The sequence below is a fragment of the Podarcis filfolensis genome, assembly GCF_964270895.1.
Source record: "Podarcis filfolensis genome assembly, chromosome: 2".
NCBI lineage: Eukaryota > Metazoa > Chordata > Lepidosauria > Squamata > Lacertidae > Podarcis > Podarcis filfolensis.
The window spans coordinates 41,202,283-41,324,178 of record NC_139605.1 but is presented as its reverse complement, the minus strand read 5'-3'; the positions used below and the strand labels follow the sequence as shown (position 1 = coordinate 41,324,178).

The window sequence follows — 121,896 nt, the reverse complement described above, 5'->3', positions numbered from 1 at the left end:
CGTGATTGGCTAATTCCGGGATTCTCCTGTAGGCCACTCAGGTTGTGGATTCACTTCCACCTGGAGCTGGATTGGGTGGCTTCTGCGGACCAATCATACTGCTGCATTGTTCTAGGACCAATCAGACTGCTGCATTCTGAATCCTATTGTTCTAGGACCAATCAGACTGCTGCATTTTGGATCCTATTGTTCTAGGACCAATCAGACTGCTGCATTTTGGGTCCTATTCAACTTAGTTCATTACAGTCATAAAAGTTGAAACAAAACTCATCCCACCACCTGATATCCCCACCTCTGCACTGTCAGTAGGTGAGCTTTCATACAGAACTGGGTAACATTTTGGACTTAAACAAAAGCTCTCCTTTTAAATTTTGTAACAATAAATGTTTAAGAACTATTACTGTGTTAGATGCTTTAGGTTTTAATATTTATGTGTTATTACAAGATGGATATGTTCAACAATTCTAACTTGTTAGGACAAAACCTAAACAGAGTCTTGCTTTGTTGCAAACAGGCAATGATCTGGATCAGAAATGGCCACAATTTTATTGATTACAGATATAGGTGGATGTTTGGTGGTTTAGAGCCAGTGTGGTGTAGTGGTTAAGAGCGGTGGACTCGTAATCTGGGGAACCGGGTTCGCTTCCCCGCTCCTCCACATGCAGCTGCTGGGTGACCTTGGGCTAGTCACACTTCTCTGAAGTCTCTCAGCCTCACTCACCTCACAGAGTGTTTGTTGTGGGGGAGGAAGGGAAAGGAGATTGTTAGCCGCTTTGAGACTCCTTAGGGTAGTGATAAAGTGGGATATCAAATCCAAACTCTTCTTCTTCTTCTTCTTCTTCTTTAGGATCAGAGTTTTCCTTCTCCTAGATGGGTTACATTCCCATATTGATGAGCCCCACCTGCCCCTCAATTCATTCTACAGCATGTTCATGTGTCCATTATATCTAGGTTCTCTTCTCGGGTCAGTGAGTCCATCAGCTTGCTCAGCCCATGGCTCAGATCCAGGAAGCCCAAGAGCCGCGCTTATGGCGAACAGAAACCCAGTGACCCAAGACGTAGTGCAGTCAACTTAACTGCAAGGGAGCCAAGGAGGGAGTGGTGTCTCAAAGATCACCGTCAGGTATTAATAGTGAGCAAAGAGGAGCACACAGTTAGAGAGCTGTCCGGCCACAGCACACATTGCCAATCCTGCTGCCTTTTATCACACATCAGGTAAGAGGGTGATTCTTGGGATTCCCTTTCTAGCATTCCCCAGGGAAGGGAAGGAGGAGCTACTGGCATAGACAGAATGGAGTGAGTGTGTGTGAGAGAGAGTGAGAGAGAGATTAGCTGCCATCTGAATGCCACAGCTATGCTGTCCTCCTCACCATACACATAAAATGCAAATTGTGAATATAACTAGTGTGGAAATTTGAAAACCTAGCTTTGGCTGTATACACAGTATCTCTAAAGTATATTTGGAGCACATTTCCCCCCTCAAAGTATTCTGGACACTGTAGTTTACTGTTCACGGTAGTTTCCAATTCCTAGCAACCCTGAACAAACTACAGTGCCCAGGATTCTTTGAAGGAGGTGGAAAATGTGCTTCAAATGTGCTTTATAGGTGCAGTGTTTATATAGCCTTATAGAGGTACACTCAACAGGAAACTGGGATTGGCTGAAGCTGAACACTTGGTGTAAAATCCAGTGAGCATGTTCAGTCCTGCTCATCAGTGGCGTAGTGTGGGGGGTGCAGGGGGGGCCGGCCGCACCGGGCGCAACATCTGGGGGGGCGCGCTCGCACTCGCAGCTCTCTGCCCCCTGCTAAAATCCATGGGTTAGGGGGCGCAAATTACTTGCCTTGCCCCGGGTGCTGACAACCCACACTACGCCACTGCTGCTCATTGATCTGTTGGGGAGGGTTTGCCCCCTTAGTTCTTCCTCTCCCATCTCCTTTTTTTTGGGGGGGGGAGTTGTAATTCTTCAAACCGACTGCTTGAAGTTGCCCATCAGCAGTAAGCGACTGCAAAGCAGACTGAGTGGGCACACAGATCACAGTCTTTATGCTGGGATGAGGTGCATCGGGTTATTATTTAAATTATAGTTCATCTATGTGTGTGTAGTGTTATAGGATGGGGTGTGTGGTTTGAATGATATGTTTTGGTCCCTCCAGACCTGGGATTCTATATCTGTAAGATGGGAATGTGTAATAGAAGGAACTGCTGAAAATGGGCAGACTAGGTTTTTTGTTATGTTAATGGCCCTAACTAAGCATGTTGAGCATCCTTTTTACAAGAGATGGTCCTTCCCACAGGCATCTGGCTGGCCACTGCGAGACCAGGATGCTGGACTAGATGAGCCTTTGGCTTGATCCATCAGGATCTTCTTAGGTACCTAAGGCTAAGTACAGATGTGTTGCCATAGAAACAACTATCCAGTGATGCTTCCATAAGGAGGGGCTAGGTCTTCTTCTTCCTCCCCCACCCTCACATGGCTGGAGGCCAAGTCCAGGACAATAGGCCAGGGCACATCTCTCTTGCCTCAGCTAGGAAGGCACAGAGACCTGACTTGCTCTCTGTGCTGAAACCAAAGCTATAGCTTTGGGAGCCTCCCTGGAAACTTAATGGGGGAGCAAGATCTGTTGGAGAGTTAATGCTGTGAGCTCTTCCACCTTATGCGCAGCCTGCACAGATGTGTAAATAAAACCAATATACCAGTTTTCATTGACCTTCATTCCAAGGAAAGTGCTGGCACCCCGATGTCTCTCGCTACTTAGAGATTGGGGTGCACATAACAATATTACCATATGTAAATTTTATGCAAATTTGTGTCCTTTTATGGAAATGTCTAGGTGGGCTCCTAAAATAATGACTGAATGTGCTCCCTTTCAGCACCCTACTCCCCCCAAAAAATGTTATTTTCCCTAGTAGCCCCATGTCAGTATTTGTAGACAAATAAAAAAAATCTATGGTATAAATATAAACTTGCCAGATGAATTGTGACGGCTGACCACAACTACTTCTGTGAATTGTGATTTGATCCAGATGGCTGAGAATTCTATTACGTTTGGTGACCAAAAGACCTGCAGGCTTAACAGCAATGTAAGCCTATCTCATGTTGGCTTGAGCTTGGGGAATTGGAAGCTAAGGATGATGTTATTATCTCCTACCAATAGGGAACCTATGTAAGGACTCTATATGGGCTCTTGGATACCCCATAAGGGAAAAGGGCATATTTTTATTTACAACACCTTCCATGCACCCACAAGTTCCTGTGGTCTTTGGGGTCCAAATCCAAATGGGGAAGTTGGGGTGCCTGAGACCACCAAAGATTCCCCATGTTGTCCTGGTCCTATACTGCATTTTGTGGTATCGGAACCAGTGGCGTAGCGTGGGGGGTGCAGGGGGGCCGGCCGCACCGGGCGCAACATCTGGGGTTAGGGCAAATCCACGGGTTAGGGGGCGCAAATCCACGGGTTAGGGGGCGCAAATTACTTGCCTTGCCCCGGGTGCTGACAACCCACGCTACGCCACTGATCGGAACCTTTCGCTGTTGTCAGAGGAATCCTCCAGTGTACGGTAATTTTTTTGCTACATTTATCAGGACCAAACTAGGTATGGGGTCAAATACTCCTTTGCATCAGAGGGCTTGTCCACACTTCTGCTTGTCCCATGCCTTAAAAGCACAGGGATGAGCAGTTTTCCCCTTTCCCCACTCCTTTCCCAGGGAAAACCTGCTCTTTAGCGATAAATTAGAACAATCATCAATCTGAAGGAAACCCAAATTGCCATTTTTTCCCCCGGCTGAGCACTGAAGAGCAGTTTCCCCAGGGGAAAGCAGTATGAAAAGAGGAAGTGTGGATAAGGCCTAATCTGCATGTTTTTAAAAGGGGAATATCTTCCTTTGAGGGTGCTAATAATTAACAGGCTCAGAGCAGACACAAGGAGGGGATTTAGCCCCTTTCTCCACTGCTGGGCTCTTAAGAAAATCCCTCTTCTGAAGCTGATATTTGCAATGGGAGTAAATCACCGAATCTCATTCATTACCAGTCTCCTCCCTCCCACTCTAGCTGGTGCTTTTTTCATTATTCAGACCCTGCACATGGGATGGAAAGATGTATCTAATGTGCCCTGCAGTTTCTCCTTGTAATAGTATCTAGTGGGGAGTCATCAGACATATCCTTGTGCGCCTGCCTTTATGCAGTGCAGTTCCACTTGCCTGTGTCCTCAAGTGCCCAGGGAGGTTTCCAAAATGGCTAATGCCTGCAGTCCAGAGTCTAACTTTAGGGCATTTCAAGTTATACCTTTTCACTTCCTCTTTCAGTCAACACCTAGAACTGTCCTTAAATGGCATCTAGTTGGCCAGGGAGGCATGTCCTTAATTGCATCCTCTTGAGGAGAAAATAAAATCTTAGTTAATGCCACCTTTATACCGAATTATAGAGCTCAGCTTGGAGGGACAAGGAGCTGTTAGAGAGAGGGGGCAGGGGCAAGCTAGGGCATTAACTGAGATCATTTTCTCATGAGTTTCTCTGCAAGGTAGTACAATGGCCATATGGCTGACTTGGTTTAATTTTTTGTTTTGCTTTGGTTTACTCCCAATGAAACAGATAGGCTGCAGGGCCTTCTCAGTAGTGGCACCTGCCCTCCCTTCACATGTGAAGGAAATAAGCAGCTATCCTATCTTTAAAAGACATCTGAAGGCAGCCCTATTTAGGGAAGTTTTTAATAGTTAATGCTGTATTGTTTTTAACACTTGATTGGGAGCTGCCCAGAGTGGCTGGGGAAACTCAGCCAGATGGACGGGGTATAAATATATTATTATTATTATTATTATTATTATTATTATTATTATTATTATTATTATCTGAAGGCAGCCCTTTTTAGGGAAGTTTTTAATGTTTGATGTTTTATCGTGTTTTTAATATTCTGTTGGGAGCCACCCAGAGTGGCTGGGGAAACCCATCCAGATGGGCAGAATATAAATATGTTGTTGTTGATGATGATGATGATGATGTTATTCACACCATACATCTAAAGCACATTTCCTCTTGAAAAGGAGTTCCCAGGACTCTTAGGGAGAGGTGCTTTAAATGTATGGTGTGTACACAGCCCTAGGATCACTACTAAGTCTCATTACAAACAATCATTTCACAACACTTTTACGAGCAATAAAAATTTCGGCATAACAAGTCATATATGCTATCAGAGTCTTCTTAAGTTATAACACTGTTAAATCATAAAACTAGCCCATATGCCGCAAGATGAAGGTGTTAGCTTCTGTGCACTGATCTGAGTCCCACAATTAACAGAGTACCCTTATGAATTCTCCAGAGTGCGAGGAAAAAGCAGTCTCTTAAAAAGACAACTCTAGTGTCAAATCTTCCACTCTTAAGAGAGCCCGATTCCTTTGTAAATATAAACAATGCTTTTAAAATATGCATTCAATTTCATATTGGAAATGTGCATCGTCATTTTATAGTTCCCATAAAGTAAACCTCAGATGGTTATAGATATTCAGCAGGGCAGGCTGTTCCAAGTCAGCCTATGCATGAAATGATAAAGGCATATAACAAGTTACTGAACTTTGTGCTGTTAATTAAAAACATTATAAAAAATGTGCACGGCAGGGAATACTATTTGTACTCACAAACTGGAGAGCCATAAATATGTTCTTAGCTGTGCTGTACCTAAAGAACTGCACAACAGTTCTGAAGAGAAAACAACACCTCAGCCTCTTACATAGAAGTACATAAGAAACTGCCCTATACTGAGGCAAACCATTCATCCATCTAGGTCAGTATTGTCTACACTGACTGGTAGCAGGTCTCTGGGTTTCTGACCCTAACTCTACCTGGAGATGCCAGGATTTGAACCTGGGACCTGATCTTCTGCCATTGAGCTACAGCCCTTCTCCTACAGCAGCACCATCTTCATCTTCTGAAGATACTTGACTTTGTATATGTATTGGATTTAAAACTGTTTTCATATATATAATTGGTTGTATATGTTTTATTCCTTCAGATGTTTTGTACAATATGGTTAAAACAAGGGTGGGCTTTGCTGCCACAGACTTACCATCCAAACACTGAGTGCCCACACAGCAAATGTATATGAATGAATTAATATAATTGATATAACAGTAGGCAACTAGGCATTCTAGATGCCTGATGTTTGGCCATTGCTGCCAGCCTATGATCTTTCTGGGGGCCGGGGGCCTTAAATCTGCCCAGAGGAAGACTTCCACTTTGTTCTGGCATGGGGAACTTCTTTGACTATGGATCCCATAAGCCCAAGCCAGCATGGCCAATGATCTGGTTGATGAGAGTTGTGGTTCAGCAACATCTGGAGGGCCACAGTTTCCCCAGTCCTTTCCCTTCCCTCCTCAAACTTCCTTTGCTGCTTCCTCCCTTAACACTTGCGCTGAACTATATGGGGTCATGTACCTGCTCTGTTTCGCGAGCATGCCAGCTCAGGAAATGGTCAGGCCTTCAGTAGCCTTCAGACATCCAATAACTGGTTATCAAATCAAATCAAATCAAATACCTTTTTTTAAAAAAGATGATCTTTATTGAATTTTTAGTTACATACTATACATACACATACATTATGTTTCACATTTGTTCTTGCTCTCCCAAGCGAACCTTCCTCCTTCCGGCATTTTTATGTCGTCTTTAACTTTTCGCATTGTCTTTGTCCATTTTATATATAATTGTTATTCAATTTTTTTAAAAATAATATTTATTAAAGGTTTAAAGATTACAGAAAAAAGAAGAAAGAAAAAATGAAAAGTTAAACAAAACAAATCAATACCTTACAATGCATAGAAAAAAACAAAAAATAATATAGCAAAACAAAAACAAAAACAAAAACAATTAAAAGCACATCCAATATTTCCATATCTTTGTCTTTCATTTACTTGTTTCATCGACCTCCTCACACCTCCCTTTTTTGTATTCTAATTCAATTAGCTATTTCAGCAAATCCTTCCCATCTTTCTCAGTTTTTGTTCTATAATTTATCTTAACACAATCTAACCTTAAATTTTCCACTTTGGCCTATTAACAATCTATTTTTACTTAATTCTTTATAACATTTCTGCTAAAGCCATATAACTTCATTCCAGCATCCTTCTAACATTCATTAATTTTGCAGTATTTCTGTAAATAAACTTTTTCCAATCTTCTTCCACCGACTCTTCTCCCTGGTCTCGGATTCTGCCAGTCATTTCCGCCAGTTCCGTGTAGTCCATCAACTTCATCTGCCATTCTTCCCGGGTGGGTAGATCTTGTGTCTTCCAATGCTTTGCGATAAGTATTCTTGCTGCTGTTGTAGCATACATATGTTATTAAATTTTTCCATAAAATGTCTGTAAACAAATAAATCTTTCTGTATATAAAATTATTGTTGTCTGTCTATATTCATTTACAAACATTTTTGGATAATAATATCAAAATGAATTAAAAATGTATATTAGGACTATTGTTGAACAATATTTGCAAATCAAATACCTTTATTGGCATCACAGTATAAAGCATTTCAGGTCACAGGGATAATTAAAAGGACAAGGGTGAAGCTGTCAAGGGTCCTAAGGTCACACTGTGATCGTGTGCACTTAGATATTCTGCTTCACCCTGTCTGTTCCCCGAAAGGATGGTTCATTGGGAACCCTTTCAGGTAAAATTGTGACTAAAAAGGAAGCCGCTAAAACAGTAATATATTTGTCCCGATCTGCCAGGGGAAACCTCATTTGACTTCTCGGAGTTATAGGCCAGATGTCCAACATTTTGCTCAGCATCAGATAACTGGTTATTATCTTTATTTTAAAGAGGTTGTGTTATTTCATTCTTGCATGACATGAGTTGCCCACAATTTCATATAACGGGAACCTCTATATTCCGTTTATGTTGTTCGTGAATTAGATGACCCTTGGGTCCCTTCCAAACTCTACAATTCTATGGTTCTACAATTCCTGTCATCCTGACCATTGACCATGGAGCCTTTGGGTATTAAAGGCCCAAGTGTTGTGGCACTCTAGGTGAAACAGCCCAGTGCCGTCACCACCACAGATGGGCCACAGGTTCCACATCCTTGGCCTATACTGTATTTATTTTAAATGCTCTATTCCCAGGCCCATTTAAAAGAAAATGTGTGGCAGAATCCAAGGTTGCAAAGTTCTCAGAGTGGCAGGTGGTCTTAATGGCCCTCTTGCTTCCTTCCCCTCTTCCTAGCCTCAGAGTGAGTCCATAAGGCAGGTGACATTATTGCCAAGGAGATGAAAGAAAACGAAGTGTCGTGCCGCTCCAGGGCCGAGCATCATACATTGACTGAGGCTGAACTAGAGACGATTGGCCTGAGAAATGAGGCTCCTTCAACCTCTCTCTCTACCAAGATCCAGAAGATAAGGTATGATGTTTCTATAGCTCACTAAAGGGACTTTTTGGGAAGGCTGTAGAGCACCTTGTGGAACTTGCAAGCCCTGAATTTGTATACATACCAGTACATTTAAAGCACATGACTTCCCCCAAAGAATTATGGGAACAGTAGTTCAGCCTAACAGAGCTGAACCAAACACTACAGTTCCCAGGATTCTTTGGGTTAAGTTGTGTGCTTTAAATGTATGGGATCTACACAGCCTGAAAAGAAGAATGACTTGACTAGAAACCAGGAGGACCATAGACCAGTGCTCCAGTCACTTCCATTGGTTTATCCTTCTTGCTCTTTCTACTTCTGATGCCTGTGTGACAATATGTGACCAAAAAAAATGTGTGCTGTTGCTTATAGAGCCAAAAATGCCACCATCACACAAAAAGGAGTTATTTGGGGATTACCCAAGGTTTACTAAAAGCTTTTTAAAAGAAAAGGCCTTAAGGGGCAGGAAACCACCCAGAGGGCTAATGACAGCTAAGTATAGTGGTTGCAGAACGCTGACTGTTGGGTGGGGGAAATAGATTGAAAACTCGGTGGAGGGGGTATGGAATAGAGCATCATGGAGGAGGGTATGACTGGCTGGCTGGCTGGCTGGCTGGCTGGCTGGCTGACACAATGAACAACAGCACTCCATGCTGCAACATTTTGTCATGGATCCCACTAGTCTCCCTTAAAAGAAAAAAAACCTCAATGCATGTTCTTGTCACAGAGAACATGCATCAGACAAGATATTGCCCTTCTAATGTCATTCCACTTAGGGCTGCAGTGAATGTGTGGTGCTGGTAGTGGAGGGCATTGCATGTTCCCTTTGTAAAAATAAACCTTCTTTCCCATGGAATAACGGCATTTTGCGAGAAGGGGCTTTAGACGGACCCTGTCCTTGATATGCAAGTTTTCCTTATGCAAGGACTTTTCCCATGGACAAAGATGTGAGACTCTCTTCTGCAGTCACAAGTGATACAGATCTCAAAGGACTATATTATGTGCATATGAACTGTACCTTTGAAGTGGCTCACAGTCATGTACACCAACCCTGAAAATGGAGGGTGCTGCGCGCTTTTGCTTCTACCACTTTAAATATTTTAATCTTTGGGTTGTAGCCAGTTCCTTCCACCAATTACCAGTCAGAAGGCCTGTGGGAGGGCTTCAAGTCCGGAGCCTCCCCTCCCAAGCCCTGCTGAACTCCTGGCCAAGTCCCTGAACCGAAAGGGGCAGGAAGAGCTAGAGACTGTGCTTTGCACATGAGTAGTTTAGCGGTGGGCGGGGCAATCCCACCTCCTTCATTGCCTCCTTTAGCCTCCACATCTGCCCAAATGTTACAGATGTGGAATTTGGTCCCTTCTGTCTCTGAAGGAGATGCCTGCCGGCTAACAGTCATTGTCAGACGCTGGTGGTGGTTGCTTGTGAGTAACCAGGCAGGACTCCGACCTGTCTTTTACAGGTTTATTGGTGCAAACTATTTACAGTGCAGAACCACAGAGTTCATGTCCATCTTAGTCACTTGCAGATTCCAGGAGTGGCCCCTTCTGGTTTCTCTCCCAACGTAAGAACTTAGACACCCCAAATCTCCACCTCCCCTCCTTACATTTCACCTGTCTGCGCAAGCTGGGCAACGGAAACGGCGCGTCTGCCTTCTGGCCAGCCGGGCTAGATGAGGTGCTTGGGCTCTCAGTATCATCTCCGAGCCCTCTCCTCGCTTGGCTGGCCCCTTCTGCCTCTGCTCCACTGGAGGTGTGGTTTTCCCTACCACTGGAGAAGAGTCAGAGGCTCTCTGTATCCCCCTGCCTCCCTCCCCTGTTCCAATGGCAGTTCCCTGACAGTCATGTTCTTGCAAGAAGAGGCATGCCCAAGATAGAACGGGGTATTTTTGACCTCCCAGTTCTTCCATTGCTGGGCCACAGTGCAATTTGAAGACCAAACTTCCCTCTCAGACATGCCTTTTTGCACTTTTCCCTCACAGATGCTCAGGTCCGACTGCAAAGTCCTTGCTGTTCAAGTTCTTCCCCATCCTAAAATGGCTACCGCGGTACCCAGTCAAGGATTGGCTGCTAGGGGACATCATCTCAGGATTCAGTGTAGGAATCATGCATCTCCCTCAGGGTAAGCTTTCGGGGAGCCAGTCCTCAACCCTTGTACCTCACAAGGCCATTGATGACAGCCCTGACTGTCATCCATTTCTTCCCCTGTTCTTGGAGAGCAAAGAGCCTCCATGGGGTTTGGTGGCCCTTCTGTGCTTCAGTCTTAAGTGGACAGGTCCTTGTCTGTGTACCTGGCGTGGGTGTGCCATTGACACCAGATTTTCAAGAGACCATGTCTTTCTGCTATATTGTGCTGAACTTTCACAAACATTGGAAGAGCTGCTGGATACCAAAACACAACTGGACAGGGAACCCAAATGAAAACATGTTTCTGATTTAAGTTACCGTTGGAAATACAGCCTTGAGGACCTCGGGGAAAACAAAGCTTTGGCTAAAAAAGCTAGATGAGGAGAAGGGGATGTACGTGAAGGGTGCAGTCTGGAATTTCTGAGGCAGACTCGTATTTATCAACCTTGTTGCATTTCTATTCCACCTTTTTCTCCAAGGTGGCATGTCTGGGTCCCACCCCTCATTTAAACCCCACCACAATCTTGTGAGGTAGGTCTGGGTGTGGGTCAGCGACCGGCCCAACACCACCCAGTGAGCTTTGTGGCTGAATGGGGGTTTGAAACCTGCTTCTCCCAGACTCCTAGTCTGACACTGTAACCACTAAACCATGCTGGGAAATAGCAGGAGGCCGTGTAAGTTGCCTGCATACATAGGCTTGGTGTGTGGATAAAACTACAGCACGTCTGAGTGGGGTGCCTAGGATACAATGGAGCCTGTGTTCTAAGCAAAGGTACCAAGCAGTGGCTGCGTATTAACACCCGCCTTTATTTTGCCTAGGTTTGGCCTATGCGCTTCTAGCAGGGCTGCCTCCCGTCATCGGCTTGTATTCCGCCTTCTATCCCGTCCTGCTGTATTTCTTCTTTGGGACCTCCAGGCACATCTCTGTGGGTGAGCAGGGGATGCTGGGAGAAGAGGCCTTCTGGGATCTGCGTAGGAGTTCAGTTTTTATTGAAAGTTTTAGATCACAATAAAAGCAAAGCAGAGAGGGAAAACAGAAAAGGGAAAGCGTAAAAAAAAAGGAGTAAGAAGAAGAAGATGGAAGAGAATAGGAAAATATAGGAAAATACAAAACCCTCTATCTAGGTTATAGCTTTACTCTTCATCCACACCAAAGGAGGTAAGCCATCCCTACATCTCACCTGGGGGCTTCCTCCTCTTCCCCAGCCTCCTAACTTGGGAGATCCTCTCTGCCCTGCCTCTCATCTTCCATCCATCACAGAACATAAATATAGATAAGAGTTAACGAAAAAGAACAGAGTTTAAAAATCATAGCGGAAAAAAGATTTTTAAAAGAGATAAGAAGAGAATTTTTTTAAAAGGAAATAATGACTTCTGATTTTCCACTTGGCAGTTTTGTATACGCATCTTCAAATTAATTTAAGTTGGCATAATTGCCGCTTGCCCTGCTTCACAAGACCCATTTGCTATCTCGAACCAGGTGACTGGTGAGGTGTAAGGGGACAAGCCCTCTTTGTTCAAAAAGGGCCTTCTCGGTAGTGGCACCTGCCCTGTGGAACACCCTCCCATCAGATGTCAAGGAAATAAACAACTATTTGACTTTTAGAAGACATCTGAAGGCAGCCCTGTTTTGGGAAGTTTTTAATGTTTGATGGTTTATCGCATTATTATTATTATTATTATTATTATTATTATTATTATTATTCTGTTATCATCATCATCAAAATACCCTTAAAGGCAGGAAGCTGGGATCTTCTTCCTCTGGCCCAAATTGTGATCCTTTGGCACCCAATGTAAATCCTGCTATCTTGGTGATGTGGATGGATAAGCAAAGCCAACTGAGCTTGTGACAAAAGAGGACTGGATTCTTGTGGGATGCAAGGTTAGACAGGTAGCTGATCTCTTGGCCCAAGCCTCTGTCTCCTCCTCACAGGCCCATTTGCTATCATCTCTGTGATGATCGGGAGTGTGACAGATTCACTGGAACCAAGCGAAAAGTACATGGAGGCGGTTAATGGTACGAATGTCACCATTGTCAATGAGACTCTGAGGGACGCTGCCAGAGTGGAACTGGTGGGTGCACTCGCCTTCTTGGTTGGCATATTTCAGGTGAGTGGTGGGACCCAAAAGTGTGCATGTTCTCTCTCAGCAATAACAAAGGAGGCAGGAATGAATGAATCTGTCAATTATGTCTCAGTTCATCATTTTTACAGCCTTAAGCTCAGTCCAGCCCATTTCCCCATTAGATTGTGATTATTGTAAATATATTTTATAAGTTCACACACAAGGTTGTGTACATTTCCATGCATATTTCTTCTAATATGTTTGGTTTTGCTTGTAATTTCCCCTTATATAATGCACTTTTTTTAGTCTAGCAACCTCAGAGGGCTCGTTGTCTACCCCTGTTCTAAAGTCTCAGGTTTTTCTCCGGCAACCTGACAGGCTTTTAAATAAGTCTTTATGTTCGGCCCCATCTCACAGGGACAGAACTGGTTGATCTTATGTTCTGTATTCTGTCCTGGGTCTCTGGCAAGTCCCAGCAGGCCTCATAGCAAGATACCTCAGCAATACACCCTCAGATCTACTGTGTCCCACAGGGAGATTTCTGGAAGGGAGTTGTGTGTGAGAGACAACATGAGGATGTTATTCCCCCTGCTTTCTTTTTTTTAGATTGCCCTTGGTCTGCTTCAGTTTGGGTTTGTGGCCACCTACCTTTCGGAGCCCTTGGTGCGGGGCTACACCACAGCGGCCTCTATCCAAGTGCTGATCTCCCAGCTGAAGTACGTCTTTGGGGTGACTGTGAAGGAGTATGCAGGGCCATTGTCAATAATCTATGTAAGTACAGTTGGGCTCGGGAAAGAGCAGGTTTAGGCTAGAGAGGAGTCGGTGGAGGAGTTTGAAATCTTTTGGAGCTGGAAGCTATCTTAGCAATATGCTAGATGTAAAGTCAACATTGTTGTTGTTTAGTCATTTAGTTGTGTCCGACTCTTCGTGACCCCATGGACCAGAGCACGTCTTCCACTGCCTCCCGCAGTTTGGTCAAACTCATGCTGGTAGCTTCGAGAACACTGTCCAACCATCTCGTCCTCTGTCGTCCCCTTCTCCTTGTGCCCTCAATCTTTCCCAACATCAAGGTCTTTTCCAGGGAATCTTCTCTTCTCTTGAGGTGGCCAAAGTATTGTAGCCTCAGCTTCACGATCTGTCCTTCCAGTGAGCACTCAGGGCTGATTTCCTTAAGAATGGAGAAGTTTGCTCTTCTTGCAGTCCATGGGACTCTCAGGAGTCTCCTCCAGCACCATAATTCAAAAGCATCAATTCTTTGGCGATCAGCCTTCTTTATGGTCCAGCTCTCACTTCCATACATCAAGTCAACATTACGGAGGCTATTAATATGCATGTTTGTTTGTTGTTGTTTGTTGGGCAGGTTTACCAAACAGCAGCCAGACTGTAGCATGTAGAAAAGGAGAGTTAAACCCTCCTCCCCATTTGCTGTGAGGTCCAAACAATAATAGTCTCCAGTGCTTTTTTTCTGGGGGGGGACGCAAGGGTATGCATACTCCTAAACATTTTGTGAATCTTTGTACTTTTGTTCATTTACTATATTTATTTTTCCCAATTTGAACTATAAAATGGTGATTTTCTTGAGTCAAAATGAGAGTACCCCTAAACATATTTTTTTTTAGGAAAAAAAGCACTGATCGTCTCCCTGAGGCTGCTACTTGCATTGGGAGGGAAACCCCCAAGGGTACCACTGACTCCTGCCCTTTCTTAACCACGTTCCACATGACATTGTTATACATGCTTGTTCCTCTAGCTTCTGCGAATGACCTCATCCTCTCATGCCACAGAGAGGTTCAGAAAACACAATCCAAACCCCTGGAAGCCACACGAGGGAAGGCAGTGGCCTCCTCCTGATGCTGCAGGGCTGCGTTTGCTGGGACAAGGATGGAGCAGGGTGAGGGAGGGTGAGATCAGGAGAGCAGCAGGTTGGCCTCCCCTGCCCTGGAGCTACCCCAACCTCAGAGCCACCTTGCTCTGCCCATCCCATCATGGCAAGCGCAGTGCCACAGCTTCCAAGACGATGCCAGTGCCTTCCCTTGTGTGGCTTCCAGGGATTCGGATGTTTCCAGTGTTTTCTGAATCACTAGGTATGTCTGGCAGGTGTAATAAATCCCAGTATAAAGATCCCATGCTATTTTAAGCATACACAAATCCATACATGCCAAATGCACCTGTTTCCCATTTTCTGGTACTCAGCTTTGGTAAATCACTACCCCAGTTATATCTCTGCTTTGCCTCTTTTAGGAGGATTTCGGATGCTTTATGTAATGGGAATTGGGGTTGCTTGTGCGTAAATTCCAAACTGCTCCCAGCTGTTGGGGTAGCTAAACCTTTCCCTGATTTGACAGCCCTTACAAGGCGACTGTCTCAGTCACTGGCAGAATCCGTCAGTGGGCGTTCCCTAAACTTCTTCCAACATAAAAGCTGTTTGACGCCAAGTCTCCTCCTAGCCTCTCTGCGCGGAAGTCTCCTGCGCAGAGTGGGCGTGGCCAGCGGAGGTCCTGGGCTCTCCCCGCTGGACCCTGGAGCCCTCTCTCCGAAGACCTTCCCTCCTCCCCTTCTTTCCTGGTGTCACGCTTATTTCCTTCCCCAATGGAAGTATTCTCCCTCTCCCTGCTGGTCCCTTCTCCTGCATCATCGGAGAGCCTTACCTCCGCTCTGAGCTCCGATGTCAGTTCCCTGACACTTTATTTTATTTTACTTTTTGAAAACGTTATTGGTGTGAGCATGCCTACTGTAGAAGAACTCTCCCCACCCCACCATCACCACCAGCTCCCCATAACTCCCTATAAAGACTGTAAATGTTTCTGAAAACATTTGTGGCGCAGTGGTTCTATAAAAAGCACACTTAGATTCACTGTGAGGTTAAAAATTCTTAAGCCTTGAAGGAAGGAAGCTGTTGTGGTCTGTTTACTAATAAACAGCTTTGCTTCCATAGTCAGGGCAGGACAGCCTATTTCTGAGAAAATGAATACAACAGTCAGAGAAGAACCGAGGAAGGTCAGAGAGGGGTCAGACAGAGAGGGCTCCTCCACAATTCTGCTTGTCCAGCACCCAGAAAGTTCAGGTCCAAGCAATTTTCCCCTTGTCCTGAGCTTCCTTGGCACTGGTCTGAGCAGTTTTGCTTTGCCCCACAGCTTTCCCCTGAGAAACATGATCTTTACTGCTGAATCGAAACAAATGGCAATCTATGGATTGGTCTGATTCAGCAGTAAACCGCAGGTTTTCTTGGGGGGAAGTGGCAGTAGGGAGGTGAGGTGTGGACAAGGCCTTGGTATCGGAATGGGGGTAAAACATGAAACATCCCTATTTTCTCCTGCAGAATGTTGATGCTGTCAGCAGGTTACCACTGACAATGGTTGCAAAGTGTGCCCACAGCAGAGAAAGTCTCATGGAAACGTAATTTACAGCAAAGATCAACTGGGGATTGAGGAGAATCACTTCACTTTAAGGGACAAGTGTCGGCTCCTTCAGTGGCGTAGCGTGGGTTGTCAGCACCCGGGGCAAGGCAAGTAATTTGCGCCCCCTAACCCGTGGATTTTAGCACTCGAGTCTCTTCCACTAGAGAGCTGCGAGTGCGAGCGCCCCCCCCAGATGTTGCGCCCAGTGCGGCCGGCCCCCCCTGCACCCCCCACGCTACGCCACTGGGCTCCTTTGTTTTCTTTTGTCTGCAGTCCTTTAATACTCCTCCTTTCTGCCCCAATGGACCCACAGCAAGGCATATAAAAGATTTTGGAATACTAAAACTGTTCCTCTGGTGGCTTTTATGCATGCCACGCTACGAAGAATAACTGCCATTGATCGCAGGCGTGGCTCTTTTTATTGCTGTTGCTTGGTGTTTTTCCTTGCAAATATATCTTTTTATTCTTTAAAGATGGGATCTAAACAATAAACAATTATTCAAATCAATTGAAATATAAGGAGGACAAACCAAGAAAGCAGCATAAAAAATGGAAACCCCCACAATAAAAGAGATCAGCATGTGTGTATCAAAGGAGGGTCATTAAAATTCCAGGGGTCTTGACACTAAGCCATGGTTTGAGGCACAGCAGAAATGGTGGTATCTTTAAGAAATATGGTTTGTTTACACATATTTATCCCCGAGTTTAGGTAAAGGGAGTGCAGAACATTACACTGCATTGGGGTCTCTGGTTGTTCCTCTCATGTTTCCTCCTTTCACAATTACTTCCCCTGCTTTGTGCCTCCCCTGCAGACCTTTTTGGAAGTTTGCTCAAAATTGCCAAATACCAATGTGGGCACCTTGGTCACTTCTCTGGTCGCCATGGTTTCGATCCTGCTTGTGAAGCTGCTCAATGACAAAATTGGCAAGAAGCTTCCGATCCCAATCCCCATCGAGCTTCTCACGGTAATTTATTCTCTGTATTTCTAGGATTTCTACCCTGTCCCTCTTTTTTTTAGAAAAATAAAAATAGCGTGGTGGGCTCACAAACAGTAAATTAGCAAGAAACAACATTGTAGTAGCTATTAAATAATCCTTAGAACTTTCCGGAAAAATGAATGGGATTTATTTAATCATGTTTAACAATTATAAGGAAGACTAGCAAACTAAAACAACAAAATGGCAGGAGCTAAGTTCTTATTAAAAAGCAGTATTTTAATAAGGACCACTGAAATGAAAGCACTTTTTGCTGCTTAGCCAGAAGTGAGTAACAAAAGGGCCAGGCATATCTCTCTTCGGAGGTGGCTCTAGGTTTGGGGGCTGCAACCGAAAAGGCTGTGTCTGAAGTAGCTGCACCTAACCTGGTGCCATCCAGATGTTTTGGACTACAACTCCCAACAGCCTCAGCCTGCTGATGAGAGTGGGAGTCCAAAACATCTGGAGGGTACCAGGTTTTGGGGGGTCCAAAGCGCCTACCTGCTCTGCATCCAGCGGTTGAGCAACCCAGGGAATCATCTGTAATGGAAGATGACAACCTGAAAGCCATGCTACTGGACCTTCACTTTTAACATGGAGTTCTTCTCTGGAATTGACTCTGCAGTGCTTTCTCTCCTTTATATAGCACAGTCCAGGTTAGTTAAATGGGCAAAATTGTCTTGATCTCCCCCATATTTTGGGAGGCTCTACTCAGTAGTTTTGATTGTGTTTGCATAGCCAGCAATTATCCATTATGGAAAGTCAAGGCAGACTAGTCTAGTCTGGATCAGTTTCATTCTACAAACATGGGTGCAGCTGGAGGGGGCAGGGGGGCAGCTGCCCCCCTTGATCAAGTAAAACAATAGAAATACTTAACTAACTAACTGACCAACCAACTAATCTGGCCCCCTTAACAAAAGTCCTGCCTCCCCTAACAAATAGGCTACAAACATTTAGCTTTCACTAGACCAGAGCATCCCATCTACCCCTGAGTGGGAATTGCTCGTATTTACTCATGGATCTGCCAATAGGAGTTGACTTGTGACCTTTGGATATCAGAAACGAGAAGCAGAAGAGGTGACAGTTCTTAAGATCATTCATATTTGTACAAAACCAGAATACTGCACAGGCAAATCACACTGGCCTTATATATACAGTATATACATATATTTCTTCTGATTCCTCACATTTGCACAAACTCAGAAAAATGCACAGGCAGATTTACCACTGCCCGACTGTGATTTTGCACACTTATTGGGTGGGGATTTTTTTTTTAAAGGCATGCACACAGCTACCTGCACAAATGTCCTGTTGGTCTCTACTAGGCATAATAGAATCAACAAATTAGAAGGCAAGGACAAACACAAAAGGGAATGGCTACCATCATGAATGAGAAAGATCAAAGTTGATCCTTTGAATCCTTTGATTTGAATTTGAATTCAAATGCATGTGAGTGTGGACTACTCTGGTCGAATCTGAATGGGGGGAAAGTGGATGAACATAGAAACAATGCTCAGATGTGGCCAAGTCCTTCCTCTCACCCTGCCACCTGTTTTCAGATTATTATATCCACAGTGATCTCCTACTTTGCCAAGCTGAATGACAATTTTGGGATTAGCATCGTGGGTGAAATCCCCAGCGGGTGAGTCACTCTGGCTGCTTCCCATAACCACCTTAGGACATGCAATTTTTCTCTTCCTGGGTGTTGATGGGGAGATGAAGTTCTCTTGCTAGCTCTGCTGTTTTCAGAAGTTTAGGTGGTAGTGTCCTGGGAGAGGGAATTTGGAGTCTCTCCTAACAGAGAGATGCATCTTCACTTTATAGCTACAATTGATTGTTAAAGATGCACCTGTTTTCCCTGGCCTTTGACAGCTGGAAAATATTTTTTAGACCTACTCCAATACTGTAATTTATGGTGCTATCGTTTTAAATATTTGTTGGCTTTCTTGTTTGTTTTAAGAGGATATTAATTTTGTAACCCACTCTGGGACCTCATGGTGAAAATGTATATTAAGGGTTCATCCAGACTTTCACTTGATCATGTTGTGCACTGGTTAATTTATCTGGGTCGGAGAGCTTGCAAAAAGCTGTTATTACCCATTTTGGCTCACATAGTTTGAAATCAAACCATGCAGGCACAGACATGGGCCTCAAAGTGCCTTGGAAGGGGCTTCACAAGAGGTGACAATTGGCAGGTCTTGTGAAGCCCTGTGCAATGGGCTTTGCAGGCACTACCAATCAACTGATCAGTGGTACCTTCAAAACACAATTTGGCTGAGCTAAACGTTTTCTTGCCCCACTCCTGACGCCAAATATATGACATTAGATGCAAGGGTATGGCTTGGCCAAAATGACCTCTCGGGCCAGATGGGGGAGGCCTGTTAGCCCATGATGCAGAGGTTCCTCACCCCTGGGCCCCAGGAAACTAAACTGAGCTCCCTTTCCTGCCCCCTCAACCCACACCCATCTCCAGGTAGAGAAGAACTGCTCAGGGAGGCATTAAGCTTTTCCTCACTCACCTTGCCTTGTGTTGTCTGTGGACCAGAAGTGCCTCACTGCATCTGTGTTTCCTTATTGCAGGATGAGACCCCCTCAGGCCCCCAAAGTACACTATTTTGAGAAGGTGGTAGGAAATGCCTTTGCCATCGCAATGGTTAGCTACGTTATTGCTATCTCGCTCGGCAAGATCTTTGCTCTCAAGCATGGCTACAAAGTGGACAGCAACCAGGTAAGGAGGCTCTGGCCGTTATCTGGCTCCCTGGTTTTCATTACTTTCACCTTTACCCTGTCGCTGCTTTGTGTTCTCTGCCTTTGCTTCTGTTATGTTTTTCCTGGAGAGGGGTGGAGGAAGCGGGCACTGTAGAGCTGTGAAGAACGGTGAGAGCGCTTCAGGAGAACCTTTTTCCTGAGGGTTTGCTGGGTATAGGTGTTGCTTCACATGTGGCTTATCTTGCATTTTCAGGATATGGTTATCAGGAATTCATGACTAAGGTAATAAGCTGAAACTGATTTATGACCAGCATTCTGCTGAGTCAGTATGAGTCAGTACAACTGATAAGTTCAGCCAGTGAAGTAATGCGGTTTTGAGCGATTGGATCATTGGACTTCCCTTTGTGTTGGCTAGGATTATTGCATTACTTACTTGCATTGCTTACTTTACTTACTTCAGACTTACGTTGTTGCTTACATTACTTGCTTCAGACACAAACCTTCATTTATTATGGACTGGCTTTTCTTTCTGTCTTGTCCTACACTGGTCTTCAACTGGCAGGTTAGGACCTGCTAATGGGTTGCAGCCTGATCCTAGGTGGGCTGCAGCAGGAGACATACCACCATGCAAATATATGGCAAATGATTAAGAAATGGGTCTCCTAATGCGAGTTTGGGTTGAAAGTGAGGCCTGAGTCTCACTGAGCTTGAAATCTACTGTTGTGCTATAATATTGTTACTGCATTTGCATGACACATTTTCTTTGTGTCAGATGTGGATTGATCTGTAGGTGCTTCCTTCTGCAAGAAGTTGGGCTCCCTGACCCATCTTATCATCTGTTTTAATTTACCATTGGATAGTTGAGTACTTATGATACAAGTGGGTCTTCAGTTTGGGGAGCATCCATATATTCTGCCTGTCAGTCCCAGGTTGGCCATTTATACACCACCAAAGGTGAGGAAACCAAAGAAAAGACCAAACAGGCCGCAGGTGTGCATAAATTTGCAGATCTTAAACTATATGCATAGATGCACACTTAGAAATGATTGTATTAATTATGGACAGAAATGCAGCATATCCCTTGACCTGTGTGCCTGCTCAGTCTCCGGTCCGGGTGCTGTTGACGGGCATCTTCAAGGCCTGTGTTTGGTCCTTGATCTTTAAATTGGCTATGGGCCAGGCAGCCCTTAAAAGAGCAGGCTGCACAATAGGAACATCCTAGTCAATCCTTATGAGTGTCAAGCCCTGTGTAATGGGAAACTGGACCACAGAGCCATGCAGACACTCAGCCCTTCTCCATGGTTATGTCTCTTGCAGGAGCTGATAGCCTTGGGGCTCAGTAACTTCGTGGGCAGTTTTTTCCAATGTTACAGCATCAGCTGCTCCATGTCCCGCACCCTTGTGCAGGAGAGCACTGGAGGCAACAGCCAGGTACGTCCCCAATGTAAGATGTCATCTTTTTTCTGGTAGGAGCAGGTAGCAGTTTCTAAATCTAGCTGATGAGCATTGGAGCCGGGGTTGCAGAGAGAGCTCACTTGGAGCTAATGAAACAGCATCCTGGGTTAAGTTAGGTAACTAGGATTTGTCGTCCCTCTCTTGCGTCAAATGCCTAGTTCAAATCTCCCTCTCCCTGCCATTATTTTCACAGAACATAGAGCACAAATGACTTGATGTGCTGAGGATGGTTTGGCTATCCATTCACAGGGAACCGTATCCAGTCTGAGGGCAAGGCATGAGCCTAGGGGTGCCTCCAGACCATGGGTAGGCAAACTAAGGCCTGGGGGCCAGATGCGGCCCAATCACCTTCTAAATCTGGCCCGCGGATGGTCTGGGAATCAGCGTGTTTTTACATGAGCAGAATGTGTGCTTTTACTTAAAATGCATCTCTGGGTTATTTGTGGGGCATAGGAATTCGTTCATATAGTCCGGCCCCCCACAAGGTCTAAGGGGCAGTGAACTGGCCCCCTGCTGAAAAGGTTTGCTGACCCCTGCTCCAGACCGTCAAATGTTTTTCAGGAGGGATTCGAGCACCTTCTGAGAAACATGGCTTTGCACAATTAAAGTGGGTTAAAGTGCAACAATGCCCCCCTTTTTTTAAAAAAAAAGAAGCAGTCCTTTTTCCAGATTGGAAAAGCAAGGGGGAAATGCATTGGATGAATGATTCATGGGAACGGGGTATAAACACCCTGCAAGCAAATCAGGATGAATGCTCAGTATAGACCAGGCATAGTCTAACCTCCATGTCAGCTTTGTGCAATCCAAACAGGAGGAATGTTCGATAAGTCTGGAGGAGCTCTAGGCTTTTCACAAGGAAAACGAATGGAATGTCGTCAGTAGTTTAAGAAAGGGAGGGTGTATGTGTGTGCATTGAGGGGGGGGGTTCTTGCCCTTTTCTACTCCAACCAGCCTTGCACTTACTCATCTCTACACTCTCCTCTGCAGGTGGCTGCCCTGGTCTCCTGTCTCATCCTCCTAGTGACCATTTTGAAGATTGGGGCACTTTTTGAACAGCTGCCCAAGGTACGTTAAACAAACTTAGTGCTCTCAGTTTTTGGCTACAATCCTAAACATGCGGGAATAAGCTCAACAGGACTTATTTCTGTGTAAACATGCACAGGAGTATACTGTTTGTTTCATTTTACCTGTTGGTGGGATTAACTATTGGGGCAGGGGGTGTCTTTATATGTGCCAGCACCATATGTATCTAGCTTGTGAAAGACAACAGCAGCAGAGGGGCACATAGAATATCAAAGAAAACTATCATTTACACGCAAGACTAAACAGCCACATCTCCCTTTGAAGACTTCACAACTATGCAATAAAAGTCTCTTTAAACTGAGGCTTTTCTGTTGTTTTCTGTGTTGTGGGTGTTATGATACTCCCTGTTCTCTATTATATCTTTGCAATTTCCTTGTTCCTCAGGCCATTTTAGCTTCTATCATTATTGTCAACCTGAAGGGCATGTTCAAGCAGTTTAGAGATATCCGTATGCTTTGGAGATCCAACGTTACTGACCTGGTAAGGAAGAAAAGAGGAGCTCCATAGAAATAAGGGGAAGTCTGCTAGCCTGCTAGCCTGCCGTGGCCCTGCTTTGACACTGCTGCACCACACAATCAGCACGATCACGCAGTGCAGTTCTTGCTAAACTCCAGAACAGCAAACCAGAGGTCTGTCTAGCAGACACCTGGAAAAATATGTGAAACCAAACTGGTCCTCCCTAACTAAAACGCACAGGACTGCATGTTTGAATGCTTCCCCTCAGGAGTGGGGGTTTGGGGAATCCCTGCACATAGAACCCTTGAGTCATGAAGAAATCTCAGTGCTAGAGTTGTTATCTCAAACATTCTAGTTTTCTATGTGCCAGAATGTTTCTGTTGTTGTTGTTTTACCCAAAAATGAAAGTAGGGGCAGCATTCAAATATGTATTTCCTGCAGATCTCACTTGCAAATAATTTATATTTATTGAAGCATTTTCCAGACCCCTGCTGTGTGTCTGGCTTCGTTACCCCAGTGACTGTTTTGCCTGCTGCTGCTGGCACATGGCAGTGCCATAAATGTTGGCAACTGCAGCTGAGAGGCTTGGGCTCATTGCAAACTTTGCAGTGAAGTACAGAAAGCTCAGCTTACATGATCAAAGCGACAGCCTTCACAAAGGCTACCATGCGTCCCGCGGTGCATCCAGGATCCATGCTTCCTTGCATCTCCTGGTACATGCAGGAACAGCACATCCCTGGATGATTCCATGCATGCTCTTTAAAATTGCTGGCTTAAAGCTATTGTTTTAGCTCTGCTTTAGTTTTTAGGCTATCTTTCATATTTTGTTTGCATTGCACTATTTTATGCTGCCTTGTGTACTTCAGTAAAGAGTAAAAGGTAAAGGGAGCCCTGACCATTAGGTCCAGTTGTGGCCGACTCTGGGGTTGTGGCACTCATCTTGCTTTATTGGCCGAGGGAGCCGGCGTACAGCTTCCGGGTCATGTGGCCAGCCTGACTAAGCCGCTTCTGGTGAACCAGAGCAGCGCACGGAAACGCCGTTTACCTTCCTGCCAGAGCAGTACCTATTTATCCACTTGCACTTTGACGTGCTTTCGAACTGCTAGGTGCAACAGGGAACAGTTGTAGATCAGGACAGACAGTTGCATAATTCAGCAAGTTTTCCTTAAGTCTTCTGTTGATATTTGGGGGCAATTGTACTTACACTTTCTCTATTGTTTCTCTCTCTCCTCCTCCCACGCTCTGCAGCTGATCTGGGTTGTAACCTTTATAGCTACTATTGTGTTGAATCTTGACATGGGGCTGGGGGTTGCTGTGGCCTTTTCACTTCTCACCGTAATCTTCCGGACCCAGATGTGAGTATTCCTTGGCCTGCAAAGGAGAGGGGGAAGTGGGCTTGGGAATGGGCCTTTGCCAGGTAGCAGAAAAATGGTAGCATTCTGGTACCACCTCCTGGTGCCACTCAGTTAAAATGTCAGAGCTGAGCCAGGAACCCAGAAGATCAAGCCAGGAATCAGAGCCAAAGCAGAGAGCAAGCCATAGCCAGGAAAGATGTATCATTACCAGTAGTTTTAGCCTGAACAGAAGCACTTCATAGCCCTTCTTCTTAAGGACAGCCAGTGGCCAGACATTTGGGAAGAAATAAATATTAAAGGAACTGTGTTAGTCTTTGGCATTCATCAATGCAGCAGTCTGTAATGATGAAAGTGTGGTGATGACTGACCAATGTGTTCACCTCCCAGGAGATACTTCTCACCAGAACTGACACTTATCATAATCTCAGACTGGTGTATTGAACAAGTTCCAACTTTCACCCATATGAATTTGGCAACTTCTCCATCAGCATAAAATTCCAGGTGTCATGAAGTTGTTGCTAAGTAGACTGAACAGAGTCTTTGCTAATATCTCTTTTTCCATCTTCTCTAAGGCCCCATTATTCCATTTTAGGACAAGTGCCCACAACTGATGTTTACAGAGATGTAGCTGAATATCAAAAGGTAAAGTACATTTGGAAAATGACTCGGGGAGATGACTATGGAGGGGCTATATAGAAAATGGTGTGTGTGCTTTGAAAAACAAAGCACTGTGCTTCCTCTTGGACCAACGCAAACATGAGCGGGAAGAGCCAGGAAGATGTGCATGTCTAATGGAGGGCTGGGATGAGACAATCCCAAGATGCAAAACGGTTTATCCTTCTCAAGCCCTTTTGCTCACATCTTACTAGGAGCAACCTCTGTTCAACCACAAAGCATTTCACCAAGTGCTGTTTCGAATCCAGATTTCTAGCCACAGAAATCACATGCCCTGTACAAAAGCCTAGCCTTTGTTTGTTTGTTTGTTTGTTTGTTTGTTTGTTTATCAAATACTTATTCCACCTGTTAGGAGGTCCTACACATGAGTAGGCATCCAACAGAGACACATGCCCGACTGGCATGTTCTCTCCCTCCTGGTCGGTCGTTCTGGAGCTTTGAAAGCTTTCTCCAGCCCGAACATCACAGCGATTGATGCCTTGCAGACATCAGCACACTTCAGGATCAGCAGAGTCTTGGCAGTCAGCGTAACAGACCCAGTAGCGCAACATTTTGGCTAAACTACTTTATTTACATATATAGTGGTACCTCGCAAGACGAATGCCTCAGAAGACGAAAAACTCCCAAGACGAAAGAGTTTTTCGTTTTTTGAGTTGCTTCGCAAGATGATTTTCCCTATGGGCTTGCTTCGCAAGACGAAAACGTCTTGCGAGTTTGTTTCCTTTTTTAAAAAACCGCTTGAAGAGGTGCAGTTGCGACTGACCGTGCTTCGCAAGACGAAAAACATCGCAAGACGAAAAGACTCGCGGAACGAATTAATTTCGTCTTGCGAGGCACCACTGTAATACATTCGGAGCATTCTAACTCAGCTCCTTCTTCATCAGCATCAAACAGCAAAGAGAAAGAGGCAAAGGAACAAATGTCCTACATCATGGAAACACAGTAATACAAACATCCTGTCTCCGTCACTTCCCACTATGTGGAATGAAAACATACACCATCATGTGATAAAACCAATCCCATGACTGCAACACGGGGCAAGAATCCTAACAAGAAGCACAGGAGATCAACCATGGATTTACTTTCTGTTTTATTTTCACAACACCACTTTGAGGGATGTTAGATTGTAATTTGTCCACAGTGAGCTGGTCAGCTTTGTGGCTGAGCGGGGATCTGAACAAAAGTCTCCTTGGGTTCAAGCTACTGTGACACCATAATAACTCCTTGTTTTGTTCTGTTTCTAGGCTGAGGAGATCCCAGGCATGAAGATTTTCCGCTCCTCTGCTACGATCTATTTTGCTAATGCTGACTTGTATGCAGAAGCCCTAAAGAAGAAGGTGAGGAGGGTTCAGAAGATGTCCCTCATATTTCTTGGGGGGGGCAGAGTCTCTATTCCCCCAGTATTCTTAGTCCTCTCTGCTCAGATTTGATATAGAAAGGAAAGGGACTGAGGCATAGACTGAAGCCTTGTTTAGTTATTCTTCAGCCCCACCATAATCAGCATGCAAAGGCCACCAGGATGGTGTGTGTGTGTGTGTGTGAGAGAGAGAGAGAGAGAGAATGGGTCTTATTGAAGGGTTGCTGCTGGGTGGGACAGCTGTAAGATTTTTGCTTTGGAGAACAGGGTGTGGGTTTTTTCCATTTTGTTCTGTTGCTGTTGGGATTATGTTCTTATATTCCTGTTGCTGGGCCTTTATATTAACTATTTGCGGATTCTTTAATCTTAATATATATTCACTAGCATGAGCCCATTTTGATTAGCCTATTAATATTTGTGTGACAGTTTAATTTTTGTTAGACATTGTAGTTGCTCGAGCAACATTTCAAGATAATTCACTGTTTTATTATGTACACTTTTCCAATATTGTGATCTGCTTTGAGCATCGTTTGCCATGGAAAAGGGGCATACAATTAAACTCACAGCGATGGTGCCTAAAAGATATTAGCATAGTTAGCAGACAAACTATCCTGGGGAGGGAATTCCACAAGTGAGATACCTGAGCCAAATAGACCCCCCCCTGACAATAGCTGATGGAGGGCACTGGAGGAAGATCTTAGTGTTTGGGGAGGTTGATACAGGAGAAAAGTTCTCTCAGACATCTGAATCCTCAACCAGGATGGGCTTTAAAGGTAAGCACCAGTGCTTTGAATTGTGCTTGGAAACAGATTGGAAGCCAGTGGAGTCGTTTAAGAACTGGCAATACATGTTTCACAAAGTTTTGGTCCCAACCAGTAGCTTAGCAGCCATCTTTTGACCTAATGCAGCTTCCAGGCAGTCTTCAAAGCCAGCCCTATGTACAACACATCACACTGGAGGTTATCAGAGTGTAAATAGCTGTAGTCTGCTTCTCTCTATCTTGGAAGGGGCACAACAGTTGCACTGGTCTTAGCAAGATTCTTCATGCCACTGTCAATGCTTGGTCCTCTAACAATAGAGCAGGATGAATTGGCAGCACCTAAATTACTTACCTGATCCATTACCTGAGGCCACTTGGGCCTCATTTGCAGAAGCCAAACAGAATTCATAGTATGAAAGAGGCTCATAGACCATGGCTATGGGTATCACTATATAACACGTACAAGGAGCACATAGGAAGCAAGCAAACAGGCTAGAGTGATCTATACCTTGCTAAAACCAATAGCTGCTGGTACATAAATATATGTCTCTTTTTCAGTGTGGCTTTGATGTGGACCGTCTTGTTGAAAAGAAGAAAAAAGCCCTAAAGAAGAAGCAGAAGAAAGACAAGAAGGAAGCCAAGAAGGCAAAGGTGGACCATTTTCTTCTAAATTACTAATTAGTGTGTTTCCATGAAGTTTATTGTGTGTGTAGTTAATTCATAAATAATTTGAGGCAAGAAGGAAAGGCGGCTAAATCATTGTTTTCATGTGGGGACCTGTTCACACATGACACTAAGCGCACTTTTGCTAAAAGGACCTTTGGTGTTTTGTAAATACTTGCAGATTTTGTTAATACAGCCTAAGCCAGCCATGTTTTAACTTGGGGATAGTTAGACTGTAGCCCTTCAGATGCTGTCGGACTACAACTCCCATCATTCCCAACCACTGGCCATGCTGGTTGGAGCTGATGAGGACTGGAGTCCTCCAGTATCTGGAGGTTCACAGGATAGTTACCCCATTTTCAACCTGAAGTGAGATCCATTTAGGTGGGGAATCTTTTTCAGTACAAGGGCCATATTCCATTTTGGCAACCTTACAGTGGCCACAAACCAGAGGTCAGCAGGGCCAGAGGCAAAATTGGCCAGAGCAATGACCAGTAGAGTGTGTCTAGTTTCTACACATGCTCACACACCTTGTTCTATCGTGTATGTCATAGTTCAAGGACATCTTCCAGCCACAAGGGCACAGGGTTTGAAGCTTTCCATAGAAGCTCAAGCAAGATGTAACTTCCCTGTTCCTTCTGCCCTGCTGTTCTTTGTCCCAGAAGTAATTTATGGAGGTTCTCAAAATGTCACATGGAGACACAATTTCTTTGAGTTTACTCAGACTTCTGTTCTGCTCTTGTTTTGGTAACAGAAAATGGCTTCTCAGATCAAAACAGTGTGTGACTCTGGGAGCAACAACCTGGCGTTTGTGAATATAGATATGGAGGCAAGGCCACAGGTATTTATCAATCTGGGCATGAAAGAAAGTTGCGGTCAACATTTCCAGGAGCAGGCATTTAACATGATCATATGAGTAAAACCCATATGATGACGATGTTGATGATGTTTGGTACCATGGGGAACAATCTGGATTTGTTGTCTCAGGCACCAAAATGTGTTGGTCTGTCTCTGAGTAGACTTGCCGCAAACCCTTCATACTGTTGATAAAGTGACTCCCCACCAGAGCTGCTAGAAAAGTTGTGGCACAAAGAGAGGGTTGCAAAACACAAAGTGACCTGGGCTTTCTGTTTGCAATCAGTTCTATGCCTCTTCTTCACTGAGGAGCTTCCCCACTGCAAGGACTGTACGCACATCTTCCCATTGGCCTGGTTCGCATGTCATACAAAGTCAAAGCATGGCTTAGTGGAAATGTGCTGGCTCCCAGAGAAGAGGCTGTGGCTTTTTTGCTCCTCTCCTGTCACTCTGCTGCTCTGCTATGCCCTGATTTGGCTTAATGTGTCATGTGAACCTAGGCTTGTGAGTTAGTGCTCTGACCACAGGCTGACCACAAGTTATAACCAAGGTTTGTCCTGAACTACAAGCCTGGGTTCTGACAACATGTTAAGTGAAATCATGGCTTCACTCAGCACAGCAACAGAACAATCGCTGAGGAGCCCAGCAGCTGCAGTTTCCTCCCAGGAGCCCACGAGATCCTGCAATGCCATGACTTGGCTTGGCATGACATGTGAACCAGGCCAATGAGAACAGAACCTGTTGCCTAAAGGATTTTTTCTTTTAGACAACTCATAAATTGATTGTAATAAATGGAATAAACCCAAAACAATATGAGATACAAAATATCCGATAGGCTGCCTACCTGTGCAAAGAAACATCCCAAAGATGTCAGAGTCCAGCATATTATGAGGGAGATGGAAACCCCCTTTCAGTGCCAGATTTAGGGCAGTGCGGGCCGTTCCCTTGCACAGGGCTCCAAGCCAAGGGGGAGCAAAATTGAGATGATCCATAATTGAGACGATCCATTCGGGGGTGCCAAATTTTGGCCATATTAAAAAAGTTTAGCAAAGTCCACCCCTGCTCCTTTTCCAAAAGGGCTGTTCTTGTGGCTGCAGCTCTCTGTACGTCTTCTGAATAGAGATGGGTGAATCTGCCAGTTTTGGTTTCTCTTAGTTCCTCATTTCCCCAAACTTAACTTCAATTCTCCACATTTCCACATCGGTTTGTGATTATTTTTAAAGTCCTTATGAAAATTCAGCAGCATTTCAGTTCGAACTTCTAATATATGCAATTTTGCCATATATGCAGATTTTATGCAAAGCATATTTTCCCTTAATATGAATCACTTTTGTCATATTAATATAAGTCCGCTAGCTTATGCATTTTTAGGCACGCTTTACTGCGGTATGTGCATTCTTGTGCACGTTGCTTGACTAAAGAACTGCACTGCAAAATTTGCAGGTGTGAATTTCCAAGGGTGGTTGTGTTTTGTTTCATGTAGTGTTTTGGAATGTGCAAATTAAATGTGAAGTGAATTGAATTTCTCACCCACCCTTAGTGGGTGCTGAGACACCCTATGAGCAGAGCCAACCTGAGAAAACCCGATGGCCAGAACACTGTTTCATGTTGGGGGAAAATACTGTGTTTTTTCTTTCCTCACAGGAGCAGGGAGATGACACAGCAGCCACTGCTGCTAATGGAAGTGTGACTGACTTGGCCGCACAAAACCAGAGCCAGCCACAACCTTCTGGCAAACCCACTTTGCATTCCCTGGGACTAAAGAAGCCTCCTCTTCACTCGCTCATCCTGGACCTCACCCCTGTCAACTTTGTGGACACCGTCTGCATAAAGACCTTTAAAAACGTAAGGAGGGGACAACCACCAGGAGAGGGACACCCGTCATGAGAGAGTTGTTCTGTGTGCAGCCAAATCTAAAAGGCAAATCTGCCTCAGGAGGAAGACCTCTGGAAAGGGAGGGGTTTCAGATGGCCTGAGCTGCTTGCCTGCCAGCTAGATGACTGAGAGCCAAACTCCATGTGAGGTTAAATGCAGCTTTGCATCTAAACCTGTAGGTTTCTTAAAATGCAGACAGCACCAGCTAAAGGTGCTGTGAAGAGAGGATTGATATGTAGCAGGATTAGAGAAGGAATTAAGCCCTTTCCTCCCCTGCTGGAGTCCTGAGGAAAATCCCTCCTCTGAAGCTGGTATTTGTTTTGGGGTTTTGTTTTTTGCATTCCCCACTGGTGCTAATACTAACTTTAAAGGAGAGATTTAACATCATGTCTCTCATTGGCCCTTCAAAAGGGGTTTCCAACAAACTGTGGCTTCGATTACATTGTGATGGCTAATCTGTGCTTCTGAACCTTGCTCATCACTCGCTTTCATCTGTTAATTGCTTCTCTCTCTGCCAATCACATCTGTCACAGAAATTACTGGCATTTAAGACACCAAATAATCCAAATCAGTCAAAAATGTGAGGAAGGTATTTTATTTTCTCAGTTTTTCTTTGGCAGACACCTTAATCACTGTCTTTGGCAGACACCTTAATCACTACCCACATAAAATTCATTGATTTCAGCAAAAAAGTGCACAGGGAGGTCCATGCAGGTAACATGTGGGCTTTGTGGAATAACTTCCTAGTGTCTGAAGCTGCCCTGCCATGGCAGGATAGGCAAATGCAACCTCTCAGGTTCCTGCGAAGTATCTTGTCTCAGTTGTTTATGCTTGTTGTCCTTGGCAGATATTTAAAGATTTCCAAGAAATTGAAGTGGACGTGTTTCTCGTCGGTTGCCATGGTAAGGAGTTCTAGGAAGTCACGGGTCAGCCACACTGCAGTAAGCAAGTCATAGCCTGTCAGGGGCTGGACTGGGGAGGAATGGTGGGAGCCGCTGCCCCCCTTCTCCTGAACCTTCCCAAGGGCAGGAGGACAGTATTGATTTAGAACAGTGGTTTGCAGAGGGACATAGTCCAGAGGGGGAAAGCTGGGAAATACTGGGTGAGGAACAGCTAGAAGAGGAAATACCAGGAGAGAGACGGCTAGCAGGTTCAGTATCTTTGGACAGCATTCCTGACCCCCCCCCCCGCCTAAGACTAGGTGGGCTCAGAGTGATAGAACACATAAAGCAGAGGCAACAAGCTCAGATTACCTGACGTAGGAGTGATGTAGATTAATGGGGGAGGAGAGGGTGAGCCTGTACAGTGGTACCTCGGGTTACATGCGCTTCAGGTTACAGACTCCGCTAATGCAGAAATAGTATCTCTGGTTAAGAACTTTGCTTCAGGATGAGAACAGAAATTGTGTTCCGGCGGCGCGGCGGCAGCAGGAGGCCCCATTAGCTAAAGTGGTGCTTCAGGTTAAGAACAGTTTCAGGTTAAGAACGGACCTCCGGAATGAATTAAGTACTTAACCTGAGGTACCACTGTACTGGGAACAATGCCATTTCTATAAGAGATATGCATTCCTTTGTCTCTGTGCTGGTCCCGGGGGGAAGGTTACCGTTGGCATAGTCAAAGTCCGGTCCTGGGTCACTAGCCTGGAAACAGTTCACAAGGAGCGGGGCGAGGTCCGAAGCAGGAAGCCAGGCAGGGACAGGAACACTGGAGGGTCAGGTCTGGGTCCGGGCAGGAACAGGAACTCAACAACGACGTTGCTCCCGCAACCTGGGACCGGGCTGACTGGCCTTTATCTTCTCTGAGGCCAGGGGCGGTCCCGGCCCCCAGGAGACCCGCCTCTCCTGGCCTTAAGGCGAGCACTCCTCCTGGGAGAAACCAGTTCCCTTCGCCTCTCTGCCCTGAGCCTCTGCAGTTCAGGAGAGGCTGAAGGGTTACTGGGCCCAGGGGGAGACTCACCTGTAGCCACTGAGTCCTCAACCACCTCTGGAGCCAGAGTGGATTCACCTGGTGCCTGCTCCTGAGGATCTGGCACAGGTGCAGGCGCTTCAGAATCAAGGCCCTGCCCCAGTTCAGCTGGCCCTGGAGGCGGGGACTCCTGTGCAGGCTGGGATTCCTCCGGTTCAGCCTCTGAATCGGATTCCCAGGCCATAACAGTCTCTCACTGTGATTATTAAAGAAACTAACTGGTAAGAACACTCCTTTCATTTGATCTGCTTCTTCACTGCCACCCAGGGAGGGATCCGATTCCCCAAAGCTGAACATAACCTGAGAGTGTGTGCATCTTCTATCGCTGGTGATTCCTCCATTCTCGGCCTTGTCCTGGATGCGCACTTCCTCCTGCCCTTTGGACTTCTTCTGTTTCATAGTCACATTATTCCATCAAGCCTTTGAATTGGTTAAAAATGTGCTACTGAAGGGCAGAAGGAGCCAGTGATTCAGATGCTGTGGCAGAGGGCCCAGGACATAAGTGACTATAATTTGTGTTAAATGACAGTGGGACGCACAGTTGCTCATGCTAAAGTTTGAACCTGACTCTTGTTAACGATTCAGGATATGTGGCACAAAAGTCCTTGTATAACGCTGAGAATTCACTACATTTGCTTCAGCTGCTACTGGTTGGGGTCCCACAACATCTGGAAGGCATCACAGCAGCCGACCTCTGCCCAGTCTAAATCTTCCTCTGCCCCCCCCCCATTAGATCAGCAACTTCAAGAGCAAAAGTGTCTCCCATCTCCCCTGTGGTGGTAATAGCATCCGGGAATGATTTAGATCAGGGAAAGGGATGAAAAGGTGAAAGACTCTTTTCCAGAGCTCCAGTTCCCAGAGCAACTGCAGGGGGCTGCTAGTTAGCTAAGCAGACACACTCCTCACACTAAGTGGGAGGTCCTAATCGTAGATCTCCCACATGAGCATTATCCCTGGTTTGGCCCTAAGTGAAAAAACTGCCCTGTGCCCTGGCTCTTACGTCATGCCCAACTTGTGAGCTCCCAGGGGTATCTGGGTGGCCACCATTGGAGACAAACCTTTATTCTGATCCAGCCAGCAAATCCCTATGTTTTTAGCTTAGAGGGGAAAACAGGTGATAGGTAGATCTGAGCATTCATGGTTAGTGTGGCTGGCATCATTTGGCGGAAGTGGATTGAAACGGCATTCATGGCTGGCATCAGCGTGGCTGGCATCAGTGGGCTGAAATGGCACCCTCACGTGGCTTTTCCTTGTCTTTCCCCCTGTAGCTTCTGTCATTACCCAGCTGGAAAGAGGCAATTTCTTCAGCCAGACCATCACCAAGCAGCACCTTTTCCCATCTGTACATGATGCTGTTACCTATGTTACCAGGAACCGGGGAGAGAGCTTGCCACAAACTGTCACAGTATGTAGTTAGCCTTTTCCTTTCCTTTCCTTTCCTTTCCTTTTCTGGCTGGAAACTTTAGTCCTAGAAATCTCACAGGGCAATATCGCATTGCTACTTCCAAGCCAGGCATTCAGACCACAATGATGGATCTATTCCTCTACCTTGCTCAGCTCAGTCTTCCATCATATATGTCATTAGGCCTCCCTACATTGAAAGGCCAGTGCACACTCCACAGCCAGATCTGTAGAATGGGTGCACCATATCTCGAGTGTGCTAGGAAGACTCTCCCCATCCATTGTGTGCTCTGCCCATCAAATGTACATTGCTTTAACTAAGACACAGCCAATATACTAACCAGGAAGTTGCTTGATCAAATGCCTTCTTTGGCATGGACTACTAGTTTGCCTGAGGCAAGTCATTACTTCTTCGCCTTGACCTTGCTTCTACAACTGTAACATGGGACTTATCTTGTAGGAATTGCCATACCTGAGCAGTCATGCAAACCCCTAACATATGTGTTTTAATTGCAGGCAAGTCTGTTTGCACAAATGTTGGTTGTTGATCCGCATGTTCTGGTAAAATTATCCCATCACTTTTATTGTTGCAAAGAGTCTGACAAGAAAAGTGATGGGAAATTGCAGTAGAAATTGCAGGATAACAGCCTCTAACTGGCAGTGTTGTGTAACATTAATGCAGACATGTCAGGAGGATCGCTCAATAAGCCAGTGACATTGTATAACATCTGTGCAAGTTACTTGTAAATGCTCAGTAAACTGCTGGCCTGGAAGCTCCCTTAGAGGGGATGTTGTGAAAACAAGAAGCTATTTTCCATCCAGTTTGTACAAGAGTTATTCCTTAGGCAGATCTTGACAGCTTCTTTGATGGACATGTAAAGTCTATGGCTGAACAGTTGCTAGAGGAATCTATATACATCTCTATCAGAAATATGGATACCTCAGATAGTGAACAAGTAAACGGAAGAGAAATGTTGAGTTAATTCAAGGTTCTCTCAGAAATCAATTCTAGCAACTTTATTCTTCATCTTCACAGGATAACGCCACTAAAATGTAACCAGCGGAATCATCTGCTCCTCTAGTTCTCACAGAGGAGCCAGCACCTTTTCAGACGACAGTATGAACTGCCCTTTTCCAAATAGTTATGTGGGATTCTCCACCACTGGGTGGTGGGAACCTGCGTTGGCTTTTTTTGGAGAGACTTATTGGAACCTTCAAGAAACTGAGACTCGGTTGAGGGCCTTCCTGCCCACCTACTTCAAAACTCCACAATTCCTGCCAGCGGGGGGTGGGGGAGACCCCTTTCAGACATTGGAAGTGCCTCACTTGTTGCTATGGCTACTTTTGGATTTTTCCACTGAATCCTGCCAACTAATTTGGTGAAGCACAGGGTCATCTGCAGCATTCTCTACCTGTTTTAAGTGCCTATCAAGCTGGAGAGGCAGAACACTAACATATTCCCTCTGGGGGCCTTGAGTCCCTACTTATTCCTTCTCTCCTGGATTGCAATTTTAAAACCATGTCCATGGAATCTCCACTTACAAGGATCAAGTAATCAGTGATAAAAAGGACCTGTTGGAGAGCCGCCATCATCCAGAGCAGAAAAGGTGGGTCTAGACGGACTCTCTATAAAGCAGCTTTATATCTTTGAACTTGCCCCATTTCAATAGACCCTAACTACAGCTTGCTGAGACAACGTACAGGAGGCAAGGTCAAGAGGAATATTACTGCTTCTGGAAAATTATATATGTATTGAAATAATAAATGAATGGAAGTCTGACCTGAGAAAGATTTCATGTGAAAGAGTCCCACTGGAATGGGTGGAATGCGCTGGCACCCACCTCTTAATTTGTTTTAGATATGTGGAATCTTATATATCAAATGTCCTTGCCCATTTTGTATGAGGTATACATTTAGCAGAGTGCGACTAACAACTGATGTAATTGCAGAAAATATTCCGGACATACATTTTTGTTCTGCCTGAGTGTTGTTACAGTTTTTCTAAGCTTTGCTAAACTCCATTCACTTCAGAAGAAATCAATGAATGCAAACCCCAAACCCCAAGGTCAAGAAAAATGTAAATATGTACAGATTTTACTTAGAAAACTCTTTTCAGAAATGAGATACTATGTCCTTTATTATTGTTGTTATAAATTTGTGGGGGATCCCCCAAAACCCTAAAAATTAATAAATGGTAGGTTTTTGATTAATGGATGAAAGTACAAGCTGCAGGACTGTGCCAGACCAGGAATCCCTGGGCTGGCTTATGCAAACCAGCCTGGCTGGCCTAGTGCAGAGTAAATCTGTTAACAAGACAAAAGGGGTTGATGGGCCATCTGAGAGGAATCCATTGACTTGAGGAGACAGATGCTACCAAGGTCATGGTGTGTGTGTGTGTGTGTGTGTGTGTTTGAGGTGACAGGAAAAGGGAGTCTGGAAGCAAGGGGTTCTGGGAAGGAAAAAGAGGAAGAAAGGCTGGGATCCATCTTTGGGGAGGCTGGCTGCAGGCTGGATGGGAGAGATGCCTTAGACTCCAGGGCTGCACTTCTGCAGGGTACAAGCATCTCCTGAAATGACTATGCTTGAAATGACCAAGATCTGGACTCCCTCCATGCAGACTGAAGGTGTAAATAGGTGAATAAACCGTATTTCTTAAAGCCACGATAGTCTCCGTTTTGTCTCAATTTTCCAAAGGACCACAGACCCTGGGTGACTGCCTGGAACCCCATGGACTCTTGCCGCTAACTGACCCACATACACACACAGAGGCACACAACTTTTGTAACATTATCTCTCACTTATGCAATTTATGGTTCCCATCATACCAGATTATTTCCAGAATAATCTGCCCAAGTATTAGGGCAGAATGGAACAGCAGTTCATTCTCAGATGCATTCATAGCATGGTCAACAACTAATGAGAATTTTAGACATCACGTGTAAAATAAGTTAACATATCAAATCTAAATAATGAAATGAATTATTATCCAAAAGCTGCTAATTACCATAATGGCCAAGCCACACACGAGTCTCTATGGTCTAGGCACAGATTGGTCCAATGCACAGCCCAAAGGCCACATGTAGCCCTGTGTAGGGAAGTTTTTAATGACTGATGTTTTAATGTATTTTTAATCTTTTGTTGGAAGCTGCCCAGAGTGGCTGGGGAAACCCAGCCAGATGGGTGGTAGACATAATACATCATCATCATCATCATCATCATCATCATCATCATTATTATTATTATCTGCAGCCCTCAATGCCTTTTTTTGTGGCCCTCAGTAACATTTGACACACACACCCGGCCCTTGTGCTGCCTTTCCAAAGCCGGGTATGGAGGCACTGGGCTTTGGGAAGGAGACGTGAGGGCTCTGACAGAGTCCTAGAGTTCTCCTGTCTTTCTCAATGCCTAGTTAGCACTTTCCCAGCTTTAGGGAGAAGCTGGGAGGGCTCTAGGACCCTGCCTGAGCCTAGAGCCTCCTTCCCAAAGCCCAGAACTTCACTTAGCCAGCTTTGGGAAGACAGCACGAGGGTTGGGGGGGCGCGTGTCAAATTTTGGGCTTGCTTCCCCCCACCCCACCCCCACCTCCACGTGACAAGGCTATGAGCAGCCTGCAGGTTCCATGTTCCTTGCAGCCATCTTGGTATGAAAAGCTGGGCCGCCCTGCTAGGGTTTACACATCACCCCAAAAAAGGACTAAACAAGACAGGGATTTGCACGAAATGCTAATGAATATGTATATATGCAAATTTAGAATGACTATAGCTCAAATAACAATAAATCCATCTCAGCATAATGGGGAAGACTGTGAGCTGTGTGGCAGCTCAATCTGCTGTCCATGAGCTTGCTGTCGATGGGCAACTTCAAGGCCCCTCCTGTCCCCCTTCTTATGGCAGAGCAAAACATTTGGCACCAGCTTGTCTGCAGGAGTTGCCAGAAGGAGGTTACGAGGCGCCATCCCACCAGATTCATGTAGGGTTTACTCCTTAGCCTTTTCTTCTCCTGAAGATATCCCGCAAGGCAGTGGGGATTTAGGATCAGAGTTTTCCTTCTGGTTGTGCTATGGACATGGAAGGGGAAGCGAGGCTGCTTCACGGCTCACCATTAAAGGGTACCTTCTGGTACAGAATAACACGCCTTGTATCTCACAGCTTGAAGGATAACCCTTGGTTGCCCTGGATGGAAGACAGAGAGGGGCGTGCAAAGGTATACACACAACAGGCAAGTAAAAACTAGCCGACTGGACAATGGTAACGTTCACACCCATTGCTCCGCCCACTTTTGCTTCTTGCCCCGCCCACAACTTACAAGTGGCCCCAAGCAGGTTGCCAACAAGGGAATGTGGACCTCAGGCTAAAAAAGGCTCCATGCTTCTGCTATGCAGAAGAGAGCCTGATTTAGTTCAATATAACTTTCGTGGCTATATGGGATTGCAGATAAACAATGTAACTGTACTTTTAATGTTTCAGTGTTAGCAGTTGCTAATGCATAAATAATAATAATCTCTATACATTCTGGCAAGCGACCTTTGGATTTCGGCTTCAAAGCTGCCAGAAGATAACTTCTTTTCAGATAAATAAGGGATGGTAAATCAGGGATGGTAAATTGCTATAAATCTAATCCTGGGTTTTATTAAACATTGTCCTGCTTTGTTTTTACTAGCTCACCCCATCTTTTCTTAAACAAGCCTTACATAGTTTTAATTTGGATGATTGATGTGCTCCTTTAAGAATCCTCCCACCTCCATTTAAGTCCCCTCCAGTGACTCAGAATTTTACCCAAAGCCCAAAGGCCCAAATGACATTACATTTGACTGCTGAGACAAAAAAAGTTGAATACAACCTAAATAATACATAAAAGGCCTTCATAATTAATTCACCAGGAATTTTCGGCTTCATTGCTCAATTGAGTGGTGGTGCTGGGGAGGCTAAAATATAATTTATTTATTTAGAAGATTTCTAACCTGCTCGTTATTTAAAAAAAAAATATATCCCAGAGTAGGGCACAAAATAACTGACAAAGCACATAATAAAATGTAAGTTATGCAAAATAATATAACATTTTAAAACATTGACAGCAGCAAAACACATTAACGGAGCAGAGATATGAGAAGGTTGCTCGGGAAGAAATGTGGCCCTAAGCAGTGGGGGACTTTGGGCTCGTGCTCTTTGCTATGCTAAAATTCACACACACACACACCTCTCGAGCTCTGTTCTGCAGTATTCTTGTGGCATCCCTTGCAGTGCAGCACCCAGTACAACCACATTGGTTGTGCTACCCTAAAACTTCCTCTGCCCTCAGGTTGAAAAAGGTTCCTCTCCCCTGGCCCAGCCACAGTGTTCTGCAATAACTGAAACTTCCAAACCAAGCCCCAAAGCAGCGCCACTTAGAGCACATAGCAGTAATGCAAACACGAGGTTACCAGCACATGAAACACTGTGGGCAAGGTATCCCTGCCAATGATTAGTTGTAGCTGATCACCCTTGGCCACTGTGACTGCACTAAGCTATGTCTCAGGCCTGCCCAGGCAAGTTTCTTGTGTGCGCACGTGCACTACAAACTGGTTCTTACCATTGTCTGAGTCCTCTATCCCATATCCCGCAAGTGTCCCAGAAAAACCAGGACATCCCGTTTTTTTCTCGTGAGAGAATGGCTGACATTTTGGAAGCAGTGATCCTGAGCATTTTCTCACCATGATATTTCCTGGGGCAATGATCTCGCTCAGCACCCCAAAGCGCTTTTTTGGGGGAGAAATCCGGGTGTGAAATTGTGCGAGATCATTATGTCCAAAACAGCTGCCATCCTCTCATGAGCAGAAAACAGGAAGATGGTGTCAAGGAAGATTGTGTCCCAGGATTTTGCTGTTGAGGTGTTGGAAGGTATGCTAATATCCCACTTTACACATTGGCAGTAGCAGCACTGATGATGGGGAAGAAAGGTAAAAGGTAAAGGACCTCTGGACGGTTAAGTGCAGTCAAAGGCAACTATGGGATTGCGGGGCTCATCTTGCTTGCAGGCTGAGGGAGCTGGCATTTGTCCACAGACAGCTTTCCGGGTCATGTGGCCAGCATGACTAAACCGCTTCTGGCACAACACAACAACGTGACAGAAACCAGAGTGCACGGAAACGCCATTTAGCTTCCCGCCACAGCGGTACCTATTTATCAACTTGCACTGGCATGCTTTCGAATTGCTAGGCTGGCTGAAGCTGGGACAGAGGAACGGGAGCTCACCCCGTCATGGGGATTTGAACAGCCGACTTTCCGATCGGCATGCTCAAGAGGCTCAGTGGTTTAGACCACAGTGCCATCCTCCTGATACCAGTGACACTGATGCTAACTTGGTGGTGAGGTTCAGGCTACAGAGGTGCCCCATTGGGACCAATTTGGCTCTCTTGCTGGTGCCACCCATGCAGCCTTGATCTCCCCAGCACCTATCCTACCCTGTCCAAGTAAGCAGCAACAACACCAGTGTCAAGGGGGTGGCTCTACAGCTTCACCCCCTGTGCAAAGTGCAACAGCACAGAACATTCCATGTGCAGTCTAAGGGTAAGTGTTAAAGTCAACTAGCCAAGAGGTGGACAGTTGGAGGTATTGCTTAGTAACCATGCATAGTGGTGTGATATTTGATGAGGTAGCACGTGCCATAATTGGTTGGGTAGTTCTGAGGGAGTTTTCCTCTGCATGTTTAGCTGAATGTCTCCCTGCTCTACAAGATCTGAAGTAAAGCAAGGCAAAACCTCTCTGTTCCTTTCTCAATTATCCTGTTTTTTCCTCAGTAAAGAGATATCAAGATTTCTTTTCTCTCTGGACTCCATCTGCTTTACCGTAAGTGACTTTGCTAACACCCCCCCACTCAACTGCTGTAACACTGGTGAAGGCTATTTCCTGTCTACTGTAAACTCTATAGGTTTTCCGAGAAATTGCCTGTCCAGTTTTTGTTTTATTTTTTTACCGAAACGGCTTCTGAAGCAAAGCGTAAACCACCACTGTTTCCTTTTAAAAAAAAAAAAGTTTGAGAATGTTTAGTCTTACTCTGAATCTATTTGTGCTTATTATAGAATAGTTACAACTCATCTCAATAAGCAGTTGTAGCAGTGGCTGAAAGGAAGATAGTGGCCTCTAGCGCACAGTGGCACACATGACAACCATTTTCAAAGGGGTGTCTCCAAAACTGCCCCAAGAGGCAAAGTAAGGTCAAGGGTTTGCTGATGATGGATACTGGAAATAGGGGCTCTCCCCTGGTAAATAGTTTTGCAAGCTAATATGGTATGGTGGTTAGAGTGTTGGACAAGGATCTGGGAGGCCAGAGTTCAAATCCTCACTTGGCCATGAAGCTCTCTGGGCGACCTTGGGCCAGTCACTGCTACTCAGCCTAACCTACCTCACAAGGTTGTTGTGGGGATTAAATGAGGAAGAGGAGAATCACATATGCCACCTTCAGCTCCTTGGAGAAAAAGGTAAGATATAAATGCTGTAAATAAGAAAAATGTTTAAAATGGACAAAAACAGATTTCTTGTCTCCAAATAACCCTGCTCACATAGCAAAAAGGGGTTTCCAGTCTTCTGTAACAATAAGCAGCCCAAAGAGGACCAAAAGTGCTCAGCAACCACAGAATGCGGCCTGGCTGTTATGGGAGGGAACGGAAAATAAGGAGAGGGGCCAGAGGGAACGGAATGGAATACCCTGGTAGAGGGCATAAAACACTGAGAGGGGCAGCGCATATGTTGGGATGGACACGTTTCTTGAACAGGCCTGGGGCAAGGTGGCGGTGAGATCAGGGCTGTGGTTGAACCGGCAGAAGAGCCGTATTGCCCCGACCTCACCATAGCCCTGTCCCCAGCCCCATGCCGGAAAGCAGGAGCAGCACAAGTGTCAGGATGGTGGCTTCATAGCTCCATCTCACTAAACATAGCCACTACCGAACCCTGAACATCAATGCTCCACACTGAAACATCATGTTGCAGGTCCCACTGCCTTGAAGAACCTTTTGTGCAACAGGTGGATGGGGGGGGGACGTTTTAATAATCGTTTTAATATTTTCCCGTTTAGATTAAAATGAGGATAAAGAGATGAATTTTTAGAAGTTTGATTCTATTAATGTTTGATTGTGTGTGTGTTTTTAATAATTACTTTCCCCGTTTTTAGCTGCTTTTATTTTAGTGGTAAGCCGCTTTGAGTCCCTGTCAGGGGAAAAGGCAGAGGCGAAACTAGGCTTTATTTCACCCTGGTCAAAGACCCAATTTGGAACCCCCTCATTATAAATCCTCTCTCCCAGGACAGCGGAAGATTTTACCAATGGCCTGTCCATTTAAGGAGATGGGTTCTTCTTTTCTTCAGCCTCCCTAGCTTAAACTTTTTATGTTTAAGAGAAAGAATTCAATCTTAGGAAACACACAAGCAGGGGGTTATATTCTAGGCTAAGTTTGAAAGAAACAGCATGGGCTTCTGCCCTCATAGAGTTAGAAGCTTCGCCAAAGGCACTGCTAGCTCCTCTTGACACACTTCCGGTCTAAAATGGAACAAGTTCTCCACTCAGGCTTCCCTTGCGAGATATATGCCTCTTCCCTCTAATGACGCAAGCGAGCGACGCCCATAGAGAAGCCCGTGACCAACGGCGGCCTTCAATCTTTTACCGTAAGTTTAGCCTGTGTGTGTGACTCTTAACTCTTTCTTATCTCTCTCTCTCTGGTGACTCCCTCTTAATACAGACGTCTACGGGCCCTACCATTTTTCTCCTGCGCATGCGGATGTCTTGCCTCATCTCTGACTTTTTCCCACCCCTTCCTCCTCCCGCGCATGCGCTCTTCTCTCTCCTCCTGCCGAGCTGCCGGGGTTAAGGCGGCAAGATGGCGGCGTCCTCTGTGTGCCGGGCCGCGGGTTGTGTGGCCAGCCGGGCACTTCTGCGGGGTCCTCACGCTCCGGTGAGTGCCTGACGGGTGGGCCGCTGACGGAGTGGAAAAGGAGGAGGAAGGGGCGGCGGTGGTGGGTAGAGGGGGAGCGGACGAAGCGGGGAGTGTGTGCGGAGCCCGGGGGGAAGCCGCCCTCGAAGGTCACGGCGCCCGTCCAGGCCGCCCATTTCACCAGCCGGGCGAGGCCTAGTGGCTGAGAGCTGCCGGCGATGGAAGCGCAAATCGTGACATTCCACACATATCGTGGGTTGCAGGCCCCCCCACCAACCTTCACCCCCCCCCCGCTGCTGCTGCTGCTGGGGCGGTGCTCATTTTGACAGCATCGCCACTTACCCTCCCATATCCCCACATTGGCCGTGTCCTTTGGAGCAAAAATAAAACGTGCCTCTGAGCACCTGCAGAGTGTTTTTCCTGCGCGCCGAGCAGCCTTTCTAAGACTTCATAAGAACGGGCAGGGTTTCTTACTGAAGTCAAGCGGTGCAGTTCTTTTTAGGCGTGTAGTACTGACCACATCTTGCTGGGTAGCGTTCTGGGAACACAATCCAAAAAAAGAGGAAGAAACATGTTTTACGAAACGTTTGTGGTGGTAGACCCAGAGCTCTTAAGTTCATCGTTGAGCTAAAGTGAGATTGGGCAGAAGTTGCCAACTTGCCACCGCTATGCGGATATAAAAATCTCTCCGTTTTTGTATTTGTGTTGCAAAATAAGCTTCTGATGTGCACACATCAGATTTGATTCATGGGATAATGGAATTAGGAGTTCAGGGCATCTAATGAAATTTGGGGTTGTTTTAATTGTTAGAGACGTTTCCCAAATGATTACATTGAATTTAAATAATGAGCTGTCTCTGTCATCAATCTGTCTAAAAAGATAAGCATTATTTTGACTTAGTATTTGGGGCAAGTTTAATACCTTTAAGTTTAATGTTCTGCTACAGATAATTTATATGCCTTGTGGTGTTCATTTGTGTATTTCCCCAAGTGCATTTGCAAAGATTTAATGTAGCCATTCACAAGTTTATTTGGGGGAACCTCTGCACCTCATTTTTCACTTTAAAATATGTACTTTTCAGTACTGGAAGAAAGATTTCATAAAGCATTCTTTTTAGCTAATAGTACAATGATTGTAAAGCTTTTTTTCTGCAAATCCTCCTGAACAGGTAATTTTGGAGTTGATGTATTTGGCACCGCTTTGTGGATGGATGGCATTGAGGTCTATGAAATGCCTGCTTCCACTTGCAGTTTCAGTGGCTAGGGAGGCATGGCATAGAATTGCTCATCATTACACTGTGATGGATGCACATGCTAAACTAACTGGTGGGCAGTAAAGATGTAGGTTATAGTGAGATTTATACATTAAAACAATAAATGGGAGTGGATGGAGAATTTGTCATTTTCAGTTTTGTAATTTAGATACCACTTACCTGCTACTGCCAAATGGCAATACATTATCTTTAATAGCACCTTTTAGTGGCTATTTATAGACCATTGACTTTGAGTGCCTTGTACTCTCCTTTATTGTTGAGGCAAATAACTGGGTTTTTGCAGATGGGATGTTTCAGATCTTAGAGACAAAATGAATAAAAGTGTGCTACATTCAGCTCAGTCAGTGGAAAGTAGCAAAGCCATCTCTCTGTAGTTCTTCTTTATATTTAAAATTGAGATTGATTGAACAAAAATTTATTTTCTGCTGTGTTGGGCTCTTATAGGAAGGATTTGGTTAGGTCAATTAGATACTGGTGATGTAATACAGTGGACGCTCAGGTTGCGAACGTGATCCGTACAGGAGGCACATCCGCAACCCGCAGCGCTGCGTCTGCGCATGAGCGGGTTGCAATTCATGCTTCTGCGCATGCACAAAGCGCCGAAACCCAGAAGTACTTCCGGGTTTGGCGTGGTGGGCAACCTGAAAACGCGTAACCTGAAGCGTCTGTAACCTGAAGTATGACTGTACTGAAAACTCCATTTAGGTATATGATTTATGCATATCCCATGATGTCCTCTTTCTGATCAGAAGTTATTTTTTGTAATAACGCTGGGATTTTTTTTGGTGGTGGTCACATTTCATCAGGTGTTTCTGTAACAACATAAAATTGCATACAAGTAATTTTTCACATGTATCTGATGTCTTATTTGACTCTTTGTGTATTTATCTTGTTATTTGAATTATGCTTTTGACAATAAACTTTCTTTAGCCAGCTTTATGGAGTTTGACAAGAAGAGGAAGCACTGCATCTTATGCTCAGGTGCTGCATAATATTCCTGAGACGCATGTCACCACTCTAGACAATGGCTTACATGTGGCTTCTGAACAATCTGGCCAGCCTACTTGTACGGTAAGCATAATATGGGGTTCTGAAAATTATTAGAGTCTCTGTTGTTTCACTTGGGCCTATCTTCAGTTAAAGTTTGCTATTTTTTATTGAAGCGCATAACCTGCCATCTTTCTGAGTTTCAAGTTAAAAAGTACTATTTTTGAAAAACAGAAAAGATAATTCTAAAAGATAAATATCAAACTAAATGAGGAGCAAACACTAAATAATTCCTCTCAATGATTCAAAAAATGTTCAGTGACTCTCCAGGAAAAGGAATTCACAGCTATGAAGCAGCAACTGTGCATCTCTTCGGACTTTGCTTGCTTGTTCTTTGCTTGTTACTGATCAATGGCAGTGATTCTCAGGCTTTATTCTGAAGAATCCTAAGATTCCTGTGGAAACTTATCTGGGGCTTCTCCGTGAGAAGGCCAGAATGACAGGCAAATGTTCCTGAAACATGCCCAGCGCAACTGATCTACTTTTCAGTGTATAGCCGTTGAGTGTTTTCTTGGGTTCAGTTTCAGTTCAGGCAGGGCAACAGTGAGGACCAGCTGGCTGAGCCATTCCCTAAAATATGCTTCAGAATCTTCTACAAGGCACACAGGACCTCTGACCTCAGTAGACAAGTCAACGTGGAAAGATTTTTCTCAAGGTTAATGTCTAAAAACAACTTACCTAGAGTGGTGATAGACATTGTAAGAAGATACAGGAAGAACGTATCTTGGTTATATGAGGTTTGAATGGCTCTGAAAAATGTATGAAAGGCTAGTGAAATTCGGGAGTGTATTATGCTTTTTACATCCTATTGGCATATTTACTGGTTTCTGCCCATTATAGGCTTCAAATATTCTTCAACAGCAGCCCTGTTTTTAGGACTTATTATAATGGCCACTTCATAGTTTTAAAGACAGTTTGCTGCTAAATGAAAGAATTGCTCTTCTTACTAAAACACTGTTCTATAATGTAACTGGCTCACTTGGAGTACCTTAAGGCCATGGAGTAGAATAAATAACTTCAGCCAGATTGCTAGAAATAGAGACACCTTTATAGTTCTAATAAGCCATTCCTAGGCATAAAATAATAAAATGCAATATATGACAGTATTTTAAAAGCCATTGCTGCATATAATCAATGGGATAGAAATTAAGATTTTAAGAGCCTAAGATAATGAAAAGGTCTTAATCTGGCATGAAAACAGCCATAAGGAAGGTGCCAGGCAAGCATCTTGGTGGTGGCTATTCCACACCAGGGGTGCCATCACTGAGGAGGCTTTAGAACCAAACCCCTGTTGTACTTTCAGTTCCAATTATGCTTTGAACAAATTCAATTAGTAGAAAGGCTGTGCCTCAGTAAGAAAAGCCTCTGTAAACTACAAAATACAGGGAGAAATAGGGATTTAAGAGTGTAATTGTCATTCTCTCTGTAGTGGAAATTGTAGCTAAGCTACTGCTTTCTGTGCACTCTGTCTTAATAGCAGACAAATGTCTGGAAAATTGGTCTAATATGTAATGTATTTACTCACTGTTTCTTTTTTGTCAGGTTGGGGTGTGGATCAGAGTGGGAAGCCGCTATGAAACTGAGAAGAACAATGGAGTTGGCAACTTTGTGGAACACCTGGCTTTCAAGGTGAGGTGACAAGTTATTCTCTTCTCAGTATCTTCTATATATTTTTGGAGAGTTGTTTGTCTGTTCACTATGCGTTTGGCGACCTCTAAGGCTATTGTAACCAAATTTTGCATGATATTTCCTTAGATCATGGAGCAGGCTTTTGTCTTGTTTGGATACAGTTGATTGGCATTTCGAATCCTGCTAGCCCCGTCAGCTAGAGTTCTGTTAAGCAAGGATCTTTCAGTCAGAATCCTTGGGATCTTAGCAGCCTGCTCTCCTGCCTCCTTCGCTAAGCTTGATATTACCTCTGATCCTTTGTATCCCAGTCCACAAACAAACCAACATCAAAGATACATACTTTTGCTTTAATGCCTTTTACAGACCAGTATAACTGGAATTCACACTTTACCTCGTTTGTTTTTTAGTATCTTATGAGATATTTACTAGCCAGCCAAGGTAAGCTCTAGGAAGCAAATTAAGCCCATATTCCCTCCCAATTTCTTTAACAGAGTCTGATTTCTTTACAACCCACATAAAGATAATCAGGACAATACTAGTTAATAGGAAAAAAGAAAGACCAGCATTGGCAATGAGCGCATGACTTTGCTGTGATCTCTGTCAAGGACTTCTAGAAAAATCAGATTGATTGGATCATACCTATCTGATAGTTTCAGTATATTTGAGAAGAGCATGAATAACCTTTATAACGCTGCACTGATTCTTCTCTGATCCACCATGATGTGTGTCTGTAAATTTAATCAGCCTGTTCTTAATTAATGTTTCTCCCATTATTCTCTGTGGCTGAAATCAAATTCTCATATTCCACTTTGTTGAGGAGAAAGAATAAAAATGTAATAAAGTGATTACCATGTCCTTTGTGTGGTGAATATTATTTGTACATATCCTCATGCAGGGAGAACTTGTGCTCACCACATCAGAGTGAATTCTTCAAATGCTTAGCATTTTTAAGGCATTCTGAAAGAGACTACTTTTTAAATAGTTTTTTTTAATGGACTTAAGACAAAAGCTCTGTGGCAGTATTTTGTGACAGTGTTGAGTTGAATTTATGTTCTGTTGTGCAATTTGAGAGTTTCCACATATGTTAAAAATTCTGGTGCTTTAGCTACTGATTATGTACTCATTATGCCCCCAGATATCCAATTGTTTGTCTATCTGTATTTCTTTAGGGTACAAAGAAACGCCCTGGTCCTGAATTTGAAAAGGAAGTTGAGAGCATGGGTGCCCATCTCAATAGTTACACCTCTCGTGAGCAGACTGCCTTCTTCATGAAAGCGTTAGCCAAAGATTTGCCCAAAGGTAGTGCCATTGGGTTGTGTTATTTTGGCAGGCGGGGATATTGCTTTCTTTGCATTTGTGTTTAATTAGCTTTCAAAGGACAAAACAAATCCACAGGGTTTTTGTAGAAGGCTATATTTTAATTGCACTTCCACACAAAATAATGGCTTTTGATTTAAGCCAATTTCAGTCAGCAGGAAGCAATTTTCCACATGACAACAGTGCATTAACCACTTGGCAGCCTGTGTGTTGTGGTTTCCTAAAGGAAGTTGCCCAGGGCTGGACAAATGGTTACTTTATTGCTGTCAAGAAGCAATTGCTTTCAGATGGCCAAAATGGGCCACAATAATCCCAGCAATTATCAAAAGATGTAAAATTGTCCTGCCTTGGCAGAAATTTCACTCTTTGATTATTTCACGAAATGCTAGTTGCATGGACCACCTACACTATATGCTAGCAAAAGCTTTGTAGTTTAAGCACTTGAACTGTTCATAACAGCAACTGAGATGCAAACCCAAATGAGATGTTGGATTTTGGGAGGTGTAGGGATGGAGAATAATAGAAGCAGGGGAAGTATAAAGCCAGCAGGTTGGAGAAAAATGACAGGCAGGAAATAAGATGGAGGATGTGTTCTATTTGTCATCACTGGGGGGCTGGCTGTGTGGTAGCTTTATGATGCCATAAATGCTATATGCCGGCAGCAGTGTTAGAAACTGAGATATGAAAGCTAGGAGCTAAATGGCACCTTAAACCTAGGTTATGGGCACAACAACAGAATGTCTAGGCATGCTTTTTAATAACAAAAATACAAAGCTGAAAATGAATGAACAGCAGCTAAAATATTATGTTCATTTTTCACATAGTCTAGTCCTTCCCTTGCCCACCCCCCTAATACTCTTAAGAGGGTCTTCTCCAGTCTTAAGAGAGTAGCTGGAAGTGGGGAGGTAGAAAAAAGGTACTCCTTTCCTTCCATTCTACAGTTTTAATCTGAAAATTTGGCACAGTACTATGCTTAGAGCTCAGAAACTGCTTGATCTAATGAAATTTCCTGTCGCAAAATGCTCCTAGAACAATGGGAGTTCCGAACACTGGCCAGTGGTTTCCACTTGATGGTCTGTGGATCCCAGAGTGCCTTTGGTACATACCCGTCAAATGTCCAGAACATCCCATTTTGGGGGGCCGTGCTCTCACGTGAAGAGCACAGCACCCAAAAACATGTGAGATTGCAGTGCCCCAAAACACATGTTTGGGGCACCATGCTCTCGCACAGGTCATGTGACTCATGCAGGAGTGCAGCCCAGAAGATGCACGCCCCAGTTTTGCACTGGGAGATGTTGGTGGGGGGAGGGGTATGGTGGCACCATTCACATACCAGAAACTACAGCAGAGAAACCCGCATTTTCAAAAGTAAGGTCCATGGCTTGGCTTTTGAAAAACAGGAGAGTCGCAATTATTAGCTAATTGGGAACCACTACTGCTTATCTGTGTGCAAGTTCCTTTCTCGCCCAAGAATGTCTAGTTGTCTTCTCCATTCAGTTTAGCAAGAAAATATGTCTTAAGTAGCATGTCTCTTCCCACCCCCACCCCTTGTTCTTTTCTTTTCTTAGCAATTGAGATTCTGGCTGATGTAGTGCAGAACAGCAGCTTTGAGGATTCCCAGATTGAAAAGGAGCGGAATGTCATCCTTCAAGAAATGCAAGAACTTGATGGCAGCTTGTCCCATGTTGTCTTTGATTACCTTCACGCTACAGCTTATCAAGGCACTGCTTTGGGTCGGACTGTTGAAGGAACAACAGCAAATGCAAAGTAAGGAGAGCTTATTTCCTGGCTAATAAAGTGCATCTGAAATCATTTCCCCTCCACTGCTGGGTTATATTTTATGGAGGTTCTTGTTTGAAGTAAATAACTGAAATAAATGGTAAGGTGTACCATACAATACATAAGGTAGCAAGGGCCTTAACAAAAGGAAAGAGAAGGTGTGTGTTTACATGGCAAGCATAGGATACTTTATACCAGGTTAGAACGTTGGTCTACCTAGCTCAATATTGTTGACACTGATTGACAACAGCTCTCCAGGGTTTCATGCAGGTGACATTCTTTGTCCTACATAGAGATGCTGGAGACTGAACCTGGGACTTCCTGCATTATTTTAACAGATGTTGAAAAGATGAGGGATAATGTCTTTTCAACAACAGGACTAAAAGCTTAAAATACTAAACTTTAGAAAGAAGTTGCATTTGACAGCAGATCAGTAGTGCAAGATGTTGCCAAGGACTTGACAGTCTGTATTTTTACAACTTTTATTAAGAATTTATCACTGTTTTTCCCGTTTTCCAAATAAAGCACTCTGGGTGAGGAAGAGTGGCTTGTCTAATACTTCCCTTCTGAGCAGAGATCCAGATTGGCATCTCTTCAGGTCCAAATCCAATGAAATGATTATCATGCTAATATCCATGTGACTGAGACATTGATTACAATCCTGTGCACAGTTATACATATTTTAGAACCATTGTTTTTTTTTAAAAAAAAAAACAGGAATTAAGTGTCCTAAGCAAGTTTGATTGCAGCTGCTATCTGTTAGGAAGGAAAGGTAGGGTCTCCAGAGTCCTTAACATAGGAGTGCTTGACTTGCAGTGGTGTAAAAACTGCACAAGAAACTCATCTCTGCATATTTAATGTATTTTTTGTATTTTCATTAGGCATTTGTCCCGTGCAAATCTAACAGAATATGTTGAGACTCATTACAAAGCCCCTCGCATGGTCCTGGCAGCTGCTGGAGGTCGGTACTAGTTTACTGTTAGGAATAGCTCATCTTTCTTAGACTGGCCTGATGTACAATTATATACCAATGTCAATAGGATTACAGTAGGGGCCAGCATAGAGCAGATGGCAAAATATCTCAAGTCAGATCAGCCCATCAACTTCCCCTGGGAAGCTTAGAATCATGGCTAAATCGTATTCCATGTCTTTTGAGTCCATGTTATGATTGAATGGACCACATTCCCAGTTTTGTTCCTGCTAGGGCAGCATAGCGAAAATGAAATCAATAGGGCCTAAACTAACAGATAGGCTTGTTTACTTTTTTCCAGTTTCACATGAAATCAGATAAAATGTTTTTATGTAGTAAAAGACGTTTGAATAGATAGACTTGGTGAATAAACTTTCATTGGGGTGGGAGAATTAACTTTCCTGTGACAATATGCACTGCGTAAACTTCTGCTAAACTACTTTTGCCCAAAGAGCTATCAGAGAATAAGATTTTAGCATGTTATGCAGCTGACAAACAACAAAAAATTATTTTTTGTATTCTTTCTCGAATACAAAGTATTGTTGTCACTCCTTTTGCTTTCTTTACCAGGGGTCAGCCACAAAGAAGTCGTGGACCTTGCCAAGCAGCATTTTGGCAACGTTCCCTATGAATACAAGGAAGACACAATTCCCATTCCTCCGTACTGCCGCTTCACTGGGAGTGAGGTAGAGTCCTAAATACTTGGCATCCTCAACAAGCAGAGAGTGAATCTCAGAAAGTGTCGATTTCACTTAGGCAGTTCTTAATAGTGATAAAATAGTTTGCCGACTCCTTTAGTTTAGCAAAATTGTATTCTAGTCTTGAATTCACCACCCCAGAATATAGCCTCCCTCCTTTTTTTGTCAAACCCCTCTTTTTGGACAAACTATTGTAAGAGGCTGCTCTGTAGTTATACATATTTTGAAGCTGAAAACCCAAGTATAGGATTGGAGTGTGCAGGCACAAAAATCCTGCATACGGATTCCTGTGCCTCCCTATTGTTTAAACTTGCTCTGCCCTCTTCTGTGCCATCTATCAGCAATATGTGGTGAGAGAGAAGAGTGCATGTGATCTCACAGTCTACTCCTGAAACCTGAACTCATTTCTCATGTGTGTGTTTTTCCAGATCAGAGTCAGAGATGATGATTTGCCTTTGGCTCATGTTGCTATTGCGGTGGAGGGACCAGGCTGGGCCAATCCAGACAATATTCCCCTTCTGGTAGCTAATGCAGTCATTGGGCGATACGATGTTACTTTTGGTGGTGGCAAGGTAAGTTCCTATGGGACTGAGATATCTATTTTGTATTACTTGTAACAGTCTCCTCCCACATGCATTTCCATTTTTTATGCTAGCAAAATTTTACAGCATTTTGCAGTTTTAGGGAGATGAACCCATAGTGTGAAAATGTGGCCTTAATTTGATGATGTGTTTGAGTTAGTTGCATATGAGTTAAAATAGCAAAGTTCAAGTAGGCTATAATCATTATCATCATCATCTATTACTTGTACCCTGCCCATCCAGCCGGACCTCCCCAGCCACTCTGGCCAGCTTCCAAGAGGATATTAAAATAAAATAAAATATCAGACATTAAAAACTTCCCTAAACAGGGCTGCCTTTAAATTATCAGATCACCAAGCATAGTTCCAGATTTGCTAGGCTTGTCTGATGCTTCCACTATAAAGGAATGCCAAATCTGGTAAAACTGGAGGCTCTAATCCTTGTTGAAATCTCAAATTACGATAAAATAAAAAAATGATAGTCTCCATTATAGCTATATACTTCCAATATTTTTGTTTCCATTGAAGAGTGTATTGTGGAGATTGTATTTTCAAAAACCATAATTCCTGAATAGAGAGGGAATCTATTCAGTGAGTCTCCTCAAATCTAACACGGTCAGGTAAACATGAGTTGCCTGGAAAATGATTATTGCCTTTTACATTCGGATATGCAGGTCTCCGGAAAAGGATAGGCTTGCGGAAGGCAAGATTACATGTCTTGGATTTAAAGTCTCATTGAGGGAACTCAAATCAATTTAGAGTTGATCATCAGTTCACTACATGTGTTTGCTGCTGGTGCAGTGCTTGAGTCGGTCAGCATTTAGGCACTTTGAACAGTCAAGATATACTTGGATTTTGACTTCTTGATGCACCTGTTTGTGCTATCTTCATGCACTTAGATAATTCAGCTACTGCTAGTCATGAGAATAGAACCACAAACTGCTGTGTGTTTATCCTTGACTATCAACATGAATATAAATCTGAGAATGTGCTCCTTGATGTCTTTCTGGCAGGTGTCAACAAGGGTTGTAGCTCATTGTATGTCCCTTGCATATAGAAACCCCAGGCTTAGCCCTTAATATCTCCAACTGATCTGCTTCTGATTAGGGTAATTGAAAATAGGACAAGTGAGACAATGGTCTCGTTCATTGTATTCAGTCTGGTTTTTGTAAAAAAAAAAATCAGCAACAACTAGTGCCCCAAATTTGGGGGGTGGAGAGAGCAGTGACTGCACTGCACTGCAACATGAAACTGCATACTAAGTGAGGCAAGGACTTGGGATTCTCACATGGCAAGTTTGAAACAATCTCCAAAGCAGTAATTGCCAGGCTATCCCCTTTGGTTTTCTGACTTAACATTCTCATAGTATCTGTGCATTTGAGGAACAGTCTCTGTCACAGAGTGCAGGTGGTTTTCATCCACAGTCACAGTGGTCTATGATGTCTGTGTTTTCTGCTTCCTTAATTTTAACTTCTTGGTGGGTTTGGTGGGCAAACCAGATGGCCATAACTGGTCATAATTATTTTACCTACAGAATCAGTCAAGCAGGCTGGCTAGAATTGCTGTGGAAAACAAGCTGTGTCAAAGTTTCCAATCCTTCAACACTTGCTACTCTGACACAGGTCTGTTCGGTTTCTATTTTGTTACTGATGCTATGAATGTTGAAGACACACTGCACTTTGCCCAGGGTGAATGGTGAGTATGAACTCATTGCCAGCTCTGTTCCTACAAAACTTGCACTGCAGGGGAGTCAGTACATTGAGTTAGCTTTACAAATACTAGGTGTAGACAGAACAGTACTGTATAAGGCTTCACAATGTATCTCATTGCAACCTATCTATGACACGTGCAAATCTCTTGGGGCCATAGGTATTGAAAATGTCAATTAAGTCTATTGAGGAAGAAACATCCATTACATGTGTTATATAGAAAAGAATATGAATAACATTGAGGGCTGATATACAGACATCACCTCATTCAGGATATCAACTCATTTGTCCATGTTTGTGCTGCGTTTTGATCACTTCTTATATGGCTTGCACCTCTCAGGTTTTGTCTACTGATTAGTAACCATAGTAAAGATTTAATATTGAGCCTATGAAAACATGAAAGGCAGAGTCGCCTAAAAGTGGTTGGCATTTGATTAACATTTCCCCACTGCTCCCTGTGCAGGATGCGTCTCTGTACCAGTGTGACTGACAGCGAGGTGAAGAGAGCCAAAAACATTGTTCGTAACACACTGATGGCTCAGCTGGATGGTATGATTTTTAAAAAAAAAAAGTTGGGTAGTTCCTGCTTTGCACTTTCTGAGTGGATCTTTGAATGTTTCTCCAGGCCCTGACTCTCACTTGGACGTATTTGACATCTATAAATTCTAGTAAGCTTTTTCCTGTAATCTGTCCATTGTGTGCAACTTCTGGAGCAGGAAGGCTACTGTTGGTAACGCAATTATCTGTGCCCGTCAGAAACAACACAGTCTTTCTTCTGCTCCCTCTTGTCTTTATCACTTGGTTCAGATTCGGAGCTTCCTAGATGAGACCCATTTGTCTCCATGATAGAAAATAAGTGGAGCTGACATGAGATTAAAATAAGTCTCAACTATATGAATTTTAGTCCACTTGCATATGGTTAAGATCATTAGCTTGGATGAAGCACAAATATGTTATAGGAACCATCATCTTTGAAGAACAAGTCTATTCTATTGTAGCTTTCTGAAATGAATTTCTAAAAAGACCATATAACAGGACCTGTTAAATGTAAGTTCGCAACAGGTGCTGCTTGCATAGTCTTACGTAATGTTCTTTACATCTTAAAACACAGCTTAAGGTTTTCACTGACAATTGACTAATTCATATATTCCAGGTACCACTCCTGCATGTGAGAATATTGGAAGCCATCTGCTGAACTACGGACGCCGGATATCTCTGGCAGAATGGGATTCCAGAATTTCTGTAGGTATCTTTATTAAAAGGAAGGAGAAGTTAAATATACTTCCATTTCTGGAACATAATACTTGTCATTGAAAGCTGGACCTTCTGCATAGTTCCTTTTTAACAACAACTACCGGTAGGTGGTTATGTTAAACTTAAATATCTGTACAGCATATGTAACCACCTGCTCATCAGCAGTGAACTTAAAGAACTCAAGATCAGGAAATCAAGCCTAGATACCCCCGTTTTGTACAGATCTGGAACCCTGGTCACAACATACAAAAATGTTTAGGAAAGTGTATTGTGATTCTTGAAGTGCGGTCCTGGCATGTTTGAGGCTAATTGGATGGGTGCTGCAGAAAATTGTAAAGCTTTCCTATGTATCTTGAGAGAAAGACATTGTAGATGATCTTAGAAATCACTGAACCTTGTGAGATCCTTCCAGCTTGAGAGTTCTGCCAGCCATGACAAGGTCCTTGGCTAGCAGTCTGCTGGGTAGTGGCAAAGTAATACCTCCGATTTTATTGATTGAAGTGTAATCCTCTGCTTTTCTCTGACACTTCTAGGCGGTTGATGCAGCAACAATTCGGGAAGTCTGCAGCAAATATCTCTATGACAGATGCCCAGCTGTTGCAGCAGTTGGTAAGTGGTTATGCCTTGTATGTTTTCATCTTCTTGGGAGATGAAAAAGGACATAAATGGTAGCTGCTTTCATTAGAAACCTTGGTTTCTGGGGGGTGGAGGGTGTTTCATAACACCACTTACCTATTTTGGCCTTTATTTGGCTTCATCTCTGTTTGAGCTGCTTCAGATTAGCCATGCCAAATTAATCACCTGCTCCATTTGGCGAATCAGGTTTGATCTGAGCACTTGAGGCAGTACAAGTCTGCACGCCACCCTTTTTACATCTCCCGTTACGAAGGAGCTACGATTTTAACCGAGTAGGGCTCTGGCAACATTTGTAAAATGTTTCATTTGGGGTCAGTTTCATTTATGCAATGCTAGCAGGTGGGCTGGCTCGTTGTAGCAGCATTCCTGCATCTTTGACTGCCAGCCAAGGAAGCGCTTCCCTTGGAAAACCTGCCTGAACAGCTTGGTTACTTAAAGGAGCTGGTGATTCCTCCATCGCACACTGCAGTCATTAATGTTTCCACCTAAGTCTTCAAAGCAAAGCTCTTTGGCAGGGGCTTTCCAGACAAAACTGGGAGTCTATAAAATCCCCTCAAACACCATATTGTCTGAGACTTGGATTTTGCCCTGCTGTTGAATCAGACATCTACTATGGGGATTTGGGCTCTGAGGAGCCTAGGACAGAGAGACACATTGTTGCAATTGATCTTAAGTCTTTCATAGCCGTTGGGTAAGACTAGCTCTGCTTTAGCTGATTTAAGACCATAATAGTTTTAGTGTGGATTAGAGAGGAGCGGGACAGCAATGATGCCAGATGTTTTCCTGACTGTGTTTTCTAATGACCAACTCTCTTTCTCTCTCAGGTCCCATCGAACAACTTCCGGACTACAACCGTATCCGCAGCGCCATGTACTGGCTCCGTTTCTAGGCTATGTTGTATGCAGAGTGGAAGCGAGGCAGCGAGGGTAATGAAGGGCCCTCCCCTCTGGGTCTGTTCTTGTGGGTTTCCTGTGTGCCAGTGGCAAGATGGGCTCCATGACTGCTGTACAAACATTCTTCTTTATCGTTGTGTAAGAGGTGCGTCCCAGAGAGCTAAATAAATTAAATTTAAATGGATTTGGCATCCAGTGTTTATGGCTAAATTGCAATGGAAGTGACTCATGGGGGCTGAGGGCATTTTTCTTCATCTTTCCAAGGAGGGAGCACTTTTACCGTTCAAATCTTGCTTACACTTGTCTCCAGTATCGTTTAACCCTTGCAACAACCTCTTTAAAAACTTTGTGACCTGCACTTTGCTTTAGCCTGTGAAAGGAGTTCACAGGGAAGGGAGGGGGGAGGCCTTAAGCAAGCAGGAATTAGTGTTTTTGCCCTAGTGGGAAACTATGAGGCTTCATTCCGGTTTTTTGCACCAAATAGGCAGGAAGAAGGAGAAGGTGGCATGTGGATACAGTGGTACCTCGGGTTAAATACTTAATTCGTTCTGGAGGTCCGTTCTTAACCTGAAACTGTTCTTAACCTGAAGCACCACTTTAGCTAATGGGGCCTCCTGCTGCTGCCACACCACCGGAGCACAATTTCTGTTCTCATCCTGAAGCAAAGTTCTTAACCCGAGGTACTATTTCTGGGTTAGCAGCGTCTGTAACCTGAAGTGTATGTAACCTGAAGCGTCTGTAACCCGAGGTACCACTGTACATGGATTTCTACTGCCGCTGCCCCTTTCCCTGCTACTAGAGGAAAGGAAGCACTTCTTTCCTTTTACCTAGAGAGCAGAGTGGTGGTGTGATATTTTTCTCCACTGCTTTTTAAAATAAATATTGTTACATAGCCATCAGCTGTGTTCCCAGAGCAGTTTACACAAATAATAAGATTGTTCCATTTCCACATTTAAAAGTTTTTTGTTTTTTTAAATCCGCCCATAATATATATTTAAATATGCATTTGCTCAAAAACTTAAATTTAGATACACATTTTCATACAAACTACTAAGAATTGTCACAACATTCAGAGCAGTATGGAATCTAGCGGGTGATGAAGCAGCAAGCCAAACATTAGTTTTAGCAGTACACAGATTGGGATAGTTCACTTAGGAATTTGCAACTATTGAATCATCAATCATTTTTACCCTCACAGTGGACTTATTCAGTGGCTTTGCATTTGGTGGTTTGTTTCGACTAGATGGCAGTCCACATGTTGGGAGAGGGGGTTATTCATGTATTGATTATGTGGATCAGAAGGTGCAAACCTCCAAATTCAGTATCTTTCATATGCTAGGAATATGCAGAACATGTATTTCTAACAGCCCAGCTTCTCTCATGCCTTTTAAATCCCACAGTGAATCCAGCAAAGTTTCTCCACAAGGTGGCAGTAGTTTATTACTTTTAAACTCTTGCAGCACAGTCACTGTTGATGTTTTATTCTTGGGTTACGTATCCTTGGAAGTTCCATTTCATTTCTAGACGTTGCCCTGACAAGTGGGTTTAGGAATAATGTCAGAACTTCCAGGAGTTAGTCATAGGACTTGAGACTAATCCAATAAATAAACCATTTGTGCCGAATCTGGGTGTTTATTTACAATCGGTGTCTGAACCTTCGGTTTATTAGGCAAGTTTGAAATTGTTAAAGTGTTCTTGCTGTAATTTGTACTGAAACTGTCATTGCAAGCTCTGGCTCGTTGAATCTGCTGCTAAACATCTAAAAACTAACTTCCAGGGCCAATAAACCATTCCACCTTAGTTTATGGGTATAATTTTGCCTTAATCCTTTTTCTCCCGGTTGGCGTGTTCCATTACAGCATTTTTCTTGTACAGCAGTAGGTGAACAAAATGTGTGGCCATACATATGGTCTCAGAGCTGAGGTGGAGGAGTGGATCGGTCATTTTATAGCTGTCAAGATGTCTCCTACCTTCCCTTAGGTCTCCTGACATAAGACAGGGGAGGTTAATTTGGGGGGTGTTGGAGGGGTCAAGGGCCACATTAGCTCATGATTAAGGGCCACATGTTAAAGTAGGTGTGACCTTTTTTTAAAAAAAAAAGGGACATTTGGGGGGAAATTGGGTGAGGGTGTAGTACAAACCTTTTGGCATTACGGCAGGAGACTAGCAAGTGTGGTTGGTAATCATTTTTTAAAAAAATAATTAAAAATGGATGAATTTTTTTGGCCACAAGAAACCTTTTGGCACTACAGCAGGAGACTATTGAAGCAGTCAAAATTACTTTTATTTAATGACAAGTTGGAGGGTGCTGGGTTCAACCCATGGACCATGGGTAACTTCCCTCTTTCTGTGGGGCACCCCTCAGTAAAATATTCAGCCACCTGTTATGATCCTGCTGACCTTCCAGCTGAATCTGTAGGTCTCTGACTGCCTCAGATAATGTATTTAACCAGGACTGAGTTTTTAAAATGAGACCTGAGGCCTCCTTAACCATCCCTGATGTGAGAGAAAGAGTTTGCATGCAAATGCTTTCATAAACAGTTTCAAGGCATTAACCCAGTCCTCTTCATCAATCATTGAATTTGCTGAACCAATTCCTCTGCACCTGACAACTCAGCTTGGTCTTCTTTGCCATTTTTTCCTTCCTTTGCTCAGTGTGATTGCACCATTATTGCCTCGTCAGTTTTATCTGCAGCGTCAAATAAGACCTCTTTCCTGCATGGATGGGAAGCCAACTTACTTTTTTTTCTTCTTGCCATGTTTGAACCTTTTGTTGCAACCTCTCACTTCAGTTCCACTTTAGGAGCAAATATGAGTAATGATTTTAGCTCTCCTCTGATCCAGGAAGTCTTGGGAACTGGAGCAAAATAGGATTGTGTGTCCATCTTGGCTGCCGCCAAGCCACACACACACCCCAACTTACCCTAAAATCCAAGCCAGCGACTTCTGTTCGTAAATCTTGCCCATCTGTTTGACTTTGGAAATATAGGTTTCATACGCTTATAGCTGCTTCATTTTAGATGATCTAACTGAGTTGCCAGAAGGCAGCCAATTGCTAACTGGTGTCCAGTGACAGCAACTGGTAGCATTTTTCAGATAAGGAGATGCATGCCATTTTAAAGAAGTTGACTTGAACTACAGTCATACCTTGGGTTGAAGTTGATTCAGGTTGCGCTCCGCGGTGACCCGGAAGTAATGGAACGCATTACTTCCGGGTTTCGCCGCTCGCACATGCGCAGTCAAAATGACGTCATGCGCAGAAGCGGCAAATCGTGGCAGACGCGGATTGCGTGCACTTCAGGATGTGAACGGGGCTCCGGAATGGATCCCGTTCATATCCAGAGGTACCACTGTATTGCTATTTGTCTTCAGAACACAGTACAGAGGAAACATTTTATATTTGATTGCAGGAATGTAGCACACACAAAACACCCTGTTCAGCTTTAACCAGCCAAGGTTTGCATAATTTCCAACGCATACTAGCTTGAATTTTGTGGCCTTATACTGCTCACCAGCCTAATGCAAGTAACATTGCTTGAATTCACCAGCTAGCAACTGTGCATAAATCTGAGTTAGGGATGCAGAGGGGTTGCTACTGGGGACATGCTGACATAGAAATGCAGGCTTGCTTCCTTCTCTCAGTTTGCAATGGAATCTTGCCTGGAGCCCTATTGGGGGCTTGCATTTTGATCATCCCCTAGTGGATTGCTGAGTCACTGGGTCTCCAAGCACTTGCTCTTGCTGGTTCAAGAATTCAGCGCCCGGAGGAGACGAAACTTTAAACTGGCTGGCACACTGCTTCTGCTAAATGAGCCACCCAATTCAGCTCCTCCGTTCATTCAGGGACAGCTTTTATCTGAATGAATCTCAGATTTGGAAAAGAGCACGTTCAAACCCTTGCATAACTACTCTACCTTGCATACTTTTCTTCCCCTGCTTCTTGAAAAACATGAGGCCACCTGCTTTCTCCTGCACACCTTTTCTTTTCATGCCTCTTGTTTGGAACAGGGGACAAAAGAGGGGAAGAAATGCTCTATGGGACAGGAGGGGACTTTTTCACAAAAATTATAAATGGCTGCTTGAGTGACCTATTTGATCCCTCCTGCAGACAATGCGGGATTGTTCCTGCGATGAAATCTGTGAAGCTTTGAACCTAGGTAGTTTTCTACCATCAGGTGTTTTCTCCAAACAATGGCTTTCTAACAGTATATTAACACAAGCTAAACTGGTTCTTTGATCCAAACCTAGCAAGCCTCCCGCCATACTCTGAAAATTGTGCAGGTACATCAAGTGGTACCTTTTGGCCGATCCATTCATTGTATCCCTTCAGCTTCTTAGTTTGCTCCTCCTAACACACTTGTGTGCTTATGGCACTGTGGGAAAGAAGAGCCAGCCTGTTGTCCTCCAGATGGTGCTGAACTTCCTGAGCCCAGATAATTGGCCAGTTGTCTACTTTAGATGAGGCCGTACTCTCCTTGGAACAGCAGGTTCATAGTTTAGACGTACTCCTGGATCCGTCTTTGTTGCTGGAGGTCCAAGTGACCTCTGCCTAGGTGTCCCTTCTACTACCTTCAGCTGGTAAGACAGCTGCAGTCATTTCTGGACCATGATAGCCTTTCCACTGTCATCCATGCGCTGGTAACCTCCAGGCTGGATTACTGCAATGCGCTCTATGTGGAGCTGCCCTTGAAGTTGGTTCAGAAGCTGCAGCTGGTGCAAAATGTGGTGGCAAGATATCACTAATGTGTTATCCTGCTATTGAAAGAATGGCACTGGCTGACCTATCCCAGGATAGGTTCAATGTGCTGGTTTGGGGTATAAACTCCTATAAAGCTTAAGGCTGGGATGCCTAAAAGATCAAATCATCCCTTATATACCCAATTGATCACTATACTTTGTGGGTGAGGGTCTCCCGCAGACACCATTTTATCAGGAGGTCCATTCTGCACAAATTAGGCATTTAGTGTTGTGGTGTTTACCCTTTCAAACTCCCCTTGAATATTAGACAGATGCTGAAGACCTTCCTCTCCCAGCAAGCCTTTTAAGTTGAGATCTGCATCTGCACTGGGATTGTTATAAGCAGTTTTTAGAGTTTATCCCTTGCTTGCCACCCTGGTCTCCTTTGGGAGGAAGGGTGGGCTATAAATTTAACAGCAAGCAAATAAAATAAATAAAAACCTCCTCTTTAGAGCAGTCAAGAACACACAAGCTGGAAAACAGGAGATCAGGGCAAGCATTCCTCCAACTGCTTGCTGGGGGAACTCCCAATCCTGGGTTTAGCTCATTGTTTCGACTTGTTTTCAGGGTGAATGGTTTTAGAGGGGTTGTAATTGAAGTTCTTTCAGCTCCCAGGTCTACAATGGAAGTTGTAAGGTAGGATGTGCAGGGAGTCTTTCCCCTTTAGAACAAGCTGCTCCTTTGATATGTGAGAAGTACCTGCTTGGAATTCTCATCTCTTGCCAAGTGACACTCCATAGCAGCCAATTGTCTGTAATTGCCTCACCTAAATTAAATTACCACCCCCTCCCCACTTGGGAATGGCTGTTGATGCTCATCATAGCTACAAAGCACTGCTTGTCCTCAAGGAACCCTTCCACCACAAAGAGCTGCCTGAGATTAAACGAGAAGGGCTGTCGCTCAGCACCCTTCCGGCTGCATTGGATCTACTCCACTTGCCCGTATTCTTAATTTGATTGGTACAGGGGAGAGCTGCCCCTGCCTCAGATAGCAGGGGGTAGAATGCAACACAAACCTGAAACACATTAGCATGCGCACAGTGGCTCAGTGTGTATTGGCAGTGCCTGGCGAAATAATTGCGCCCTCTAAGTTTGTGGGCATCGTGCGGGTGGACAGGTGGACTTTGCTGCCTGTGTAGTTACTTATATTTGTGACATTGTGGGGGGCTGGACAAGGTTTCCCAACCTTGGGTCTCCAGCTGGTTTTGGACTACAATCCCCATCAATCCTGACCGCTGGTCCTGCTAGCTAGGGATCATGGGAGCTGTAGTCCAAAAACAGCTGGAGACCCAAGGTTGGGAAACCCTGGACTAGATGACCCTCAGACTCCCATCCAACTCTCTATGAACCAAGGGAAGGGCCTGTTCTGCAGCAGCACCTCAGCTATTGAATGTCCTGCCCCCTGAAATGTAACTGGCGCTGATGCCAATAAGCATCTATCTGGCAAGTATCTTTCTCTGAACCAAATCCCACACTGTCTTTGCTTGCTGTTCCCTTTGGCCACACCCACATTTAAAGCCACGCCACCTTAACAGTCATTGCTTTCCCTAAAGAATCTCAGGAACTGTAAAGGGTGCTGGGAACAGTGCCCTTGTGAGTGGTAAAGATCTGTTTTGTTTGTAAGTATGGGAAAGAATGTAGGAAATGGTGCCTATGAACCCCATTTCAGCAAGGATTCAGGAAACCGCTGCTTTAAATGTGTGGCATGGATGTGACTGTTACAAGTGGAAGATGATTTTGTAGCATCTGGTGTACACTAATATTCAGGATGAATCAAAAGCTTGAGGCCTTTTGCTATGTATCTATAGATCAATACCAATCACTCTGGTGCTCTCTTTCTCTTCCAACCTTTCCCCTTTTTGTTGGTACTAAAGCACTTACTACCACTAGCATTCTCCCCCTGCTCTGATCCGCAACATTAAGAAATGGCAGAAGAGGGAGCATCTGGGCTTCTTAATATCAAAATATTTCTCTGTCCTGGCAGGCAGGGTCATTGCTTCCTTTGTGTATGTAGACTCCAGATGTGCAGGGTTTGGCAGTGACATTTATTGGATGCAAACATTTCCCAGCATGACCTCGTGTGCAGTTGTGTCAGTGACCTCACAGTTAATGGCTGTGAGATCTGATCTAACCACTGTGCATTTGTAGCTTACGCTCCCAGACCTTTTCCTTGCTACGACCAGCACTTGGGCATTAATGGGAAAAGATCCTAAAACAGATCTGGGATGGGGGGGTGGGGGAGAGAAACAGAACGAGAAAGATGTTAATGAATACTTGGCAATGACAGGTGCCAGACCTTTTCAGCAGGCCTGGAAAACCCCAAGCAGTGCCCACCCCCTGGCTGTGCAACCAGATGTGCTGCCCTTGAAACAGCTGAGCTGGGTGGCACAGTTGCCTATTTGGGAGGAGATATGAGGTCATCTCGGATGGGGCTTTATATGGGAGGGGTTCCCATGGTGACAGACAGAGGTTCACCTTAGTAAGGGGTAGGGTGGGTAAATTTCTCATTTTTCCATCTTCTCTGGAGCAGGCATTCATCCAAAACACTGCAAAAATCAACAGAACCAGCCTTCAAGGGAAGAACACCCAGGGCAAGCTGCATCATGCCAGCTGCACAAAGAAATGCTCCCTGGTCCCAGCACAAGCGTATCGGTGCTGGGCTCCAGGGGCTGTGCACAGATTGTGTATCTCTCCCCCCCCCCCCCGGTTGCAAGCCTGATCCCTTGTAGAATAAACTGGGCTGGATTTGCAGGGAAGGCTCAGCTGCTGTTGGGCAGAGAGCTCTTCCATTAGAGGGCTGAAGTCAACAGGCTGCTTGCTGATGTGAAAAATGGTGATAGCAGCAGCGCTGCAAGTCAACTGGGCTTCTCACTGATGGGCACTGGGAAATGGCAGACTCCCATGACCTGCAAAGCAAACAATCAGTGTAAAAAATGTGGAGCCAGTGAAGGAGCTGTAATTTTGGCTGGGTGCTGTCGCCGTGCTGCAAAGGAGCATGTGCCAGTGATGTGCGAAAGGGCAGGATGCAGGAAATCTCTAGCAGAGAGAGAGTTCTTCTGCACGTTATAAGACTGTTTACAAAGGTTGCATGCCACTCCTAATCTCTGCCAAGCAGTAGCAAGATTCCAGGGGGTTCCAGGATTGCATTTCCATTGGCAAAATTGAGGGACAGTGGAGCCTAGTTTCTTTAAGAAATATGGTTTCTTGTACACATATTTACACCTGGAGTTTTCAGTGGAGGGGGTGTAGACCATTATGTTCCAAGAGTGTTTCTCCTTGCCACTCTCATAGCTTCAGCAAGCTTGGGTCTAGAGCAGCAGTAAGTCATAGCTCCTGATTTCTCGGTGCAGCCTCCTCCAGCCAGCCCTATGATGGCCTTCCCCACTTCCTCCTCCTTGTTCAAGAAACAGAGGCGAGAGGAGGCTGTGGTCTCTCCCACAGCAGAACACAAGCTTACCCCCTAAAGGAAGCTGATGCTATTCATCATGTATCTCCAAAAACAGTCTTCTCAAATGTATGCATGTATCATTAATTTTATATTTCACCTTCCCTGTAAGGAGATAACACTCCCCCTCCCCACTTTATCCAACGACCCTGTGATGCAGGGTAGGTTGAGAAAAAGTGACTGATCCCAAGCCATGCAGTGAGTTTCATGATTGGTAAGCCTCTCTAAACTAAATAGTACCAAAAGCTGCAACCTTTCCTCATAGGGGAGTTTGAGAACTCTCAAGGGGATGCCATCCAATTCCAGCAATTTGTCCATTTCTATTTTGCCTATTAGGCTGAGTGCCAGTGTGGTGTAGTAGTTAAGAGCGGTAGTCTCGTAATCTGGGGAACCGGGTTTGCGTCTCCGCTCCTCCACATGCAGCTGCTGGGTGACCTTGGGCCAGTCACACTTCTTTGAAGTCTCTCAGCCCCACTCACCTCACAGAGTGTTTGTTGTGGCGGAGGAAGGGAAAGGAGAATGTTAGCCGCTTTGAGACTTCTGAAGGGGAGTGAAAGGCGGGATATCAAATCCAAACTCTTCTCTTCTTCTTCTTTTTCCTCCAACTCCCATCCTACAAAGGTCAGTTCAGGCAGTGGAATCCACCCAGTGAAGAAAGATGCAAAGAATCCATTCTGCTGGTGTTAGAGCAGGGATGACTGTTAAATGGAATGCTCTCCCTCACCAGATGTGATCTTTACTGTGTTTATAGAGCACAAACCCAGATGGAGCATCTATAAAAGAGGATCGTGAGTGCAGGGAGAGGAAGAGGAGGAGGAAGAGGAAGAGAGGACCAGGTTTAGGGCCTAGTGATTTTTGGAGCCTTCCTTAAATCTGCTTTCCCACAGCAGGGCTGAGGACACAGAGGGCATGGGTGCTGGCTCCCGAAAAGCTATAAATATGCCTCTTAGCAGCTAGCCTCCAGTGAAAACATGGGGCTATGCCAGGGCTTGGTTGTGGCATCTGAAAAGCAGGCTGGTGTCATGGCACTAGGCATGAATAGCCAGGGGTTGTTTTGATCAAATAAGGCAATCGACTCACACAGAGCAGGACCCAGGGAAAAGCTCCAGATTCCCAGGCTCCTAACCAGTAAGTCATGATGGCTATGTTCTTCCTCCAGTGACAGAGGCAGCATATATTATTAATATGTCATATAATGCCAAGATGGTATCTTGCAGGTTCAACACAGGCACTGTGAGAACAGGGTGCTGAACCTGAAGGACCTTTGGCCTGATTGAGCTCTTCTTATGCAATTAAGTACATTGAAAAGGTCCATCTTCATCTCTCTCCCCGCTTCCACTTTGAATGCATCCCACTGTCTTCCTCCCAGAGTGCTCTTTCCTTCTTTCTCCCACCTCATCAAGTCCTCATTGCTTCACCCATTCTGTCTACTCTCTTTCCTCATTGCTCTCGCAACACATTGTGTATCTTCACCCATTCTGGAAGTGAAGCGTGGAGCTGCAGATAAATCAATGCTCACTTCACCAGTTCAAAAGCCTGCCAGTAGACGGCACATCAATGTGATTGAAGGTGCACTTCCCTGGTTAAAACATCTCCAACTTTCAAGAGGACCCACATGCATTCCTACAGTGGGTGTTCTTTTGGAGGGTGGGCGGAAGAACATGGTTTCCAAAGTCTGAGAACACACAAAAATAAAAATATAACGCTAACATTGTTGCACAAACCAACAGCCATTGCTTCAAACCTGGAAGGGCTGTGGCTGAGTGCATGGTTTGCACACCAAAGGAGAGACCTTCATCTGAAACCTTGGAGAGCTGCTGCCATTTGGTGTCAACAGTTCTGAGCTAGATAGACCTAGGGGCTGACTTGGTATAAGGCAGGTTCCTCTGTTTCCCTGGGTAAAAGGTGATCTTAGAACTTTTAATGTTAAGCTATAGGGAAACCTTGGTAGACTTGAGAAAATCCTAACCTGTCCCAGCCTGTACATCATGGCATGCAGCCTGCCTGCGTCTCCTTGCTACCAACTTCTATCCCATAATCCTATGGCAACAGAGATAGGAAGTATCACTCCTGATCCAATCCATCCATAAAATAACCCCATGTTACTGCACAAAACAGGAGTGTATGCACACAGACCTGGTGAATTCTCTTGTCTTTACAGTGGATTCCAAACCAGTCATGGGATTTCTACTCTGCCCAGGAAAAATGTGTGACTGGCTGCCCCAACCCACTTGCTTCTCAGATTGCCTGTTGTGAACCTGGGAAGGGTCGGCTGGAGACTCCAGAGAAGAAAAGGAACTTATGACCTTCCAGATGTTGCAGGACTACAGCTCCCCTCATCCCTGACCATTCACCATGAAGCTGGAGGCTGATGGGAGTTGGAGTCCAGCTACAGCTGGAGGACCACAGCAGGCTCTCCACCCCTGCTCAATGGATGGACGGACTCTCTGCTAGAGAAGCAGGATACAGGGGAAGGCAGAGCATGAAGCAGCCCATCCAGGAGTGTGTATGTGAGAGAGTGTCTCCACTCTGGGCAGTCCTATTCTGTTTGATTTTAGCTGTGGCTGGGTTTTTAGCATAACCATATGGCTAAGTGTTCCTGGAGGCAGTGGGAGGACGATTTGGCTTGCGCAGCATAAATATGAGCTGACCTGCTGTTCGTAACTTTTCAAAGGCAGAGAAGTCTGAAGCTGTCGGCAGCCAGATGCAGGGTCCCTCCCCCATCCCCTCTGTTCAAAGAGATCCCTGCAGAACTTTTGCCAAGGTTTAACCCACCAACCCCCTCAGCTAGATTCGTGTGCTGCAAAGGGAGAAACCCCCCTTCTTGGCTCACGCAGCCTAGCTGCTTTCTCCATTAAATGCACTTATGATACTCATTTTTTTTTTGTATATACAGCTGGCCAAGTGCAACATCCAGTTTGGCCTGCTTTAGCTACCGGTCTGCCTGAGGACAGGGTCTTCTTTGGCGCCGGAGACAGAGAGAGAGAGAGAGAGAGAGAGAGAGAGAGAGAGAGAGAGAGAGAGAGAGAGAGAACTCTGGATTGTGGGCATCTTTGAGGTTGAAAAGGAGAATGGAGCAATAGCTTGATGGGGGATGTCACCCTGGTGGTCAGAAAGCAAACGTGCACAAGTTCAACGGGTTGGTAAGCCCGCCTCTTGTTTGTTTCCTTCCCCTGCAGCACTTGGCACGATCCTCTTTGTTGCCGCCATCTGGATTTGCTTTACAAGATGTATGACTTACCTTTAATAGATAGCTCTGGCACAATGCATGAGGCTCGCTTGTCCTCTCTGCTTGCTGATGGTGATAATGCAGGCTAATGCATCCGGGGTGTTGACTGAAGAAGGTTTTTGTCAATGGGATGCCTGGGAATAGAATGACCATTGGATCCCATCTAGCAATGATGGGTGGAATTCAACACCACACTAAGCTGAAGTTCCTTAGCAGACTACAAGTGCTGCTAGCGAAATGGGTTGTGGAAGAGAAGGAGCTGGAAGTCAGCATGGCTCTCGTGGCTGGTTGCTGTAGCTCCGATACTTCCTGCTGCACAACAAGCGTCCTCTAATGCAACTGTTCCACTGGATTTTCATATTATTCTCAGCCTTCTGATAAGGCAAGAGTCCTTGCGTTTGGTGGTCAGAGCGGGTTGAATCTGGGGCACGATAATGGGTATAACTTACTAGCAAAACACAATGGAGTTCCATCACCCACATTCAGTCACTACAATGGGAGTTGGGGAAATAATGCCAGCTCCCGGGGCCTGCATGGGACATTTTGCTGCCAGAGGTGAAGCTGGAGCAACTGGCTGCTGAACCTTACGTCAACACTGGTGATGAGACAGTGGCCACATCCACACCATATATTTAAAGTGCATGGCCTTCCCAAAGAACCCGGAGAATGGTAGTTTGTTAAGGGAGCTGGGAATTGTAACTCTGGGAGGGGTACACTACTATTTGCAGGGTTCTTTGGGGGAGGCAGCCTGCTTTAAATATAAGGTGTGGATGTGAGCAGTTCTTTGGCAGTCACTCGTAGCCGAGTAAGATTGTCTTCCGTGAATACGGTCTTAATTGTGAGTCTGTAGGTGACTGTGGAGGCTAATTCTGGATCCACACACCCTTCCACAGTGGGGACATAGGTTTCTGGGCGGGAGTTGATCACAATGAGGATTTGCCAAGAGTACCTTCCTCTTAGCTTGTTTCTCCCTTTTGTCCTGAGTTTGTGCTTCTTTGAAGTCCATGACACCTTTGGTAAAGGCTGTTTTCCAACTGGAGCACTCGCAAGCCAGTGTTTCCCCGTTGTCGGTGTTTATACTACATTTTTAAAGATGTGCCTTAAAAGTGTCTTTAAACCTCTTTTGTTGTCCACCGGCATTACACTTCCCATTCTTAAGTTGGGAATGGAGTTGTATCCATCACTGCACTTGAGGGCAGCAGGTTGACCGAATGGTACACACAACTTAGTCCTCTGGACACCTGGACACTGCTACCTGCCCTCCAGCTTCGGTCCCCTGAGGCAGCTGTCTCCCTCTTGTCTAATGGAAGAGCCAGCTCTCATCTGTCTTGCATATCTTTAATTCTTTCACTGTGGTTTGTGAACCAGCTGTTTTCCTTTCCTTTGCACATGCTTATGCCTTGACCTTTGCAAAAGGTGCTGAATCGGAAAGCCGTTGATTACACTGAAGATGCAGCACTCCTTGAGCTCATGCCTTGCAAAAGTTTCAACATGCACTTAAGCTCTTTGTTCCAGACAAAGTTTCCTAGAGCAAGGAAGCTGAGTGATGGATCGCAAAGAATGAGCCACTACAAAGATGTGGACATGGCTCTCAGAACTTTGCTATGTCAGCTCTGTGGGCCAGCTGCTGGATGAGACCAGGGTGCTGTGACTCAGAACCGAGGAGGCTGTTGAGTCATGCACTGCGGATGCTCAACCACAGCCCCCCCAAACCTGAGTGAACCCTTCAGGGATTCAGTCTGGGAAAAGATCAAAGAAGCCGGATGCAGTCAATTTCAGAGAGATTCAGAGATAATATCTTTTTCTGTACCTCTGACCAATTTTATTGCTAGCCCCACTCTCTGCTGCTTTTCCTGTGGAAAGGTGACAGTACGGTGAGGGTAGATGGACACTGGCTGATGCGCCACATGGGAATCCTTCTGAAATGAGAGTGGGGTGGGGTGGGGATTCAGAGCAAGGGAGCAAATTTTGTGCAGTATACTCTCCCAGCCTCATCAGCCACTCCCAAGCCATTTATTTTAGATTAGAAGGCTGCATCGTCAACATGCATCTTCCTCTTCAAAGCATTTCAGGGCAATGCCGCAGATCCCATTCCATCCTGTACCGGCCACTCAGGGCCGCTTCCCAAAGCACATTTTGTCCTTGGAATCTGCTTCTGAGAACATAACATGCACATATCATGTCAATTGCAAAAGGCACCCCCATGTCAGCCATTCCTTCCAAATATGTTACATTTTCAAATAATTTTTAAAAGGATTATTCCATAGATATTTGATCCCATATTTTATTAACCCACTGACTGCCTCTCAAGCAGTTTACTTTAGGAGGCCTTGCATCACATCCTGGGCTGCCAAAATCCAAGAGGCAGCCATAACTTAGGACAGGAGATTTGGGATGTCGTGCACTGCCTATGCTGCATGGTACCATCAGGGCTGGAGTCGGGGGTCCCACTCAGCACAGGGAATAGGGCTGGTTCACCACATGTTGAATGAAGTGGAGTGACACACACTATTCTCTGAGATCATTCAGTCCAGAGCCTAGAGTTGCCTATCTGCACCACTTGCGCCTGGCCTTGGAGGCAGAGTCCTGGCCCCTTTGGCTGCCTATGACACAGCTCTGTGGAGTATGCCCGCCTTGAGAGACAGGGTTTGTCTGCAGTCCTTCTAATTCAAAGTGTGCCAACATGCCCTCAAGGGGCTGGCAATTAAGCTGCCTTTCTGAAGAGGCATGAAGCTTCCTTGTTACGGTCTGATAAATGCTGCATTAGTCATATTTCGATCTGGGCCAAGTGGGATCCGCTGCGGTTGAGGAGCCCAGCTGCTCCTGCCCTCCAGCCACTGAGCTGCAGAGTTGCCTGCCTGCCTGCCTGCCTGCCTCCTACTGCAGATCTGACCCCACCTGGTGAGGCTGAGCCGCCCCTGTCTGGTACATCACGTAGCCCTCCCAGGGCACAATGTTAGTCAGAGGTGGTGCATTGTGGTTTCTCCACTTTTCCAGACTGCCGTGAGCACGGGTAGTCAAAGCAGCTCGTTTCCCCCCCTCTTCTGTCAAAGACTCTTTGGCAGAGGATCAGTCCCCAGAGTCCATTTCCGAGCAGAGGCAGTTTTGGGGGGAGTGCAGCCAGTGTCAGAATCAAACACAGGGAGTGCCGCAACTGCAATTTAGAATGGGGGGGGGGAGAAATGGGGGCACCAAATTTTGGCACCGCTCAGGGCGCTGCTGGAATTTGAGAAGCCAAGGTCCGCCATGGTTCAGAGGATCCATTCAGAGGGCTGAGAAGGTGGGTTGAGAGGACCCTTGAACATCCTGAAGCCATTGTGGGGTTACTTCAGTGTTCACCTGGCTCAAAATACAATCCACATTTCCTATGCGGATTTGCTGTACATGCAGGTTCACACGTATGCCGAGTAGGTAATGAAGTATCATGGGCTAAATCAGAAGCAGCCAATGTAGTGCCTTCCAGTTATCGTTGAACTCCAGGTCCCATCAGCCCCAGCCAGCATGATCAGGGATGATAGGAGCTGGAGTCCATCAGCCTCTGGAGCAAAACAAGTTGGCTATCCCTGGGCTAAATTCTGAACAAATACACACTCAGCCCACCTTCTTAGGACATTAGTTTGGTTGTGCGAATTGGCCCTTGATCCTTCAAACTCAAGAGTCCAGACACCCCTTTGGCCCCCAGTATTTGCCAGCCAGGTCAACTGCATTTTGTTGGCATAGATTTAGTGATGGAACGTCTTCTCCTGATGTACGGTACCTCTGTCATGGCACAGAAATGTATAATTCATTGTGTGAGCCTAGGCTGTCTCAGGGACAGAATGACATCATAAACCCTGAGTTGTCAAAGGATTTTCACTCTTAAGATGGTGAGTCCGGTGGCTGAGGGCTGGTGCCTAAAAAGGGAGCTGCTGGCCAGCTAGGTAGGTCTTCTGTGTGCTGCCACAGGAGGCATCTTGAGACCCAGAATAATTGCTGTTGCACCTGCCTATGACCAGCGCAGAACCATACATACAACCTTGCCTCCTGCTCCCTTGTGCTACTCTTAGCCTGGTCAGAAACAGACCAAGGCCCTGCTTGTTATGCTGCGAGTGCCCAGGCAACCTGGCCTTGGCGATGTCTAACTGGAGCCTTTTCTTTCTAACTGTGCCTCTCCTTTCTCCTTCGGCTTTGTTGCTGCAGACGCCTCCCACCCTCACCCCAAAGAGCAGCTGGAAACAAAACGGTGAGCACGCCTTGGCCTGTTCCTTCTTCGAGGTAGCAGTGGAGGAGGGGAGCAGGGCAAAGGAGGAGAGGCAGGGAGGGCTGTGTGTGTGTGTGTGTGTGTGTGTGTGTGTGTGTGTGTGTAGCAGGAGACAGCTCTCTGGCTCTCTTTGTTAATATACATTGGATTCCTTGGGGATGAGGCTGGCTCTGCTTGTCCATGTGGGTGGTCGCTCACTTTGCATCTTCCTCTCAGCAGGAAGACGGGGAAAGCCTGGTCCAGATGTAGGAGAGCTCTAAATGGCAACCTGCTCTGGCCAGTCCCCAGCAATTGCCTCTCTCTCTCTCCCCCTCCCTCCCACTTTCAGTCCCTTGTGGAATCTCAACCTCCCGCTTCTTTTCAGCAGGCAGGATGGGAGCTGAGCCCCTGTTGAGCAAGGGTGACATCATGCAGCCTCCGCCAGGAGGGAGATCAGAAGAGGAATTTAAAAGGACTGGCATGCTTCGGCACAGAGAGATTTCACGTAGGGCATGCCCATGCATCGTACCCAAGAAAACCCCAAGTTGGGGTGGGTGATTGTCAGTGTCGGGTTCTATCAGTTTCACATGTTCCCACTCTTACTTCTCCACATTTCCACTTTTTTTCCTTTTAAAAAAACTCCTCAGCATTTTAGTGCAATTCTCACCTTTTTATCTGCAGTTTTAACTAATATATGTATTATTATTATTTTTTGCAAAGCAGTCTCCCCTAATATAATGCATTTTACATGCTATTTTCACCGATCTATGCATTTTTTGTACACATGACATGGCTGGAGAACTACACTGCAAACTTCTGAGAAGTACAGTTTCAAAGAATAACACCATTTCAGCTTGTGTATTTCTTCCAGAAAGTACTTAGGTTGGTTCACTTTTAAGTGTGAACTGAATCAAAATTCTCCCTCAGGAGGGATGTCTGCTTTTGGGGGACTTGTAAGTTGTGCAGTTGCTGTGCAGTGATAGCCTATATGAAGGAAGTAGCGGCATAGTTACAGAAGGCTTGCACCTCATCAGTTTTTTGTTTCATTTTAGCATTGGTATGTGCTCAGGAAATTTTGCTGCCTGAGGCAGAGATGGTACCCCCCCCCCCAATTTCTGGCTGGCCTGGCCTCTGATTTCAACCACACCTTTCATTTTATTCTGTTGGCAACATCTGTCACAGAGCATCTGTCATATGGTGTAAGAGTGGAACTATCAAAGAAACTGATGCACATCATCGCTCCTGTGCAAAAATATGAGTATGGACCAATAAATGCAGCAAAATGGTGTACACACCAGTCTCACAAATGCTGCCCCAATTCTTATTCTGGTTTCAAGTTACTGTTGTGCTCTTGATCATAAAGCCAAAGGAAGATTTTTAAGTCCATGCTAGGCTTTTCTGCTGCTAGAGTTCCAGGTTTCTATTCCATGTAATTCAGTGGAATAGTAGCTGCTTTGCATGCAGGAGGGTCCAGGTTCACTCCCTGGCACCCCCAAGATAGGGCTGAGAATCTCCCCTCTCTGAAACCCTGAAGGGCCACTGTCATTCAGTGTAGACAAGACTGAGCTAGATGAACTAATGCTCAATTTAAGGAGGCTTCCGGTTTTCCTATATACGCATCTCCTCTCAACATCCCAGATGATGCAGGTCCAAAAACAGTGTAATGATTCCATAATTTTGCCCAGTGGAATTGATTGGCAGTAGGTTTGAGACAGACAAAAGAAAACGCTTCCTCGCCTAATGCCTGATGAACTTCTGGGATTTCCTGGTGTCATGAGAGCCACTAGATTAAATGGCATTAAAATGAGGTCAAACAAAGGCATGAAGTACATCAGTCCTGTATGAGAGCTAAGTGCCACCTCCATGAATTCCAGATACTGGAGAACAGGGCAACGCTGCTGCCTTTGAAAACATAAGAAAAGCCTTAATGGGTGAGGCCAATGTTCTCATAGTGACCATTCAGATACCTATGGGAAGCCTGCAAGCAGGAGCACTTGGGCACAAGAGCACTCTCACCTTCTGTGAATGCATCTCGGATGCATCTGGTTGGCCAAAGCTGGAAAAAGCATGCTGGGCAGCTAAGCAGACCCAATTCAGCAGGGCACGTCTTACCGTATATTCTTATTGCACATGATGCCAGAATCCAATGCTGCCCAGTGCAGTGTGTGAAGGAGACTGCCATCAGAGCTGACATCTCTTTGGAATGAGGCTCTGCCTCAACAATCACAGTGTCTATTTGTGATGTATCCTTCCAAGCCCATGCCAAGTGCTGGCTTGTCTCCTTCATACACTGACTGGCAGAGGTTCTGAAGGATTTGTACAATGGCAGAGAACAGCCCAAACATTCATAGCCTGGGGCCCAACCTGAAGCTTTTGCGAGGCTCTGGGGTATAAATTCGCTAGTGATTTTGGCAAACAGTGCTATAGCATCTATTTTTTCTTTTCCTATCAAAGAGGTCTGTCTTACCATTTTTATTTTCTACCTATGTTAACCAGGTGAAATGCCAAAAGAATTTATGCATACACTGTGCTTTTTCAGCTAGTCGTGATGTCTATCTTGTGTCGGAAGCTGAGCAGCGGGAATCATTCCATTTGTAATTTAAGCGTTAATCATGTTAGTGTTAAAGTCAGCTAACAAAGAGAGGGAAGGACTGCTTAGCAAGGAAGCTTATTAGCATGATATTCACTGAGGCAGCACATATCCTGATTGGCTATCTAGTTCTGATGGAGTTTTTATCTCTGAATGTTTGGTTAAACGACTTTCTGCTATGTACAAGGCCTGAACTAAGAAAGACAAAATCTGTTTTTTTATTTCTCCTCAAATTATAGACTAGGCTTTATTCCCCCCCCCCTTCAGATTCCTTAGTAAAGTGACATTGGCCTTTATTTAAGGGACTATACTAACAAATGTAACATCCAGGATCAGAGGCAGAATGCCTCTGAATACCAGCAAATGGAGAGGGTCATTGCCCTCGTCTCCTGCTTGTTAGCTTCTCAGGAGCATCTAGTCACCCAATGTGAGAAGCAAGTTGTTGGATTACATCAGGGGGCCTAGGGTATGTTGTGCAGTGGTGATACGTGGATGTCCTGACCCGGGACCCAGGTGGATGTCATGGCCCAGGACGTATGTCAGAACCTACAGGACACACACCTAGGTTCATACCCTCTGTCACAGAATACGTGACCTCAGCCTGCTAAGTGCTGAGTCTGCATAAACATGTTATCACAGCCACAACCAAAAGGTATCTGTGCCATTGCCCTGTATTGGTAATGTATAGGAAAAATAATAATCTCTCTCCTGCCTGTTTATTTTGCAAGGAATTCAGTGCTGCCTTGAAGCTCTAACTGCTTGCTACTTCTCCCTGCACCCCTTACCTGTGGATAAAAAGGTGCATTTCTGCATTTTGCGGGCATAGCACCCATTGACGGCCTTTCTTATCAGCTTCCAAAGCAGAGAAGAGCAAGCTAACCTTGAGCAGAAGAAATACTGGGAGATCTTCAAAGAAGAGAAACAGTAAATTCTCCTGACCCAGACAAGTCTTCATGCAGCAGATAGTAGAAAAGCAACACTTTGCTTAAAGATACCTGTTGTCATGGTAATTATGGGCAGGCTGTTCTGACCAACGAAATTTGTTTTAGGTGTTCACAAGCTATCCATGCATTCTATTATCCAATCATATTACTGAAAAGGATCATGCACAAGGTGATCATGCATGTAAATGCTATGAAAGTGTCTTGAATTTTGTATTCAGGGTCCAAAATTTGGAGAATTCCTCTGGATCATTTATTTTTGCTGCAGCCTGAAATAAATATGATCTCTTTCCATGACACTACTGTTTTCATTTGGCTAAAGAGGACCGGCATATTTCTAGACTCCCTTTATAGGGTAACAGTGGCACACTCACAAACCTTATCACTTTGCTGCCATTTGCCACCACAAGCACCTGCTGTTTCAGGCAGCTGCCTCACTTTGTCTAATGGTAGGGCTGGCCCTATCCAGAGTGGATTGCTGCAGTCTACACCAGGCTAGGCTTTTATGCTCCAAACAGACTGTGATACATTTGCCTCTTTGGAGCATAAGAGGCCTCAAAGCTAGTATCAGAAACCACAGCAAAACATCTCCTGAGCCACTCTAGATTGATCTGAACCCTTTGGAGAGCCAAGCGGGCAGTAAAATACCTGTCTCCTTGATGTGCTGGGTGGTTTCCCATTCATGGGACGCCTGCACAGCTCTAGCTCATAGCTGTCCTAGATGAAGCTATGCATGCCTTCCTTTCCAGGGTATTTCCAAAAAGGGCCTGAAACTCGCTGGAAAGCAGCAGAAGCTGTAACTTCAGCCAAGATCTCTATACCACGTCAGGCCTCTGCCCAGCTGGAATTGCAATGTTCAGCAGCCGTTCTGCGCTATTTGACAGAAGCGATGGCGAAACCAATCTGTGGTTATCAATCCTTGTTTTTTTTTCCCCATGTGAAGAGCCAGCTCTGGTTCCTGGCTCCACTAGGCCTCGGGGGGCAAAACCACCATCTCAGAAAACAGACCTGTGGCTTGTTGCCATTTCTTTGTTGTTCCCCTCAAAGAGGGCCACTGTGGCACCCCATATTCTTGGCCAAACCAGGCTCAAAGGCATGTCTGAAAAGTTAGGTGGTTTTTAATGCTTTATGATTTCTGTCACTCAGCTAAAATCTTTCTTAACTCTACAAAGTAGTCTCAGATACAGTTACATCTGTTGTGGAGGAGTGGAGAAGGAGGATCCAGGCAGTGACAATCGGAAGATTTTTGTTTAGGTGTCAAGGGGTTGAGTGGGCCTGGAATTGTTGTAGGCCTGTTTTTTCACTGTGTCTGGGATAGTGGTTTGGCCTCAGGCACAAGAGCCTATGAGGAGGGAAAATACTGTGTCATGGAAACATCTAACCTACTGCAGAGTTTAAAAGCACAAACTTCATCCCAGCTGCTCTGAGGCCTTCGTAGGAACATAGGAAGCAGCCTCATCCTGGTCCATCTAGCCCAATATTGTCTACACTGACTGGCATCAGCTCTCCAGGCCTTCTGGGACCTTCTACATGACAAGCAGGTGCACTGTCACTGAGTTATGATGCTTCCCTCTTCGAAACTACCAGGAAAGGGCCACCTCACAATTTCTGAAATGGACTCCTTTCATTCCATACAGCAGAGCTTTCCAAACAACAATACAACAATAATACAAACAACAATACAAAGACCTTGTAATTTGCCTCTGCACTATCCGGTATTCACAAGTATGACACTTTGCACTGGCTGAAGAATTGACACATAATAATAGAGTTTTAAGGGGTTTAGCATTTTAAGCTGACAGCCTTTGTACCAAGCTGCATTTTACTCTATCTCTTGTAAATACAGGCTTGCAGTGTATTTGGCTTCCTACAAGAATCATTTTCGAAAGACACCTTGATTATAGAATAATAGATTTGGAAGGGACCCAAGGGTCATCTAGTCCAACCCCCAGCAATGCAGGAATTTCAGCAGATAGGCACCTTGATATAAACCCTTTTCTTTTTATGATAGTAGCAATATGTCATTGCTTTCTTACTCAGCTTTATGAAGGAGGATCACTACCCACAAGACGATGCAGGGGGTGGAAATGTAATGTCTGTGTTGTGCATGACCTTCTTTTGTTTTGTCTGGCAATATTCAATTTTATTGTTTGCTACTCTGGAAAATACGAATAAACAATTTTTTTAAAAAGGCAGCCACAGATGGAAATGAGTCAGAACTGGAAAAGACAGTCACAACTGGAAATTGTGTACAATGACCTAATGTTAAGAACTAGTAAAAATTATCTGCCTTCACTGATCATTAGAGAGTTCACCTAAGCTAACACCATAGAAATATAACATGAATAAGTGCAGAATAGCACCAGTGTTTCAAACCTCATTCCCAAGAGATCATATTAAGGATAGCATTACTCTTGCAAAGTACAGTGGTACCTTGGTTCTCAAACTTAATCCGTTCTGGGAGTCCGTTCGAGTCCCGAAACTGTTCAAAAACCAAGGCGTGGCTTCCAATTGGCTGCAGGAACTTCCTGCACTCAAGTGGAAGCCACGTCTGACATTTGGCTTCCGAAAAACATTCGCAAACTGGAACACTTACTTCTGGGTTTGTGGCATTTGGGAGTCAATTTGTTCAGGAGCCAAGCTGTTTGAGTACCAAGGTACCACTGTACTGACATTCTGGAGGCAACCCTGGTGTGTGTTGTGCGGTTACCCTCCCTGGCTGCCTACCTTGCTTTTATTTTCGCTCTTTCCCCTACAAGTGCTGCAAGGAGTGGGTGCAGACTACCATTTCACTGCAGCTCTTGCCACACTTATCACTTGCACAGGGGCGTGGGGCAAAAATTCCCCTTGACGCTTGGCAGGATCAAGCTTGCCCAGGGTGAGAGAACTCTTCTTCCTAGGATAATCTGCTCTGAGTCTGTATGGACTCAAGGCAGCAGCCTGGAGTATCAGTGACTGCTACTTCCTTCAAGCACCCACATTATTTATTGCTTTAGCTGTCACCCTTTGGCTGCTTGTCTCCTACAGGGCCCAGTTCGAGACCAACAGGAGCTAACGGGAACAATCCCAGCATTGTGGGGGAACTGAGATCTTTTCAGTTGCTGGCCTGGCACTCCAGTAACATTCCTGGAGCATGTCCCAACAGGCTGGGGCAGGGCAGAGATTCCACAGCTCTTTTCTGCCTATCTCCATCCAGGGCACTGAGGCACTCCTTACTTCCTCAGCTTGCTGACCTCTGCACAAGGTCATTCTCTTCCCCTAAGAAAGGAGTTAGCTGGCTGGCAGACCCCCTCTCACCAAGAATGATGAAAACATAAAGAGTTTCCAAGGCAGGGCAGGTTCATTGACCCTCAGCTGTCTGCATTCATAAGCAGCCAGTGCCTTCCACTTGTGTGGAACTATGGAAACCACAGGGGGAAACCCTTAAAATGCATTAGCATGTCACTTCTCTCCTACGCAGGATTTGCCAGTGTGCTTATGGGGGACGTGAGTGGCACTGTGGTCTAAACCACTGAGCCTCTTGGGCTTGCCGATCGGAAGCTTGGTGGTTTGAATCCGCGCGATGGGGTGAGCTCCCGTTGCTCTGTCTCAGCTTCTGCCAACCTAGGAGTTCGAGAGCACACCAGTGCAAGTAGATAAATAGGTACTGCTGTGGCGGGAAGGTATTTCTGTACACCAGCCAGAACCAAAGAATCAGAAACAGAGGCAGAACCAATAAAAGTGCACAGTTAAACTATGGAAATTGCTCCCACAATTGGTGGCAGTGATCGCTACCAACTTGAGTGGCTTTTAAAAAGGACCGGAGAAACTCATGGAGGAAAGGGCTCTCTGTGACTACTAGCTAGGATGGCTATGCTCTGCTTTTACAGTAAGAGGCAGCATGTTTCTGAATACCAGTTGCTGGCAACAGCAGGAGGGGAAAGTGCTGTTTCGCTCAGGTCCTGCCTACAGGTTTCCCAAAGGCATCAAGTGGCCCATCGCGAGAACAGGATGTTGGACTAGATGGGCCACTGGACTGATGCAGCAGACTTTTCCTATGTTCTTATTGGATGACAAAAATGATGCAATGGAGCATTGTTGGTACCTCACTGGACAACCTTCCGAACAGCACCAGCCTGAAACATATGATCTGTGTCTGCATACAGCAGAGATGCGCCTGTGCGCAGAAGATAGGCCTGCTTAGCCCACCAAGGTGTGCAATTGCACAGTGAGTCTGTGCACACTAGGCTATGCCTCTCATTTCCCTCCCTCCCACCCACCCCCCAAACACCCAGCCACTAAAAGGAAAATCTGCTTGTTCAAAAAAGTTTTTTTGTTTTTGTTTGCAAATTTAACAAGAGAAAAAGACGATGCAAAATTACAGAAGAGGGGGGAAATGATGATGATAAATGGTATACAAGTAGTAATACTAAGAATGATAGACCATCACCAGTTCACATTGCGGACAATCTGCTTTATTCTTACAGTTTGTTCCAAAGGAATACTGAAAACCACAGAGAGGTTTTGATGACTGTTTTATTTACTGGTAGAGAAAGGGATGATGGGGAAACTGAAGCACTGCCAAGCGGGGAGTTCCAAATTGCTTGTTATGTATTGGTACCTGTCTTGGTAATGATGGCTTTTAGCTAGCTTTGAACCCTGGGCCCAGAGGCAGGCATAAGGCTGCCACAATCTTTTTCAGGCCAGGCTGATTTTGCCTCTTTTGCCTGCTTTAATACTTTCAGTTATACAGCTGCTAAAGTCGCAGAAGCCTTGCAGGAAAAAAAAAGAATGACAGACCTAGAGGGGGAAGCAGAGATTAATAGCCAAGACTGGCTTTCTTCCTGCAACATTGCAGAAAACTATGCCATAAGATGTCGGTGCCCCAATCCATGGGTGTCAGATAAACAGTTCAATGCATCAGAGCTGCAGTGTCTGAAATGCGAAACATCTGTCTTGTTGGGCAGAGCTGTAATATTTCAAGATAAGCAGCAACTTTTAAGAAGAGATGTCTATCAAGATAAAGAGATCTGGCTCCTACGCACAATACTTGCCTCTTCCCCTGTCTCATCACAATATCCCAAGCGTGGAGAACCTCACCCCCCCCCGAGGTCAACTGTGGCCCTCCATGCCTCTCTATGTGGCCCTCAATATTTTCTCTAGGCCACACCCCTGCTTTGCATTGCTTCACACCCTCCTTGAATGTTTATCCATGGGTGGAATGTGTCCTTGAACTCTGATGATGCTTCTTGCTTGCCTGGAAGGGGAACAGAGAGGGGGGTGTTAGGGTGCTTAGAAACTACATTGCTGTGTACAAAGGAAAAAAATTAAATTCCTTGCTCTGCCCACTTTTGCCTCTGCATTCCCTCTGTATTCAATATGAGCTGGATTTTGCTGGGCAGTGATATTCTTCATTAGATCACATTTCAAGTGCACGTGTTTATTTCTTCTGTTTTGATCACACTGCAACCTGCTACGAGCCCTGAGGATTGGGCGGCAATTAATAAAACAATTCAACAATCGATGTCAGCCTCTTGTTCCTGCTTCATGTCCTGTGGCTTGCCTGAATCTTGCACACATACATATAGTGCAAGGATCTTCATCGTGGGATGAGGAGCTCCACCTCCCATTATGTCTGCTGGGAAAAGACAGGGGGCAGAAGGACAGTGAGGTGCGGCTGCCGTTGATGCTCAGCAGGGATGTAATTAGGGGATCCAGATTTGCAAACAGGACGCCAGTGTCTGTCTCTGGAGCTCCCTTTAATTTCCCAGCCCCGCTCTGCCTTTAACCTAATTAGCACTGCTGAGGCTTTGCGTGTGGCACCACCATGGAGCCTTGCTCGGGAGGACGCCTTCTCCCCTTGCATTCGGCAAGCACGATCTCCCACCCTCTCCCACACTGGGCCACATTGCCTGTCTTCACGAGGGATTTGCTCATTGCTGTGGAGTTCTTTGCATTTAAAGGATTAGCACAGAGTCGCCCAGTCTCAGCCTACTGAGAGCAAAAAGGCCTTAACATTGCCTTGAGAAGAGCCACTGGAAAACATATTCCATTCTCTTGGCTTGGTACAAAGGCTGTGTACACACTGCCAGCTTAAAATGCAGCTAGGTCAGTCCTTTTCTCAATTCAGATGGAAGCTGATCTGGGGGGAAACACATTAGTACGTGCAGGTCCTGTTTTACAAACATTCGCTATGCAAAAATTCACTAAGCGGAACATGAGGAATTAGTACCCAAGCCTTGCTATGCACACTGCAGATTCAGATATCCTAACAGAGAGCATTTTTTACTTCTTTGTTTCATGGGTGTAGCCAGGATTTTTGTTGGGGGAGGCAGAACCTCAGTTTGCAATGTATTTTTATTGATTTTTATTGATTCAGGGTGGGGAGCTGCCCCTCAATGCCCCCCTTGGCTACACGCATGCCTTGATTACCTCTTGCCAGTTGGCTGAGGAATGGAGGGTGGTCGTGAGCGACTGGACAAATCAGAGAGCATTTTTCTACTGGTTTCGCCAGTGTTTTTTGAGTGGAGGGGGGCAAAATTCCATGGTTGGGAACATATTAGAAATTTCCCCATAAGAATCAATGGAAATAATTGACTTGTTAAGTGAACACAAGCCTAACATACCATTTCCAGGGAATGCATTGTGTTTAGTATGTGTGACCTGCATGTATTTCATAAGAAATGACAAGACAGATACAGGATGGATGGATTGTGGTTAACATCATGTGTACCCCACTTCCCAAACCAGCAGTAGGAATGCCAGATCAGCTGCTCATAATAATTTAATAATTAATAATAATTAATAGTATAATTGTGTAAGTGTGATCTTTAAAAACGAATGAGCAATTATGGCTGCAAAAGAAGGAAACCAACAATTAAAGCACCCTTGCCCTAGGCAGTAAGTAAGTTCCAATTAAGGAATTTCATGGAAGAAAAGGGTTAGGGTTAGGGTACTAATTAAAGGGGCAAAAGCCAAAAAGCAGAAGTCATCTTAAAAAGAAAGCAACCACGAGGGAAGCAACTAACCAAAGGGCTAGGGGAGATGTCTCACTAATGTTTTTCCAGTCAACACTAGGCACAGCAGACAGGAAGTGCAGCTACCCCGCCACCCCAGCTACACCTCCGATGTTGCCTAGATTCTCTGGAAAAATAAACATGAGTGAATGAAATATGCCCATTCTGGGGAAAACAGCACTGAAGCAACCTGAGAGAACTGGATAGCCACAGAAATGTTCAGCCAAGTCTTACTAATTCCAACTTTTTTTTTTTTAAGAAATATTTATTAAGATTTTACAAAAACAAGTATACAAAAACACATAATAATAAGAATAAAAATTAAGAAAAAAAATAAGTAAAACATACAGAAGAAACAAGGAAAATTAAAAACAATTATTTTTCATAACTTAAAACTCATTTGCTTGTTTCATTGACTTCCTCACACCTCCCCTTCTTGTATTCCCATTTAACTAATCAAATCAGCAAATCCTTACCCTCTTTCATTTATCTTATATATATAATTTAACATTTTATAACTCAGTATTTTCATCCATTATCAATTCATTTTTCCATATTCTTAAAGCATTACAGCTGGAAACCACTTAATTTCTATCCAACATCATTCTAACATTCATTAATTTTACAATATTTCTGTAGGTAGTCTTTAAATTTCTTCCAATCTTCTTCCACCGCCTCTTCTCCCTGGTCCCGGATTCTGCCAGTCATTTCTGCCAGTCCCATATAATCCATCATCTTCATCTGCCATTCTTCCAAAGTGGGTAAAACTTGTGTCTTCCAATACTTTGCAATAAGTATTCTTGCTGCTGTTGTAGCGTACATAAAAAAAGTGCTGTCCTTCTTTGGCACCAATTGGCCGACAATGCCCAGAAGAAAGGCCTCTGGTTTCTTCAGGAAGGTATATTTAAATACCTTTTTCATTTCATTATAGATCATTTCCCAGAAAGCCTTAATCCTTGGGCACGTCCACCAAAGGTGAAAGAATGTACCTTCAGTTTCTTTACATTTCCAACATTTATTATCGGGCAAGTGATATATTTTTGCAAGCTTGACCGGGGTCATGTACCACCTATATATCATTTTCATAATATTCTCTCTTAAGGCATTACATGCCGTAAATTTCATACCGGTGGTCCACAACTGTTCCCAGTCAGCAAACATAATGTTATGTCCAACATCTTGTGCCCATTTAATCATAGCAGATTTCACCGTTTCATCCTGAGTATTCCATTTCAACAGCAAGTTATACATCCTTGACAAAATCTTAGTTTTGGGTTCTAACAGTTCTGTTTCTAATTTTGATTTTTCCACCTGGAAACCAATTTTCTTGTCCAAATTATATGCCTCCATTATCTGATAGTAATGAAGCCAATCTCACACTTTGTTTTTTAGTTTCTCAAAACTCTGCAATTTTAGTCTATCTCCCTCTTGTTTCAAAATTTCCCAATATTTCGGCCATTTGGCCTTCATATTGAGCTTTTTCTGAGCTTTTGCTTCCATTGGTGACAGCCACCTTGGTGTTTTGTTTTCCAATAAATCCTTATATCTTGTCCAAACATTGAACAAAGCTTTCCTGACAATATGGTTCTTAAATGCTTTATGTGCTTTAACCTTGTCGTACCACAAATATGCATGCCACCCGAAAACATTGTTAAAACCTTCTAAATCCAAAATGTCTGTGTTCTCAAGAAGCAGCCAGTCTTTCAGCCAGCAAAATGCTGCTGATTCATAGTAAAGTTTAAACTCTGGCAGGGCAAATCCACCCCTTTCCTTTGCATCAGTTAATATCTTGAATTTTATTCTGGGGTTCTTGCCCTGCCAGACAAATCTAGATATGTCTTTCTGCCACTTCTTGAAACAGTCCATCTTGTCCACAATTTGCAGTGTTTGAAACAAAAACAACATTCTAGGCAATACATTCATCTTTCCAACTTTTTTTAAACAACAACAACAACCCTCAAAAAGCTGTGAAATGGTTGTGTGAACTGGTTTTGCTTCACATTTCCCTAAACTGATCTCTGTGGCCACTCACATGTGATGATGTGATTTTACCGAAGCAAAATATTTGTCACTTGACCATTTGGCAGGACAGTGTGATACATCTTCTGCCCATGAATGCAATAATGTCCCATGAATGCAATAATGTCCCATGAATGCAATAATGTTCCATGAATGCAATAATGTCCCACCCTCCAAAGGGTGGGTGGGGTTTGCGACACCATGTGGGCTTCCTGGGACTGGGAGCCACCTACCTTGCTACAGGGGGCCATCGCCCCGCCCCCATCTCAGCAGGCCTATGGGCTGCCAGCTGGGGGTAGGGTGAGGGCCAGCAAAAGGGCCGATGCTCTTTGGCCGAGGCTCACCTAAAATTAAATAAAGTTGTGGCCAAATTTAAACCCATACATTGTTGTCATGTCTCATTTCTGGGGAGGGCTCTGGGAAAAGGGATTTAGCACGTGGGCTCATAATAACAATAATGATAGTAATAATAATAATAATAATAATTAATAATAATAATTTATTTCTACCTCGCCCATCTGGCTGGGTTTCTCCAGCTACTCTGGGCGGCTTTCAGCAAAACATTAAAAACAGAATAAAACTTCAAACATTAAAAACTTCCCTAAGTAGCACTGTAAGCTCTGGGTATGGAATGCTAACTAGTAAGATGCACAGCATGTGAATCGCTCTGGGCAACTATCTGCAGTGGAGCTTCCAAGTTCTGATGCTCCACCCCCTCCCTATTTGGTTGTGTGGGGAACACAGTCTACTGCTTGAGTCCCTAAAGCTGAAGATTAAGCAATGAAGGCTTTTTTTTGGCAGAGCTTCTCCCTACCACTATTCACAGAGGAAAGGTCATCAAACACCTTTCCTTCCTCTAGAAAACACCTGTTCTACAACTGTGAGCCTTAGGCAGTGGGAAGGGGCAAGTAAGTGGCCAGTGGAGATGGAGAATAGTTATTCTCCCCTATTATCTGGTGACTGTCCAGCACCCAAAACTCAAATGATCCGGTATCCTTCTCATCTGGCACTTCCACAGGGAAATTAATTTCCTTCTTGGCTCAACCACCAGATTAGTTTTGCAGAAAATGAATCCTGCTTCCAATTTCTTTCCACTCTCCCATCTCCATCTCCTCTTATTTGCTTGACCCTGCCCTTCTTTTCTCTTAAACCGCTTTCTCTCGTCTCTCTCCTTGCCTCTTCTTCTCCAGCCACAGCATTATCATGAGTGCAATTTTGATATTAGATGTTTAATTCCTCCTTTCCATCATTGGCTCTGCTCCAGTTTCAGCACTGCTTAGCTAGGACAAGGACAAAGGAGACTGAAATGCATGGCTAACTGTCAAAGGCAGGCTCAATCAGGAGAGTCACAGCTTGCAGCTCATCCAGTATTCTTAGGAGAGGAAGAAGAGGAATGCAAGAATAAAGGATCGTTCATAACTCTAAACCAATACATTTCAACGCCATTTTAATGCAGCCATGGCAATTAGGCCACCCTATCCACGAAGGTTAGAAATATAGGAACATAGGAAGCTGCCAAGTCAGACCAATGGACCATCTACCTCAGCATTGTCTACACAGTGGGTCTCCAGTGTTTGAGACCTCCTCAGCCCTTCCTGGAGATGCCGGGAATTTAACCTGGGACCTTCTGTGTGAAAACAGATGCTCTGCCACTGAGCTATGGCCCTTCCCCAAAGAGGATTCCTGCCAAGACTCTCTTGGTGTTTCCTCTGTCGGAATGAAAATATAATAGAGACCACCCATGTGGGGTAAGTAATAAAAGAATACGCTGGACACATGTCCTTTGCCTAGCATGGAGCTGATTAAGGGTAGAATTGGCAACGGGATGTCCTTGAAATGTGTCCCTAGGCATTTGTGTCCCCATTGGGTTTCCACTGGGACAGGTGGTCACCACCTGTGATCCTCAGCATCCCCTTTCTTGAGTTATGCTGCTGTCTGTGTCTCCACATCACTGCTGTGTCCATAGAGACAACAAAGTGATGTCTGTGAGGTGCCTGCAGCCTCAGATTCCTGAAGTTCCTCTCTTAAAGAGGTTCCTGAGAGAAAATGCATTTCCTCTCGGTGGGGGGATGACTGGAGGGCTTCTTTAGAATGACACCCACTCACCACCCCCAACCCCGATCTTTTCTTCCTGGCTTATGTATTAATTAGAATGGGAGGCGAAGGGCTTGTATCTTATTCACACCTGGTGAGCTCTCTCAATAGGAGGCAGTCATTCTGCCTGGGGCTGGGATGGAGGATTCCTTTCTGAGCACAGGTATGTGAGAGATGAAGCATTTGATGGATTGAAAACAGCCAGGATTGAAGGAATTGTTTGCTGTTCCTTAAAAAAAAAAAAAAGGAAATATGCAACCGTGAGGTCACTTTCATTTTTCTTATCTTGAAAGCCCAGCCTTTCCCTCTACCTCCCCTCCACTTAAAGCGAAAAATCGCATGTCACTTTAGGAAACCTCACTGTGCACTCAAGTGTTCATGACCACCATTCATGTTTTGTCTCTTTAAATGCCACCACCGCCAATACTCATCGAAATACATGAGCACCATTGCCTACTCTGGATGGTGCTGGCCCATACTGCTCTGTGACTGGGCTCGGGGGCAACCCTATCATGATGTGGCTGGTCAATGTCTGCCAGTGTCCTCTCTCTCCTCTTTTACCTGCCCACCCACCCACCTATACCACTGCAATTTTCCTCACCACCATCCCTTTCTCTAATCTTGAAACTGGCAAGGTGGAAGGGAAGCCCTTTCAGTTTCGCAAATGCCAATGACTCATCCTTCTGTCTCTCTTTTTGGTCCAGTGAAAAACTAAGCTAATAACTTTACCAATTTCACAATGCCCATTAAAAAAAAAAGTATTATTATGTTAGCATGTTGAAACTGGCAGGGTTTTCTCACAATATTGCACATTTCCCCCAGAGATGTGGAGTAGGAATGTGACATTTCTGAGCTTCTGGTGCCCCAGTTGGAACTGATCAGTGGAGGGCACTATCTGTTCAAAAATGGCAGTGCTTTCATAGACTGGAGGCTACTTCTAAGTTTTGGTACATGAAAGTATTTGTGCACATAAGAAAAATACAGAAGTCTTTCCAAAAAAACCCCCCCAAAATTAAGCTTCCATCCATTGTTTCCCACATAATCAAAGTATGACAACCAGAAAAGCCAGAGCAATGAGTTCATGAGTTGTTAATTGTGTGGCTTTTAGTTGATTTATAACCTATCAATTAAATTTGCATAAATTGTCATGTGCATTAAAAAAAACACACCAATTATTCTGAAGTAAGAAGCATAATTTGTTTTTAGATGCTGTGCAAATGTCATCATCTTAGAAGAGGGAAAATGCGAGAGAAAAGCAAGACCAGTTCCTTTAAGATGGTGCCGTCTAAATTTTTATGAGTACTTGCATTAAATGAGGTATGTTTTAAAAGATCTGTTGCTTTATTAATTGAAGGTGCCTCTTTAGTAACTAAAAGGTTTTTTTTAAGTAATTTACTAATTAAACACTGCAGTCCTTTAAAAGATAACCATACTTAAGAGGGGAGATAAGGAAGAGGGCACATCTACAGTATGTGTTACACACACGTTTCACAAAGTTCCAGGAAATCTGACCAGATACTGTGAAATTTGGCCCTTGCTTCCTGCCTCTCAGAAGTTATACAGTCTATTCCTCTACTAAATCAAGATTCTCAGTCCAAGCCTCCATATGCAAGGCATAAGTAGCTCTCCAATGTTGCAACAGCAGTCTTCTGCCCACAATTATGGCCCTCAAAAACCACAAGTGTTTGAAGAAACCATGGTAGGAGATGACTGACAGTAAGGCATACAAATGTATCCAGGACAAATTTAATTCTGTGTTCTACTAATTTCCAGAACAAGGTGATGCTCAGGTAGCAGCACAACAGGTATTATTTTGGGTGTTTCTCCTGACCACAGTACAACTATGTTTTTTTTACAATAAAAACCACTTTTAAAATGTTAGACCAGACTGTTGTGTGGAATGTGCATAGTGAACCATTCACAACTAGCCATGTTTTCATTATTTTATTCAGGTGTATTATTTCCTAGTAGCAAAGTCCTGGGTTCAAGTCTACAAGACAAGTGAAGGCTGTAATCATAGACACACATATCAGAGTACATTGCCTGCCCTGGACAGCCTTGGATCTAAGCCCCAACTGAGTGAAGCTCTGTTCTGATTCTTTTTTTCTGAAACAGAACATGGATATGGAATACGTTCCACCCAGGATCTAATCCCTCACCAAGATTCAAGACTTCTCCTACTGCATTTCCCCAACAGCTATATTTGAAGACTATCAAAGCAACACATCCACATTTAGGGGACCTCCAGACTGGTGTCTTATTGTGGGTGCATTCTGCAAGATGTTCTGGACACACAAATGGTGCATTTGTGGAAGGTTTATTCTGCTTTATTAGTTGTTCTGCAATGCTTCCCCAGTGCTACCACATTATTGTTGTCCGGAGGATCTATAGCTAAACAAAAGTGAGATAAAAATAAATCAGAACATTTGTCACATAAAAAGTAATAGGAATTAAGCAGCATTATAGGACATAACACCAATGGGAAATGAAGCAGCGTGACAACCCCAAAACTTTTGCAGCTGCAAGCAGTATCAAAAGTGGGATCTCATATAACTGCCCTGATAGCATCGTGAGCACAAATAATTATGCATGTCTAATAAAAAGGACATCTGGGCGGCGGTGGGGGGGGGTGTCTTCAGTCCAGCGTTGTGTTGTTGGGATAAGTCCCTGTTGCTTGCTTCTCAATTTATTGTAGTGGTAGCCATCTGAAAAAAGCAGAGTTGGTCTGATGAGAGAGGCAGATATCAAGAAAACTCATTTGTGTCAAGATCCCAGCTGATGCCTTCAGACAAATTTGCTCTCAAAGAACCGTACACTCCAGCCACTCCGTACACTCTAGGCCTGAGGCCAGATCCAAAACTCTTGGCAGTCCCATCCATTCTTTTTTTTTAATGAACTTCCCTCATTTAATTGGGACAGGCTGCCCTTCCTTTGTTAATTACACTTCTGAGCAGGAGGCTGTTTCAGTTTGGATGACCGGTCAGAGGAAGGCAAGGAGGTTGTTTCCATTACAGAACTCAGAAGTGTGTGTGTACTGTGTATGCAGGCTGGCAATCTATGTGAAGGAAGCTGAAAGTTATTGTAAGTGTGTGAGCCTGTGGAACATTATCCTCCTCCAGAGGAAAAAAAAGATGATAGTCCTATGCAAGCAAAAACTAATGAGTTACCAGGATATGTTCTTATGGGTGGATGGGATGCTGCACTATTGTCCCCCTTTTATGGTACAGCCCTCTTTCCCCAGTGAAATATCTTGATCCACCTCACCCTTTAATAAATAAAAATAATAAAGTATGAGCATTCCATTTAGACACACTTTGACAAAATTGCCTGCCTTAACACGATGCATTCTAACAACATAGGTTGGGTTTCCTAGATGCAGAATTTGAGATAATTAATAGCATAGGGTTCTCAACGCCCCAATGGCATTGATGTTTTAATGGTTGATTTTTACCATAGCTTATTCATTGCAATGCATTCCAATGTGCCAGTCTTGCAAGAACTTCTCTCTGCCCTGTTATTATTGTGCAACCAAGTTTTTCTTCATTCTTGCATTAGAGGAAAATGGAGAGGAAGGCCAACTTCTTGTTTCCTTCTCTTTGTGAACATTCTCTTCTCTCAGGCCACGCTGGAAATGGAGCAGTCTGCAAATCCCCATGTCTTCCTGTTTGTTTTCTTTCTTGTGGTTAGCCCTTGGACAACCTCTTAATTCAACTCTGGAGCCATTTCCCCCAGCATTCGTTGACTAAGGACATTTTCTTTGTCTCTGGTGTCCCAACCTTTGCCACACTTTAAGCTGGGCATGCTAAAGTTCCCCAGATACCCTTGCAAAATGCATGGGGACCAGGATGTGGCAGAACAACTGAGCTCAGTTCTCTTTTGTCCATATCATCTTGCTTCTTTAGAACAGGGATGGAGAACCCGTGCCCCCCCCCCCCGGATATTGTTGGATTCCAACTCCTGTCTTCCCTTAGCATTGATCATGCTGCGAACTTAACATCACCTGGAGAGCCACAGGTTCCACACCCCTGGTGTGCATTCTATTCTCATACTTATCCAGACAACGGCAGCAAGAATACTTATAGCAAAGCACTGGAAGACGCAAGATCTACCCACTCTGGAAGAATGGCAGATGAAGTTGATTGACTGTATGGGACTGGCAGAAATGACTGGCAGAATCCGCGACCAGGGAGAAGAGTCGGCAGAAGAAGATTGGAAGAAATTTAAGGACTATTTACAGAAATATTGCAAAAATAATGAACTTTGAAAGATGCTGGATTGAACTTATGTGGTCTCTAGCTGTTATGATAAAAAGAACTGGGGTTAATATTGTTTAAGTTATAAAATTTAAAAAGTTGATTGGAAGGGGGAAAAAAGGTGTTAGTTAAAAGGAATGTTAAGAGATTAGGATTTGCTGGATTAACAATTTGAACTAGAAAACAAGAAGGGGAGGTATGAGGAAGTCAAAGAAACATGTTATCGAAAAATTGATACTGAAATTGATTTGTTATTAATATTTTTCTTTTTCTTTTTCTTTTTGTTTTTGTATAAAATTGGAAAAATTGAATAAATATTTATAATAAAAAAGAGCAAATGATGGAAGAAAGAACTCTCATCAGTTCAGCTATATCTATGTTCACAACCAATTTCGTTTATACTTTGGGTATCCATGATGCATAGCTGTCAACTTTTCCCTTTTCTTGCAAGGAATCCTATTCGGAATAAGGGAATTTCCCTTAAAAAAAGGGAAATGTTGACAGCTATGCCATGATGGAACAGCTCTGTCTGGTGAAATGCCACTCTTGGAAAAGTGATAAGCACTGTTCCTGCACGTCCATAGGATAACATTATTTATGCTGCATGGCGATGAATTTGGAAAAATTCTACCATCTCTTGCTTTCATATTCAAAGTCACTAAAGTGGATTGGAGTACACATTTAATTCATAATAAATTCTGAACTAGTTGAAAATGTAAATACTTTTGCAAGTCTGGTAGTGGATTCCAGATAATGTTAAGGAGCTTACCATTAATCCACTTTAAATGACCACCAATGCAGCACAATTACTTCTTAACACATCTTAACCTTTTGTGTGCATGGCCAAGAAAGTTAAAAGGATGGTTTCTCACTGTTATTAATAAAGCACCATCAATACACATGGCACATTGCAAGTGGACAGGTTTCTGACTTCAGGGTTGTTTTTATTAAAAAGCCAAAGTGACATGGATATTTCCTCCCTCTGTTAGCCCAAACCACCATTTTGCCTATTGTGAAACATTTTCAGAAAGCCTCTTTCTTTCTTTTTTTCTCTTTTTTTCTCTCTTTCTCTCTCCCACACATACCTAGATCACTAGGTAAATTAAAGGGAACCCTGACCATTAGGTCCAGTCGTGACCGACTTTGGGGTTGCGCACTCATCTCGCTCTATAGGCCGAGGGAGCCGGCGTTTTGTCCTCAGACAACTTTCGGGTCATGTGGCCAGCATGACTAAGCCGCTTCTGGCGAACCAGAGCAGCACATGGAAACGCCGTTTACCTTCCCACTGTTTACCTTCCCCTATTTATCTACTTGCACATGACATGCTTTCGAACTGCTAGGTTGGCAGGAGCAGGGACCGAGCAACGGGAGCTCACCCCGTTGCGGGGATTCGAACCGCTGACCTTCTGATCAGCAAGTCCTAGGCTCTGTGGTTTAACCCACAGCGCCACCCGCGTCCCTACCTAGATCACTAAGCAGCCCCAATTTCTGTTTTATCATTACAGATCTTTCAAAATCCCGCTGACTGGTGAAAACACTAAATGGTGGAATAATACCCTTTTTCAGGTAAAAACAAATATGCATACAGTATTCACATATTGGGAGGGGGAATGCCTGGATTATGTAGTAAATGCATTAAAGCCATGCAGTTATCATACAAAAAAAATTAGGATTGTTCAGAAAGACTCTGAATGATAGTTCTCTGTGGCAGGAAGTAGCAGCATTAAGGTCGCCTTCTTTACAATGAAGGCTAAGGTTAAGCCTAATGAAGGTTAAGGTCTGGCTACTGAGTGCAAGCCCTTACACCCTCTGCTGGTTGTACTGTGTCAGGCTTGCCTATAGGTAGAGGAAAGGAGGGAGGAGTGCTGTCCCCCACCACCATGAGCTGAAATGTTCCTCCTCCTCATGGCTTCCAGGACAAACATCTGTCCTGCTGGGATCATAGGAAGCTGTCAGAGCATCATTCCATCTACCTCAGTATTGTCTATACCAGGCATCCCCAACCTGCGGCCCTCCAGATGTTTTGGCCTACAACTCCCATGATCCCTAGCTAACAGGACCAGTGGTCAGGGATGATGGGAATTGTAGTCCAAAACATCTGGAGGGCCGAAGGTTGGGGATGCCTGGCCTATACTGATTGGCAGCAGCTCTCCAGTGTTTCAGGTAGTGTTCTCTCCCAGTCCCAGCCCTACCTGGAGATGCCAGGGATTGAATCTGAGACCTTAGGCATGCAAAGCAAATGCTCTGCTCTCATATGGGAGCTAAGTGTTGACACCTTAGAGCAGAGACCTGCATGGGTTGTCACCCTGGATATGTTCCTTGACTTCTGTTCCACCAAACTGAATGGAGCCCACCAGCCACGCATGATGGCAGGCCAGGTGCTTGATAAGCTGCTGCTTGGGGTGCTGCCGCACGTGGCTGGGGGCTCGTGTTCGACTTGCAGGATCAGAAGTTGTGCAGGCCTGCCGGAGTTCTGCATGGCTGGTTTGCATAACTGCTGCCAATGTGAGCAGTGGTTTGCTCAGTGGCGATGAGTAACACAACATGACAATTTATATGACCATTTTCAGTGCAAGCAATAGCTCTTTCAAAAACAGACACACACACCCTCCCAAATCTGGCTATGATACAAGGTCAAAAGGACCTAATGGAACTGCCTGTTCCCTAGGAAGCTGCAGCTCGAGATACTAGCTGGTCACAATCCTGGTGTACTATTGACTCTAGAAGACTGAACCATTATCTAAGTTTGGACGGTTCTTTGCATTATCTGAAGTAGACTTGAAAGTCTGCCTTGAGGGCACAAATGAGGTTTTTTTCTGTCTGAAGTGCAAAAAATGGAAATGCTGACAAGGTCTTAGGCGAGCTAAGACAATACACCGATGTGAAGAAGATGCAAGATATGTTACTCCATGTGGCTAGCAACACTAAGTGAATTTTGTGAGTCTTCCTGGAGCCCAGGAAGACTTGGGATCATGTCGGTGCCTAAAACAACTGAAAACTGTTTCAGCAGGTTTTACTCATTTACTAATACGAAACAAAATTTAGTTGTGAGCAAAGGAAGCAATCAGCAATCAGTAAAATATTTTTGATGTGTTAGGGAACAGGGAGTTTACATTTCTTCTCTGGGCTCAATCTTAGATTCAGCTCTATTTCACAAAAACAGTTTTTTTCTGATGTCAATTCACATCTTTTTTGGAACACACACAGAGAAGAAAACTTTGTTTTAACATTCCATTGCTTCTTATAATATTTTTACACTGAGATAGGCATAGTTAATTTTAATCTTGCATATGGTAATCTTTACATGTAATTGGCACTTTATTATTTCTTAGATTTTTTTTCCTTCTGCCAAGATTTATTTATGTATAGTGTGCTGTTTATTTCTCTTTGATATTAGTATGATTATGTATTTTATAAACCAAAATACATTCAGAGGTCTTATGCTGATGCGTTCAAAATAAATATTTCTAAACCCATTGTAGCCTTTCAGGTTCTGCTTGGTCACCACTCTCTCACCCACTGGGGGAAATTATGAATCTCACTTTCACTCATGGTGAACCTGTTTGTGATAAGCAAAGAGATGCCAGAGGAAAGGATAAGGGGTAAATTAGCAAAAAAAGATTATAACCATGTGCATTAATTTGCAATTGCCAGCCAAGGAGCAATGGACACATTCTTTGCTGGAACTAAGATACTGTATTTTTCCATGTATAAGACTAAGTTTTTCCCAATGTCAAAGATTAGGGGGCATCTTATACATTGATAGTGCCAAGGGTGGATTGGCGATTCGTGAGTCTTATACATGTGTGAGTGGGGGTGGGTGGGTGTTTTTGTATCAGGTTAGCCATACTGATTCGTATGCTGTTGGTGGATTCTTGTTGTTGTCTTGTTGGGCTGTGTATGTGATAAAGATGCTTAGAAAATTCTGAGACATTTTCCTGGCATGCCAGAAAGTGCTTAGATTAAAAATCCAAGTGAAAATTAGAGAGTGCATTTTGTGATTTTTACTTGTGTGCAGATGTTTTCCTTTACCCTGACCCACCCCAGTCTGTACCTTAAACTGTTGTTGAAGGGATGATGAATGGAGATGAGATAAACAGTTTGGGGTGCCTTGCCTCTATAGAATCAACAAACCTTAAATATTTGTGTTGGGTCCCAGTAAGACTTAAAAGAGCTCTTGCTGTTCTAAGCTTGACCTGTGAAAATCAAAAGTGGGAGTGGGAGTGATGTTGGCCCAAAGTAGGGTTGCTTCATGCTTAAAGGGGGTGGGGTTGGGGCTAGAACTGCACATCTAGGTAAGTGCATTTACATTATAGGTAAAATGAGGGTCTTCATACATGAAAGTGATCATGTGCATGGAACCAGGAGATAGTTATTTCAGATGAATGAATAACATGAAAGTGATTTTGCATACATGACCAGAAATAAGGTCATTCTATTCATTGAATTTGCTTAGGTAAAAACCACTAGCATGTGATAAAGATCTTTCTGTTGTTTTAGAAAAAGGAGAGAATCCCTTTAAAAGACTCTGAAGGGGTTGGGCGATTCTCTCCACTGTCCAACTCAAAAGAATTCATTACATTTTCTACACAGTTTATTAAGGGAACCCATCAAAGCAATGCAAACATCAAGTTACAGATAACACTTGTTGCTCATTTATGATTTGAAAGAGATCACGCCTCTTCAGTCGTTTTACAACACTGGATCCCAGAATCTAGAAGCCTGTGATCTCTATCCCATGTCAAAGGTTCAGGGGTGAAAGCCGAAAGGAAATCCCCTTGTTGCCGGTCATCCAATTTGATTTGCATGTTGGCTACTAATAAGGTACTAATGCACTGTTGTGATGATTTGCTCCTTTGGCACATAGGGAAAAATAACTTTCATGACAAGAATCATGATTTCCAGAAGCACATACCTTGCTTGTTACAGAAAACCTGGTCCAAAGGTCTCATGTTGTGGCTGGGAACAAGGGGTTTATCCTACACCTGAGTTTCCCCACTGCAAAGTTAAACCTGAATTGTACACAGAAAGGCAGAGTGGTCTGATATGCAAAGAGCTAGGTGTAAATCTCAAGGACCCGAGTGTTAGTCTTGCCTTTGCTGGGACCTGCATGCATGGCCTTCCAAAGCAGCTCACTACCGTTATTCCCCTCCTTTGTGAAACTGAAATAATTATAGCCTATTCCCCTGGATTGTTGATATCTGTACTTCTTGTTGTTGTTTAGTCCTTTAGTCGTGTCCGACTCTTTGTGACCCCATGGACCAGAGCACGCCAGGCACTCCTGTCTTCCACTGCCTCCCGCAGTTTGGTCAAACTCATGCTGGTAGCTTCGAGAACACTATCCAACCATCTCGTCCTCTGTCGTCCCCTTCTCCTTGTGCCCTCCATCTTTCCCAACATCAGGGTCTTTTCCAGGGAGTCTTCCCTTCTCATGAGGTGGCCAAAGAACTGGAGCCTCAGCTTCAGGATCTGTCCTTCCAGTGAGCACTCAGGGCTGATTTCCTTAAGAATGGAGAGGTTTGATCTTCTTGCAGTCCATGGGACTCTCAAGAGTCTCCTCCAGCACCATAATTCAAAAGCATCAATTCTTCGGCGATCAGCCTTCTTTATGGTCCAGCTCTCACTTCCATACCTCACTACTGGGAAAACCATGGCTTTAACTATACGGACCTTTGTTGGCAAGGTGATGTCTCTGCTTTTTAAGATGCTGTGTAGGTTTGTCATTGCTTTTCTCCCAAGAAGCAGGCGTCTTTTAATTTCGTAATAGAACTTTGGGAAGTATTGTGAGTGTAGCAGTACATCTTACAAGTTGCTGTCCCTTCCCGATTCGATTTGCTCTTGGAGCAAGAGGAAAAACTTAAGAGGCGATGAAAATAAATCAATAAATCAAATCCTTACCAAAGAAGAGAAGGCAGCCCCACATCAAGGGGGAAGCTCTTGGGTGTGGCCTCGCCAGCTCCACTCCCAGCCGCCTGACACGCGAGAAGAGAAGCCGCCTCTTCCACCTGAGAGGGTCGGAGGAGGGGCTGACGGGAGGTGCGGCCCGCCGGCTCTTCGCCCGCTCCCCATTTTCCGACAGCCAGCCGGGGAGTGCTTGAACTTAAGGGACTCCGGGGGAGCAAGAAGGCCGGAGCGGCGGCGGCAGCAGCAGCCAGAAGGAGGGGCGGACCCTCCGCACATACAGCCCCTTCGCGCCCCCCGCCCCCCTTGGCAACAGCGCCGCTGGGACTCCGTCCAGATTTCCTCTCGGCTGCCTGTGGAGAGCCGCTTGGTTTCCTTGTCTCTCCGATGTGCATCGCGGAAAGCGCTCAGGCGGGCTCCCGCTGAGGAGAAGGAGGAACTGCAGCGTTGCAACGGGAGTTGGCAGATTATGCTCACAAGCGGCGGCGGCGGCACCAGCACCACCAGCAGCAGGTAACTCCCGCCTTTCGAGGGGGAGCGGATTCCCCAGCAAGCGGTGCAGGAAGAGCAGCCGCTGCTGCTGCTTTTTCTTCCTTCCTTTCTGTGGCTCTGCAAGCCAGGTGGTGGCCGGTGCGGCTTTGGCTCCGGAGCGAAGTGATGCCGCCGCGTCCGGGCGCTCTCCCTGCCTCGTGCCGGCGGGGTATCCTGCTGCCCCTCTCAACGGGGTTTGGTTCGGGGGTGCGCGCGCGCGTTGCCTGGGCTTCGTCCCCGCGCTCCTCCTCCCACGTGTTGCGCCCGCCGGGCCTCCTTCTACTCCTCAGTCTTCCCGCGCTGAGGATCCCGCGGCCCTCCAGATGGTGGCTGGGCTGCAAACTCCCATCACTCGCCTGACCATTGGCGGTGCCGATGGCAGCTGAGGTGACGTCTGTCAACATCTGGAGGGCCGCAGGTTCCCTGCTCAGCGCGTTTACTCGGCAGTAAGTCCCGCGGAGTTCGGTAAGAGTGTTTACAATTGCAGCCTAATTGCACTTACTGGAAAGTGCGTCCCCTTGAACGGAAAGGTTCAGTTTTGCTAGTGAGTGACGTCCAGTGTCTATAATGGGAGGTGCTGGGTCTGAAGAGACTGGCATCTTTGCAACTTCTCTGAAATCCTTCATGTGTGGAGCTGGTTTGGTGGTAGTTACTTAGTAGGAAGGAAAAGGCACTCTGCATGTGTTCAGAGGCACTTCACCCTCTGCATTCTGGCTGAAATGCTTCCCAGGATAAGTGGTGGCAGCTCAGAAGAAACCCTCTCTTCATCCACTTTCTTTCCAGTCTGCTTCTACTTCTCATCTGGTTTTTGTCCTCACCTGTACACCAGCTGTTAATAGTTTTTTTAAAAAATAATAATAATAATTGTTCTTCTTGTGGATGTTCTCATGCAGTCAAAGGAATGTCAGCCCTCAGGCCACTCCCGGCAGGGAGTCCCTTCTGAATTCTATAATATGTTGCATTGTCAACCAGCTGTTCAGCCCCCTGGGCCTGTCCTTTTGACAGCTCACCCCCATGGAGCAGGGAGGGCAGAGTAAATGGAAAAGGATGGAATCTTTGCACTGGAATCCCAAATAATTTCGCATCAGGGTGGCATCTTCGGATTTGGGATATCATCACAGCAACCCTACAAAGTAGATTAGATTGGTAATCTGGGGAGATTGGCTAAGCTGAACATGGATTCGCACCAGGTTCCCCGATCCAACATTCTAGTCACTGTACTTTGTGCGATGATTGCAGGGGATTGTCCTAGATGACCCTTGGGGGTCCCTTCCAATTCTATAATTCTACGATGGTAAGTTCCCCCCCAGCCCATAATTTGTATAACACTTTTTAAGGCTTGAGGCACACTGTCACCATTTATTCTGCTTTTACAGATTGGAAACTGAGGCCGAGGCCTTACCCAGATGGCCAATCAAAACACATGCTACCCACATTTCAGCCTTTGTGGGATTCTCCTGCTACAAGCCTCACATTAAAGGCAATGAAGTGATAGCCAATCCATGAATAAGATGTAGAGCTGTGGGAGCCATATTTTAACATCTGTGCAGATGTACCATCTGGCTATGGAAACAGAGGGAACAGCCTTCAAAGAACTAAGGAAATCCTCATTTTTAAAGCAAAAAGTACATGAAATGAAAGAGGAACATAGGAGGCTGACTTCTGCTAGGCCAGATTATTTGTAGTCCGGTACTGTCTACTGGCACAGGGTCTCATGCAGACAGGGGCGTTCCGAGGGGGGCGGTCCGCCCTGGGTACCATTCCAAAGGGCAGGGGTTGACAAAATGCCGACCCTCAATTGGCGGCACCCTCCAGGACGCATGCCACTCCCCCTGGGACACGTGCCACTCCGGGTACTGGAGCAGGTTGCTTCGCCTCTGCATGCAGAGGTCATTCCTCATCATGTAATACTAGCTGGAGATGCCAGGGGGTTGAGTCTGGGACCTTCTGCATGCCAACCACATGCTCCACCCGTGAGCTATGGCTCCACCCTCCATCCCATACACCAATGCTGCAGGGTAGGGGGAAGTTTTGTTCACTATAATTATAATGAATGCAATAACTTTTTTAGGTGGTAGTGTGGAAATTACATTTTTTCCTGTGATGTGACAAAAAAAAAAATCAGAATCCAAGCTGCAGAAGTGCAATAACTCTGCAACACATAAGGAACAATAATGCAGAAACAATAATGCATTTACTGTGGAAAGAACCCTGAAAGCTAGCAACTGTCCAAGACTTATCTTGTGGTTTGTGGCTGAGCTGGAACTTCAATCCAAGATCATATGGTAATGCTGTCCACTGAATGCACTTGCTCTTGCCAAGTCAAAAGCGGTTTCCTGAGGCTATGAATATTAGTCCAAGGTGACCTACCTGTTCATGCATATTGCTTTCAGGACTCTAGTGGAAGACTGGAGTAACCAGCAGTTAGTTAGGCAAAGAAAGTGGAAGGACTCCAGAGTGACACTCTGATGATTTGAAATAACTTTCTGGTATGGTTTTGCTCCATGTGGAAAGGGGAATCCCCATATTCCATCTAGAGGGTGGGTCCCATTCCTGAGTCCCTGCTCACTTCGGTTACTGGTCTTGCATCTTTCAAGGTCCAGAAAGACTTGCACAAAACCCAGGGCTGCTCCAGTGAAGTATGCCTTGGCACCTGTTTTAACAGTAAAGTGTCAGATGAAATATGTGCCCAGGGGGAGCTTGGAGGCGAAAGGAAAGGAAAATCCAAGGCACTAGAAAACCCGGGCACTTAGGAGTAGAAGAGCAAAACAGGGAGCAAAAAGCAGCTGGAGGAGAGAGGAGCTGTGAAGGGCTGGGCAGCTGTGCCTAGGGTGGCAGGTTTTACTGTCTGTACTGTACACACCTTTTGCCCTAAGGCTGAGATCTTTTCTCAGCTCCTGCAAAGCTATTCAAAGACACTCATTTGTGAGCTTTGTTTGCCTTTCACAAGGGCTGCAGGGGATTAGTCTGAAGATGTGTGGTGAACACGGACTCCTCTGGATGAGCAGGACATGAAAGGGGTGGGAGGCATAGAAGAGCACAGTTTTTACACTTATGCCTGTGTCTGTTCTGTCACACCTACACAGATGTATGTGCTTAGTCTGTTCTGTGTGCACACGAAGCATCTTAGATAGTAATATACGCCATTTGCATGCAGTGAATCTCCTGACACTGCAGGCTCTGTGATCTCCGGCACAGTTAGAATTGCATTTGGACAGTGATGTGTGTGCAACTTGCTGTGAGGCTGGCCCCAAAATTACTCAGGAGAACAACGTAGTCCTGGCACTCTACTTGAGTCATGCATATGTCATTGTGTACAACGGTGCTTCCTCTTTGATGAGTATGCCTGGTATTAAAATGGAAAGAATCCCCAAATGTGTAAATGTGTGATACTTGGGAGCTTAATCCCTTGGCACGAGAGCGAGCAGTTCCATGAATGGATCACCGGACGTTATTTCCTTTCCTTTTTTTCCAAAAAATGGCTTGGGATGCATGTAGTTTGGTGTAGGACTATGGGACAGAGGGAGTTTTAACTCTTTGCCCCTGCACCAGCCATGCAATGCAAATGTATCACCTTCCTAAAGCTGCTGTTAGCATCAGAGGGGAAAAACATACAGACACACAAACTGTACCTGTATCTCTTTCCCTCTCCTCCTCCTGCCACAGCTCCAATCCAAATTTGGGCATGGCTGTTTTTTAGAAGAGGAAAATTGCATTGGGGTTTCTGTGACTAACAGTGTAATCCTATGCAGAAGTAAGTTCTATTGAGTTCAGGGAGATTTACTTTCTGGAATATGTGTGCAGAATTGCAGCCTGCATCTCCCATGTTGGCACTAGTTTAGCCTTCTGGTGCTTCTGTAGGACAAGAGCAGTAAAGCCAGGGCTTTAAAAAAAATTAGACCATCTAAATTCTGAGCAACCAAATTCTGTGCTAAGAAAAGCTGAATTCTGTGACTAGTATGAATTCTGAACATTTTCATAATCTATCCTATTCTCCTTAATTTGTTCTGTTGTTTTTCCCCCTCTTGTGGAAGAAAAAATGGTTTTGATGGAAGCCCTGACCTCTGAGCACTGCAACTTTTGCCCAGTCACCTTCTGATATTTCAGTAAGCGTTTCCCACGTTCCCTTGAGCATCTTTACAGTCAAAAGGGCTGGGAACTTGCAGTTTTTAAAAGGAAAGCTAAGATTGTCAGCACATTCAGCCAAAGTTACATTTTTCTGCACTCTTGTAAAACCACAGAGTAGGCACAGCACTGAGTAAAGCTCTCAGCAGCAGGCGTGGTTCTGGCTTGGCACGTAGGAGACTTAGGGTAGTTCAAAGGGGGGAAAGTATTCGACTCTGCTGCTTACCTTTCTTTTTTGACAGGGAAGACCTATCAAAGTGTGCTCCAAACCAGCTGAACAGCTATGATGCATTGACCCTGTTGCAAAAAAAGAGAGGATTGATATCTTTTGTGCAACATTCTTTGAATGATCCAATCCAGTGTAGCAGGTGTGTGTTTACAGATCTTGGGCCTGAAGGCTGGTGATGACTGTGGCCTCATCTGCACAGTACAGTTAAAGCAGCATTATGCCACTTTAAACAGCGCCCCCCCCACGAATCCTGGGAAGAGTGGTTCATTAACAGTGCTGAGAGTTCTTAGGAGATTCCCTGTTCCCCTCACAGAACTACAATTGCTGGAGTGGTTTTGCAGTTAGTCCCTTTTTCCACGGAACCCCTGGGAATTGTAACTTTGCGACAGGAATGGGGAGTCTCCTAATGACTCTCAGCACCCTTAATGAACTACACTTCCTAGGATTCTTTGGGGGAAGCCATGGCTGTTGAAAGTGGTATGATGCTACTTCAAATGTATAGTGCAGACAGGGTTTATGGGGCATAATCCACAACACTGAAGAATGTCAATAGGCATCTTAATTCGTCGGTTTTACGCCTGTTATAGCACAGCTGCAGAGCTTGGGTTGCCATAGGCATCCCACTTACATAGCTGGCCAGGAAGTTGGTGGTCTTGGAGTTGAGACAGGCTTCCAGGAGGCAGTGGCGTAGCGTGGGTTGTCAGCACCCGGGGCAAGGCAAGTAATTTGCACCCCCTAACCCGTGGATTTGTGCCCCCTAACCCTAACCCCCAGATGTTGCGCCCGGTGCGGCCGGCCCCCCCTGCACCCCCCATGCTACGCCACTGCCGGGAGGTAGGGGTTTCCAAGCTGCAATTGTACTGCAGGAGCTGAATGCAGCGCTATGATAATTCTCTGTGCAACTGACACCTCCAGAGTGCCAGCCCTTTCCTATTTATACAGTGGTACCTCGGGTTAAGAACTTAATTCGTTCTGGAGGTCTGTTCTTAACCTGAAACTGTTCTTAACCTGAGGTACCACTTTAGCTAATGAGGCCTCCTGCTGCTGTCGTGCCGCCGCCGCCCAATTTCTGTTCTCAACCTGAAGCAAAGTTCTTAACCTGAGGTACTATTTCTGGGTTAGCTGAGTCTGTAACCTGAAGCATCTGTAACCCGAGGTACCACTTTATGTCTTACCAGGATTTTCATTCTGTTCTTTGGTCATCTCTTGTTGAGGTACTACATACTTCCTCTAGGTCAGCCTTTCTCAACCTGAGGGTCCCCAGATGTTGAACTACAACTCCCATCACCCCCAGCTAGCAAGGCCAGAGCTCAGGGATGATGGGAGTTGTAGTCCAACAGCATCTGGGGAACTACAGGTTGAGAACTGCTGCTCTAGGTGTTGCTGTACTATAGCTCCCATCATCCCTGAGCATTGGTCATGTCTTTATCATGCTTGCAGTCACCAATACCAGTGTGGATGACTAGAACTAGGACTGTCAAGTGAGGTGTTGCCGTGATTTTGAAGCAACTTGCAACTGCTCATGTTACGTTCTTCCCTCCTGAGCCATCATCTTTTCTCTTGTTCTCTTTTACAGACTCCCACAATGAGAGGGGAGATGCTGTTCCTCACTGCGCTCCATGCCACGCTCTTTGCTTCAGCGCAAGTTATGGCTCAGAAAAGGGAGAGAGGTAGGTGGATTGTGACATGTGGAATGGTTCCATAGCTCAAAGTACGTGCTCAGCATCTGAAAGAGCTGGGGCTGGGCCGGGGGGTGGGAATCCTCCAGTGGAGACCTTTAGGGCCACTGTCAGTCAGAAGACCAGGGCTGGTCTACCTCAATGTAAGGCAGATTTGTGTCTTCATCTGTGCATGCTAAGAACATTAAAAAAAACCCGCACAGGTGCTATGCAACTAAATGGTTGCACAAGCACAAGGGTTAGCAGTAGCACAATGGTTCCCCCACTTCTCCTCCAACCCTGCACACTGTGCCCCATACCCAAATCTGCTGCAGAAGGTTGGAGGAACCCTCAGAATAGATTTGAGAGAGGGAAAAGTAGGAGAATGTTCTGTTGTGCAAAGAGATTTTTTTGTTCTGATGGAATGTTCTCCTTAGCACTACTTTGAATACAACACCTGCCAGAGTCCTGTCCCAAGGACCTTAGTCTGCATTCCAGCAAGAGAGAGGAGAGGATAGCAAAAAAAAGGGGGGGGAGGGTGAAAGAATGGAATAGGAGAGGTGATGCTTCCAGCGCCACTCGGAGACTCATGCTAAGGGTGAACTTGGTTTGGCTGCATTGCCCTGCTGGAATGAAGATGGAGGTGCTGTATGCATAGCTCTGACTCTCTCTGTTTACCAGAGACAGTCCCTGTTTTCTGATTTCTTTTTCCTGGTGAAGCATTATCTCTGCATTGCAACCTTTGGAAGATGACAAAGATGGCTACTTGCAATGCACTAGGTCCCTTAGACACCAGGGAAGCTGTGAACAGAATAGAACTGCTCGCTATGCTAAGTTGTGCCTTCCCCATTCCTTTATCATGGGAATGCAAGGGACGTGGTGTTGTGGAAGCAACTCTTTTGCATGAGTAACTGTACTGCCTGCTGTGCCTTCATTTATTCATGCCTTGAGGAGAGCTGTGTATTGCCTGCTGTGCCTCTGCCTATGTATCATTTGCATATGTATCATACTGATTTGAGCATTAAAACTTTTGGAAAGAATCAGCACCTGAGTTCGTGGACTTTAGCTAGGATGAGCCAGGATACCTGGTGTAAGCAGCAGTGAGGCCGCTGGCAGGAAGTTGGGTGCAAAGGTGTTCCTTCTCACCCATCTCTCCTGACCCCTTCCTGACCTACTTACAGACTCCAGGCATTTAACACCCTGGCTTTGAAATAAGCTGGGATTTCTTAGGCAACTTTAAACCATGGTTTAATGCTGGCTTCTGGCCCTCACTTCTTTAGAAGCATTCAACCATAGTCGCTAGCTCGTGTAACAGAAATATATGTTCATGTCATGAACCTGTCATGCAGGGTGCACAAGGCTTGCGCTACCTAGAGCTACCCACCTGTCAAATGCGTGACTTTGCAAGTCTCCCTTGACTCCCATTTTAAACATCAAAATCTCTGGTCCAGAGGTTTCCCACCCATGCTACAAGCATGATAAGCGGTTTGATGGTTCCACCTATCCTAACCACAACTTAACACTGATAATTGCTCTGGCTTTGCTTCGAGATAGTTTGCCAAAGGTTTTGTTTCATGTTGGAGTGTTTATTTTGCTGAGAAAGGTCCATTGCACTTAGTGACCTTTCCTCTTCCGCCCTTTCTCATCCTTCTCTCTTGCCTGAGAGCTTCCAGATCAAAGATAAACATGCAAATGTTCTTGGCTACCTATCTAAAGTTTCTCTGTTCGCATTCATGTTCCATTCAGTGTCCCATTGGTACCAATACACTCACTTCCTCTTGATATCCAAGGAGAAGGAGTTCATAATTTTAAAAACTGATTTTCCCCTTGAGGAGCATATTGTGGCTCCATTGAGTGGAAACTGAGCATCTTATAGCTCCACTGAGGTGTCAAGGACTGGCTTCTCTGCAAGTGTTTGCAGGTAGGCTTGCACTTTCCCATAGCACCTGGCAGCAGGAGAAAAAAAATCAATTAAAAAAAAACATCTTCAAAAATGTTGAGCTCCACTCCCTAACTGTGTGTCTGGGATGAAGCAAAGGAATTTACCATGGTCCCTTTGTTACAGAAAAAGACACTCCTTCTCTATTCACCTCCTAAATCAAATATCATGATTCTAGATAGTATTTCTTTCCCCATTTCAGGTGTGCCAGTTATTAAGCCGGGACTTGCTGTCTCCTCTTTCCCCTCCAGTCCTTCCATAGGATGGAGACTTGGGAATTTAGAGGGCCACTTATGGACTTGATGCACAAAGAGGGAACGAGTCTGTCACCCTCTTGGAATAGGAATGGTTCTGTCTGCCCCTGTGGGAGCTGGAGCCCCAAGCTATCTCTTTCTGATGACTTAACTCTAAAGGAATGTGGTGTGTATGAGGCACTGAAGTAACTCCCAGTGTAAAGGACACCTGATTGGTGTGCAGATATGTTTCTGTCTGCTTTGTGAGTGGCTGTGAATGGCAGCAGTGAATGCAACGCCAACCTGAGAATACACAGTCCTTTCTCCAAAAGGCTTCTGCTACGGGCTTTTGGCCTGCATAGAAGCAGGGTGCAAGGCTGGCCATACCCAGCCTCTGACCCCAAAATGGGATGCCTGTCATGTTTCTGTATTTCATGTGATAGTGAACCATCTGAGCCATGGGTTGTTGTTTTACAGTGGTCTGCTCCAACGTCTACACGGCCGACATTGTGTTCCTGGTGGACGGATCCTCTAGCATTGGAAGAGCCAACTTCCAAATGGTCCGGAACTTCATGGAGGGGCTGGTTGCCCCTTTTGTCAATGTAGTGGGTGAGAGAGGGGTGCGCTTTGGAGCTGTGCAGTACAGTGATGAACCCAGGTGAGTCCCAGCCTCTCTGTCCTCCAGCAGTATTTGCAGGAGCTGCAAATTCATGGTAGATGGGTCTATCCAATGGCTGCGGCTGTCAAATGGGACCTCTCTGATCAGAGGCAGTGTATTGCTGAATACCAGGTGCTGAGGAGGAAAAACAGCAAGGGAGGATCCTTGCCTTCATGCCCTGCCCATAGGCTTTCCAGAGGTGCCTGATGGATGACTGCTAAAAAGAGCGTGTGAGCTGGACTAGACTGGCCCTCAGCCTGATCCAGCAGGGCCTTTCTCATAGTGCAGGTGGCTAACTTGTGACCCTTCAGGTCTTTGTAGTTGGACTCCTATCAGCCCTAATCTATATGGCCCAATAGTCTGGGATGATAGAAGTTGGAGTCCATCAACATCTGGATCTGGCACACCTGTCTTATAGGCTACTATAGAATAGCCTTCCTCCAACCTGTTGGATGTTGTAGGACTCCACCTCCCCTCAGACCTAGCCAGCCAATGGCCAATTGTTGAGGATGATGGGAGTTTCAAACCAACAACATCTTGAGTCCACCATGTTGGGGGATGTGTTCTAGAGCTTTCCATTGTCATAATGTAGATTTGTGCTCAAAGTTCTCTGCATTCCTGCAGTATGATCCTCACAATGCCCAAGGGAGAGAAGGTGCTTCTTATTCACAGAGCTGACTAATTTAATAGAATTTAATTTAATAGGCATTTGGCTGATTAACATTATATGGCCTTTTAAATGTGTCTGTGGGAGGCGGGATTTTAGTTTGTTTTGCCTTTGTTTTATTATGCATTTTGTGTTTTCATTTTGCATGTTTATGTTGTGAACTGCCTTGTGGTTTTTGGATGAAGGGCGTTATACAAATTCAGTAACTAATGATGATAATAGTAATAGCTTAAGCTGGCTATAAAAATGGCTAGGGTGTCTTTTTTTACTTTCAACTTGAGACTTTAGCTCTTTTTTCAAATATAAAAGAAACCTGGATTCACAGCATGGTCTCATTTTCCTTTTCTGAAGAGCCAACCACTCCACTTACACCTGGAAAACTCCTTAAGAGCACCACTGGGAACTTCTGAAAAACTTTCTGGTGATGCACAAGGCTGCCCATAAAGAAATGGTGGCTCATTCAGTGGATTCCACTCAAGAGATGGGCTGGCAGGTCCTGTGACTTCTGCTCCTGCCTCCTCCCCTGACCTTTCCTTTCTTTTTGATCCCAGGACCGAGTTCACGTTCTCCACATACCGCAATGGGACAGCGGTGGTGAAGGCTGTCCGAGAGATGGCCTACAAGTCTGGGAACACACGGACAGGGGCAGGCTTTCGCCATGTGGCAGATAACTTCTTTGGAGCCAGTCAGATCCGGCCTAATGTTCCAAAGGTACCGTGAGAGAGTGTCTTCTGCTAGATCAGAGAGAAGGGTGGCTGGATGGGTGGGAAGTCAGTGGCCAAAGCAGCAGGGTAATATGCTGATGGGACTTCTTAGCCTCCTGGTGGCCTCTCTTTTGGGTTCTGGCAGTGTTGGAGCATGCATGTTATGAAGCTGAATAATTAGCTATCACTGTCTTTGGGAAGGTTGAGAGAGACAGAAGGCGGGGAGCTACCCCCAGGCTGTGATGATGCACATTCCCTTAAAATAGGTCGCATGCGGCAACCCCTCACCATTCCCCCTGCATCTGAGCTACCCAGCTTAGGTGAAGGATCCAAAAAGTTTGCACCAATGTAAATTCAGAAAGAGGCACTTTGCTACAACTCCTTGTTGAGGGTACCTCCATGGCTTATAACTTTCCCTTCTCTGCATCAGATCTGCATCCTCATCACAGATGGAAAGTCTCAGGATGAAGTTGAGGGGGCAGCTGCAAAGCTGAAGGATCAAGGCATTAAAGTCTTTGCTGTGGGTGAGTGTCTACTGCATTCAGGTCCCAACATTCATGAGAACTTCTCCCTTCCTCCATCCCCCATACAGTCATATCTTCCCATAATCTCTGGCTCCTACCATCTGCTCCCTCACCCTGCCGCTGGTTCTCTGTATGAAAAAGCAGAGCTCGGTGGGTGATGCTGGTTAACATCTATACCAGTTCCTACTTGCCACATGAGGAGGCCTAGGCAGGGAACAAGGACTTTGCAAGCAGGTGATGAGCCTCCTAGTTTTGTTATCCCTGGCAATCTTCCCTCTCACAGATGGCACATGTACCTGGGGTGAACATGTGGAAGTGGTTGGCTATTGTGAGAGCAGGATGCTGGATTAGATGGGCCATTGGTCTGATCCATCAGGGCTCATATTATGCTTTTAACATTTTCAAAAACCCTAATAAGAAGATATAGATACACCCCCCAAAATGTTATATCTCAACAGTGGTGAATCACATATGATTTTGAATGTTGAACATGTGCAATTGTCCCTTCTTCAACAAGCCATGAAATATCTTGTGTTGCAGTGTTAGCTGCAGTATCGCATGAGGGTACAATGCTAGCCTGTTTGGGTCTGTTACAATTAGGAGAGAAATTGGCACAGTCCTTGTGTGGGTTGCAGGCACTGTCTGTATCTGTCACTTACAGCAGCCCTCTACTTAAAGTGCTCACATGGTGGCAAGGGGAAGTCTGTAGCTTGGTGGTAGAACATCTGCTTTGGATGCAGAAGGTCCAAGTTTCAACTCCTGGAATGAGAGGAATTGAGGAATGAGAATCTCCTCTGTCTGAGACTAGAGAGCAGCTGCCTGCTCATTGTAGGCAATAATCATCTGCCCTTCACTGTAAACAATACTAAGCTAGAGTGACCGATGGTCAGATTTCCTATGTTCTTGCCTTAGCCTGTAATCAAGGGCCATTATGTATCCCAACACTCCAGTGCATGGAAAAGACAGAGGGTTAGGAAACCCCAAAGAAGGGGAAAATGTGGGTCTGAAGTTGGTTGAAGACGATTGCTACCAGAGTCCTCTGTTTCCCACTCAGGCATCAAGAACGCAGACAGCAGCGAGCTGACCAAAGTGGCTTCCACCCCCACGGAGGATTATTTCTTCTTTGTCACTGACTTTAAAATCCTCTCAACTCTCTTGCCGCTGGTGTCGCGGAGGGTGTGCACCAGCACCGGGGGCATCCTACAGCCAGCAGGTAAAAGGTTCGGGGTGGGGTGCAGGTGCCGCTCAGCTTTGAAGTGCTGCTTCGGTCCTGATTCTCTCTCTCTCTCTCTGGCAAGGGTTGCAAGGGGTTAATTCCCAGCCTGCCCTGTTTCCATGGAAATGCATCAGCAAATCCTGGAGGAAGCTCCTGATCTAATCAATGTGATACTCCACCAGGAACCCTGACCTAAGCTCAGTGTTGGTTTAACCTCACCCTGCGGGTGGGTAGCATTCAATCTTCTTACCCTCCAGTGCTTGCTGGTGTCAACATAAGTTGCTCATCATTCTACAAATCCTTTCAGCTTTTTTGTGTGTGGGGGTTGGGGGGTGGGGAGGAACTGCTTTTCTGAAATTCTTGGCCTTTGCTCACCTTACCTTCTGGGCCTGTGGTGAGCTGCATGTGCCAGCAAGGATCTTGATTTATTCTCTCTGTTTCCTCCCCTCCACTTTAAGGTACAGAGACATATGGTGGCCCCTCGAATTTGGTCTTCCTGGAGCAGGGAACAGATATGCTGAGGATCCGCTGGACGGCGGCTGGTGGTCCCGTAATAGGCTACAAAGTCCAGTATGTGCCTCTCACAGGCTTGGGGCAGCAAATAACAGCTGAGAGGCAGGAGGTGAGGCTTCCCATTTCAGCTCAGTCCTAGGTGTCTTTACCTAGCTACAAGTCACAAAAGGCAGGCTAATCCCAACTCCCCGCTGATGGGGACCCTGTGGAGTGGTGGAAACCAGCACCGCATCCACAGCCTGGCCACTCATGGTGGGGAAGGGGTGGGGAAAGCCTGGAGTGGATGCAGGGAATGGGCTCAACTCCAACCCAGTGCTGGCTTTGAGAGCAGCTTGGGAGCCAGCCGATCCCGGACCAGCTCAGCCCTTCTCTTGGAACACCCTGTTTTAGCGCTTTCTGGATACTGCCAGCAAGTTTTTCCGCCTGGCTGCATGCTTGGCAGGCAGAAGCGGGGAAATCTGCACTGACAGAGTGACACTGGTGTCAGTCAGCCCACCAGCAGCAACCAGAAAGAGGCCAGCTAAGCTGGCAGAAGCGAGCCGAACAACATCTCTGCTCAGTCCAAGCCGTCCTCCCCAAGCCCAGTGTAAGGAAGGCTTAGATTGTAGCTTAAAACATAAACGATGCATTTTATGTTGTTACCCCTGCCCTCCAGAGGTTTAAACTTAGGGTTGATAAGGAAGTAAATGTTTCAGATATTTTAGTCCAGCCATCCCTACATATTGCCATCTTTTCCTTGGGGGGGGGGGGAGAATGAAATGGCTTCAGAAAATTTACTTTTTTAAGCACCCAGGAATAAACTTGACCAGAGCTGTGTGTGTTCATTTACATTTTACTTTTGCACTATTTACCCAGTTTAGATGCCTTCCATTACAAGCTGCAGTTTGGTGTAGTGGTTAAGAGCGGTAGTCTCGTAATCTGGGGAACCGGGTTCGCGTCTCCGCTCCTCCACATGCAGCTGCTGGGTGACCTTGGGCCAGTCACACTTCTCTGAAGTCTCTCAGTCCCTCTCACCTCACAGAGTGTTTGTTGTGGGGGAGGAAGGGAAAGGAGAATATTAGCCGCTTTGAGACTCCTTCGGGTGGTGATAAAGCGGGATATCAAATCCAAACTCCTCCTCTTCTTAACTCCACAGAGAGAAAAAATAGAGAGGCCCATGGATCTTGCCTGTGTTTCCCCCCACAACTTTGGGGAGTTTGTGTGATTGGATAGAGATAAGGAAACCAGCAAAGAGGAATGGGTTAACCTGGGCTTGGTGCCTTCCAGATGTTTGGGGCCAACTCCTGTTAGGGGCTAGCCAGTGGGAGTTGGGGTCTGAAAGACCTGGAGGGCACCAGGTTAGCAAAGGCTGGGTTAGGCACCTCTTCCTCAGTACCGTTGCTCCAGTTGAAACTCAAGGTTCTACCTCTACCTGTCTTCTGTTGCAGCCCTTTGGCTGCTTCACCCAGGCTTTACTGTCCAGGTGCTAATTAGTGTAAGAAGTCCCACACATAGTTCACTATGTTATAGGAGGCCACTGGCAGTCATGGCTTCCTCCCTCATGTGCACGCAGTTAAAATGGATACAAGTGTTTTTGTCATACATGACTAGGGACTGATGCATTCGTCATACTATCTGAAGCTATTTTTTCCATTCATTCCTGCTATTGGACAGGTTAGTTTGGGACCTGGTGAGACAAGTACCGTGCTACGTGGTTTGAGGGGAGGCACAGATTACCTGGTGACTGTTATTGCTCAGTATGCCAACAGCATTGGAGAATCCGTGTCCGGCAAAGGACGTACTCGTGAGTAACGACTTCTGCCTCTGATAATCCCATGTTTCCACAACTTCTTGGAGACGTTCTGTTTATGCCTCTTTGTGGTGACTCTTCACAAGAGCATGATTCGTTTGGGTTTCCTTGTCTGCATGTGGGCTTTGTGCATTTTCCTGTGTGAGGATTGCTTTCTGTGTGGGAACATGGTAGTTGGTATGTGAGTTAGTGTGTGAAGTGGCCACAGCTTCTGAAGTTAGGTACTTGGCAACTGATGGCTGTGTCTTTTTGGCTGTGGCACCCCATGCTTAGAATATTCTCCCCAGATAGACTTACCTAGCTCCTACTTACATGTCCCTTTGGCAAAGACCTTTGTATTTCCCTGGGCCTCCTTAAATACTAGTTGAATCTGGTTTTGCACTGCTTTTGTGATGCTTATGAGTTGTTCTTTTAACTGCTGCTATTAAAATCAAGTTGCCATTGTTGTGTTATATTTACACTGCAGATACCAACTGTGTCATTACCAGTGATGTCTTAAATGGTTTTTTGTACAGTAGTTTTATTGCTGTTAGGATTCGCTTTGGGAAGGAAGGACAGGTTATAAAGTACAGATTCCTGTAGTGCAGGGGGTTGGACTAGATGACCCTTGCGGTCCCTCCCAACTCTACAGTTCTATGATTCTATCATTTGTTTCTATTGACTTAACTGTGTTCAGGGTCTATTACTGAATGTTGTCATGTGTGTGTGTGCGCATGCGTGCGTGCAGTGGTACCTTGTTTTACGAACTTAATCCCTTCCAGAAGTCTGTTCTTAAACCAAAGCGTTCTTAAACCAAGGCGTGCTTTCCCATAGCAACGGGGGACTCAATTTACAAGTGGAACACACTCAACAGGAAGTGAAACATGTTCTACTTCCAAGGCAAAGTTCACAAACCAAAACACCTATCTCCGGGTTGGCAGCATTCTTAATCCAAGTTGTTCATAAACTAAGCTGTTCTTAAACTAAGGTCCCACTGTATATTATATATTACTGCTGTCATCTTGAATTTTGTAACTGATGGTAGCAATGGGGAGGCTATTGGCAGAATATGTTATATCCTCATTTGTGCATCACACATAGCTCTTAACTCTAGGTTGTGGTGGATATAGCAGCACAGATTGAGACGATCTTAAATGCAGGGAGCAGAACTCACCTAAGTTAGCTTATGACAACAGCTGTATGTTGGCTTTTGGTGTTACTCAGTTGCTCACTCTTACTCTTAACTTAGCAAACTCCTATTGTTTTTCTCCTCTCGACACCTGCTGGTAACTGAGGCAACTGCCTTCGTTTCATCTGGCACCCACTGTGTGCCTCAGTCCCACATGAAGGGCACACAGACATATCTTCTTTCTCTTACAGAGGCTGTGTCTGGAGTGGCAAATTTCCAAGTGTTGGATGCAGGACCCACCTTCCTTAGGTTGTCATGGGCCCCTGGTCTGGGTACCCTACAGGGCTACAGGCTCACGTATCTGGGCAGAGGTGAGTGAAGATCATGGCAGGGTTGGCACCTACGGATCAGAAATACCAGTCAGTCCTGTTGTTAGGTGGAAGCACTGCAGAACAACTGTAAGACTGACTCTGAACTCTTTCAAGAGCTGAAAGGCTGCTGCTTTCACCTGCATTGTAAACCATCATTGGACACAGCGTTTCCCACCCACCCCTTAAGCAGCTGCCAACTAAGCAGAGTAAATGCTGATGTTGTGCCTGAATTGTTGCCAAGAAGTACAAGGAGGCAACATGGGCTCTGGGCAGCGGTCATAGGTTATAAGCTAATTTGGTCCTAAGAGGATACTGAGAAGCAACTCTGGAAAATCTTTAGAATGCCTCCTGGTTTTATATCTGGGATAAGAATGTAAGAAGAGCCTGCTGGATCAGGCCCATGGCCCATCTAGTGCAGCATCCTGTTCTCACAATGGCCAACCAGTTGGCTGCAGAAAGAGTGCAATAGCACTCTGCCCGCCTGTGATTCCCAGAAACTAGAATTCAAAGACATCTTGCCTCTGACAGTGGAGATAGAACATAGCCATTGTGGCTGTTGGGTGGGTGCTGTTGTCATGTTTTCCTTGCCTTTCAAGGCTCCAGCTGCAGCAGGAGGGCAAGTAGTGCTCTTTGGTGGAAGCCAGGCTGTTGATCAGAAGAGAGAAACTCAGCCACGCTGGAGTTTGCAGAAGCACAGCTCTTGTGGCAGGAGCTCTTGTTGACGAGGCTTACGCTCTGTGTAATAGCACAGTTTGAAAACAAAGCCTTGAGACAGCGTGGGGTGGAGGAACAGCTTGTGCCAGTGCATGGAGTCCCTCTGTTCAGCTGTGAACGTGCTGCCTGAGCATCTCCTCGTGTGCCTGAGTGTCGCAATACATGCACGTTGTTGCCACAGTTTAGGTTGTCTGCGAGAGAGAGTCCAGGCTTGGGGGAGTGGAGGCTGTTTGGAAGATTCCCTCTACCGTTTCCTGTGTTTTGTGCCTGTTGGAAGCTGCACCTGGAGCTGCCCCTCCCCAGCCTGCAGCCATCCCAGTGCTCAGAGCCCTGGCAGATCTCCCAGAGCCTCACCCACTGGGTGGCCACACCTGTTGCCATGGCAATGCAGAGAATGCTGGCCCTGTGGGCACCAACATGCTGCTGAGCTCAGCAGAAGCAGCCACCGCTTGGGCTGCTGTTTGGCTCTGCATGCAGGAGCCAAATGGCTGCAGTGTCAGCCACAGTGGAACCAAACCATGTCTACCCATGTCTTCCCCCCCCCAAGTCCTTTGTCTTTCATTGTTGGTCACCCCTAGCACCCATTTTCAGCCCCTGTGAAATGTGCTCAGGTCCCTCCCCAGTGGTTTAGACTCCTGCAGTTGGCTGCAGTGATCCAGAAACTCAGAGATGTGTGTGTCTGCTGCTAATTTGAGAGATGCCTACATAAACAAGTGGGGACATACAAGAATTCATGGTGGTGCAGGGATGGACCCCAGCTAGATGGACCACCTCTACCTGCTGCCATCAGCCATGCACACAGACATTTTCTCTCTCACGTGCATACCATCTGTTGCTCAGGAAGTGCTTCCTAGGTGAGACTTGGAGGGGACAGTTTGACCCTCCACTATGAACCTGTAAGACTAGGGAGTATTTACCATAGGCAAAGACCCTCTCTGAACCTGCACAGCCCTCCAGTGTGTCTCCTTGGTTGTCCACATGTGGATTGATTGGATTCTCAAATAGACTATAGATTCCTCCAGGAAATGGAAGGAAGATTATATGCGCATAGGAGGAGCCTTGCTGGATCAGGCCAGGAACCCATCTAGTCCAGCCCTCAGGACCCGAGAGCTGCAGCATTCTCCCTACTTGTGATTCACATGGGTATGTGGAAGTGAAACATAACCATGTATAGCCTTAACCTCCATAATATCACATAGAAGCTGACATGGCCACCAAATCAAAAGTTGGGGTTACATAATGAAACTGGGATGCATATTCTATTATGTATGGAAGATGGAGGAATATTCTGAAAGAAGGAGAAGTGCTTGCACCCTGCGGTGGCTTCAATATGTATGTGCCCCTCAGGTCAGTTTGGGTGCTTTGACTTAGAGCTGTGAATCTCCTCACCTTTCAGTCATTAGACTTGGTCATGTTCTTGACTATATGCAGGCCATTAGCTTAACATTTCAAAAATAAAAGAACCAGTGAGGACTTGTTTGCCAGCAGTGTTTTGAAATAAGAAGCAGCTCACATAACCAATGATGTCATTTATGTGTGGGATCTCTGGTAATGCTATGTGCCTTCGCACTTCTGTTATTTGTGTCCCTGAAGTTCTCCTTGTTTGTTTCCAATCAAAGGTGAAACTCAGCCTGAGGAGATCAGTCTTGGGCCCAGTGCTACTTCAGCCTTGCTCAGCAACCTTCGCCCCAACACTGACTATATGATCACACTCTACCCGATCTACCCCCGTCAGACAGTGGCACCTGCCGTGATCAATGGCCGAACGTGTAAGTCCCATCTCAGTTAAGACCATCAGACTTGGAGAACTGGGAAGAGAGAGATGGCTCTCATGTATTTCTCTACTTGCAAACGAAGATTGTATTCGTGCTTTGATTTTTACATTTCTCCCCTGCAGGTAGAAATAATTTCCTCGGCCAGTGATTCTGACAATCGCTGTGTTTTTAATACGTTAATATTCTTATTGTATTTATGAAACACTTTAATTTTTTTTGCATCTGTTGCCCCTTTCACGACTTTGGATGCATGACCCATAGCCATGATTCATTCTTGTTTCCTAAGATGATAAATCTGTATGTTGGGATCTGTAAACCTGTACTTATTTGTGCTATATGACTTGTTTGCGTTATTTATTTAAACAATTTAGTGGCCAGCGCATGGACAGGCAACCCTGAGTTACCCCAGACAATCACCAAAGTTGCTTGTCCCTAAACCTAGCCCCAATGAGTTCCTAAGGAATTGCAGTCTCTCCCATGTTTAGCAAGAGTTTATAGATTTTGAGAGATGTAGGCTGGCAGTGCTGTAGCACTTTTCAATCGACTGTCTATTTATCTTTAGCTGAGGGTTTTAAACCGATGTTTTAGTTCAGAGGAGGCATCCCATTTTAGATATTATTTGGTGCATGCTTAAAACATCAGTATTCATGCACCATGTTTAAAATACAGTTGTAAATACCGGGAACCATTCCCTTCATTCAGTTTGCGCTGCAGTTAATTAAGAATTAATTCTGTGAGGTTGTGGTGCACCAGCATCTAGACTGTAGGATTACTGGTAAATGGCACATCTCATGGACATGGTAATGGGACAAGGGTAGCGCTGTAGTCTAAACCACTGAGCCTCTCGGGCTTGCCGATCAGAAGGTTGGCGGTTCGAATCCCTGCAACGGGGTAAGCTCCTGTTGCTCGGTCCCTGCTCCTGCCAACCTAGCAGTTTGAAAGCATGTCAAAAAGTGCAAGTAGATAAATAGGTACTGCTCTGGTAGGAAGGTAAGCGGCGTTTCCGTGCACTGCTCTGGTTTTGGTGTTCCATTGCGCCAGAAGCGGCTTAGTCATGCTGGTCACATGACCCAGAAAAACTGTCTGCGAACAAACGCCAGCTCCCTTGGCCTGTAAAGCGAGATGAGCGCCGCAACCCCAGAGTTGTCTGCGATTGGACTTAACTGTCAGGGGTCCTTTACCTTTAATGGACATGGCATGTCTTCACATTTTTCAGTGTTGGTTTTTTTTACCCCTTCTCTATCCTCAGTGGGTTTGTCAGGAGTGCAACAACTGTCTGCCCTGAACATCTCCTCCCAGGGCATGCTGGTGACCTGGCGGGGCGTGAGTGGAGCAACGGGATACCGTGTTACCTGGGGCCTTCTCTCAGGTATGTCTGTTCAGCTGATCCATTTTCTTCCTGTGCTCCAATATCAGGATGCTAGAGCACAGCATGATCAGTCAGATCTGTCACTGTGACTCCACAGATGAATTGACTGTCCCAGAATGCTATGAAAATACACTTTTTTACATGCCCAGTGGGACCTAATCAACTGTAATGATGCCTTATGAAAATACAGGGGTGTTTTCACTTTGCAAATAGCACTATTTGTGAGATGATGGTGTTTCAGCTGCCAGAAAAGAGGGATGCAATTATTTAATTCAATAGGTATATTTGAAGGTTTTTGCAGATGAATATGGAAAGTGCGGGAGGTAGTGTTATGGGTAGCAAATGTGTTGATCATAGCTGTTCAGAACAAGACTTCAAAGCGGCTTGGCCTAGGGCCTAATCAGATGGCTGGCTAAAAAAGAAGCAAGTGACTGGTCCAAACAACTCCTTATACACACACAAAAAGAAGCACCACTGTTCGTGTAAAAAGTATGTTTATCATTTATCAAAAACCAATATGATACTAAACATAAACACAACTTAAGCCCACAACTTAAGCTCATTCAACTTGTGCACATTCAGCTTTATGTGCATGGCAAAAAATTAATAAAAAAATTAAAGTGGGTAGACATCCGGGGGGGTGGGGGTGGGGAAAGACTTTAACATTCTCACCAACCATTGCACCTAGTGTGTTTTGACTATATGCAATTTTGGCTTAAGGCACAATCCCCGGAACGTAACCCCCGTTTAAGTTGCAAGCTTAAACTGTACATGAAGACTCACTCAGTGTAGGATACATGACTATAAAATTTATTCTAGATATGTGATAGAGTGTACTTGCATAATAAGACTATGTGGGACTTTCCTTGCACAGTGTGGCAGCACCTATACTTTGGAATTCCCTGTCTATTGACATCAGGCATGCACCTTCACTGTACTGTTTTTGGTGCCTATTAAAAACATTTTTGTTTAGTCAAGCCTATTCAGACATATAAAATGCTGACATGTGGTGTGTGTGTTTTTGTAACATAGTTTTATTCCCGTTCATCTTTAAACTATTTAACATGGTTGCATTGATATATATCTTTGTTTACAAAAGAGCATATGGGATGCAACAATTACATAAAATTTAAATTAAAACAAACAATCGGATAAACGTTAACAAAGTTGTGTTTCACATGTGTTTTAGTCTGGTTTTTTTTAGCTTATTAGCAGCTGATCTTGCCTTTATTGAAAGCCAGTCTCCTCAACTCTTTTAATGGGTAAACTTTCATGTGTGTTAAGAAAATTCCATGAGGAACCAGAAATTACTGTATTTTTGCTCTATAAGATTCACTTTTTCCCTCCTAAAAAGTAAGGGGAAATGTGTGTGCGTCTTATGGAGCGAATGCAGGCTGCGTAGCTATCCCAGAAGCCAGAACAGCATGAGGGATTGCTGCTTTCACTGCGCAGCGATCCCTCTTGCTGTTCTGGCTTCTGAGAGTCAGAATATTTTTTTTCTTGTTTTCCTCCTCCAAAAACTAGGTGTGTCTTGTGGTCTGGTGCGTCTTATAGAGCGAAAAATATGGTACTCTGGATCGTGGAATCATAGAATTGTAGAGTTGGAAAGGGCCACCAGGGTCGTTTAGTTCAACCCCCTGCAATGTGGGGATCTTTCACCCACAACCCTGAAATGAAGAGTCTCATTCTCCACAGCTGTAGAACTTGAAAATGATAACTAGCAGTGTTAACTGTTCCAACAAGCTGTCAAAATCTCTGCTTTTAAAAAAGAAAGTCAGCTATCAAAAGTATTACATTACACCCCTTCTAATTAATTATATAATTAATATCTTAATTACACAGTGGCGTAGCGTGGGGGGTGCAGGGGGGGCGGGCCGCACCGGGCGCAACATCTGGGGTTAGGGCAAATCCATGGGTTAGGGGGCGCAAATCCACGGGTTAGGGGGCGCAAATCCACGGGTTAGGGGGCGCAAATTACTTGCCTTGCCCCGGGTGCTGACAACCCACGCTACGCCACTGTAATTACATCATGGCTATATTATATAATGAATTACATAATTCATAACTTCATCATTATATAATTATCTTCCATTTAAAGCAGCATTCAAATGCTGTTTTTATCTGAAACTTTATCATGAAATATGGTACCACATCTGCATATGTGGTCACACTTAGTAAAGTGGATAACCCAGAACCAATTTGCAGGATCTGTTGTGTCACTGTTGGGTTCCAGTTCTCTTGTTAACTCATTCCACCTATTGACTGTAGCCATTCCATGCATTGCTGGGAGCCCTTGTGAGATAGTTGATGGAGAGTGTTGCACTTGGACCAGAGAGGCCGGAGTCTGTCTATATATATATATATAAGTTTTCCATTTTAACAATCCAATAAAAACCACATTAAAACATTCCAAATTAATACAATAAAAAAACCAAATGTTATACATCTTCCCATGCTCTGAAGTTCGGGAGGTGATGATCTAATATTGTACTGCATTTCTTAATTAGTCCCAGTAGTCTCAATAAAACATTTCCGATGTTGATCCTTCATTTATTTTTAACAGCCTCTGAGTTCGTTTAGGAAGCAGGTTAGTCCTTTGTAGTTCTGTGTAAAATATTTTAAGTTTCTTCTTTTTTATCTTCCACCACGCTTAACCCTTTGTGAAATGGACAGGATCCAGACATGATATATATTGTAAAATAATCAGTTTGTTCCAGGGGAACTTTTTTCCTTGTTATTGTCGATACTCAGTATTGATGTGTGTCCATGAAGACAGCTGTATTTGTTTAGGTGGGACATTGGTCACTTTCAGGGAGACTGCTGATGGCATCCTCTCTGCTAGGGACCATCCTCTCATTTCTGTTTTCTTAGAGTTTTCTATGTCCCTGTGAAGATTAACTTAGTAGATAGTCTTCTCCCTCCTCCCAATTAAACCAAGTGTGAGAAGTCCGCAGGCCATTTGAATGCAGACCACTCTAAGGTTCATCTCCGCACGCAGTGAACATCTCCACATGCATTAAATACTCTGCTGTCAACTTTTGTTTGTTTGTTCTGTGCTTTCTCAGGTCAGGATGTGCAGAGAGCTGATGTGGATCCCAGCAAAAACTCCTTCTTGTTGACTGGACTGCAGCCTGATAGTGATTACCTGGTGACTGTTGCTCCAGTCTTTGGGCAGCTGGAAGGGCCAAAAGCCTCCATCAGGAGGAGAACTGGTGTGTGTTGTGTGCCCGAGGGAGTATTTGTGGTTTGTTTGTTTGTTTTATTGTTGTTATTAGCAGTAAATCGTGCTAGTATTGGCCAGGCAAAGTGAGGCCTGTGGTTTAATAATTATTGGTCTATTCAGCATTCCATTTATAATGTGATAACTCAAGTTTAAACTAGCTTTACACAGAGGTACCAGAATTGTTCAGGGCACAGTTCTGTGGTACAGGTTTGATTACCAGCTCACCCCCTCCCCTCACACCAATACAGTCGTACCTTGGTTCTTGAATGCCTTGGGACTCGTCTGTTTTGGCTCCCGAACGCCGCAAACCCAGAAGTCAGTGTTCCGGTTTGCAAACGTTTTTCGGAAGCCAAATGACCAATGCGCTTCTGCGGTTTCCGATTGAGTGCAGGAAGCTCCTGCAGCCAATCAGAAGCCACGCCTTGGTCGTCAAACATTTTTGGAAGTCAAATGGACTTCCGAAACAGATTCTGTTCAACAACCAAGGTATGACTATATTCAAAAGGGGGAAAGGAATGCAAAATACAGTGCAGTGTTGCAACTCTGCTGAAGATTGAGTGAGACACTGCAGTGAAGATTGGTTTGTGTGTGTGTGTGTGTGTGTGTGTGTGTGTGGCAAGATCCCATTGGGCATCTCAAAGGCAAAGCCCAGCTGGGCCCCTCCTTTTTAAAGAGTGACAGAGCTTGTCATAGTGGGTGTTTTGATTCAGATTGGCTCCCTACCCACCTCCACAAATGAACTTCTCCTATAGTCACAGGCATATGTGGAAAGTGGAGTACTGAGTACTGAGTGGTTCTCAAGCGTTTTCTAAGAGTCTCAATCCTCCTGAGTCCAGTTTCTCTTTGCTATGTTTAGAAGCCATTATACTCCAGACTCTGAGAATTGTCACTATTGATCCAACATCTATCCAGTTGGCCTGGAACATCATCCCTAATACCCGAGGTTATCGGCTGGAATGGAGAAAAGCAACAGGTAACCTAGCCTGATTCCTTCCTTATGGAAAGGAGTGTGAAAGTTGATTCTTTTCCAGCCACTTCCAGATTTTCCTGAGATGTGATCTCTGAGGGTCCTCCATAGGCATGAGGCTCCTCTCTATAGAACAAGGCATAAGAGAAAGAGTATAGGGTTGTTGCTGCAAAGCCTGGACAAAACGGGAAGATCTGATGAAGTTGGTGGACTGGATGTGCAAACGATTGCTGTGACTAAGAATTGACAAATTTATTTCTGCTCCATGCCATTTCCACAAGTGCTCTCTTATAAATCTTTTCTGTTCCATCTTTGCATTAATTTCTAATTTATTTATTTTGTTAAAGCCACATGAAAATTCACATGTAAATATTTATTTACACACTTTTATGTACACAGTGGTACCTCGGGTTACATACGCTTCAGGTTACATACGCTTCAGGTTACAGACTCCACTAACCCATAAATAGTACCTTGGGTTAAGAACTTTGCTTCAGGATGAGAACAGAAATCGTGCTCCGGCGGCGTGGCAGCAGCGGGAGGCCCCATTAGCTAGAGTGGTGCTTCAGGTTAAGAACAGTTTCAGATTAAGTACGGACCTCCGGAACGAATTAAGTACTTAACCCGAGGTACCACTGTATATTTTTTATCAAAATACACATTTCAAAACTCCCCCCCCCCCAATATGTGTGTTTTAAAAATGCATTTGACTACATTAAGGAAAGAAAACCTGTGTCATGGAAATGCAAGTGTTTGTAGAGAACAAAGTTTCCATCCAGACATTAGTCCAGGAGGTGCAGATCAGGTCAGTCAGACCAGAGCTCATAAATTCCCTAGCATCCTTAAATGTGATCTTGTGCTGATCTCCAGGTTTGGAGCCCCCCAGGACTGTGACACTGCCCACCAATGAAAACA

General features: G+C 44.9%; 3 protein-coding genes and 1 long non-coding RNA gene across 11 annotated transcripts in view; 3 read left to right on the top strand and 1 right to left on the bottom strand.

The window, feature by feature from the left end:
* Positions 1-1,119: 1,119 nt before the first annotated feature.
* SLC26A6 (solute carrier family 26 member 6) lies at positions 1,120-36,220 on the top strand. Its single transcript, XM_083603029.1, has 21 exons — positions 1,120-1,215; positions 8,213-8,387; positions 10,372-10,511; positions 11,336-11,446; positions 12,450-12,625; positions 13,187-13,351; positions 16,791-16,943; positions 18,512-18,594; positions 19,533-19,680; positions 20,979-21,092; positions 22,104-22,181; positions 22,584-22,679; positions 23,904-24,010; positions 24,583-24,652; positions 25,930-26,022; positions 27,361-27,453; positions 28,220-28,306; positions 29,965-30,165; positions 31,043-31,097; positions 33,429-33,565; positions 34,598-36,220. The coding sequence occupies exons 2-21, from the start codon at positions 8,257-8,259 to the stop codon at positions 34,616-34,618; spliced, it is 2,259 nt and encodes a 752-aa protein (XP_083459155.1). The 5' UTR covers positions 1,120-1,215; positions 8,213-8,256; the 3' UTR covers positions 34,619-36,220.
* A 5,977-nt stretch (positions 36,221-42,197) lies between these two features.
* Positions 42,198-56,430, top strand: UQCRC1 (ubiquinol-cytochrome c reductase core protein 1). Its single transcript, XM_083603083.1, has 13 exons — positions 42,198-42,482; positions 44,665-44,805; positions 46,324-46,410; positions 47,580-47,709; positions 49,296-49,494; positions 50,388-50,467; positions 51,047-51,162; positions 51,603-51,746; positions 53,289-53,449; positions 53,927-54,012; positions 54,617-54,705; positions 55,251-55,326; positions 56,178-56,430. The coding sequence occupies exons 1-13, from the start codon at positions 42,408-42,410 to the stop codon at positions 56,240-56,242; spliced, it is 1,449 nt and encodes a 482-aa protein (XP_083459209.1). The 5' UTR covers positions 42,198-42,407; the 3' UTR covers positions 56,243-56,430.
* A 5,885-nt stretch (positions 56,431-62,315) lies between these two features.
* Positions 62,316-68,384, bottom strand: LOC310757677. The gene is made up of 3 exons (XR_014545399.1): positions 67,669-68,384; positions 65,822-66,102; positions 62,316-63,202 (listed from the first exon to the last, which is right to left on the bottom strand). It is a non-coding gene; the product is annotated as an uncharacterized lncRNA (long non-coding RNA).
* A 28,679-nt stretch (positions 68,385-97,063) lies between these two features.
* Positions 97,064-121,896, top strand: part of COL7A1 (collagen type VII alpha 1 chain) — a 107,619-nt gene continuing 82,786 nt past the window's right edge. For 6 of the 8 annotated variants that reach the window (XM_083602818.1, XM_083602820.1, XM_083602819.1 and 3 more), the window contains exons 1-14: positions 97,064-97,181; positions 103,130-103,223; positions 105,861-106,041; positions 107,260-107,419; positions 107,843-107,936; positions 108,991-109,149; positions 109,611-109,774; positions 111,319-111,448; positions 112,814-112,933; positions 115,267-115,416; positions 116,672-116,791; positions 119,857-120,003; positions 120,871-120,987; positions 121,852-121,896. The exon at positions 121,852-121,896 is cut by the window's right edge and continues 105 nt beyond it. In XM_083602818.1, the coding sequence (XP_083458944.1) occupies positions 103,139-103,223; positions 105,861-106,041; positions 107,260-107,419; positions 107,843-107,936; positions 108,991-109,149; positions 109,611-109,774; positions 111,319-111,448; positions 112,814-112,933; positions 115,267-115,416; positions 116,672-116,791; positions 119,857-120,003; positions 120,871-120,987; positions 121,852-121,896 (1,672 nt within the window). In that variant the 5' untranslated portion in view covers positions 97,064-97,181; positions 103,130-103,138. Of the gene's footprint in view, positions 97,182-97,524; positions 97,665-103,129; positions 103,224-105,860; positions 106,042-107,259; positions 107,420-107,842; positions 107,937-108,990; positions 109,150-109,242; positions 109,379-109,610; positions 109,775-111,318; positions 111,449-112,813; positions 112,934-115,266; positions 115,417-116,671; positions 116,792-119,856; positions 120,004-120,870; positions 120,988-121,851 lie in introns of those variants that run through there. The other 2 variants (XM_083602816.1, XM_083602822.1) reach the window with 2 other exon arrangements.

Bases quoted from the DNA above. Each gene is read 5' to 3' on its own strand.
- SLC26A6 (XM_083603029.1), top strand. From the start codon at position 8,257: ATGAAAGAAAACGAAGTGTCGTGCCGCTCCAGGGCCGAGCATCATACA. The intron at 8,388-10,371 runs GTATGATGTTTC...TTTCCCTCACAG, and splicing joins ACCAAGATCCAGAAGATAAG to ATGCTCAGGTCCGACTGCAA. The intron at 12,626-13,186 runs GTGAGTGGTGGG...TCTTTTTTTTAG, and splicing joins TCTTGGTTGGCATATTTCAG to ATTGCCCTTGGTCTGCTTCA.
- UQCRC1 (XM_083603083.1), top strand. From the start codon at position 42,408: ATGGCGGCGTCCTCTGTGTGCCGGGCCGCGGGTTGTGTGGCCAGCCGG. The intron at 42,483-44,664 runs GTGAGTGCCTGA...AACTTTCTTTAG, and splicing joins TGCGGGGTCCTCACGCTCCG to CCAGCTTTATGGAGTTTGAC. The intron at 51,747-53,288 runs GTAAGTTCCTAT...TTTTACCTACAG, and splicing joins TTACTTTTGGTGGTGGCAAG to AATCAGTCAAGCAGGCTGGC.